At 46.6% G+C, this 144179-nt stretch overlaps 2 protein-coding genes across 5 annotated transcripts; both read left to right on the top strand.

The window, feature by feature from the left end:
- The first annotated feature begins 86758 nt into the window (after window positions 1–86758).
- On the top strand, window positions 86759–143609 carry GNE (glucosamine (UDP-N-acetyl)-2-epimerase/N-acetylmannosamine kinase). Of its 4 annotated transcripts, none has more exons than XM_077345579.1 (12): window positions 86759–86921; window positions 111879–112087; window positions 115546–115997; window positions 117012–117164; window positions 118598–118810; window positions 120396–120483; window positions 128283–128493; window positions 132824–132953; window positions 135126–135347; window positions 137354–137536; window positions 138223–138339; window positions 139752–143609. In XM_077345579.1, exons 1-12 carry the CDS (start codon window positions 86868–86870, stop codon window positions 139985–139987), a joined length of 2268 nt encoding a protein of 755 aa, XP_077201694.1. In that variant the 5' UTR covers window positions 86759–86867; the 3' UTR covers window positions 139988–143609. The 4 variants fall into 4 exon arrangements, with proteins under 4 accessions (XP_077201694.1, XP_077201697.1, XP_077201698.1 ...); XM_077345582.1 differs by lacking the exon at window positions 86759–86921 and adding an exon at window positions 100480–100722; XM_077345583.1 differs by lacking the exon at window positions 86759–86921 and adding an exon at window positions 100775–100885.
- On the top strand, window positions 120501–126080 carry LOC143841372 (uncharacterized). Its single transcript, XM_077345584.1, has 2 exons — window positions 120501–122875; window positions 125989–126080. Exon 1 carries the CDS (start codon window positions 121077–121079, stop codon window positions 122832–122834), a length of 1758 nt encoding a protein of 585 aa, XP_077201699.1. The 5' UTR covers window positions 120501–121076; the 3' UTR covers window positions 122835–122875; window positions 125989–126080.
- Window positions 143610–144179: the final 570 nt, after the last annotated feature.

The raw sequence follows: 144179 nt of genomic DNA, 5'->3' as shown, positions 1-144179 counted from the left end.
CCCGGGCATGCCGCTCAGAGCCGGATTCCGCGTCCCACCCCGTGGCCGGCGAAAATGCCTACCGCCAACCGAGGGCGGCCCAAGGCAACAGAGGTCAGCGTGAGGTGACCAGCCGCCAGCGTCGCCTGGAGACAAACAGCACCCGGACCGTCATCCTAAACTCCACGAGGAACGGACCCAAGGAGAAGATACGGCTGAGGGTAAGCATAGAGGGGGCCCCTTGCACCATGGAACTGGACACAGGGTCGTCGCTCTCTATAATTTCAAACGCGACCCTCAAGCGACTTTGCCCGCACGGGGGACCCCCTCTCCGCCCCTTGCCCTACATAGTCAAGGATTACATGGGAGGGCGAGTGCCGATCAAGGGGGTGGGGGATTTTCATGTTTGCTTCCGGGACTTTGCGGGAAAATTGCCCCTTGTAATAGTGGAAGGGGAGCGCACCAGCCTGTTGGGGTTAGACTGGGTCGAGCCGCTGGGAATCACGATCGGCGGTATTACTCAAATCCAGCGGCTCCAGACCACCGCGCTAGAGGACATCTGCGGGGAATTCCCAACAGTCTTTGACGCATCGCTCGGTCGCTACACCGGGCCACCAATCTCGTTGGCCCTCGACCCCCAAGTGGCACCCATTCGCCTCAAGGCCCGGCGGGTCCCGTTCGCCCTGAAGCCCCGGATAGACGCGGAGCTGGACAAACTCCAGGCGCAAGGCGTGCTCGAGCCGGTTCCGAACGCGCGTTGGGAGACCCCGATCGTGACGCCCATCAAGGCAAACGGGGACATACGAATCTGTGCGGACTACAAGTGCACGCTGAACAAGGCGTTGCAGCAGCACGCGTACCCAGTACCGGTGATCAGCCACCTCCTCGCGTCCCTAGCCGGGGGTAAGGTTTTCGCCAAACTTGACTTGGCCCAAGCGTATCAGCAGCTGCCCGTTGACACGGCAGCCGCGGAAGCGCAGACAATCGTCACTCACCGGGGGGCGTTTAGAGTTAAGCGTTTGCAATTCAGGGTCAGCGTGGCCCCCGGAATTTTCCAGAACCTAATGGAGGACCTTCTCAAGGGGATTCCGGGGGTGATCCCATATTTTGACGACGTCCTCCTGGCCGGGAGAACCGTCCCGGAACTCGCCAGCCGACTCCGGGAGGTCCTGCACCGATTCTCCGGGGCCGGGCTGAAGGTGAAGCGGGAGAAATGTCGTTTGGGCGTCCCCAAGGTGGAGTTCCTGGGTTTCCTTATCGACGCGGAAGGGGTCCACCCGACCGAAGACAAGGTGAAGGCCATCCAGAACGCGCCACCGCCGAAGACCAAGCACGACCTCCAAGCCTTCCTGGGCCTCCTGAATTTCTATCATTCCTTCTTGCCCAACAAGGCCACCGTGGCAGAGCCTTTGCACAGGCTCCTCGACAAGAAAACTCCCTGGGTCTGGGGTCCCTCACAGAAGGCCGCGTTCGCCTCGGTCAAGCGACTTCTCACGTCCGACAGTGTACTGGCACACTTCGACGAGGCGCAGCCGGTCGTCTTGGCCTGTGACGCATCGCAACATGGCATCGGCGCCGTCCTAGGTCACCGCCTGCCCGACGGCCGCGAGGCCCCGGTGTCCTTCTACTCGCGGACCTTGTCATCGGCTGAGCGGAACTACGCACAGATCGACAAGGAGGCGCTCGCTATCGTCGCTGGAATTAAGAAATTCCACGACTACCTCTACGGCCGCCGGTTTACGATCGTCACGGATCACAAGCCCCTGCTCGGCCTCTTCACGACGGACCGCCAGACGCCCCAGATCCTGTCCCCGCGGATGCTGCGCTGGTCCATTTTTTTGCATGGATATGACTTCAGCCTCGTTCATCGGCCTGGCAAGTCCATCGGGCACGCCGACGCACTCAGCCGACTGCCGCTACCACAGGTCGACGCAGACCCGGCCCCTGCTGCTGAGGTGTTGCTGATCGACTCCCTGCCTCAGCAACCCCTGCGATCGGCGGACATCGCCGCGCACTCGGCCAAAGACCGCCTCATCGCCCGAGTGCTCAACTGGGTGTGGAGGGGATGGCCAGCGGGCAAACAGGACCCAGATTTTGCCCCTTTTACGGCCAGGCAAACGGAGCTATTGGCACACAAGGGGTGCCTGCTGTGGGGACACCGAGTGGTGGTGCCGCCCAAGCTACGCCAGCGGGTCATGGAGGCGCTGCACGATGGCCATCCTGGCATTGTGCATATGAAGGCACTGGCTCGCAGCTACGTTTGGTGGCCGGGGCTGGACAAGAACATCGAGTCCTGGATAAGCGGCTGTCGGACCTGCCAGGAGAACCGCCCAGAGGCGCCGCGAGCACCGCCGCGGACATGGGAGTCGGCCATGAAGCCTTGGTCCCGCCTGCACATCGACTTTGCGGGGCCATTCCAAGGGCACACATTCTTGGTCGTCGTGGACTCCTTCTCGAAATGGCTGGAGGTTGTTCCGGTCTCGGCCATGACGTCGGCCGTGGTCATCAGGAGCCTCCAACGCCTGTTCGCGACCCACGGGCTCCCCGACACGATAGTCTCCGACAACGGAGCCCAGTTCACGTCCACTGAATTCCGGGTGTACTTGGGGCAGCACCTGATCCGACAGGTGACCTCAGCACCATTCCATCCGTCAACTAACGGGCAGGCTGAACGGATGGTCCGGACAACCAAGGACGCGTTGTCAAAACTCCCCCAAGGAGATTGGCAGACGCGCCTCACGCAGTTCGTAGCCCGCCAGCACACCACGCCATCCTCGGCAACCGGGAAGAGCCCGGCGGAACTACTAATGGGACGGAGACTCCGAACCCTCCTGGATCGTCTACACCCCGACCATGACGAAACCCGGGAGAAGGGCCACGAGAATCCCTCCGCGCCACGCGCCTTTGCCCCAGACGATCCGGTTTACGTCCGGAACTACAGCGACGGGCCCAGTTGGATCCCTGCAACCGTCACACACGCGACGGGACCCGTGTCCTACGGGGTCCAGGGCGAGGACGGCCGGATCCTCCGGCGACACGTGGACCAGGTGCGCCGCCGGGACAACTCCGTGCATCGGGAAGGCGACTCCGCCAACCCCGTCCCTGACGCTACCCCCGGCGGGAGACCACCACTCTGCAGTCCAGCGGCTGAGCCGAGGGCACCCAGCACGGAGCCCGCAATAGCCGACGCGGCGGCGGACCCTAGGAGCGCGGCAGTACGGACTGAGGTCAGTCAACCCGTGCCGTCTCCAGAGCCGCGCCGGTCGGGGCGGACCCACGTGCCCCCCAGATACCTACAGGACTTTATTCACCACCTCCTGAGTGACTATCTAAGGGGGGAGGGGTGTTGTGTATGTGACTCAGCAGAAGGCTGAGCTTGGGGTCTGGAACAGGATCCAAGCTGCCCCGTTGAACAGCCAATGAGTTTAAACTAATCAGGCGCGGCTGAGCCAATCAAGGGTCAGCCTAGGGCGTGTCCACCTCTGCCCTGTGTATATATTCAGGGGCTTGACCAGGCAAGCCCCAGTCAACGTGGTTGATTCCATCTGAAATCACTTCTTAAATAAAAAGAGCTGTTCTGCACGACTGCGTCTCGCTTGTTCCTGTTCGAACTCACTATTTTACAGACTGCATCATGAACTCCTCCAGCAAGAACAACCAACTGAATGGAAGATCCAACGACTGGCACCAAAGATAACATGGCTCAAGCTGATCAAGGAAGACCTTAGAAACCAGCAACTGACAATCCACATGGCCAAAATTACTTCCACCAATCACCAAGAGTGGAAACATATTATAAACCAGGCAAAAGCTCCAGCGGCACCTACAGCAGCATACTGGTTGAGAGGACAACGTGCGCCACCAATTGCCAGCTAGGAAAAGAAGACGGAACTCGTCAGCAAGTTTTGTCTGTCCCCTTCAATCATTGCCTTCTGCCAGATAAACATAGCTGTTTGGTGTTCCCTCACCAATCCTCCTTCCTGATTTAATTGTTTTTATGCATTTAATTGTGTTTCAGTTGTATTTAATTGTGTTGTAATATGTATTTTTTTAAAGCTTGTTTTATTTCTGTTGTTCACCACCTTCGGGACTGTAGGTTGGCTAGAAAGGCAGCATAAATATCTTTTAAGTAAATATATAGGTGCAGGAGGGTGGGGAGCCAGCTGCCTCAGGGGCTTCTGCCACAGGGTGGGCATCTAGAGGCTGGAGGTGTTGGATGCTTGTGCCTGGTTGTGGCTCAGTTTTCTGGGCTGGGTTCCACAGTCAGTTCTGGTGCTTCTGAGGCTGTTGGCAACCTATAGCGCTTAGGGGCTGATCCTGGCAAGACTCTCTGCCTTTTCCTCAGAGTCAGACAGGGTTGCAGCTGGCTGAGGCCTGACACCAGACGTGAACTCTGGCTAGTCCCTGTCCACCATCTCTAGCCAAGTGGCAGCTCACTCCTAGCCTCTTAGCCAATCATCTTCTGGACACCACAGTAGGAATCAAGTTATTAATACCAAGAAGAAAAAGAGTTGGTTTTTATATGCCGCTTTTCTCTACCTGAAGAAGTCTCAAAGCGGCTTCCATTCACCTTCCCTTTCCTCTCCCTGAGGTGGGTGAGGCTGAGAGAGCCCTGATATTACTGAAGAAGAAGAGTTGGTTCTTATATGCCGCTTTTCTCTGCCCAAAGGAGTCTCAAAGCGGCTTCCATTCACCTTCCCTTTCCTCTCCCCACAACAGACAACCCTGTGAGGGAGGTGAAGCTGAGGGAGCCCTGATATTACTGCTCGGTCAGAACAGCTTTATCAGCGGCTGCATGTGGGGGAGTGCAGAATTGAACCCAGCTCGCTAGATTAGAAATCCGCACTCCTGACCACTACACCAACCTGGAACAGAATGGCCAGTAAAGGTGTTGCAAACAAGCCAGGGGGGAAACGGAACACAATGGAATGGATTTCTGCTTCTGATGGGTCACTGCTGACTGTCAAAATGCCAATCCCCCCATTCCACTGAAGCCTGTTAAACCAAATGATTCCAGACATACAGCAGTGAGCCATAGAATGCGTCATTAGCTAGGGACACTCTTGATTAAAAGTGCACCTCTTGTGGACAATATAAGATGTGTTTGGGGTATGGCTGAAATAAATCCAACCTTCATAAACCTCCATTTCAGTTTAGTACGCAGAACTCCAATATCTCGATCCCAGCCAAAACCCCAGCGTGTAAAGTGGGAGTTTTTACGGGAATCTAGAGGATTCAATGTTCATAAATGTGTCTGTGTCAGAATACAGTGTTCTAATATGATTGCACCAAAGCTACGGGGATACAAGATCGCATAATTTGCCAAAGCCAGATGAAAAAGCAGTGAAGGCAAATAATAACAGGGAGAGCAAATAAGGACTGTGAGGACAAATAAGTCTGAGGATAGTGAGGTCAACTAGAGAGCACCGGGGCCAAGTGACATCGATGGCCCTCCTTTTACCCCGTTATTAGGTACCTTAGGGCAGTGGTCCCCAACCCCCAATCTGGGGACCGGTACCAGTCCGTGGATCAGTCAGTACTGGGCTGTGGCTCCCCCTTGTCCTCCTCCCTGGGGGCTGCCCTGCCACTCTGCCACTGGCTCACCTTTGGTGATCTCCTGCGGCCGCCATGGCTGGGCATGGCACTACACAGGTGCTACTGGCAGTGCCCCCAGCGGGCAACGGGAAGTCAGGGGTGCCGGCGGGAAAGCAAGTGGAGCAGGGGCTCAGGCGGCAGAGACGTCCCTAGCAAAAGTCTACCCCCTCCCCCAGGCCTCAGTAAAATTCTCAAGCGTTGGCCAGTCCCCGGTGATAAAAAGGTTGGGGACCACTGCCTTAAGGGGATGGGTGTCTCTGTGTTAATTGCTGCCATGTTCTGTATTGTTTTATATTATCAGTGTCATATGTCCTCTTTTTAATGGGGTTTTATTTGGGATTTTTAACAAAGGACTATTGTAACCTGCCACAAGCTGGTTCTGGGAGTGGCGGGGAATAAATTCAATAAATTCAATAATAATAATAATAATAATAATAATTATGATGATGATGATGATGATGATGAAGGCAAACAGCATACAGAATATTGCCAAGAAGATCACAGAAGAGTCTCAAGGAGCATCAAAACACCTGAATGTCCAACAAGGTGAGTTTTTAAAAAAATTTAGTGCAGCTGCATCAGATCGAACATCAAAATGAGCGAATATTCTGCACAGGCCTTTTCATAAATGCAATCATTAATGTGCTAGGCTTTCCCAATCTCCGGGGAAAGCGTAAGATCATTTTTCCTTCTCCCCAAGATGAGTAACAAGCTTTCCATCTGTGGTTCCGTGGGAGCCTAGTAAGGCACAGCGCTTCCCAAAACGGGGCCTTGCAATAACAACTGCTTGCTTCGCCGGCTGCATTCGCTCTTCTTCTTCTTTCCACGCTGTTGTTTTGCTAATAAAAAGCAAATAAAATTCCTCGCTACTCTCTCCCACTGCAATCTGAGAACATTTTGTGGGGACGCTCCCTTTCCCCCTACAGCCTCAACCCGCCGGCTGTTCCAGTCTAAATCACACCGGCTGCTGTGTCGCTATTGCCCCCTAGAGCTTGGAAGTGGTAATAGCCAGCAGTGAATCTCACCGCAGCGTCTCCTCTTTCCTGTTCTGCTGAAGGTTATTATAGTCGCACAGTTGCCATTGTGCTAATAACAGCATTTGGGCTGTAAATCAGAAACCCTTTCACAGCGGAGCACCGAATGGATTTGTTAACTCTGGGGTATGAGAACGAGGGAGAAAGAGTTGGCCTGTGAAAACCTCTTTCCCATTTGCACAGTGCCTTTATATTGCAAAGGATTCCCTCTGCAGAATCAGGGGATTGCAGGCTTTACTAATAAAGCCGTGCAGACAGGGATGATACGTTCTCAGCTTCCCAATAATCATGCACTTGACTGGTACTGAAGGTCATCATAGACCTCCGCCAAGAATCTATTGTGCCAAAAGAGCTGGCATTTATACTAGGCACCGAAAGGTTTGGGATGAGAGAATTTGCAAGAAGAAGAAGAAGAAGAGCTGGGTTTTATACCTCGCTTTTCACCATCCGAAGGCATCCCAAATCAGCTTACAAATGCTCTCCCCACAACATACACCTTGTGAGGAAGGTGGGGCTGAGAGAGCGCTCAGAGAACTGCTGTGAGAACAGCCCTAAGAGAACTGCGACTGGCCCAAGGTCAGCCAGCTGACTGCATGTGGAGGAGTGGGGAATCAAACCTGGCTCTCCAGATTAGAATCCTCCACTCTTAACCACTATGCCACGCTGGCTCTCTTACTTTGTTTTTATCCCTCTCTAGATGTCTTTGCACACAGGGTTTCTGAGAGCCATCATGAGGTTGATAAGCTCAAGGTAGGGCCTGGATTTCTCCAGAAATTACAACTGATTTCCTGACTACAGAGACCAGTACTCCTGGAGGAAATGCTGGCTTCGGAGGGTGGGCTCTGTGATAGACCATATAGGAGAAATGACCCTTTCGTGCCTGTGAACCCCGTTGGAATTCCGGCACAGCTTGGAGGACACAGCCACAAAATGGCCACCATACTGGCTACAGGAGGTGGAGCCAGCCACAGAATGACGGCTGCAGCTTCCCCTGCTTAACGACTGAGAGCAGACAAGATCAGGCTAGCCTAGTCTACCTGGGTCTGCCAAAAGCCCCTCTAGGAATTGATAACCTTACACTTTAACCACATACTTCCCTGGAGTGCACGGCAAGTGGTCTCTTTCTGCAGATGAGCACTTGCTAGGGTTTCCAGTCTAGCAAAATTTGAAACAAGTGATTATGAATTCCCAGAGGGGCTGCTATCTGTTGCTGAAGCCCCCCAGGTGAGAGCCAACTGAGGGATGGAGACCAGCTGGCCCCAAGGTAATCTGGGCCTGGAGAATGTCACACCCCAAGTTCTCCTCGTTTCTTAGTGACCCTGTTTCAAAACAGAAAAGTTGGACGCAGAAGGTCTATCTCTTGCCAAGGCTACAGTGGGAGGTGCCTGGCCTTCCAATCTGGAGAGGGATGTTTTTCAATGTAAAGGACCTTTCCCAGTTTTTCATTAGCGTGACACCAACCCAGCACGGCGGACCAGTGCTATGGGCATCTCGGGTCTAAGGGGAGCTGAGGTGGCAGGAAAGCATTTTGCCTTCACCATTGTCATTTGAGCTCATGGAAGACTGAACTTGCAAAATGCAGAGTTCTCCACACTTTGTCCCCACCCCCACCCCCACCCCCCAAAAAAGGATTTGGCTGCCGACTGCAGAAGCTGCAGGCATTGTGGCTTCCCCAAGTTAATTAGCAAGATGATCAGTATCTAAGCAGTGGCAAGCAGGTGGAAAAGAATTAATTAATGATGGGGAAAGGGAATAGAAAGAAGATTAGTGGGCAAGAAAAGCGGTTTTCTCGTCTTACGGAGGGAGAGCAGCTTGAGGGGTAAACATGTTTCCTTCCACTGTTATTTCTCTTCTCCTTGGCCTTGGGATTCTGCAAATGAGTACTGTGTGACTTAACTGTGTGTGTGTGTGTGTGTGTGTGTGTGTGTTGGCTGTCAAGTCCCAGCTGACTTATGGCAACACCATAGATTTTTCAAGGCGGGAGACATTCAGAGGTCATTTCCCATTGCCTGCCTCTGCATAGTGACCCTGGACTTGCTGGGTGGTCTTCCATACAAGGACTAACCAGGGCCAACCCTGCTTAGCTTCCAAGATCTGAAGAAATCAGGCTAGCCTGGGATGCTTAGGTCAGGAAACAATCACTATCACTAAACATTACAAAGTTGAACTTGCATGCAGCCAACTCACTCCTTACCTGTTTGGCCCTACATTGGGGTATGCTGCCAATAGGGAGAGAGCACTCTGCCAATGAAGGCCAATCTGTTTAAATTGCACTCTGCCAATGAGGGCCAATTGAGTCACATTGAGTGCAGACAGCCAAGAGAAGCCTCTATCTTGGGAATGTTTACTCATGAGTAATTCAGCCAGGATATTTTAGCCTGAATCAGGAGGGAGCTCTCAGCCAGGAAAGGGTAATAAGGAATCAGCTTTCCTACTGCAACTTCCCACCAGTTTCAGAAGTATGCTGGGTGGAAAAAGAACTGGCCTCAGAGCATGTCCTCCTGCCAGTAATTTGCCCTGATCTCCTGGCCCCTTTCAATTTGGAGGACATGGGAGGGTGGAGCAAGCTACCTCCTGGGACAGAAGGCCTCTGTATGCCTTCTGAAGGGGGGGGGGCTGTGGAAGGTCCAGAAACAGCCCCCTGCCAGCCCTCTGGGACACACGGCCATCTGCCCTGGGGATGTTTACTCATTAGTAAGTCATGGGCCTCAGCCAGGAAAGGCTAATAAGGAATCTGCTCTTCAGCTCCAACTTCCTGCCAGTGTTAGAAGTTTGCTGGGTGGAAGAGGAGCTGCCCTGCTGCCAGTAAGTTGCCCTGGCCTATTTCAGCTTGGAGGATATGGGGGGGGGGAGCTGCCTCCTGATGCAGCCTCTGTGCACCATCTGGACAGGGGGCTATGGGAGGTCCAGAAATGCTCCCCTGCCAGCCCACTGGGACCCGGGACAGCTAGGAAAAGCCTCTGCCCTGGGAACGTTTACTTAAGAGTAAGCCAGGTTTGCAATTTTTAATCTGAAAGGGGAGGAGTGTTTTGGAGGTAGCCATCACAGGCAATTGCAACAGGGAAAATAATGCTGATGTGGATGGGACAGGGAAGGTATAGACTTTTCCTGTCCATATGGATACCACCTTAGTATTGCTACAGTCTTTCCATGACCATCACTGCAAAGCAAATTTGAGACCAATAGCATGGAAGACGGGGAAAGTGTAGACAGGGCACAGAAGTACCATGAGGCCATAGGGACATGGGGAGAGGGGAGACACTGTTTCCCAGGAGTAACTTTCCAGTAACAGAAGAGTTGGCTTTTAGACCCTGCTTTTCACTTCCCAAAGGAGTCTCAGATAATAGTCTTCCCTTCCTCTCCCCACAACAGACACCCTGTGAGGTAGGTGAGGATGAGAGAGCTCTGAGAGAAACTGCTTTGTGAGAACAGTTTCTAACAGGACTGTGACTAGCCAAAGGTCACCCAGCATGTGGAGGAGCAGAGAATCAAATCTAACTCACCACATTAGAAGCTGCTGCTCTTAATCACTCTTGGCCACTGGCAGAGGATTGGGGTTGGGGGGGGAGGGTTGTCAAATCCAGGTTGGGAAACTCCTGGAGATCTGGGGAGGACAGGGACCTCAGTGAGATAAAATGTCATAGAGTTGGCCCTCCAGAGCAGCCATTTTTCCCAGGGGAACTAATTTCATCTGGAGATGACCTCTCCTAGGGATCTCCGGGTCCCACCTAGAGGCTGGCTTCCCTATTCCCACAGCAGTTTTCATCTACCCATCCACCCCAGCTCATCTCCAGGTGATAGAGATCAGTTCCCCTGGAGGAAATGGCTGGTTTGAAGGGTGGACTCCATAGCATTATACTCCACTGAGGTCCCTCCCTGCCCCCAAATCCCACCCATTCCTCACTCCACCCCCAAAGCCTCCAAGTACCTCCCAACATAGATCTGGAAACTTTAAGCCTCCCCCCCCACACACACACACACCAAACCATATATATATTTGTATGAAAGTCCCTTTTACACTCTTGCACGCAAGCCAAGGTAATTATTCTGTAAACCAGTCTTAAACCTATGAAATCCATGATGCATGATGCAATCAAACGTCAAATGCACACATGGCTATTATCCAGGATAGTTATTTGAAGCAAACACAGCAGCACAGTACAAAGTGAACTAGTACAGCCAAAATTAACAGACTGTATGTAGAAAACAGTGACCCGACAGGAAACAACGTATGACACGGAATTCTGGTGACAAATTTTATACATTTTGCTAAGCTCATTAAACTGTACCCTGGTTTGTGCTTGTAATGGTCGTATAGCTAGCAAAGGATTATGAGACTACGAAAAATTAATTCATTGCCCAAATGTCCCTGAATGCTAATGTAATCATCATACATTCAGATAATACCATGCATAAGTAAAGCAATCCTCTGAAATCAAATGCCCTCACGTTACCACATGCCAATTTAAAAAGAAAAGTCTTTTTGTTTTTTTCCTGAAACTAATGAATTAGATTTCAGAAAATGCAAAGAGATGTTTCTTTTTAAATTGGCATATGGTAACTTGAGGGCATTCGATTTCCTGGATTTAATGGACTAGGGCAGAGAAAAAGATGCAAAGGTGTGGGCTGCCCTAGTGAATTTTTCAGGCATCAAGAGTGTATTGGTAAAAATTCTTTGGCATAATTTCCATACATCAAAAAAGGGGGATGTGACTTGTGTTATAGCTAAGTGATATGTGAGCGGTGAAAGGTTTTAGGGGGGATTTGGAGGAATTCTTAGATTTTACGGAGTTTGGGGGAATTTCTAGATTGATATCACTAGGTTGACATCACTTATGGGTGAAACCTGAAAGTGATGTTGCAACGCTGATCAATGCTTCCCTTCCACATGCATCGCCTCTCAAAGCTCCCAGGGGTTAAGAGCAGAGACCTGGCAGCCCTATGTAGTATCTGGTGGACCTCTGTTAGAAACAGGATTAGGGATAGGCATGAATCAGCTCATGAACCTTTATTTGTGATGAATTTTGGCTGGTGCATAGTTCATAAATTGTAACCCAGACATGAACCAATTAATGGAGGTTTGTGAGGATCAAATGCTGAGGGTTAAACCCCTGCTTTCTCCTCCTCACAAAGGCTACCAAAACAGCTGAGCAGTGGGAGCAGGTTGTTCCCAGATGCTCAGCTGTTTGGGGCCCTAACAGCTGAGCTGCATGGAGCAAACTGCTCAATGTGGCTTGACTATTTAAAGGGACTTTCTTTGGCAGCCAGCCCCGGGGACTGGTTGGGCAAAAATCATAGAATCATAGAGTTGGAAGGGGCCATACAGGCCATCTAGTCCAACCCAGGTCATCTAATACAGTTTGCTCCATGTGGTTCAGCTGTTTAAAGGAGCTTTCTTGGTTCAGCTCCAAGCCATTTAAACCAAACAGCTGAGCAGTGGAAGACTCCTCCACTGTTTGGTTTAAATGGCTTGGAGCTGTTTATACCACTGCTTTCTGCTCCTCAGGAAAAGCAGCAGTGAGCAGAAAACAAGAGTCATGAACCCATACAAATCACTTTGGTTCATGAAACAATCCACTTGCAGGGAAGAGCAGTATTAACATGTAATAAATAAATAAACCTCCCAGGTCATATAGTTCCATGGTTCAGTTCATGGCTCAACCACAAACATGAACAGTACCCAACTGCCCAGGAAAATCCAGCCGCAAAAGCACACTGAAAGTGCCTTATCCTACATGTGTGGAATGAACAGCTCTAAAAAACTAACTCTGCACTTGGTGCCCTGGTCAAATCTCATACTGCAATTCTATGTCATAAAGCCTGATACTTATATAGTATAGGCACCATGCCATGCTAGAGCTATTTCTGCCATGGGGACATGTATCTTGGGGGCACACGCTTTGCATACTGGTCCACTGACCATGCACTGCGGTCAAATACCCCACCAGTTACATTTGGTTTTGCTCATTCTCCAGAGAGCTCCTTGTAGCATTGATCATTTGCTCCTCCACCATTTCCCCCTCACCCCACAAGGTGTCATGAACTTAGTGGCAACCATGTCCCCGAGCAAACAAATTGTTTTCAACAGCCCCGATCCTTTATGAGCGGATTCTCTGATCTCTTTGCCTTGCCGCCAACTCAACTGAGCATCTGCAGGACATGTTTGCTACCGTGCATGTGCTGCAATGGTGGAGTTTCAGCCTGGCTGCCTCGTGGCTCCTTTAGCATCATCTGCTCAGTAAGTGAAACTGACTCTCCCCCACAGTCATGGGTGGACAAGTCAGTAAATGAAATGACATGGGGGGACACACACCCTACTGTTATGATAGAGAAATGCAAGGTGCCTGGATGAACTGGGAAGCCCTGATCTCAGAGCAAACACCGTTCCTCCGATTGCAGGCTGAGAGGTGGTGGGTTTCCTTTACGGAGACAAATAGACAGGATGGAGATGACCATTTGCCCACCTGTGAGAAAGGCCAACTCAGAGCCGGCAACCCCATAAACAAGGGGTGTCTAATGGCGCAGAGTGATAAGGCAGCAGACTTGCAGTCTCAAAGCTCTGCCCATGAGGCTGGGAGTTCAATCCCAGCAACCGGCTCAATGTTGACTCAGCCTTCCATCCTTCCAAGGTCGGTAAAATGAGTACCCAGCTTGCTGGGGGTAAACGGTAATGACTGGGGAAGGCACTGGCAAACCACCCCGTATTGAGTCTGCCATGAAAACGCTAGAGGGCGTCACCCCAAGGGTCAGACATGACTCGGTGCTTGCACAGGGGATACCTTTACCTTTACCTTTAATAACAGAGAGCAAACAACAAGCCTGAAATGTTAACTTAATGGAGTACAGGACCATGGTGCAGGCTGGCATGGTGGAATGGTCAGAGAATGGCGGACTCTAATATGGAGAACAGGGTTTTATTCCCTACTCCTCCACATGTAGCCAGCTGGGCTACCTTGGGCTAGTTACAGTTTTTTTTAGAGTTGCTCTCGCAGAGCTGTGACTGGCTCAAGGCCAGCCTGCTGGATGCATGCGGAGGAGGAGTGGAGAATCAAACCCAGTTCTTCAGACTAGTTGCTGCCACTCTTAACCATTACATCAAGCCGGCCCAAGGGATCCATTCTGTCAATGGCACCTGGAGGCGTTTGTTATCCTAGAATAGATATTTAAATATTTATTTGACAATTGACATGTATTACTTACTACTGGATAGGTGTAACATCCAACAAGAGTATGCGATTTCATATCTGATGTCTTCAAACCAATCAAGAGATGCCACCAAGTTCAAAGGACTCAGATTGCAAATCTATGGGAAATGTCTATGCCTAAAATAGGCATCAGGCTTTTGCATTCAAAAAGTTCGCCTCCAAACTTTAAGCAGAGTAACTGAAAATGTCAGCAAATCTAGCATTTCTGCTCAGCTTCAAGCTACTTGAACATTCCCCAAGTCTCATAACTCTTGAGTTGAGCTACCGATTTTTCTTTTCTTTTCCACTTACGGCCTCTTCTGCAGACTCTGTACCACGTGAACCGAAATGTTCTTTTCACAACTCTTGTTGTCCCTCAGTGTAAGTTTTCCCCTTCTAATTACTTCCAGCAATTATGGTAATATGCAGGGTTGGGGATCTAAATAGAGACGGTGACGGAAATTTATCAAGTTCTGTTGCTCCAGAAAGCTGGAAGGGACCGGATGGAATATGCCCCTCTACCCCTGAAGAAAACAGCCCATCTCAACCTAAAGAGAGCCCCCAAATTAGTGTGACAAACTCTGCCAACGAGGCAGGGATTCAACAAACCCTGTAGTGAAAAGGTCAGCAGTTTAAATCCTGATGAGTTAAATGTGTTTCTATTTTTCCTCTGCAAAATTAACTCGATATAAGTAGCACCGGATGCAGGAGATGAGAGAGAGAGAAGGGGAGAGCGTTCTCGCCAAGAGAACCGATTCTTAACGTTCACGAGAATCCTTCTAGCCAACTCAAAAGATCTGTTCCATGTTTGTAACACCGGCAGGCTTAATTAGATGTAGAAGATACCAGTGATTTAGTTGCTTGTTTCGATTTTTATCTCGCCTCCTTCTCGAACCATCGGGACTCACGGAGATGAACAGCAAGAAAAATATCAAACATAAATTTAAAAATACAAGTATTTTATAAAAGACGTTAACACACTAGTACTCCGGGGAGACAAGGGAGGCTGATGGCAGGCCCCGAAGGTTTGCCTCAGTGGAATGCCTGGAGGAATAATTCCGTCTTACAGGCCTTCAGGGAATAAGTCTCATTAGGCAGCAAATTCCACCGAGTTGTGGGTATGATTTTAAAATCATCTAGTGTTGGGCCAGGCACCACTAGAAGTCCACATGAAGCAGAATGTGGGGTGGGGGGCACAGAACGGGAGGCATATGATGATCTCAGACCTTTTAGGGGGTTAAACATTAAAACCATCGCCTCAAATACATCCTGGAAACCAATCAGAAGCCAGTGCGGCTGCTTCAAAATGTATTGGTCCACAAAGAGAGCACAGGAGACAAGAAATGGAAACTAGAATTCCGTACTCCTTAGATGAGCCTTTCTCAACTTTTTTACTGTTGAGAAACCCCTGAGACATTCTTCAGGCTTCGAGAAACCCTAGAAGTGGTGCTATTGTGCAGAATGTGGTTGTGGACATGCCTACCTGAGGCTCCTCCCCTTCCCATCCCCTCTAGGCCCCTCATTGGCCAATTAGGGAGGTGGGGCAGGCCAACATGACCATATTTGGTCATATCATGCAATAAATGTTTAACAAATTTTTAAAAGATAAAAAGATTAATTAACTCCAACTAATCAGGAAACCCTTCCAGGGGTTGAGAAAGCCCACTCTGGACCGTGCCATTTTGTAACTGAACATTTGTCTCATTTTTGTCATTTTTTTAAAAAGACTTTTGCGATTCACCAAGTGTTGTTCTCATTATTTCAAGAACACCTTAGGAATGACAAGAGATGGAAGCTTGCTTTTTAAAGAGGAAGCTGAGATCTCGGGAAGTTATTTATTAATTCATTTCAGAAATGGACATGCTGCCTCTCATGCTCGTTGCAGTGAACCAGCTTGGTGTAGCAGTTAGGAGTGCAGACTTCTAATCTGGTGAGCCGGGTTTGATTCCCCACTCCCTCACAGCTGGGTGACCTTGGGCTTGCCACAGCACTGATAAAGCTGTTCTGGCCGAGCAGTAATATCAGGGCCTTCTCAGCCTCACCTCCCTCACTGGGTGTCTGTTGTGTGGAGAGGAAAAGGAAGGCAATTGGAAGCCGCTTTGAGACCCCTTTGGGTAGAGAAAAGTGGCATTTAAGAACCAACTCTTCTTCAATAATATCAGGGCTCTCTCAGCCTCACCTCCCTCACAGGGTGTCTGTTATGGGGAGAGGATAGGGAAGGTGACTGTAAGCCGTTTTGAGACTCCTTTGGGTAGAGCAAAGTTGCATATAAGAACCAACTCTTCTTCTTCTTCTTCTTCTTCTTCTTCTTCTTCTTCTTCTTCTTTGTCCAATTAAAAATGATCTCAGAAAAATCATGAAAAGCATTATCACCTATTGATAGGGCTGTCAGCACTGGGTTGGGGAAATGCCTCAAGGTTTGGGTGGGTGGAACCTGAATAGGGTGGGATTTAGGGAGGGGAGGGACTTCAGTGGGGCCGAATGTCATAAAGTCCATCTTTCCAAGTGCTCATTTTCTCCACGCGAGCTGATCTCTGTCACCTGGAGAACAGTTGTGATAGTGGTTGATCAAGAGAACAAGCCACTGGGGACAAGCTGGCAACATGAAAAGACAACCATTAAGCTCATGAAGGCATACCCACAATACAGACTTCATGCCTGAAGCAGATCATAAAGCAATAAAAATAAACATTTGGGCCTGGTGGTTGACACACAATATGGTAGGTGCCGTGCCAGGCGATCCGAAAGGGAGAAAGCGTTCTAAAGCGAGGCAAATTCTTGCTACATTCCTGTCGTTGTGCCCAAGTATGACATTCTGTTCTCCAGAACTGTGACATGCAAGAGATCCCTATTTTTAGGGTCGCTGGACTAAAATATTCATTCCAGCCACGATTCTGCTGGCACTTTGCTTCAGTCATCAGCAGACAGAACTATAGATTGGCTGCAGTTCAAGAACCATCGGAGAGATTGTTGTCAAACCATGTGGCATTATGGTTTGTCACGCAATCTGCTGGGGGCAAGCGCTTTCTCTGTCACCAGTCAGGCAGAAAACTCAGTCCTACCTGACTCCACAGCCAGATTTAGAACAATCGATGCTTCTTTTGGAACCTCGCCCTGTTCCCTTGAAAACGCTGACTTTTTGTTCAGCGCTGTATGAAAAACAGCTTGGGAAGGAGCGGCAACTCGGTCGTAGAACGGTTTCTTGGCATGCAGAAGGTCCCAGGTTCAGTCTCCGGCATCTCCAGTTTAAAAGATTTTCCGGAGACCCTGGAGAGACACTGCCAGTCAGAGTAAGTAATACTGACCTTGATGGGCCAATGGTTTGATTCAGGATAATGCAGATTTGTGCATTCAGGTGTTTATTCACCCGATGAGCTTTGGTGAGCAAAGACTGAATGTAGTAGGGAAGCCTGGAGATGCTCCCCTGTCCAGTACTGTCCAGGTGACAGAGATCAGCTCTCCTGGAGAAAATGGCTGCTTTGGAGGGGGGACTCCATAGCATTAGTGAGGTCCCTCCCTGCCCTTAATCCCTCCCATACCTGGCTCCACCCCCAAAGTCTCCAAGGGCCATTCCGCACGGGGATCCATATTGCAAATTGTTTGCGGAACGAAAAATAGCCATTTTAAATAGTGGAATTCGTCGTTATGCATACCTGCCTTTGTAGTGGAATCCAGTTGCATTTCTATCATTTCCCACAGGGTTCCAGTCTCGGCAAAAATCGCTAGCCAGAAAGCGCTATTGCCGAGCTCGTCCCGCCCCTGGCCGTCAAGCAGCCAATGGGCGGCCGTTATCATGCTCCCAAACGTTATCATGCTCCCTTTCCCTTTAAGGAAGGTTTTAAAAACACACACACACACCCGTTGCAACGAATATGCGTTGATTCGTTGCAACGGAGAGACCCATCTAGCTAGCAGGTGTTGTTTGAGCTGCTGTTTCATCGTTGCCACGCTCTCCCCAAGTGGGAAAAAAATCCCCCCCCTCACAGGCGCGATTTTCGGCTGAAAACAATGTGAAAAATAAAGGGAAAATAAACCAGCAAACGGGTTTCTGTGTTGCTTGTGCTTGGTGACTTTAAACAGAGGGACTGCAGCCGGGGAAGCCTCACTGGGTAAACGAAGGCTTGCCGGTGCGTTGATCTCCGCTCGCTCAGAGAAAAAAAAATGGCGATCGCTTCGCCGGAAGATCAGAGGAGAGAGCCAGGGGGAGGGACTTTGTAGAAACCACAACAATGGTAACGCACAGAACTTTCCCGCTAGTGTTGCAGATTGGTTGCAGGAGTGTAGCGCTTTCCGGAGGGTGAATCCACTTTTCGGGATTTCCCTGAAAGCGCTACAACGAAGCACTTTTTGCGGATCAGTTTCAGGAGTGTTGAAGATTGTCAACGACGTTGTGCATAGCGGCAAAACTGTAGCGATTTCAATTAGTAACCATTGTGCCATTTTGGACGAATGCGGAACGGCCCCAGGTATTTCCCAGTTCACAGCTGGCAACACTAGAATGTAGGTAAGCAGAGAATCTTTTATAAATTCATATATTATAAATTCATGTATTTGAGGCATTGTTTTAAAAATCCAAATCAGATTATTTCATAGAATCATAGGGCATTTCCGCACATCAGGGAGAGGAAGGGAAAGGTATTTGTAAGCCACTTTGGAATTCCTTCAGGAAGTGAAAAGCGGGGTATTAAAAAAAACAGCTCTTCTTCATCTCTTCATGTGTTACTTCTTTTGGGAAACCACTCAGGGCAGAATTTTAGAAAGGAAAAGGAATGCTTTTCCATGGGTCACTTCCAACTTTTGGGGCCCTAATAAAAATAATGGTAATAATAAACATTATTTTTATCTGAGGATACATGATGCACATAAAAACAAGTAGGGGAACTTCTCAAATGTCAACAAAATTAACAAGCGTCTAAATTAGAGGGCTCCTAAATATCTTTTGGCCCCCTTCTGATTAGGCCCGAGTAACATGCCACATGTTTGTGGAACTATTTGCAATGCTGATTAAAAGAGCTTGGGAGCTCAGCCTTGAAGCATATCTCCTGAGAAATTGCGTGTCCCTGACCCGTAAATGTTAACTTTCTTCAGACTCACTGATTCAACACCTGAAGGCACCAGCAAATTAAAAAATTAGTCATTTTGCTATTCATCTAGGCAGGGAACATTTTTCTATAACTAGAAATATGGTGGGATGATTTGGGGGAGGGCTCAGAAAACACAGCTAAGAACTTGACATCGGCCACCAGGCTCCTGGGTCTCTTGACCTGAAGAAGACCTCACCTCATCCCAGGCTACACTCGATTCCTTCAGTACAAAATGGGAGGCAGACTGCTCGGATGGGGGCTACACAAGTTTATACTGCGGACAATAAACGTTGTCCCCACCTTATCTTTCACCTTTGCCCTTCAAGGGCGTGACTTACAGAGTCCAATAAGAAGCCTAGCTGCCTATCAGGTGAGTCGGTATTTATCGTTATTGTTGCCTAGCTAGGCGAATGCTACTCATGGCAATCCACAAATTCATCAGCACTAAATTCTACAAGCTAAATGCTTGTAAAGTCCATTTATTACATCACTCTTCCATATACTGTGCAATACTTCCAGGTATTGAAGTGCTGACCACTGACAACATTTAGAAGAAGAAGAAGAAGAAGGAGAAGGAGAAGGAGAAGGAGAAGGAGAAGGAGAAGGAGAAGGAGAAGGAGAAGGAGAAGGAGAAGGAGAAGGAGAAGGAGAAGGAGAAGGAGAAGGAGAAGGAGAAGGAGAAGGAGAAGAAGGAGGCTCAAAGCAACTTACAGTCACCTTCCTTTTCCTCTCCCCACTACAGACACCCTGTGAGGTAGGTGAGGCTGAGAGAGCCCTGATATTACTACTCGGTCAGAACAGTTTTATCAGTGCTGTGGCGAGCCCAAGGTCACCCAGCTGGCTGCATGTGGGCGAGTGCAGAATCGAACCCAGCACATCAGATTAGAAGTCCGCACTCCTAACCACTACACCAAACTGGCTTTAGGAGGTAAAAAAGAATTTCACACACACACAAACTGTTTTGGGGAGCAAGCCCTATGAGGAAAGGATGAGGGACTTGGGAATGTTCAGCCTGAAGAAGCAGAGGTTAAAGAGGGCATAGAATCGTAGAGTTGGAAAGGGCCACACAGGCCATTGAGTCCAACCTCCGGCTCAATGCAGGATCAGCCTAAAGTACCCATGGTAAGTATCTGTCCAGCCGCTGTTTGAAGACCGTCCAGTAAGGGGGAGCTCACCGCCTCCTTAAAGAGAGACACTATGTCCCCTCTTAACCTCCTCTTCTCCAGGCTGAACATTCCCACATCCCTAAGACTTTCTTCATAAAGACTGCTCTCTTTAAATATCTGAGAAGTGATCACTTGGAGGAGGGCAGGGAGCGGTTCTTAATGGCAGCAGGGGACAGAACTTGACGTAATGGTTTTAAGTGACATGTAGAATGGTACCAACTAGATATCAGGGTGGAAAAATCCACAGAGCAGGCCGACAGTGGAACAGGCTGCCTAAGGAGGAGGCAAAGCAGAGCCTAGCGGAATTCTGACCCTGTCCCCTGCACCCAGCTCCAGGAGCACACTCAATACTGCGGGATGAGCCAGTTTGACAGACATGTGGAGACCATCAAGACCCCGTCTCTGCAATCCTCTTGGCCCAGCCTACTGCTGTACAGAGAACAGAGCCGAGTCAGATTTACACGCCCAACTAGGTCTCCATATTATATGCCAGGCCAGCATGCTCGTCCAGTAATAAATCCTGAATGGATGTATTTTTCCCCCATTTATTGACCTGACAGATCTGAAGGCCAATAGGCCCAACCTTGGTGCAACCAGGTCTTCATTGGCTGGGGGCAGACTGGAAGGAGATATGGCCAGCCAGTGGGTAGCCCAGCCTTTCTCAGCTTTTTTACCATTGCGAAACCCCTGGAACATTCTTCAGGCTTCAAGAAACCCCAGAAGGGGCATGATCATACAGAATATGACTGGGAGACATAGCTGTGAACACAGCCACTTGAGGCCTCACCCCTTCCCACCAGCCCCATCACCGGCCATTTTGGAAGGGTCAACATTACCATATATGGTCATATCACCTGACTATCAAGAAACCCCAGGGTTTCACAAAACCCTGGTTAAGAAAGCCTGGGGTAGCCATATCCCGTGGGGCTGAAGGAAGAGTGAGTAAGGAATGGAACTAAATGCAAACGGTTAGGAAGCAGAAGCAATAACAGGCGCAGATCAAGAGTGCCTTGTTGTTAGGCCATTTCCATCACGATCCCTTCCCTCTGTTATCCACTTCAACATCTTTATTTCCATCATCTCTCCACCGGCATCATTCCGGGATAGTGCATTTCTTAGTCCACTCTTCATCTTCTATCAAGACTCATCTTGATCTTTTTTTATTTATAACCCTGGCAACGCACCGCCGCCAAGAACCCACTCATTATTGTGCTCCCTTTGTCCAACTGTTCGCCTTCCCAAATTAAATACTTCTCATTTTTCTAATCCGTCCCCGAGCTGTTCTTATAGTACCTTCTAATCTGACACGGTCTTTTGTGTGGGGGAGAAACAGATGGTCCCTTTTATCCGTGAGCAAATATCCCATGGAATGAAATCGCAGAATGTGGTCTTTGATGCTAAAGCCATCTCCTTATAGCCATCGTCTCCTTAACACTTCCCTGTCTTGCTTGCCTTTGTTGCCCAAATCCCCACCGCCAGTACAGTGATGCCTTTATGTTCCTACAATACACTCCTGGATCCTCGCATCAAGGCATGCTTGTATTGTTAGCAAGTCTTGAGGCCTGGCTGGATCCATTTTCTGCAGGGGGGAAACTTCCTGGGCCTATTGAGCAAATAGCAACTTTTAGAGCAGGGGTAGTCAAACTGCGGCCCTCCAGATGTCCATGGACTACAATTCCCATGAGCCCCTGCCAGCGAATTGTAGTCCATGGACATCTGGAGGGCCGCAGTTTGACTACCCCTGTTTTAGAGAGTGGTTGTGACCCATCGACGGAAACCGATTAAGGAAAGCGGCCGGCCCAACAGCACATGCCAATGAACTCCCCATGGCGATGGGCCCCTCCTCCCCAGAAATACATAAATCATATAGCAAACTGTATTAGTACCAGGGGACCAGTTACATCAGCTTAGTTGCCCAAATTACGGAGACAATTGACGCGAGCACTCCAACGTTCAGTACCAGCCCCACAGAAAGCTCATTAGCCCAGCCTTGTTTATCGAAATCTCTTTAGACTCTGAATGGGCTCTGTGCTTTCCATGCAAATATAACCCGCTATAAATCAGCATTCCCATTGAGACAGGCTTCTGCTAATCCAAATATTTGTGATGTGTTCGTGCCCAGTTGGACAGAGCAGGGCTCTGCGCTGTGTTTGCGCTGTGTTCGATGGGAAACCATTTCACGGGCGACGTACGAAGCGGCTGGAAATTCAAGTCAGTGAGAAATTCTGACATTTTTATTATACTTACATCAGCCGTCCTGGGTAGAGCAGAGCAGATCATAGACCCAGGTAAGATTGTATAGGCTCTCCTTTGTGTTTTATTTTTGATGGCTTTGAAAATCAATGCGGAAAGAGAAAGCCGCCAGCCATGGTGCACACCAAAGATCTCCAACATCGTGCACGGTCCGCGGCTGTTTCTTGGTGTTCGCCTGTTCCTTCCCCAAAACATCTTCGCCTCAAAGCAAAGAGCCCACCCTGTCTTTCCTCTGCCCACTAGAGCTGGAGCTGCTTCAGAAGAATTCAGAAGGCATCACCTTTGGGTCCGTGGGGAACACGCATTCAGAAACAACCCACCCAAAGATCCAAGACACAATGCGGCATTAAAACAACTTTAAAAAATCCCCCCTAGCCAAGACCTCCGGGGAAGGATATGGGAGAATAGATCTCCAGCCATCAATAAGATGTTAAAAGAATAAGAATAAGAATAAGAATAAGAATAAGAATAAGAATAAGAATAAGAATAAGAATAAGAATAAGAATAAGAATAAGAATAAGAATAAGAATAAGAATAAGAATAAGAATAAGAATAAGAATAAGAATAAGAATAAGAATAAGAACACCCATGTATGCAGGGCTGGTTTATCCATGTAGCATGTGCTACAGGCGTCATGCATCCCCACATGATGCCTTCCCCCCATGGATCAGGGCCATAGCCTCCCTTTTCCCTCCTTAAGGACACTCTGAGTGACACCCCTTTCCACAGTGGAGGTGTCCCTCTGACCCCAGTGTGGTTGTTCCTGCTGCAATTGTACTCTTCTAGGGCCCCACACACCCTTAAACTGGCTCTTACGCTACGGGCCCTGCAAAACCTTAAACCACTCCTGCATGTAGGCTGTGCTGAGCTCCTCGGAGGGAGGGCAGGATAGAAGATATGCTAGATATATAGCTACCATCCTCTCCTAAATGCCTGACATTTGATTAGCAAGACTTATTAGGTCGCTCCGAGCTGTGCTCAGAGCTTTGGTGGAGTGTTTGGAAAGAATTTTGAGAGCTGAGGAGTGAAGAGGCTCTCCTGAAACCTCCTTTCACAAGGTATCTTTGAGTGCCAATTAGATCCTCCCTGGGTCGTCTCCCCCATGAAGGCAGTAGCCCCAGAATTAGCCGATCCACTCTCTCGTCTCTCCTCTTTTCTCCCCCAAGGCCTAAAAACATCAGTCTTGTTCGAGGACACGTCAATAGCATGGCAGTCAGTCTGCCTGGCGTCTCGGGAAGCACTAGTACTGCTTTATGTCTCCTCTGTGATGTGATGTTTTCCGTCTGGGTTTCAATCTGCTTTTTATGCCAGACGTTTATGTCGCCTGTGGCAAGAAATGACCAGAGAAATCCGGAAAGTGGGAAGCAAAACTGTTACAGTTGATTGAGCTATCAACTTTGGTTGCTGGATTGAGCGGGGGCAGTTTGAATAGGCGGGGGGGGGGGGTTAAGGAAAGGTTGCCAACTCCTGGTAGGGAAATCCCTGGAGATCTGGGAGTGGAGCCTTTGGGGAGGGACCTCGGTGGCACAACACAGCAGTTGTGTTGGATCCAGTAGTAATTTCCGTGTCAGGAAAGGACTTCCATGAGCAAAAGGGGGGCCAGAACTTTGAAAATAGCTGTAGATTTGGGGGGAGCTGAGCCTAGGAAGGGCAAGATTTGGTGAGAAAAGGGGCCTCAGTGGGGCATAAGGACCCAGAGCCCACCAAAGGATCCATTTTATCCAGAGGAACTAATCTCTGTGGTCTGGAGATCAGCTGTAATTCTGGGAGATGTCCAGCCTGGAGGTTGGCAACCTTTTCCATGAGCTCACTTCTTCAGACACCCTAGGACAGCCTTTCTGAACTTTTTTACCTTTGAGAAACCCCGGAAACATTCTTCAGGCTTCAAGAAACCCCAGAAGAGGTGCAATCGTGCAGAATACGGTTGGGAAGCAGAGCTGTGGACACGTCCACACAGGGCCCCTCCCCTTACCACCCCATTGGCCGTTTTGGGAGGGGGGTGAGTGGGTTGACATGACCATATATGGTCATATCACCCGATAAATGTTTAACACATTAAAAATATATATTAAAAATTAATTAAACCACCCGTTCGGGAAACCCTTCCAGAGCCATCAAGAAAAGCCAGGGAATCACAAACCCCTGGTTAGAAAGCATGCCGGAGAAGAAAGATTTGATTTGTGAGAATCTTCCTCGGTCTCCGTTCTACTGAGTTCTACCCCTAAAAATATTTTCTCACCCCTCTTTCTATTGAAATGCTGAATTTTTAGAAGAAACGATTGTGCCATTTTAGACCAAATGGGGAAGGAGAATCATTCATCCGCAAACCCTTCCACAAAGAGATTTAACTTGCTCTTGATAATGACGTTCCGGGAGCTTTTATTAATAGTTTTCTGGAAGCCATTGGATATAACAGTAGGGGGGAAGCTGTTAAAAGCCAAGAAATTACTGCTATTTTTATTTTAGGGCAGAATTAATAAAAATTATAAAAATCGGCATCCTGAAATATTCAGGTCCCACCCTTCTAATGGCCCAGAGATTGTCATGTCTAGTCCTATGTGGCAAAAGAGATTTGAAGCTGAATTTGGCTCATTTATTTCCTTTCACTTCATTTAGATATAGATATACAAAGCACCTATTTTGACCTGTGAAGAAGAAGAAGAAGAAGAAGAAGAAGAAGAAGAAGAAGAAGAAGAAGAAGAAGAAGAAGAAGAAGAAGAGTTGGTTCTTATATGCTGCTTTTCTCTACGTGAAGGAGGCTCAAAGCGGCTTACAATGCCTTCCCTTTCCTCTCCCCACAACAGACACCCTGTGAGGTGGGTGAGGCTGAGAGAGCCCTGCTCGGTCAGAACAGTTTTATCAGCGCCGTGGCGAGCCCAAGGTCACCCAGCTGGCTGCATGTGGGGGAGCACAGAATCGAACCCGGCATGCCAGATTAGAAGTTCTCACTCCTAACCACTACACCAAACTGACTCTCTAGGAGATGCATTACCATGTTGAAGGAGAGAAAAAGGAGATCAGGGCCTTGATGGAACTTGAACACTTCCACAGGGCCTGCAAAAGGGAGCTCCTCCACCAGGCATTGGGTTGAGGTCAGCCTCCCTCCTACGACAACCACTGCAGATCCGCCCAACCCACTGGGCCTTCAGTATGCATTGATGTAATGTTCTCCCCAGTGTTCTATCGTTCTACAATACTGGTTGTTGTTATCACTGTATTATTATTATTATCAACTGAAGTTATCTGTATTGTTCCTGTTTTATGTAAACCGCCCTGAGCCTTTGGGGAGGGTGATATATAAATATAATAATAAATAAAAGAAGAAGGAACTGGTGAGTTGCAGCCATTCAACTCATGGTGACCCCATCCTTTGGGCATTCTAAACAAGAGACATTCAGGGGTGGTTTACCATTTCCTTCCTCTGCATATCAACCCTGGACTTCCTTGGTGGTCTCCCATCCAAATACTAACCAGGGCCAATCTGCTTAACTCCCAAGGTCTGACAAATCTGGGATAAACTGGGCTATTCAGGTTGCCTGAAAGAAAAAAGGATGGAGATAAACCTTGGGGTGGGGGTACTACAGCACTGTTATCTCCTTGTATAGGATTCCTTTCTTTGTTTTAACCTGGGAGTTGCCCTCTGACCCCTTCTGTCTCCCTTGCTTTGTCCTCTCCCTAAGAAGATTTGTTTTTTATAACCTGCTTTTCACTTCTTTTATAACCTGCTTTTGAAACTCCGAAAGGAGTTTGGCCCCTCCCGAAGGAGTTTCAAATCAGCTTACAATCTCCTTCCCTTCTTGTCCTCGCAACAGAGACCATGTGAGGGCTGAGAGAGTGCTAAGAGAACTGCTCTGTGCAAACAGCTCTAAGAGAATTGTGACCAGCTGAAGGTCACTCAGCTGGCTTCATGTGGGGAAGTGAGGAATCAAACCTAGTCCTCCTCATTAGAGGCCCCCACTCTGAACTGTTATATTATGCTTCCTCTGAGAGTAGTGGCCTCTAATCTAAACAACTGGGTTTGATTCCCCATCCCTCCTCCACATGCAGCCAGCTGGGAGACCTGGGGCCAGGCAAATTTTCTCTTGGAGCTCTCTCAACCTCACCTATCTCACAAATTGTCTGTTATGGGGAGAGGTGTCAGGGCTGACAGACTAACAACAATACTTCTGGATTAATAGAAAGCTTTATTGCTAGCAGATCAAGACACCTCAACGTTCATAGTAGAATCTGATCAATACACAAACAGCAAGCACTTTTACTGGTTCGCTTTCCCGCCCAAAGCTGTACATTTTCCCAGAGAGCAAAAGCCCCCCTCCCACAGATGCCAGCCTGGGCTCACATCCAGGACGATAACCGGGTCGTCTTGGCCTTGGGTGTTAGACAGTTCCCCTCCCAGAGATAACACAGACTAGCAGAATTATTTGCAAAACTAAATCACAGCGCAGACAGTTCAGGGTTGTTACAGAGACAAGGAAAATAACACACATTGATACAAGATGGAGTCACTCAGATCAAGCACAAATCATGGCAGAGATCACATGATCCTGATAAGAGGAAGGGAAGGCAATTGGAAGCTGCTTTGAGACTCCTTCGGATATTAAAAAACGGGCTATTTAAAAGCAGTTGTTGTTCTTCTTCGTCTTCCTCCCCCCTCTCTTCCCATAGCCTTCCACAGAAGCACATGTCTCCGAAGTCTAAAGTGGATGCCATTCTTCCCCTCCCTAGTGTAAAGCTATAGCAGGGGTGGCCAAATTGTGTCTCTCCAGATGTCCATGGACTACAATCGCCATGAGCCCCCACCAGTGCTGGCAGGCGCTCATGGTAATGGTAATCTATGGACATCTGGAGTGACACCCTTGAGCTATAGCAAAGGGTCAATTACCTATTGTAAACTGCAGTGACGTGTCAATTACAGAACTGATTTTTCCCTAAACCCCACAGAAAATCCTCCACTGGTAGAGACCGAACTAGCAGCTGTCTGGGACAGAGGTAGGGCAAATGCGGGGAAACTATCGCGAGGATGCTTCATGACCAGCCAGAGGGCCTTTGCTGTTACAGCAGCAATCAAGTCAACACCAAAAAAAAAAATCATTTTCATGCGGATACGGCCCAAAAGTACAGTCTGCATAACACTGCAGCTGGCTAAAACTGCTGCTGATTTTAATGAAAACTGAATGGCCCCCTGAGATGTTCCATCGTGGAGCGGTTCTCCTTTGAATTCTCCAGCTCCCCTGCCCTCCCTTTCATTTTAGTACAATATCATACTCTTGAAAATCCTCCCTGCGCAGCCACCTACGGAATCAAATTTAGCATCCGCGTATCTGGCACGACGGTAGCAACTCGAATCAAAGGCACTTGGGGGAGGGGGGGCATTTCACAAGTTGTTGCATTATGTAAACTCTATCGTCACTGGGTTTGACAATCCGTTTCCACTGAGTCGGGGAACATGACACCAGCACGTGTTAATACCGTGATCCGTTTCCTACCCTCCGGATGAACTCGTTTGCTGCAGCCTAATCAGTAGCTGCCAAGAATTCAGCGCCAAGCTTGGCATAACTTAAAGATGACAGACGGTCGGGCAGCGTCACTTCAGGTCCACTGCCCATTCTGCGCGCTTCAGTCTTTTATTCCCTTTGAAAGAAGAGAATTGGCTCCTTCGTGTTTCCTTCTTCCCACCATGGGCTGTCGTCCCTTGAGGGACTGCTGCATCAAGATGCTAAGAAAAGCAATGAACTACTCAGCCTGTCCCTTCCGCCCTGCCACTGATCATCCATCAGTAGCTCACAATCCACCAGATAAACTGTTCCAGGTCAGGCTCTGATTATAGGAAGGACTACACAGACAATTTGCATCCGGGCCCAGTTCCAAGGGCTGGTTGTTGGACTTTTCTGCTCCTCTAAAAGTTGTTTTATGTATTTATATGTATTTTTAATCTTGTTGTAGTGTTTTTATTGTTTATTGAACTTAGATGGGTGGAAAAGCAGCCTTTTAAAAGTTTTAAAGAAATCAATATATTTTTTTTCTATTTTAACTATATACACACATGAATCTGCCATATACTGAGTCACAGAATTGGTCTATCAAGGTCATTTTTGTCTGCTCTGCCCAGCTTTCCAGGGGCTCAATCACATCCCCTCCCCTTTGATCCTTTTAGCTAGCAATGCCAGGGATTGAACCTGGGAACTTCTGCCTGCCAAGCAGATGCTCTACAATTGCACCACAACCCTTCCCTCTTAGCAGCTGAATGGGGGTGATACACCTTTTTGGTCATATGCTAATATTCCAGTATTTCATATTGTGTTTTGAGATCCACTGAGAAATCATAGATGGCGGTTATGGCGATCAGAGAAGACTAGACCTGGAAAAATCCCTATGTAATAAGATCAGGAAGAAACTTATTTGGATGATAACATTACAATGGCGGAGGTATTTCAAACAACGAATATCTTATTTGTACAACTCGTAAAAAACATAAACGTTTTATAAAAAAATAGATGGTGGTTATGGAATAGAGGTGGCTTATATCAATGAACAGACACAGTAGCAGGACTGATTATAAACAAACAAACTGTTAGTCCAAAAATTCAGCCTCCTACTAAAATAAGGTGACCAGATTGTCCCACTTTTGGAGAGACATCTGGGGGCACCTGGCAAATTGTACTTATGTTGCAAGTAAAAAATATATATTACAATACTATTTTTGCGTTCTACGCGTTCTGTGAAAATTTTTGTTGCTCCGTATAGACCAAATTTTTAATCAAGACACCCCCCCCCCGGCCCAGTCAATCGTGTCCCGCTTTACCAATATTAAAATCTAGTCACTTTATACTAAAATAGATCCAGTAGAACCAAGTCAAGCTAATTGGGTTGCATTGTGAGGAGGGCTCCCAAATGCTTCTCCTTCTTTATTGCAGTAAGTTCTTATAGTGTAAGGTGACCAGATTGTCCCACTTTTGGAGGGACATCTGGGGGTACCTGGCAAATTGTACTTATGTTGAAATTTAAATATATATATATTACAATACTATTTTTGCGTTCTATGCGTTCTATGAAACTTTTTGTTGCTCCATATAGACCGAATTTTTAATCAAGAACCCCCCCCCCCCGATCAATGGTGTCCCGCTTTACCAATGTTAAAATCTGGTCACCTTATATATAGTGTCATGACTGAAATTGCGGAATTGGCACTGGTTTTCAGTTTACCTTTGCTTGGTAAAGTCTACGAACAACTTCCTGACTGTTACTGAAGGGCAGCCATCTGTGTCCTGAAAATATGGCCATCAGTGGACCAATTTAACAAGTAAACAAGGTGAGGACTGAGCTGCCAACCAGCTTGGATTCAAACGTTTTCAACTTATAAGCGTTGTGCTTTGGGCGGTCTGTGCCTTATTTGTGCTGTGTAAAAGAGGAACGGAAAGTTCTTCCCTAGAGTGCCCTCATTATGACAATATAAGGATACCATGGGGATTTTTTTTTTTTAAGATTTCAGGAAAAGTTGTCCTGTAGTGGGGGCATTTGGGGGCAAAGCCCCCACTTACTTTTTCTTAAAATCCCATTTCTTTGCAGAAATCTAAATGTGTAAGGCAGTGTTTGTGATGATTGGCTTGGAAGAAATGGGAGAAGCTGCAAGACAGACTTATCTATTTGCAGTGAGAAACTAGTCATGGGTTAGGTGGGCCCATGGGAAAGAGTGGGGCAGACAAACAAAGAGGCCCAACAGAATCAGAGTCCAGAGGCACCTTTAAGACCAACAAATATTTATTCAAGGTGTGAGCTTTCGAGTGCAAGCACTCTTCCAAGGCCCAGGTTCACTCAGCCTGCTCTCTCCTTATAATCAGGAGTACTTTGCTGAGGTTTTCCAGCCTTAAGGAATATCTGCTGTCATGCTCGTGCAGGTTGTAGCTTCGCAGCCTTCCAGAACAGAAAAAGAAGAACTTTACTAAGAAGGCCAAAGGGTTAAGGAGGCATAAGAGCCAGGCTGCATTATGCCCCACCACCCCTCACTACTGAAAAATCAAGCCTTTCACAGGGATCTAAAGAAATGTGCCAAGAACAATCAATGATGAGTTATCTGAAGAGTGAGACTGCAAACACTCTGCACTTTCCCCTTACTGCAGAAACATCTAGGCACTGGGGTTCATTTCTTGTGTGGGGGAGTGAATGGCATGGAGGTGTAACTCAGGCATCTCCCCCTTAAGTGCTTAAGATGTGGATTAATTGCTGTCTCCATGCTAAGTTTTCCCAGCAGAGATTTGAATCCTTCCCGTCTTTATGCCCTGCAATGTCTCTCGAGAGAGAAAAGAAATAGGTACACTGATTCAAACAACAAAGGACTCCTTTTATGATCATAAGCAAATCACCTTCCCCCTGGAGAGCTAATTTTTGCAGAAAGATGGCTTCTATGCATGCCTTCTTCTATGAATATCTACTTCAGGTAATTATTGCATATGGCTGCTGAAGACAGAAAGTTAAACTGACACTAATTTTTGGGGTGGGGGTGGGGGGGTGTTGTAGTATATACCACATCTCTTTAAAGGGACATGACTGTGACAACACATACGGATACATGCCTAGCCGCGTGTGGGAGTAACCATTGTTAATACAACTGTTCAGTGTGATATCAACAGATTCTATCCCATAACATCATGCAATGAATCTCAGATTTTAGGGTGATGGGGCCTGACAACTTTAACCCCTTCCCCTCAGAGAACCAGCTTGGTGTACTGGTTAAGAGCAGCAACCTGTGTTCTGGAGAATCGGGTTTAATTCTCCACAGGCAGTCAGCTTTCAGGATCTTGAAGTGCAGTAGCTCATAACCTCAAAAGTCATATGAGTGTCATAGAACAAAATGTGAAGAGTTGCAGCAAAATAAGATTAAGGCCAGTCAATAACCACAGTGTAGCTTGCAAGCTTTCAAATCATTCCGCACACATTGGATGATGGACTTTCAATATGCTTTTGCAAGCTGGATTTTCTTGTATGAAACAGTGCATTGAATGTGCATTATCCAATGTGTGCGGAATGCTCTTCTTCCAGCTTTTTAATTTCCAAAAGGATGTAGAATAGCACGTTGCTGGAGGGTTACTAGTGAAGGCCATTTTTTTCTGCCCCACTCCTCAGTTCCTCAGGTGCAGGAAATTTGTGCTGGAGGCAGATGCACAGGGGATCTGTGGTAGCTAATGCTTCTGTCTGAGCAGTGGAAAATGAACATGCTTTACACTGAGCCGGACCAATAGCCCATCTGACTCAGCACATGCCACTGGCCATTCCTTTCAACTGGAGATGCAAGTAGTACGTATCAGACCTTCGGTACACAAATCACATGCAACCACTGAGCCACGTCCCCAATTTGCTACTGGAGGAACAGCCCACAGGCCCACTGACACGCAGGTCCTATTCCATCTTACACTCTGAGGAGAATTCTTTTCCTGTTCAAAAAGTGGAGGTTTAAAGGTACAAAGAGCAGTTGCCAGAATTTAAAGTTATAAAACATTTATTTAAAAGGAAATACCCATGGGCATACTCTCGGCACAGTGGAAGCACATTCACTAAGAAGTGGCTCGCAAAGTGTAAACACGCAATTCTTCTGTCCCTTGTTCTATACAGGTCCTATATTTATTTATAGCCATCAAATCTCAGCCGACTTACAGAGACCCCCATACAGTTTTCAAGGCAAGAGATCTTCCGGTGTGGTTGGCCTTTGCCGACCTCTGTGTAGCAACCCTGGTATCCCTTGATGGTCTTCTTTCAAACACTGACTATGGCTGACCTTGCTTAGCTTCTGAGATCTGATGAGGTCAGGCTAGACTGGCCCAGCTTATGTTAGCCTGAGGCAGGCAACTTAACAATGGCTACCTTCAGCAGAGACCTAGGTGAGAGCTCCATCTGTGCCAAGCAATATTGTTATGTCTCTTTCTGCCCATCCCCTGAGGGTCAAAGAAACTTTTCCTGGAGTCTCTAGGGAGTCCCTCCTGAAGTATTTCTAGCAGGTAAATTTTGGAATCTCTGTTCCCTCACAAACTCGTGGTTAGAGAGAATAACAGCCTGCTCTCTCATCAGTAGGAAATGCTGTCCCATTTGGCTTCTCTTGGTTGTCAAGGCAGATGCTCCTCCCAAAGAGGTGAGACTCTTATTGTGTAGATCTGCCACCAGGGTTGTTAATTTTATTACTATCATCTAGTATCCATATCTCCATCGATCCATATATTGTTTGTTTGTTTATATGCCGCCCTCTCCGGAGGCTCAGGGCAGTTAACATAAAATGTGTAAACAACACAAGAAACAATCCATAACATATAAATAACCATAACATTAACACTACTATCTGATAATTATAACAGTGCAAACAGTGCTGTGTTTCTTTCTTTTTTATTTGTTACTGGGTTTGGGCTTTTTCTCCCTTCTCGTTTTTTTCTGTTGTGCTGGTGGTTATTTTACAGAAATAATTTTTTTTTAATCTCGCCCAAAAGAGGGGGGGGGGAGGAAGACTTTTTCTAAAAACATCTCCAGTTTTCGGAAATGTTATCATTAGCTTGATCATGTCGTACATTTTGGTATTACAAACCAAGCCAGTTTTTTTTTTTAATATAAAGGGCAAAATGGAAATGAAAGCAGCACAGACTGTGTGGAAGCCTTTGCTTTGAAGCATTATATTAGGTCAAGGCTCTCTTGCTAAGGAGATGGATTTAGGCAGTCAAGTGCCAAACGTTAGCCCTGCTTTGTTACCGGCTGGGCTGGGCTGCTTCTTTATCTGCCTCTATTTTTACCCAAATGGCCTGGAGAGGGACTGTAGCTCTGGCGCTTCTCCACTGGCACCCTTGCCAAGGTTTTCCAGACTGCGGAACAATACTTGGCAATACTAAATGTCAAAGTTATGTGTTGCAGGTCCGATGGCAAAGTCCCTCAGATTCACACCCACCGGGGCATATTTGTGTGCTATCATCCTGCCAGTGTACTTGCGGGGGTGCCAGATGGGCAACCAAAAGATCACTTTCAGGGAAAACGCAAAGGCATAAAGGGACAGGAGGTAAAAAGAGCTACAGCTGAGCAATAACAAAGGAGAATGGGGGTCTCTATAGCTTTACCAGAAGGAGGATATGAGGCAGTCAGTTGAACATGCTAGGGTATTGTTATTGTTATTGTTGTTGTTGTTGTTGTTGTTGTTATTATTAGATTTATTCCCCACCACTCCCAAAGCCGGCTCATGGCGTGTTACAACATTCCATCATGAAACCCCAATAAAAACCCCATTAAGACAGGACATCCATCAATAACAGTTATTTAGGGCTGCCTCCTTCAACCAACACATCATGTCTCTTCTCCTGTGAAAGACATGGGGCATCCTTCCCCCTGGCTGTCAAATGATATCAGCATACTCTTACTATATCCTGTCCCCTCTACCTCCTTTTGGTCTGTCAGCCCTGATTCCAGAGTAAGCTCCACAGTTTCAGATTGAGGACGGAGAGTCAGCTTGGTGTAGTCGTTAAGAGTGGGAGCTTCTAATCTGGTGAGCTGGGGTTGATTCCTCGCTCCTCCTCTACGTGCAGCCAGCTGGGTGACCTTAGGCTCACCGCAGTCCTGATAAAGCTGTTCTGACCGAGCAGGAATATCAGGGCTCTCTCAGCCTCCCTCACCTCACAGGGTATCTGTTGTGGGGAGAGGAAAGTGAAGGCAAATGGAAGCTGCTTTGAGACTCCTTTGGGTAGAGAAAAGCGGCATATAAGAACCAACACTTTGGTCCATTCCGCACAAGTTTAATGTTGCAGGAGTGTAATTGCTACTAATATGCAGTTATGCACGACGTCGTACATAATCTGCCACACTCCTGAAACAGTCCCACTAAAAGCGCTTCGTTGTAGCGCTTACAGGGAAATCCCAAAAGGTGGATTCACCCTCTGGAAAGCGCTACATTCTTGCAAGCAATCTGCAACACTAGCGAAAAAGACCTGTGCATTAACATTGTTGCAGTTTCAGCAAAGTCCCTCCCCCTGGCTCTCCCCTCTGAACTTCCGGCGAAGCGATTGCCATTTTTTTTTCGGAGCAAGTGGAGAGCAACGAACCGGCGAGCCTTCATTCACCCAGCGAGGGTTCTCCAGCTGCAGTCCCTCCACAGAGCTGCTTTAAAGCTCGCCTCAAGTCACCAAACACGACACAGCCCTGTTTGCAAGTTCCCTTTATTTTCGGCCGAAAATCGCGCCCATGCACGGGGGGGGATTTTTTTTTCACTCGGGGGAGCATGGCAACGATGAATCGGCAGCTCACAGGCCAGCTGCCAGCTAGATGGGTCTCTACATTAGGAGGAAGCAAGGAATCAAGGAATCAAGGCATATTCGTTGCAACATGTGTTTTTCTTTTTTTTTTAACCTGTTCTTAAAGGCAAAGGGGCTTTTCCGGAGCATGGTAACAACCGTCCATTGGCTGCTCGTTTGATTGACGGCCAGGGGCGGGACAAAGCACAAAAAAAATTGCTTCCTTTCTAGCGATTTTTGCCGAGACCGGAAACCTGTGGGAAACGATTGAAACGCAACTGGATTCCACTACAAAGGCAGGTATGCGTTACGCCAAATTCCACTATTTAAAATTCCGTTTTTTTTTTCCTGAAAGCAATTTGCCACATTGAACTTTGTGCGGAATGGGCCTTCTTCTTCTTCAGTAATATCAGGGCTCTCTCAGCCTCACCTACCTCACAGGGTGTCTTATTGTGAGAAGAGGAAGGGAAGGCGAATGTAAGACACTTTGAGACTCCTTCAGGTAGAGAAAAGCGGCATATAAAAACCAACTCTTCTTCTTCAGTAATATCAGGGCTCTCTCAGCCTTATCTACCTCACAGGGTGCCTGTTGTGGGGAGAGGAAGAGAAGGTGACAGTAAGCCGCTTTGAGACTCCTTTGGGCAGTGAATGGCAGGGTATAAAAACCAACTCTTCTCTTTTTTTCTTGTTTGAAAACATTCCCCGGAAGGAGGAAATATTGGATTATGATTGATGATGAGATGCAAAAGATATTGAAAATAAGGTTTGTATTCGATCCAAAATGTACGTTATTAAATATGATGATACCAAATAATATTAAAATGCACAGTGAGATTGCGGAGGATATAGTGGCAGCTTCCAGGACCTTATATGCATCAAGATGGGGAAAAGAAACGCCAAGAGATCTCACAGATGGGTAGAAAAAAACCCTGACTGAATAGGCGACAATGTCAAAACTGTCACATCTGCTACACGACAGATCAATATCAGACTTCAGAAGAAAATGGAGTCCAATCTGAGATCAGATCGACCAGTAGAAACTAGACAGAAGGAAACAACTGATTGATAGACTGGAAAATGTGGTATGTGACTCTGTGGTGGTGTAAAGCCATCAGTTTTTCCCTTTGGAAGTTGTTTATTGGAACAAGATAGAGTCGTCAGGGTCCGGGATGCCACTCAGGGTTGTACCACCCTCTGCCACCGTGGGGGAGAAAAGCTTGAGGTCTGGGCTAGGTCTTAGAATGGGGCGGAGCCGGCAACCACACAGCCTGGGGGAGTTAACCACACTACTCCCAGATCCCACTTCCTCCCTGACCTGTGCCTCTAGCCCTCTTTTCAACCTTTCTCTTCGCCCTGAGCCCGCTCCCCAAGCTCAAAAGAGGACCCTGTTGCCCTTTGCTTCCTCTGCCCACCAGCTTCCAAATGCCAAACTGGCAGGGGCTCATGGGAATTGTAGTCCATGGACATCTGAAGAGCTACAGTTTGGCCATCCCTGCTCTAGAGGTTCTGGATCTGGCTGGCTGTGATGTCACTTCCAGGTTTCCGCCAGAAGTGACATCACGATACACATGATGCTGGTTCCCCCCTTCCCATTTTCTTCCCACTGCCCAGAGGAGAGGGCTACACTGGACAATGGAAGAATGCCCATCCCCAGCTGGAAGCTGGTACCCCAACAGTTGTTCTTAATCCAGATGTTCATACGGGTACCTGATGCTGGGAGAGAACAGAAGGCTGATGCAAGAGGCCGGTAGCCTGTGGAAACTGTCTTTGTAGACTGAGGCTGGCTTAGAATCCCAGATGCTATTTTCCTTTTTGAGCACGGGGAGGTTTAATGAACTGAATAGGATTTACCCAGCCGGAACAGAAGAACATTCGCTTCCTTCCCTGGTTTGCCTGCCTTGTCTCTGCCGTTATGCAAACGTTCTATTTATGTGCAGCTTTCAAGGTCAATTTAAAGTCAGGCTTTGCAAAACATCACGCCGCGCCGCTCCCCCAAATCTTGCTTTTTTCTGCCTTCAGGTAACAATGTCGGTGAAGAGGCTCGGCTGGCGGATTCAGCCTTTCTCGGATCCCCGTCAGAAAGCGCAGATATGATGCCACAAGGATTAGCTCCCGAGAGGGCTCTCCGGGATGAATCAGCCTGCCTAGAGAGACAGAAAGATTAAGCGATCCAAGGCAGTGCGTCTCTAAGGAAGAATGTAAAGGGTAGAGAGTTTAATTCCTGTACGCCTGGAGAGGGTTCGAAGGAGGGACAGGGTGATGGCAGACACCCTCCCAATGGCATAGAGAAAGGAGAATGAAAGGAAGGCACTTTGTAGAGTGGGAGTCAAATGAAACTCCCCCTCCCTGCCTTCGGGTACAGCAAGTGCCATCGTGCCCCCTACCCCTACCTACCTGGGCACACCAGGGCCATTGCTTAGGTGGGCGAGGGCCCTGGCGCAAAAGAAGTAGGCGAGCGCTTGAGCTCACTCAATAGCCATTGGGCGCCTTGGTGGGCACATGAGGCAGGACAGCGACCAAGCATGTGGGCCAGTGCAGTGGCTGTGGGCGGGGCTAGCCACGTGGCAGTTTTTAAAGGGGCCCTGCTCAGTGGGTTCCTCCTAGTTCAGGGGTAGTCAAACTGCGGCCCTCCAGCTGTCCATGGACTACAATTCCCAGGAGCCCCCTGCCAGCAAATGCTGGCAGGGGGCTCCTGGGAATTGTAGTCCATGGACATCTGGAGGGCCACAGTTTGACTACCCCTGTCCTAGTTCATGGACTGCTTGGAGCTTTGCTCCCACCCCCCCTCTCTCCCGGATTTCAGTGTTTCACGTTTTGTATTTGTCACAGCAGTGGGTTTTAACATTTTAGGGCAGGATCCTTTGGGGCTGAGCCCGTGCCGGCGAACAGAATCACAGGAGCCTCCTTATGAGGCGGTGCATGTGCCAGAGCAGCAGCATCTTCCCGGATGGGGAGGCGGCTGCAGCGTGTGACGAGGTGAATGGGAAGGACCCCAATAGAAGCTGACACCCATGGGCTTCTCCTATGATTCACCTTCCCGGCCATCCAGCAGGCCTGATGGAGAGGGGGACCTTGACAGGCACGTGGGTGGGCCTGCCGGAGGGGTTTCTTCGCTCCCATAGAAAAGTAGTCAACGGGCTACAGGAGGGGAGGAGAGGGAGCCATTGGATCCCTCCCAAGTGCCTGGTTGCCTTCACTCGCGTGTGTGTGTGTTTCAATAAATGCAGTGACCTTTTTGCCAAATCTGAGTCGGTTCTGTGTCTTCTTGATGTGATGAACAAGTCCCTCCCCCTACCTAGCGATAATATATAATGTCAACACAATGCAACATCCTTACCAGGATTCCCCAGAGCATTTCTGCACCTGTTAAAAATAGCCACAGTTCTCTCTGCGTCGTTCTCACAGAGCAGTTCTCTCAGAACTCTCCTGGCCCCACTAACCTCACGGGTTGTCTGTTTTGGGGAGAGGAAGGGAAAGTTGTTTGTAAGCAGCTGCGGGACTCTTTTCGCTAGTGTAAAGCAGAGTAGAAAAAAAACAATGGACCCCATTGAAGCCTTTCCCCTTGCTCCCTCCTCAGGCTTTGCCCCCCCCCTCCCCAGGTATTTCTCAACCCAGAACTGGCAGCCCTAGTTCCACCCAGCCAAGCTCTTGGAGGGAGGAACAATTGAAGGGGTTTCAGAAAGGCGCGGCAGGAGCTTCAACTAGCAATTTAAAGTGCATTACTGCAGCTAGGGGGGATTAAGTCATTATCCCGCTCCTCTTTAAATATCTGTCTTTAAGGCTATTATTTTATGCTCAAAATAGACATTTGTTTATCACTCCTTGCAATTTAATTTCGTGGCGGTTTCGCAGAACTAGTCGCAGCGGAAGAGAGCAGCATGCAGGACAACTGAGAGGCAGACTTCCGGCATTGTGCAAGACTTGCAAAGGGGGAAAATTGTCTCCCCGGTAAAGTGGCTCGATATTGAGATGGTTTCCTCGGACTCCTGTGTCAGGGTAGACAGTCAGGAAGCACAGTAGCCTCCACATCAGGCAACTGGAGGGCTGACTGGTTAACCTCAGGCAGACAGGCAGAGACAGGAGAAACAATGCAGATGCTGAGCAAGCCAAGAGGGACATGGACCATCTCATTTATTCCTTTAAAATATTTTTACCCGCCTCTTCTCTTCACTATTTTGAACAGTCAGATTTAAAGCTCAAAAGACACAATAAGCCTATTATCGGGTCAAGGTTTCATGGGCCCTTAGAGGAGTACAACAGGCACTGTTGCCCTGTAGTAGTCAGGCAGCCTTCCCAGGGATAGTTGGAACTTTGGAAGCAACTGATCACTTCTTTTCCCCCCCGTTCTTGTGATCCACAAGCCGCAAAAGTATCAAGACCCCCTAACGATCACAGTGTGAAGGCCTCCTAACTGTATGACACGGGGGGGGGGCTGGAACTAGGCTTGCCAGCTCTGGCTTGGGGAAAACCTGGAGAGTTTGGGGGCAGAGCCTGCAGAAAGTGGGTTTTGGGAAGGGAAGGACTTTCAATGGGGTATAGTGCCCTACAGTCCAACTTCTAGGTCCAGGGGAACACATCTATCCCAGCTTGGCATAGTGGCTAAGAGCAGCAGCTTCTAATCTGGAGAGCCGAGTTTTTCTTTTTCCCATCGTTGCAGCTAACTTATGGCCAACCCCATAGGATTTTCAAAGTAAGAGACATTCAGAGGTGATTCACCTATCTCTGCATAGAGATCATGTGTTGGGACTTTTGGACTAGCATGTTGTGAATTCAGTCTGGGGAATGAGGGGAGGAAAGGCCAAATGCAGAAACGCTAGAGACGACTTACAGTATACAAAGGAAATCCAAAGTGAGGCTGAAACAAGGTTTGTGTCCTAATGCGGAAATGGTCCAGTAGAAGAAACATGAGTCTTCCTGGGCCTCTGCAGCTTCCTTCTCGGATTGTTTTGTAGGTTGAATGAGCTGAGGTGAACATCCAAAACAAATCTCTAATGCATATTATGACATTAAGAACTGGAACTTAGGTAACTTCTAGTGTGATGCCCAACAATGTATGTTTTTGTCTTCTTGCCTTTCAAAAAGTCTTATTTCAGTTTTTCAGGGTCTTGGACAATGTAGAAACATAAGCAACATCCTGTTATCTGGGAGATATCCGATCCAAATAACCCATATTATTATCTTCACTACACTGTGCTGCATCTTGGGCATAAGAACATTTCCATAGGAGTCTGTAACACCTTTCGAGGTTTATGAAATCGTCAGATTTTTCCCTCCCCGCCAAAAACAAAACTATGGACATTTTCTTCTCCATTTTCAACTCCACTAAAATGCCAAGACACCTCACTGCCTTTCACAAACCACAATGATGAAACAAAACGTTTTTCTTTCAGTGATTTTTAGAATGGCCTGTGAAAACGTTTATTTACTGCTTTACAATGCCACGTCTCTCTCCTAGCTGATAGTCATGCTATTATGTAGCCAAACTTGATTAGCTATTGTGACATGCTGTTCCTTATGGTCCCTGATTGGCTGAGATCCTCTATGTGATTAATCCCGGATGGAGAAAGAAATTGGGGAGTGGGGGGAGATACAGAAGCTTCAAGAAAGAGAGGGGAGACGGTAAGGGAGGCAGGTGAGATGTTTGCACTGCAAAGGATTTTTCAAGAAATGTTTCTTTCACGCAGAAATGGTTCTTTTTGATCTGGAAATAAAAACTGAAGACTATTCAGTACAACTATAACCCGGTAAAATTAGAATACTTACGTGTTGCCTAGTTGGACTGACTATTTTCCAGCTTTTGATTTTTTTTTTTGGTACAAAAAACAACCCTATTTCTGTAGGAAAGGTTTCTTGACAAATTCATTAGCTAACTATGCATTCTCTCCCCCACTCACACTAGAATTCATAATCCGATGTGTTTCTTTCTCCCTCTAGTGGTAACATCGCACAAAAATGTTTGCTAGATTTCAACCAGTAAAATGGGCAAGTGTTTTAAAGCAGCCATTCCCAATGGGGGCCATATGGTCCCCTGGAGGGCCCTGGGACATTTGAAGGGGGGTACAGAGTGAAAAATGTGAGAAGGGGGGCTCAAAAGGTATATGGGGGTCCCTGGTGACTGAACAGATGAAATGCACTTTTTGTCCCGTGTGATGTCATTTATTGCTAGAAAGTTCAACCTTTAACAAGAGAAATGTTTAAAAATCAGGTAATCCATTCCTGAATGGACATGGTTCTCTTGGTCCCATGTTCTAGTAATCTGTTTCAAGTTATTATTGAGTATAGTTATTTCACTCTTAGCTTAGACCTTTTTCAGCCTTTGAGTCATTATGCAAGCGGCCAACCTACTGCACAGAGCACTATGGATTTTGTAGTATTTAGCTTTCTCTTCAACAAGCAGTGTGGGCCAGAAGACAGCCAACTTAGAAATAATTTTCTAAAGGGGGAAAATCTGTCAAGAGCAGCTGAAAACCTGTAGGGTTTTCAAGGCCAAAATACATTCATGGGTGGCTTGCCATTGACTGCAGCTCAGGTTGCAGGGGTGGCCAAACTGTGACTCTCCAGAAGTTCATGGACTACACTTCCCATGAGAAATGTAGTCCATGGACATCTGGAGAGCCACAGTTTGGCGACCCCTGCATGGTTTCCCATCCAAATACCCACTTAGCATCCAAGCTCTGATGAGATCAAGCTAACCTGGGCCACCCAGGCAGAGCCTTCTAAGGAACTCGACAAAGAGTCTCCTGAAATGCTGAACGTCTGACAGATTGAGTATGGCAGAAACTCTTGCAGACTAGAATCCACTTTGTCAGATATGTCTGGTCCATGAAAGCCTATGCCAGAATAAGATATGCCATAGACTGTACCAGTTTGTTGTCTTGGCTGTAATGAACTGATGAGATTTGTTCTGGAATTTGTTCCTAACAAGAGCAGCTAGGTATAAGAAGAGAAAGAAGGAATGGGCAGGGGTGAGAAGGCCCAAAGGCCTGTCCACACGGATATGCTGAGCTCAGAGAAGTTACCACAGGCTTTCTCAACCAGGGTTTCATGTAACCCGAAGGTTTCTTGGTGGCACTGAAAGGCTTTCCTGAACGGGTGGGAGTTCATTAATTTTTATATATTTCTTCAATTTGTTAAATATTTATCAGGTGATATGACCATGTATGGTCAAGTTGCCCCCCCCCCAAAATAGCCAATGATGGGCCTGGAGGGGGTGGGAAGGGGAGGGGCCCTGAGTGGGCGTGTTCCCAGCTCTGCTTCCCAACCATATTCCGCACCATCGCACCACTTCTGGGCTTTCTCCAAGCCTGAAGAATGTTTCAAGAGGGTCTCAATGGTAAAAAAAAGTTGATAAAGGCTGAGCTACCATTTTGTGACTGACCGGGCTGACTTCCTGCTCTGCTGGGCTACCGTTGGTTGACATTAATGCTGGACACTCAAGGCTGTAGACCAGGGGTAGTCAAACTGCGGCCCTCCAAATATCCATGGACTACAATTCCCATGAGCCCCTGCCAGCATTCCAGATGTCCATGGACTACAATTCCCATGAGCCCCTGCCAGAATTTCAGATGTCCATGGACTACAATTCCCATGAACCCCAGCCAGCAAGAATTGTAGTCCATGGACATCTGATGGGCCACAGTTTGACTACCCCTGCTGTAGACAGGGAGCAACTGGCTTGCTTCTCCTCCACAACCAGCAACACTGCTGAGATATACAAGCCCTCCCCCTTGCTTACTTCTCAGAGATGGGGAGCAACTGACTCACACTCCCAAATGCTGCAAGGGGAAGGGCAGATGTCCCTTTTGAGAGCTCTTTGGAATTTGCCTGTGCCAAATTTCAGGTATGGCTCACAAGGAAGTATCTTGGAATTTTGAGACTGTGTGCGCTGGTGAACGAGTGAGGGCCAAACGACCCATGATGCCCAAATCCCATGACTTAAATTCCGCCATCACATGTCACATCTTCATGAAGGAATTAGGCTCAAAAAGGCTTTCGTCAAACCCTGGGGTTTCTTGACGGCCCTGGAAGGGTTTCCTGAATGGGTGAGAGTTAATTAAAATTTAATATATTTTTAAAATTTGTTATTGGGTGATATGACAATATATGGTCATGTCCACCCATCCACCCCTTCCCAAAACAGCCAATGATGGGCCTGGGGGTGGTTGGGAAGGGGCAGGGCCCCGGGTGGGCATGTCCACAGCTCTGCTTCCCAGCCATATTCTGCATGATTGGGTACTTCTGGGGTTTCTCAAAGCCTGAGGAAGGTTTCTCAGTGGTAAAAGAATTGAGAAAGGCTGGGCTACACAATGCAGCTGACTGTTTTTTTGTTGTTGTTGTTGTGAAGTGCTATCTGGGGTGACTACATGCCATGTGTGTTGATGGATAACCAGCACTGCCTGGTGTAAAGGATCTGTTGTTGTTTTTACATCCATCACAATATTCCCTTCCCCTGGAGAGCCGAGGAAATGTATCCCTTTAATCATGGCTTGATTCTTTAAAAAGATGTTGGAGCAGACAACACTGTAGAAGGGGAACAATGGAGACAATTGGTAAGATAGGCTTCACTCTGATAGTTTAGAATTAAGTTCTGTGTAGGGTTGCCAGTTCCCAGTTGGGGGCAGGGGATTCCCCAGTTTGGGGTCTCTCTCCCCCCCCCCCCATTCCAGGGCTGTTGGGAACTGGGGGAACTCACCACGATTGGGGAGGGATGAAGCAGGAAGTAAACACAATGTTGCTACAGCACCCAGAGGTAACGTAGGCATGTTGGTGATGTTGAGGGGTGACACTGGTTTTTTTTGGGTGGAAACTCAATGGTAAGAAGCGAATTCTACCATAGAGGCTTTGCCCACAAACCAGAGCATTGCCCCCAACATGATCTGTGTGCTTACATTACTTCCGGGCGACCTAGCCACATTTACTTCCTGCTTCTTCCTTTCCCTACTCCCAATAAATTTCCCATATCCCCCACTGGCTGGATCTGGCCGCCCTAATTCTAAGGTAGAAGATTCTACCACCTTTATTCCCAATAAGTATGATGAAAAGATTTAGAATGCCAGAAGGTTTTTTTTTTAAAGTAAAATCATCACCTGATTTTCAAAATGGACACCTGAGGTGGGTTCCATGCCAAATGCACATGGTAACTCTTCTAAACAAACTAGTGGGTTGCATGAAAATGGAAATCCTACTGTACCCAGTGTACCATTTAGACTTGTGGTATACTTATTGTATACATGTATGTAGGTAATGGAACAGTCAGCATCTCCCCTGATACCTGTGTGTAGAAGAGCTGGTTTTTATACCCCGCTTTTCAGTACCCGAAGCAATCTCAAAGCAGTTTACAATTGCTGTCCCTTCCTCTCCCCACAACAGACACCAAGTGGAGCTGAGAAAGTGACAAGAGAAACAGCATTATCAGGACTGTGCCTGGCCCAACGTCACCCAGCTGGCTGCATGTGGAGGAGCGGGGAATCAAACCTGGCTCGCCAGATTAAAAGCCGCCCCTCTTAACTACACCACACCATGCCAATTTAGTTTGGTCCCGTTGGGTGGAGTCTGTTCTACTGCAGATTTACACGGCTTGCGTGTGGCACTGGCTGGAATCATCTTAGTACTGTTTCCAGTGGACCTAAAACTACAGACTCCAAAAGATATGCAGGTATCTCAACTTACTGATGAGTTCTCCGGTGCTTTTGAGAACCAGTATGGTATAGTGGTTAAGAGTGGCAACTCTAATCCGAAGGACCAGATTTGATTCCCCACTCCTCCTCCACGTGCAGCCAGCTGGGTGACCTTGGGCCAGTCCCAGCTCTCTCAGAGCTCTCTTGGCTCCACCTAGCTCCCAGGGTGTCTCTTGCGGGGAGAGGAAGGGAAGGCGATTGTCAGCCCCTCCGAGACTCCTTCGGGTATCAAAAAAGCAGAATTGAATAAAACCCAGCTGTTCTCTGTGAATGCATCCAGAATCTTCACCTTCAGCGATGAGAAGTTATAGAAACAAACCCTCTCATTTCCATTGCCATGTTTTGTGATTTTTATCATTTCCAACTCTGACTCTGCCCTTTAAAAGCATTCATTAGAGTGTGAGTAAACATAGGCATTTAGTTGTTTTATTTGAAGATATTCTCCCTGCCTGGAGATGCTGATGCCCTGATGCTGCTTACCGAGCCTCCCTTTTGCCTGTGTCAACAGTGGGTAACTGGCTGACCGGCAGCTTAATCTGGCCCTTGAGATCGGGCTTATAGCCCCATAGAGTCCCCCCTCTGCTTGGCCATTCGACTGCTTTTGGGTGCACAGAGCATTGTGAAAGGAGGCCATTATGAGTTACCTTTGTGGATGGGGCATGGACTCACCGAGCTTTATTTATTTATTTATTCATTTTTATATTTATATACATTTTTATTTAAAGACACAATGTTTTCTTAACACTAAGAATCATGAACCATAAGAACTCATAACAGCATATAATAGAGGATATCAATAATGTTGCTCTGGTTTTGGCACTCAGCAATGAATATTTCATTCAGTCTTGCTGCCCTGTGGGTTTTGTTCTTCTTTTGTGGGTGCCGTTGAATGATGGGAGGGCTCTTGTTGGTGGCAGGTTCATTTGCCTCAGCCAAGAGCCCCCCTTGGCAGCCCCTGCGGAATTGTCTGATTTCCGGCAAGGCCCTGATGTCATCTGTGAGCTCATTCCACCAGGTGGGGGCCAGGATGGAGAAAGCTCTAGCTTGGGTGAAGGTCAGATGAACTTCCCTGGGGCCAGGGATCACTAGCTTGTTGATGTTAACCGAGCGTAGTACTCTCTGGGGTGCATAGGTAGAGAGGCAGTTTCTCAGATACTCAGGGCCCAGACCACATATGGCCTTGAACATTACCAGAACATTAAGTCTGATTGGGTAGTCAACTGGTAGCCAGTGCAGTTGTTGGAGTGTGGGCCAGATGTGACCCCCTCCAAGGTGTTCTTGTAAGAACCCTGGCTGCTGCATTCTGTACCAGCTGGAGTTTCTGGATCAGAGATAAGAGTAGGCCCATGTAGAACGAGTTGCAGAAATCTTTGAGGTTCAAAAGAGAGCAATCTTTACTAGGAAAGATTATTTACAAATATATATCATATTAATAGTGAGCATGATTGAAAAACATCCAATGCCACAAGCTAAAAATATGTTAAATCCTTTTTTTTTTTTTAGCTTGTGGTATTTGAAGTATTTTGACACCCCCCCCCCACACACACACAATGTGATCAGCAACAGACACTGGGCAAGAATTCTCCCATTGGTAAGCTAAGATGTGGGCATCTTGGAGAAGTGTATCATGGAGGACTGAGCCAGTGGGTGGTGCCTGTACTTCTAATCCAGTGATTTACACTTAGCAAAACAAACAGCCATCCACAGTATTAGGAAGGAAGGAAGGAAGGAAGGAAGGAAGGAAGGAAGGAAGGAAGGAAGGAAGGAAGGAAGGAAGGAAGGAAGGAAGGAAGGAAGGAAGGAAGGAAGGAAGGAAGGAAGACTCAAAGGTTATTAGTGAGAGTTATTAGCATTTTGTTGAGGCCAAGGGCTACACTCTTACCACCTGAATCCCCATATAACCCCCTGCCTGAGCTTTGTCCTAGACTGCACCCCCCTATCTGAGCCAGGGTGAAAACAGGAATTCCATCTTGCATGATCCCAGTCTCCTTGAGGATAATAATTTGATGGAGCAAGCAATTCGTGTATCATTTTAAATAGATTGTTTCATTTTTAGGATTTTAAGAATTTTAATTGCACAGGTTTTTATCTACATAAACCATTTTGGAGAGGGGCAGCCTAAGAACCCAACCAATAAATACATTTTCCTAAGTCTGCCTTGTCAAATGTCTCTAAAAGTTAAAATCTCTGATTGAGCAGATGGACCCTCTAACATGCATGTGCGTCAGCACAGAGACATGAACACTGAAGCACCATGTAGTACTCGCTTTACCATTTTACACGCATGAGGAGCTCTTTTTAAGAAGACAATCATGTTTTCCTAGCATTGCATTGATCCAAACAACAGTCTCCTTCTTGGCAGTAAAAAACCCCATAATTGTTGCAGAGTAAATGAATTCAGCGGGGAGAGAAGATCCTTTAGCGAGGTTTAAAGGAAAAGATAAAGGAATCCCCTGTGCAAGCACTGGGTCATGTCAGACCCTTGGGGTGACGCCCTCCAGTGTTTTCATGGCAGACTCAATACAGGGTGGTTTGCCAGTGCCTTCCCCAGTCAAGGGCAGGAAAAGTTCAGAAAGTCCAGAGGAATGTGCCAGACAGGTTCCTAGTTTCATTTGCGATATGCCGGAAGGTATGAGAGTCCTTTTTCACTGCCATTCATGTCTTGTCATCCATACATCCCCTTGCAGCAAATTGCTGCTCCAAATCAGCCGAGTCACCCAACGTGTGAACTACCAAGCCTCATGCAGCTCACTGGACAAGAGTTAATCATCTTTTTTTTCCCTTTCAAATGGTCCCAGACAGGCAACCAAACTGATTGATCTAGTTCTTGATCTATAGCAGGCTTTCTCACCCAGCGTTTTGCGAAACCCTGCGTTGTTGTTGTTTTTTGAGAGCCCTGGAAGGGTTTCCTGAATGAGTGGGAGTTAATTCATTTCTTATCTATCTTTAAAATTGGTTAAACATTTATCAGGTGATAAGACCATAATGTCAACCCACCCACCTCTCCCAAAAATGGCCAAGGATGGGTCTCGGGGGAGTGAGAAGGGGAGGGGTCTTGGGTGAGCGTGTCCACAGCTCTGCTTCCCAACCAAATGCTGCATGATCATGCTACTCCTGGGGTTTCCTCAAAGCCTGAAGAATGTTTCAGGGGTTTCTCAAGGGTAGAAAGGTTGAGAGAGACTGATCTGCAGAGCCAGCGTGGTCCATTGCTTAAAGAGCGTCCGCCTCGAATCTGGAGAGCCGGGTTTGATTCTCCATTCTTCCACAGGCAGTCAGCTGGGTGACCTTGGGCTAGTCACAGTTCTCTTAGAGCTATTCTTGCAGAGTAGTTCTCTCAGAGCTCTCTCAGCCCCACCTACCTCACAGGGTATCTTTTGTGGGGAAAGGTAAGGGAGGTGATTGTATTAAACCCAAAGTAGGGTGTAAAAACCAACTCTTCTTCTTCTTCTTGGCTGGTGAATGGCATTGACTTTTCTGTGCTACGTGATGCACACCCCTGATCTCTGGGCTTTTGTGTCCAGCCATAACAACATGGAGGGATGTGGCCTGGTGCGGTTGTTCAGCAGTGGGATCTGAAAGAAATCTGGGGACAAGCATAGCAGAGCATGGGAGCATAGAACTGGTCTGCCAAAGGGATGAATCCATTCTTCCCATGAAAGCAGAGACTGGCTGTCTCTCCCCATGAGTTAACTCTGCAGTAGGCTGGCGTTCTCTCTTCTCCCCCTGTGATGCAGCTGCAATTAAAGTCAGCCAATTACTCCGGGGGATGATTGCCACCACAGCCTACGCCCCGGGAGAGTTCTCCATAGCTTTATAAATAACAGGGGGCGTTTTTGTTGTAAATGGCATTGTACAAAAATGCATGCTTTATTAACTCGTTTGCTATAAGAGTTGCACCGAAAACCCAAATTAGAAGCTCAGTAAACTGCAGGGTTGCTTTTTAAAAAAGAAAGACATTCTCCTAGCAGGTCAACAACCGTACCCTAGAAATAAATCAGCCAGATAAGTTTAGGTAGCTGACCTTTCCGATATCAATCTCAGAGAAAGGACATGGAACATTCAGAATTCTTGTCACTGTGTTATAGAGTGAGGCCTGGAGCCATTGTGGTGGAGTGGTTCAGAGCAGTGGCCTCTAATCTGAAGAACGAGGGTTGATTCCCCACTGCCCACATGCAGCCATCTGGATGACCTTGGGTTAGTCACCGTTCTCTTAGAGCTCTCTCTCTCTCAGCCTCACCCACCTCACAGGGTGTCTGTCATAGGGAGAGGAAGGGAAGGTGATTGTAAGCTGCTTTGAGACTCCCTTCGGGTAGAGAAAAAGTGGGACCGTTTCCGCAGTTGTTATTTGCCGGCGCGTTCTCGCCACATGGACTTTGGGATCCTGCCTCCTCACCCTTTAAAAAAAAAATCCAAGCATGAGCAATAACACCATCCTTATTGCCACCCTCCCTCCCTCCCCCTCCTACAGGAAAGGTGCCAAACTCCCCTTTGCCATATGATGTGCGACTCACCCCCCCCCCCCCCCCCCATACAGAGCCTTCTTGGGAGCAACGCAAATTCAAAGACAGCTTGGGGAAAAGGTGCCTTCAGTCAAGCATTCCCCTCTTCCCCCACCCCCAAAATAGTGCATGTTATTTTTTTAACTCAGTTATTACATTAGAACAGCTGTGTTTTGTTTTTACTTGGAGAAAGCCAGGGGAGGCTGCTGGTTGAAATTGACAGTGTTCCTAGCCTCCCTGCCTGAAATTGACAAAGAGTATTCTGTTGAATGTTCAATTTTGCTGGAGGGGGAGCCGGGAAGGTAGTGTGGGTGTGTTGTCTTGGAAATGCATTGCAAGGCAATCATGTTCAATTTTTTAAAAAATACAGTGGTGAGGGGAGGAGGGCAGGCAGAGACACAGCATCGGTCGAATCTCAAACGTCATCATTTTGAAACAGAAACAGTGGAGGAAGCCAATGAGACTTTTGAGCTCCCCCTTTAGGCTACTGCAAATTCCCTCCTAGGGGAGGACAGGGGAAAGCGTATTTCCTCGGGATTCACAAAAAGCATGGCAAGCAGGGAGCGCATTCAGCAGAGCACCTGAATTGTGAGATTTTAATGTGAAAGTAATGAAATTCCACGGAGCTTTATGCGTGCTGCTGTGACGTTTTTAGTGACAGTGGAAATGGTCTGGGGTATAAAACCCAACTTCTCCTACTCCTCTTCTACCTCCTCTTCCTCTTCTTCCATGTTCAAGTAACCCTAAGTTTACATAATGAAATCAGCCATAAGGATCTTCTAGCCCTTAAAATAATGAGTCAGCTTTCGGACTGTTTCCGTATGGAGGGGTAAAATGCTCATTTTACCCTTGTTTGCAAACACTGGACGGTAAACCTTGCATTTGCAGCCCTCCTCATGGGAGACCCCTCCCGCATTTTCTCTTTGCCCCATCGCAGCTTTTTGCCTCCTGAAGAGGCTGCAAGGGAAAGCAGAACCAACTTTTCCCTCCGCTCCTTGGCTTGTCAATCACAGCAAGCCACCAATCGCAGCACAGCAGTTCTCTCGTGGACTGAAACTTTCTCTCTCTCCCCCCCCCCAATTTTTTTAAGGTACTTCTGCGTTGGTATGCGGTAATGCCACAACACAGATGTATTTTTAATACAAAAGTAACACTTCCCCGTTGCTATGGAGAAACGGCAGAACAATGCAGAATTCCCCCCCCCCTTTGGGGGGATTCATGGTTTTTCCAACTCTATTTCTGTCTGGGTGGATCTGTGAAACAGTAGAAATAGTAACTAGAGCCCAAAGAGTAATTTTGTGTAAACGCTTGGCTTAAAAACAAAGCACTCAGAATGCCTGTATGATCAGGAGAAGGCTGCTTCATCACCTGCCTTCCCCTTTCCCAGCTCATTTCCCATCTCCAGAAAATAGAAATGGGACTGTGTTTTGCCTGCCTGATCCCAAAAAGACTGTTGGCACTTTGCTTTGTGGCCGCACTGCAACATGGACTGTGCCATTAAAAAATAAATTACTCAGAGTAGGAAATGGAGAGGGGAGGGCGGGCGCGAGGGCAGGACGAAGCTACAGAGACTATTGCACCTTTCCCCATCCATATGGGCTTGCCCTGGGTTGTTCACTGGTTGCTCACCAATGGGATGCAAGACAAAAAGTGGCAAGTCCACTTTTTGCAATTTCCTTCATCCCAAGTCAAATCTGGCCAAAACTCGAACCTGCCCCTGGACAGCCTTGGGATGTTGGCAACATCATGTGGCGGGGCCTCTAAAACCCAGCAGCAACCAGAGGCTGTCGAGGAGCAGATTCCTTGTGCGGAAACGGTCTTAGAGTTATATAAAATTCCTCTTTCAGGTCCTTCATTTGCCTTTCTTCAAAGCCATATGTGAGAAAGGGTCTTATTGTGAGAAAGGGTCTTCACTAATGTTCGGTCCCAGTTTCTAGCCCACATCGTTGAAAGCATGCGGTTTCTTGACTGCTGCTTGAGGTGTTATAGCCCCATCAGGACTGTAAGGTGTGGTTATTATGAATATACATCAGCTCTTCATTAAGGAAGACATGTATCTGAGGGCATGACATAAGTCCTGCCAGTCATGGGAAGAAATTATTCCATATTCCAGAATATCTCAGCAGAATAGGAACCATTTGAGGCTGAGCAAAACAGTAGCACAGGCTAACTTCTTTTGTTTTAGCCAGAGATTAATTAGACCATATTAATAACTGCATAGATTCTGGGCCAGGCTCTGGTACTGAAAACTATGCTTCTGATCAATTCATGTTTCATGCAAACGGGGCCCTTCTTTTTAAGATCTGATCAGTACTTCAGATTTAAACTGGATGAATGGTCATTCTCTCTCTCTGGAAACACCAGGGCCTAGTCTGCACACACAGGATAATGCACTTTCAATGTGCTTTGGCAGCTGTATTTTCCTGTGCGGAACAAGAAAATCTACTTCAAAAGTGCATTGAAAGTGCATTATCTATTGTGTGCAGACTAGGCCCTCGTCTGTGATGAGGGGGTGAGTGCCAGTGATTCCATAACTGAGAATCTTGTTAGCACCCTTGCTGAGCTACCATTCTTAGTTTCCTTTTGGGAAAACATTGCATTTTTCATTTTTATTTTGCCACACTTAGACTCACGGTGGCTCACAAATCAATGAAAAAACGACAGGGTAATGCAATTAAAACTTGCATTCATCAAGGAGTCACGATGGTGGTCACGATGATGATAGCAGCATTTATTATCCACTCCTTCTCTTTGGACCCAACAGTGAACAATATGCAATATGCATTTCTTTACTTGTCGGGGGGAGGGTTGTTTTGGTTTGGTTTGGGGTCTGGCTCATTGGTGCCCCACCCTTTGCATCAATAAGATGCACCCTCAAAGTGTGTTCAAAGAGTTTAAAAGAAAAATTAAAAAATTACCGACTTCTCACATTTGGAAGCCATTCCAAGGCAAAATGGAAAGTGCAACCTCCATCTATCCAGAGAGGTAAGAGCTGGTGGGGTGTTGTCACAGAGCATCTGACTAGGATCTCAGAGACCCAGGTTCAAATCTTGACTCTGCTATGGAAGCTCCCCTTGGGCCTGTTGCTCTCTGTCACCAACCTTTCTCAACTTACCTAACTCATTGGCTGCTGTGCATCTCCTACCTCTCCTGGTGGTGGCTGTGAAAATGAAATGTTAGAGAAGAAAAAGAGGATTTTAAGAATGATGTTGTAAGCAGCTTCAGGTCACCACTGGGTAAAAAGCAGGGTACAAGTAAATAAATAAGTATAAGTACCTGTGGTACTTGTGGCGCAGGGTGGTAAGGCAGCCGACATGCTCTCTGAAGCTCTGTCCATGAGGCTGGGAGTTCAATCCCAGCAGCCGGCTCAAGGTCGACTCAGCCTTCCATCCTTCCGAGGTTGGTAAAATGAGTACCCAGCTTGCTGCTGGAGGGTAAACGGTAATGACTGGGGAAGGCACTGGCAAACCACCCCGTATTGAGTCTGCCATGAAAACGCTGGAGGGCATCACCCCAAGGGTCAGGCATGACTCGGTGCTTGCACGGGGGATACCTTTACCTTTACCTGGGAACGAAAGAGGCAGTTTGCCAATTTGGCTTCAGCAAGCAGTAGTGTATGATTCTGGAGTTCACTGGAAGAGATGCTTGACTCAGCCTTTCTCAACTTTTTTACCATCGAGAAACCCCTGAAACATTCTTCAGGCTTCGAATAGGCCCAGAAGTGGCACCATGGTGCAGAATATGGTTGGGAAGCAGAGCTGTGTGCATGCCCACCCAGGGCCCCTCCTCGGCTGACACCAAGTGGCCCTTCAGGCCCATCATTGTCCATGGGGGAGGGAGGTCAACATGACCATGGATGGTCATATTACCCAATAAATGTTTAACAGATTAAATGTATATATGAAAAATATATTAACTCTCACCCATTTGAGAGTCTCTTCCAGGACCACCTAGAAACCCCAGAGTTTCATGAAAAACCATGGTTGAGAAAGCCTGCATTAACAGGTTTCTGGCTATCAGAAGCACATTTGGGAGCATTGGAGGAGAACTGAATGCCAGTTTGAGGCAGCACTGCATGCCCATATTCCTCCTTCCACCACACCTCCTGCACCTATTCCCCCCCCCAAGAAAGGAGATATTCAGTAACACCTCCAGTTTCCTCCCTATTGTCTACGTCACTGACCCTCCTCTGGAACTTTGTACCCCTTGGCAAAGTGTGGACCATTCATCTGCAGGTTCCCAAGACCAAGGAGAAACTGACCTCTGGGAACTATTCCACCAGAGGTTCCCGGCCCTGAACACACGGGACTCATGTGAGTTATTGAGTGGGACGCCTTGCAGAGATTTCCTCATTGCCACTTGGTGTCAGCACCACTCCACAAAAGCAGCAATCGGTCTGCTGATCTCACTACAGATACAGGAGGAGTTGAAGGGAGGGCAGAGGGACTGGGGGGACTGGATGGGATTCCTGTAAGGCACAGCTTTTTTTACTGCAGAGCCGAAGAGCTCTCCTACTAAAAAGACCTCAACAGCAGCGCTGCCCAGTCCAAGGAGGTAGCCATGTTAGTTGGTCACAGCAAAATCATCCAAAAGGCCTTGGGTGACTTAAAGACCATCGGCTTGATGCAGTTTCAGTGATGTGCAACTAGTCAGAGCTGCGCATGATGAGCGGTTGTGACCATGATGTAGTGGTTAAAGAATGGCGGCCTCTAATTTGGAGAAATAGGTTTGATTCCACATTCCTCCACTTGCAGCCAGCTGGGTGACCTTGAGCTAGTCAGCAGTTCTTTCAGAGCTCTCTCAGCCCCACCTCCCTCGCAGGGTGTCTGTTGTGGGAAGGAAAGGAAAGTTATTTGTAAACCACTGTGAGACTCCTTTGGAAAAGTGGGGTATTAAAATAAAACATCTCTTCTATTTCTTTTAAGATAGGATGGCAGTTTTATGGGTCCTGGTTAATGTTGTGGTACAGAATGGGAATGTGTATCCAGATCAGCATCCAGATCTTCTGCTTTCTTCTGCTTCTGTGCATGAGGGTGGGGAGCTGTGTACTTTATCAGGGTATTCCTGGGGATGCTCAAATATTCACTGGTTCGGCTCACGCTGTTCTCCAGGGAACCGATTTTTCACCGTGCTGTTCAGCTGTTGTTAAGCACCTTGAGCTTATTGGGTGGGTTCCTTTCCATATACTCGAATGGTGCGGTACGCACTGCAGTCTGCAATATTTCATGCGGGCTGTTTGGCAGACAAACATTTAAACATGGGGCAGACCAATCCTGATGACCTGTGATCATCTTTTTAATTTATTTAATGATTTTTATACTGCCCATCCTGATAGACCTGCTCAGGGCAGTATACAATATCACATATGCATATATAAAGGTAAAGGTATCCCCTGTGCAAGCACCGAGTCATATCTGACCCTTGGGTTGTTGCCCTGTAGCGTTTCTTGGCAGACTCAACACAGGGTGGTTTGCCATTCCCTTCCCCAATACATATATAGAGAATTTAAAAAAATTAAGTTGAATTAAAATAGTTTAAAAACAGCTTCCAGTTTAAAAATATTCAGCGTCAGCAGTCCAATTTCTTGAACTTCTTGCCATCAGACTATGGCCTGGATCTCCCACAGTTGATGATAGATGGTAGGCATGTGAGTAGGTGGGGCCCAATAGAAGTTAGATATTTGCATTTCATCAGCCCCAACCAAAACCTCCATCTTGAAGGTCCTGAGGAATTGTGCTAGCTCTGGCAGGGCCCGAATATGTTCCAGGAGCTCATTCCAGCTGAGGCTAGACATATCTCCATGGGGGCAGAAACCACCAGCTGGATGGACAGTCGGAGGGCCCAATCAGGGGCCGCGAAGTGGCTCCTAATTGGGCCCTCTGAGTTTTTATCCTGGACAGGGCCCGCCCTAACTCCTCCCCAACAGCCCTTAGCCTTTTATTTAATCCGCTCCGCAGGAGCAGTTTAAAGATACAGCCAGCCAGCCATGATACTGGGAGAGAACTGATTTCGGCTACCGCAAACATGCAAAAGTGGCTTCCAGGCAAAAGGAAATGAAATTCCACCACCCCGGCTACGGTTCAGCAGGTAAGTTGTCCAGAAGTTGTTAGACATGAGCATGGAGACCCAAGGTTCAGCTCATGTATGTCACAGCTGGTGAAGACAGTACGTTCACCTGCCCAATACGCTCCCCATAAAACTGGTGGTCTCCCTATTTATTACCAGCAGTCACAGGGTTAATGGCAATATGTCCAAATAGAGGCAAGGGTCCCTGAAAGTAGTTTGCTGTTGTTTCTGACCCAGAGTAAAAGCCTCTAGAAAAAGAGAGCTGCTGCTCATGCCGCAATGAAAGATGGAGACGAAAAGAAAAGCTTTCCTGAATGAAAGCAAAACAAGGCACCAGCTGGAGCAATTACATTTGAAAGAAGATGCCAAGTATGAGGCTGAAAAGCTCCCTTACAAAGCACAAGTCCTGCAAGACTGAATAGAATCTGGAGAGTCTATAAATAAAACTCCCCATGAATAAATCTAGGCAAGTGCCTCTTTGTGCCTTAAAAGAAAGGGAAGGAAATAAAGTGGATGTCTGCACCCTGCACCCAACCACCTCCTATGAAAGCAAAGGATTGCACAGAAGGCTGAAGGCATCTATTGGACTCTGGCCTGAAGCTTGCAGTGTTACAACCTTCTAAGTCTCTTGAGTACTTGGCTTTCTGAGTCTCTTGGACAGTTGACTTTCTGGGTCTCTTGAGCACTCAACTTTCTGAGTCTCTTGGACACTTGACTTTCTGAATCTCTCAGACACTTGACTTTCAGAGTCTCTTGGACACTTGACTTTCAGAGTCTCTTGGACACTCAGCTTTCAGAGTCTCTTGGACACTAAACATAAAATTCCTTAACTGCTGACGTATACAAAACTGAAAAGTATGCAAAAGGTGTTTGTGTGTGTATGTGTGTGTGTGTGTGGGGGGGGTTAGTTTATATTTCTATGCATGGTAGTGGAAAATTCTGTCAAGTTGCAGCTGACTTATGCTGACCACACTGGATTTTCAAGGCAAGAGATAAACTGAGTTGGTTTGTCATTGCCTACCTCTATGTAGGAATCTTAGATGGTCTCCTACCCCAGCTGGGCATGCCAGTCCCCAGGAGGGACCTGGGAATCTCCTGGAATTATAGTTCATCTCCAGGCAACAGAGATCAGTTCCCTTGGAGAAAATGACTGTTTTAGAAGGTGGACTCCATAGCATTATACTCCACTGAGGTTCCTCCCTGCTCTAAATTCCATCCACTCCTAGAGTTGGCCACCCTAAGGCTGATCCTGCTTAACCTTTAAGATCTGATCCTTGAAAGAGCTCAGAGTAGAGCTCATGATTCTCATTGTCCTAGTTTATCTTACAACCCGTCTTGCTTTTGCTCAGGGTAGATTAGACTGAAAGAGGCTAACTGGCCCAAGGAGTAACAGAGACTAACTGGTTTTTCCAGTACTTAGTCTGAGGCTCCAGCCTTTGCATAAAGTGACTAGTAAGCTAGTCCTTATACATTGGGTAGAGTTTTTTTTTTCAAAACATTTGACGTTGTGAACTCCAAAAGCCCAGAAAACACAAAGTGTATCAAGACTCTGTACATAGTGAGAGCAGACTTCTAGACCCAGCTGTGGCCTAAAGGAGCCATTTTAGTTAAAATCTCATTTACATAGAAGGAGACTAGGAGCACTTTGCTGGAAGAGGTGGCTGATCTTTGGTTCACCTGGCTTAGAAATATAACCATCATCATCACCCCAAAACAATTGTCCTGTTAAAGAAGAAGCACTCAATCCTTGGGGAAACCAAGGGGTCTTTCCGGTATACTCTCCTGTAACCTGTAAAATATTGCAGGTGAGTAGAAAGAACTGTATTTCTGGTCAGCAGTGACATCATGGGTACTAGCCAATAGGGTTCCATATGACTTACATCACCATCATTCCCATTAGCCACGATGGAACAAGCTGTGAGGCTGGAGAAATGTAATGTTCTGAGCAAAATCGAGTTAAGAAAATGAGAAAATATGGTATTCTTTCCGCTGGGTAGAAACACTCATCTCTTGCAACAAAGGAGTAACAATTGCAGCCAACTGACATCAGGAAAGGCTCTAGGAAACTTTACACATTCAAATGCACTTTTAACCAGCAAGTATTTCTAGCCAAGCTGGAGCTCCACACAGCAAAATAGCCGAGGAATTTCAAAGGAGGCAGAGAGATTTTGATGAGATTAATACTGTTTGGTGGAGGAGGGTCCAAACCTCCCTGGATACAGAATTTTTGTTTGTTTACACAGTTGGAAATTACGGGAAAGGAAACTCATGTACGCTGGTGTACACTGAGGAAGGGCAGGATAGCAATGGAATAGGCATGGCGAGAAGCAGACAGATTTAAGCATGAAAGTGTTGTCTTTGCACTACAAATACATCATGCCCTACCACTGAATCCCCAGCTCTCATTAAAAGAAAATAAATCTGTAGTTGTTTTCATTACAGAGATATAAGGGGGAATGTGTAGGCAAAGTTCCGTTCCCACTGCTGCAATATGCAAGATCTGCAGTGTGCATAATTGAGCTGATTACAAAGGGGGCATCAGAGACATATATTTAACATAGACAGGATAGAAACTTCCTGATGATCTTCAAATTATCTCCTCCAGTGTCCTCATTGGTCCAACAGGAGACTTCCTGCTTTTTGAGCTCACTTACTCCCTGCTTGCCTCCAGAATAGGTGAGCCACTGGGAATAGGCTCACCTATTCCTTGCCTCCAGAACAGGTGAGCCACTGGCTCAGAGAGAAGAGGCAGAAAACTCTTGTCTCAATTTTTTTAACGGTACGTCTGAGCCATGGCTCACTTTTTTCAAGAGCCAGCACAAGCTGAATGAAAATGCAATTATAAGAATTATCATCTATCACTCTGGAAAGTTAGCGTGCAGAACGTGATAGGCTCTCACAGTAATGAGAAAGGCAGAAAACAATGGAAGATTTATCCTAGGAATTAAACACATGGCGATTATACTCCATCATCAGGTAGGTTTCAGAACCACAGCATAATTCCCCTCTCTGTGGTTGTTTTTTCTTTCTTTTCCACTGGGGGCCATAAAAGCTAGAGAGAAGTGTATTTATTGTACTTGAGTACTCCAGTATGTTAAAAAAAATCTTGTTCGGCAAGTGACAAGGTGATCTGCTAGGGATGTCATTCCCCAGTTTGGGGCCAGGGATATCCCCTCACCCTGATTTCCCATTGGCTGCCAGCACTCCAAGTGGAAAACTGAAAAGTTAAAACAGAAGAGTCATGAGTGTGATGATGTCACTTCCAGGGGAAACTCAGAAGTTCTGTTGGGCAGCTATAGGAATTACTAGAAACACTAGGGCAGAGATTCCCAACCAGGGCTCTGTGGGAGCTCCAGAGGGGGTCCGCAGCCTTTCCCCTCCTACCTTAATGGACTTGGGAAGACCCAGTGACGGTTGAAACACATCAGGTCTAAGAAGGTCTAAGTCCTAAGACTGTACAGTGTGCATGATAATTTTTCAGTGGCATATGATGTACGTGTGTTTTTAAGCTTGTTTTGTTTTTAAAAGCCAGTTTGGCGCAGTGGTTAGGAGTGCGGACTTCTAATCTGGCAAGACGGGTTCGATTCTGCACTCCCCCACATGCAACCAGTTGCGTGACCTTGGGCTTGCCACAGCACTGAGAAAGCTGTTCTGACTGAGCAGTAATATCAGGGCTCCCTCACAGTGTGTTGTTGTGGGGAGAGGAAAGGGAAGGTGATTGTGAGCTGAGCAGGGATAATTTTTAAGATTCATTCCTGGGTTGGAGGAAGCACAGCTTGCCCTGCCTTCCAGTTTCTCCAGTTTGTCTTATCTCTCCCAGTCTGCATTATTTACATTCCTGTTGTGCACACGTACATTTTTGGTTTCCTGATTTTTGGTCTTCTGAAAGCTAGAAATGAATCCAGAAAAGACATAACACAAGAAAAATGTAAGTATAAATATACAATTATAATAAATACTGAACAGGAAATCATTCGGTTTCCACCAGAGAGATACAATTTAAAAAATGTCCAAATTCCAGTCATACAACAACCAGGAATCCTGATATGGAAGCTCGATACAAATTCTGCAGGGCACATCGAAGACTTCAAGCCAAGCAGCAGAGTACGAGTCGAACAAACGTCAGCTATGGGGGTGAGCTTTGAAAAACACCTGATCAGTGAATGGAACTGTTAAAAGTGAAGGACTTTACGGTGTCTCTTAGTGACGGGCTTCAGCGGGGGATTAAAAGAGAGAGACATGGATAGGCTTGGACACAGAGCTTCCTTTCGCGCTCTACTCTGTGGCTATGGCTTTATTGTGTAGAAAAGGGGTAGTCAACCTGTGGTCCTCCAGATGTCCATGGACTACAATTCCCATGAGCCCCTGCCAGCATTCGCTGGCAGGGCCTCATGGGAATTGTCGTCCATGGACATCTGGAGGACCACAGGTTGACTACCCCTGGTGTAGAAGATCGTCATTCCTTCCACTTTGACACTTTCTCCCCACATCGTGTGCCGCCTCTCCATCTCGTCCTTATGAGAATGAGACCCATCTCCGTCCATTCTAGTGAGCTAGAGAGAACAGAATCCCATCGCCACCCTATCCTGCCTAGAATGGCCAGTGATGGGGCTGGAGGGGGTGGGAAGGGGAGGGGCCCCAGATGGGCATGTACAGAGTTGTTTCCCAACCATATTCTGCACAATCGCACCAATTCTGTTGTTTCTCGAAGCCTGAAGAATGATTCAGGACAGGGGTAGTCAACCGGTGGTCCTCCAGATGTTCGCTGGTAGGGCCTCATGGAAACTGTAGTCCATGAACACCTGGGGGACCACCAGTTGACTACCCCTGATTCAGGAGATTCTCAACTGGCAAAAATGTTGAGAAAGGCTGCTGTAAGCAAATGTGTAAATTAGCGAGCTCTCGCTTGTCTTTTCCTTCTCCATGTACTGTGTTTTCCTTTCCCACATACTCTGGACAACTAGGGTCGCTAGCTCTAGGTTGGGAAATACCTGTGGAGTTTGAAGGTGGAGCCTGATGAGAACGCGGTTTGGGGAAGGGAAGTGGGTGAAGGGAGCATAATGGCATAGAGGCCACCTTGCAAGGCAGCCATCTCCAGCTGATCTTTGTTGCCTGGAGATCACTTGTAATAGCAGGATCTCTCCAGTTGATCACCTGGAGGTTGGCAACCCTCTGTACAACAGCCAAAATCACTCTTTCCTTGCCAGTACAAAAGCCAACCATCTATATTCTTCGTTTCCGGAGATCCTACACACACACACACTTTCTAAATCAGTGGTTCTCAGCCTGGGGGGTCGGGACTCCTTTGGGCAGGGCAAGCAGCTTGGCCAGGGGGTGCCATCCACACAACAGCCTTGCGGGGTAGATTGAGAGAGTGTTCATCTGCCTGGAGCAGTGGAAAAGAGCGAGATGGGCATGGTGGGACAAGAGGCAGAACTGAACTGAGAAACCCTGGGGGAAAAAAACAATTTATATACAATCACGAACAATGGATCTTCACGCCATTGGTCCATTTTGGTTTAATTTCTGTGAAAGAACACTGGCATCATTTTATGGTTGGGGGGTCACCACAACTGTATGAGGAACTGTATTAAAGGGTCGCGGCATTAGGAAGGTTGAGGACCACTGTTCTAAATGAATATTTGGAAATCCCCCCTGTCCTGAACCAAGGCTAAATTCCCACTCACCCGTTTAAATTCCGTGTCTTTTCTTGATTTTGGTCATGAAGCCAAACGTGGCCTGCGCAGGATTTGTTTGCCTCAGATAAACTGTCCCTTTGTCCTCGTCACAGAATAAATATTAAAACGGTTTGTTCTCTCTCACACACGCATGCCCGCCACGCACACACATTTCTAAAGGTCATGGGCAACAGATGGGTGCTTGGCCCAGCCTGAAGTAAAGATGAGATAAGGGCTGTATTGATTTTTTACGGCTGACAGGACGGCTTTCAAGCCCTCCTGCTTCACGGCGGTGCCTGAGGGATTGTTCACACCGAAGGTTTTGCATGCTTTCCCTGCAGTCAGAGATTATACATTTGTGTAAAAGGCAGAAAACCTCCTTTACCGGTGGTGCTTATTTCATGATTGCAGTCGCTTTCATTCATTTGTATGGCACTTCCCACCTACTAAGCCCTTTATGGTGAATTAAAGCCAATGATAAATCCTTACCTGAAGACTCATCAACAGAGACAAGATTATTTTTAAAAGAAGAAGAGCTGGTTGTATATGCCCCGTATATGCTCCAAAGGAGTTCCAAAGCAGCTTACACCTTTCTCTTCATCTACACACCACAGGCACCCTGTGAGGGAGTGGAGCTGAAAGAGCTCTAAGAGAACTGCTCTTCAAGAACAGCTCTAAGAGAACTTTGACTGGCCCAAGGTCCGCCAGCTGGCTGCATGTGGAGGAGTGGGGAAGTCAACCCAGTCTTACAGATTAGATCTCGCCACTCTTTAACCAGTACACCACACTGGCTCTCAATGAATAGGGATACAAATATGCGGCATATGTCAGAGGAATGCATCAGGAGTTCCCAAATACTGACGTGAAGCAAGAGAGTAGACGCAAGGCACAAGGGAGGTAGCATGAACCATGTCACGTTGTGACATCACTTCCAGAGAAGCTGGGAAGTGATGTCAGTCCTCTCTGAGAAGCGTCAGAAATAGTAGCGTAAAATCATAATGTTTCTGGCAGTTCCTAGAGAGGCAAGGAGACAGGCTTGCTCCTGAAGGCCCTTCACTGTTTGTAGGATCCAGTCTGAAAAACAGCATCCTAAACTGCAACACGAGATATACAGCTATAAGGTGAGGGGACTCCAGTCCTCAGGATAGTGTTAAGTATGGCAAGAACCCCTGCCTCACAGACTGGCATACTGTCTTCTACAACCAGCAGCACCCCTCAATAGTCAAGAAGAAGAAGAAGAAGAAGAAGAAGAAGAAGAAGAAGAAGAAGAAGAAGAAGAAGAAGAAGAAGAAGAAGAAGAAGAAGAAGAGCTGGTTCTTATATGCTGCTTTTCTCTATCCGAAGGAGTCTCAAAGCGGTTTACGGTCACCTTCCCTTTCCTCTCCCCACAACATACACCCTGTGAGGTAGGTCAGGCTGAGAGAGCCCTGATATTCCTGCTCGGTCAGAGCAGCTTTCTCTGTGCTGTGTAGAGCCCAAGGCCACCCAGCTGGCTGCATGTGGGGGAGTGCAGAATCGAACCTGTCTCACCAGATTAGAAGTCCACACTCCTAACCACTACACCAAGCTGGCTCACATACTCAGGAGGAATAACACTGGAAGCAGCCAGTTCCCTAGTTGCAGCTGAGTCCCTTAAGGCAGGAGAGGAAAGGCTGTGGACCCCCTCCAGAGCTGCCGCAGACCCCTGGCTGGGAATCCTTGATCTAATATGAACGGGCAGCAAAGACCACATTCATACTTTCCCTCTCTTTTGTAAAGGGGGCTTTCGATTTTATCTGTGACAGTTATAAATCACATTATCTGTTCTGCCAGGACAGTATATAAATATATATAAGATCACTCTTTTTTTCTGTACTTTCCTGATTTCGCCCTTTAGTCATTAAAACAACAAGCCATTGTTTCATTTTTGTTTGCATTACGCAGAAAATCCACAAAAGGATTCCAACTATCTCGAAATGCTGCCATTGTCTTTCCTTTAATTAAAGCCGTAAGTTCAGCCATTTCAGCCCATTCTGCCATCTTTATCAACCGTGCTTCAGTCAAAAGTAATAAGAAGCTTTTCCATTTTTGAGCATATAACAGTCTCGCTGGTGTAGTGATATAAAGAAACAAAGTGTTGTGTATGTGGATCTGCTGAGGACTGGAGCTTGAGATCTGAGACAGGATCATAATCCTGCAAATGTAATTGGCCAGTGCATGGCTGGATCCTGTCTGCCAGATTAAATTGGTTTAAAGTGAAACTGGTGCACACTGGTGGTTCCAGTCTGTACATATTTAGGAGCTTTAGGGGGGTTTCCTCAGTTCAGTTTCAGTTCTCTTGTATCTATGAGCTGGAGTCAATAAAGAGCTGAAATGAACTCACGGTGTCTGTGCTTCCTAAATGCACAGATTTAACACAAAGTTCCATTTTATTTTCCCCCCCCCATTTATCCCAAAAGAAATGTACCTGGATTCATCTGTATCTCAGTCTTTAGAATCTTCAGGATTAAGGTATGTAAGGTAAAGGTAAAGGTATCCCCTGTGCAAGCACCGAGTCATGTCTGACCCTTGGGGTGACGCCCTCTAGCGTTTTCATGGCAGACTCAATACGGGGTGGTTTGCCAGTGCCTTCCCCAGTCATTACCATTTACCCCCCAGCAAGCTGGGTACTCATTTTACCGACCTCGGAAGGATGGAAGGCTGAGTCAACCTTGAGCCGGCTGCTGGGATTGAACTCCCAACCTCATGGGCAAAGCTTTCAGGCGGCTGCCTTACCACTCTGCGCCACAAGAGGCTCTTTAAGGTATGTATTTTGGTCCAAAAGATTTTTGCCCTCTTATGTGTCCACCAAAAATGTCTCTTCGTGCTGGTCTCATTTCCAACAAGTGTTAGGCATATTTTTATACGTTTTTGATAACTTTTCTAGTGACAGGGACCAAAGACACCCAACCCTAAAATTATGCCAGTGTGCTTTCACAGAAATTAAACCGAAACTGACCAATGGCTTGAAGATCCAATGTTCATGATTGTATATAAATTGTTTTTTTTTGCTGGGGTTTCTCAGTTCAGTTCTGCCTCTTGTCCCACCATGCCGACCTCGCTCTTTTCCGCTGCTCCAGACAGACGAACGCTCTATCTCGATCTACCTCGCAAGGCTGTTGTGTGGATGGCACCCCCCGCCCGGCCAAGCTACTTGCCCTGCTGCAACTCCTGTGAAAGGGTCATTCAACCCCCAAAGGGTCCTGACCCCCAGGATGAGAACCACTGTTCCAGACACTGGGAACCCAGCAACCCCCAATGCTTCCGATACATCATTGCCATGCCGTGTGATCAGGTTTGACGCATGGGTTTTGTAAGCACAGAAATCTTCGTATCAGAGGTAAAGTAACAGGTGCTCTGTTTGGGAGCATTACCATCAATTCCTACTGTCTACGTCCTCGTATAAAGACAGGTGCCAGAGCTGAACGCTGGTGAATTAACCCAGAATCCTTACAATAATCCATGTTTTTAAAAACTGAGGTGGCTTAATCCGGCGCTTCCGCAGAATCACTGGCTGGGAATCAAATCAGACAACTGGCACTCTGAGGCGCGCCCTGCAGCTGAAATTCGACCTTTTTGCGGTTTCAAATCTTTCACAAGCGGAGGCACGCAAACGGCCGCTATTGTCGAGTCAGGTTCCCACAGGAGAGAGACGACACCTTTCCAGACCTCCTGTTCATCTGCATATGTCTGCCGGTGCCAAAACGTACAGGTGGTGTCAAGATTTGAAAGGTCAGGGGCACCAATGTTTGATTTTTATAACACTTCTCTCTCCCTCTCCCCCTTTTCTAAAGGCAGTTTTATGAAGCAACCCAAACAGGCTGAGGAAGAGTAACCTTTTCCGAAGGTGGAGCAGCTCTTCTGTTTTGTCGGGCGAACACGAGAGCTTTAATTCACTGACCTTTCAGCATCATGCATTTTTAATAGGGAGCTGACAGGGGGAGCCATTAAAAGATGATGCCCACAGGGGTTGCCGCCATTTTACTGGCCGTGCCCTTGCCCCTTTCAAAACGGCCAGGCACACCGACAGTTAGCAGGGAAGGTTTACCCGCTCCTCTCTGCGTAAGGAAAAGCCTCACCTTACTGCTTGAAGTCACAGGGGCAGGGGCATTTGTGTGCTGTTAAGGGCATTTGACGCTGAAGAGCAGAATGACAGGAGAGTAAGACAAAAAAGAAAGCACCATTTCTAGAAAAACACGAAGGCAGCATCAAGTTGCCAACTCCCAGGTTAGTAAAAAGAAAGCAAGGTTATATCTGGAAGTATTCAATATCTCCTTCAAAGAGGAAAAATAATTCCACGGGGCATTATTTCAGGAATCAATCAAATTCATAGGAGACAATAAATTCCAACAGGAATGGACAGTCTGTCAAACGACAACCGGTAAAAGTAAATGTAGCCCTTAATTAAGCCTCCTTCGGGATTTATTATATCTGTGTCACGGTTTCCACAAGGTAATTTCTGGTCCAGGTAATTTCTGGTCCAGGAAAGTACTCGTGTTTGCCTGAAGCAGCAAAACAAAGCAGCCAATGAAAGCTTCTGATGTTTTTTGAGGAAAGAAATCATTTTCCTTTTTGAAGGATTCATTGAATACTTTCAAGCATCACCTTGCTTCTTTTGGCCTCAAGCACTTTTTAGCCATTTTTTCCCCTTGTAACCTCCAGGTGGGGCCTGGAGATGACCTGGAATTATGACATCTCCTGACAACCAAGAGCAGTTCCTCTGAAGAAAATAGCTCCTCTACAGCATCACATCCCTCTGGAGGTCCCTTCTGTTCTCAAACCCCATCTTCTCCAGGCTCTACCCCCAAAGCTTCCAAAATTTCCCAGCCTGGAGCTGGCAACCCTAAAAATATCACCACTGATAGCTGAAGGAGCCATTTTCTGTAGGGGAAGAGATCTCTGTAGTCAAGTCTCTCTCTTTCTATACATACTTGTTTCTCTTTTATTCTCGAAGCAATCTGGTTCTCCACCCTCTCTGCATAGTCAGACCCTGCCAACAATCAGATCCAGGTGGAGAAACACCTAGAGATTCAGATATGGAACTTGGAGAGGACGGTCAGGGACAGAGCCTCCCTTACAAAGCATCCATTTTCTCCAGGAAAACTAATTTCAATAGTCTAGAGATGAGTTGTAATTCCAGGGGATTCCCGGGTCCCACCTGGGAGCTGGCATCAGTCAAAGGATACAGTGTTTTCAATAGGCTCAGTGCAGTGGGTATGAAGCTAGCCATCGACCCTGAGTCTAGCTGGATAACAGCAAGGCCAAAACAGATAAATAAGCCGGCACCCTTTACAGAGTCGACATGCTGAAAGGGAAGGGAGTTACTGAACCAGCTGGCCGCAGCTGGGCTCACAACCAACCTTGCTGGCCTCGCATGACACTTGCGTGTTTTCCGCCCATGGGTGTAACACCTAAATAATACAAACCATACTACAAATGAGCAGTACCCTCTGATCACGAATTCCGCTTTTGGACTGGTTCTAGATGAGGGGGGATGGGCCCAACATATGTACACACTTTGTACACATGTAGGCACAGTTCCAGCAGTGGAGTGAGTGAGCGCTTAAGGGAACAGAGCTTGTATGCTCAGTCAGGGGTTTCAGGAGATCACCATATCCATTTTTGTTCCTCCTCTAAATGTGGGAAGAGGCCATGGCTTAGTGGTAGAGCATCTGCCCAGCAGGCATAAGGCCTCAGGTTCAATTCCTGGCATCTCTAGTCTAAATGAGTAGGCAATAAGCAACGTGAAAGACTTCTGTTTGAGACCCTGGAGAGCCACTGCCAGCCTGAGGAAACAGTACTGACCAAGATGGTCAATTGGTCTGGTCCAGGAAAGTACTCGTGTGTGCCTGAAGCAGCAAAACAAAGCAGCCAATGAAAGCTTCTCCCTTGAATAAAATTTTGTTGGTCTTAAAGCTATCACTGGAACTTGATTCAGTATAAGGAAGCTTCATGTGTTCATGTCCCATGTATTACCTGTCCCCCCCCCCCAATTCTGGGGCATTTCATCCAACTATAAACTCCTACCTGTTTATCTCTATCAGTTAGACTCTCTCATTTGGCTTCCTTCTTGCCAGAGTTAACTCCTTTCTCTCAAGCATGTCCTAGGGAAGATTCCACCAGATTCCCACCTTCAAAAGACTTTGTCTACATGGTTGTAAAGTCCTGGACACATGACCACATATTGTTTTGGAGTGTCCAGTCCTCCCTCCCCAACAAGCTTCTATCCAGTCATATTTGATGGATTTAAATTGCAAAGTCAATTCCAAACCCCTCCTCATCACATTAATGCTTTCAGAAAAGGATCCCGTTAAACTTGCCAGAGTAGCCGATGCCCTTGGAAGCATGTTCCAAATAAATAACTTATGTTTGTTAGTGCGGGAATTTAGTCTTGTCTAATCCATTTACCCTATGAGCCTCTTGTGGTGCAGAGTGGTAAGGCAGCAGAAATGTTGTCTGAAAGCTCTGCCCATGAGGTTGGGAGTTCAGTCCCAGCAGCCGGCTCAAGGTCGACTCAGCCTTCCATCCTTCCGAGGTCAGTAAAATGAGTACCCAACTTGCTGGGGGGTAAACGGTAATGACTGGGGAAGGCACTGGCAAACCACCCCGTATTGAGTCTGCCATGAAAACGCTGGAGGGCGTCACCCCAAGGGTCAGACATGACTCGGTGCTTGCACAGGGGATACCTTTACCTTTTAATCCATTTACCCTATATCAATGGTCCCCAACCTTTTTGAGGATGGGGACCGGCAGGGCAACAGCCCGCCCGCGCATGCCGCGCATGCGCCTGCGCATTGCTAAAGTGCCACGCATGCGCGATTTCAGCCACGCCTGGCGCATGTGCGCATGCGGGGGGCAGCCGCACATGTGCAATGTGCAGGCGCAGCCATGATTCCCACTCCCCCCCCTCCCGCAGTAAGAAGCTTCCTGGGCCGCAAGCTTGCGGCCTTGGAAGTTTTTTACTATGGGTGGGCGGGGAGAGGGAGCCGCGGCCCGGCACCAGGCCACGGCCCGCGGGTTGGGGACCACTGCCCTATATGCTTGCATATAAGCCTAGTTTTTCAGCCCCTTTTTCACACTGAAAAAGCCTTCCTCAGCTTATATGCAGATATATACGGTAATTGCAATAAAAGCCTGCTCCAGCCAGCCAATCACTGTATTGCCTTTTGCAAATGTGTTCTGCTAACTGAGCTTGCTCTTTCAGCTTGTAAGAAATCAATGGTTTGACTGAGGGACTTTTCAATGGCAAAAGGAATGGCAATGCTGGATGGGAGAGCCTGTGATGATGGAGCATTTCCGACCCTCAGCTTATATGCGAGGGTGTATGTCAATAAAGGACTTCTGAGACTGCCTATTACCCTGTGCATTTCCTCTTCTTTGCTTTGATAATCCTGAATCAGGTAAACTAGGTTTGTAGAAGGTTTATTAAAATGACTAACCCATATCAATTTTTATTTGTTCACCTGCTCACACGTAATCTATGTTGGTCTTTTGCAGCCAAACGGGGGGAAAATGATAAGGAATGTGGGCCATACTGTCAGCAGCCAGATGAGCGGTAATTTAAAACTGGAATATAGCTTATCAATTAAACAAATATTAGCACAAGAATTTTGACATCAAAAGTCCTGGCAAGTTTCAGAGTTATCTACAGAAAATACGCACCTACGGTTTGCACTGGGCCCACAGAGAACGGATTCAAGCGATCGGGTTTCAATATGGTATAGTCCTCTCTCAGGACTGTTCCACTTTGTTTTGTGTGAAAAGACTGCCAACAATCGCTGTCCACGTGTAGGGAGTTTTTCATATGAGTGCGGATAGGCAATCATACTTATTCTGAGGTGGCACAGCCCCTGAGGAAAGGCTATACTAGGGGTAGTCAAACTGCAGCCCTCCAGATGTCCATGGACTACAATTCCCATGAGCCCCTGCCAGCGTTTGCTGGCAGGGGCTCATGGGAATTGTAGTCCATGGACATCTGGAGGGCCACAGTTTGACTACCCCTGGGCTATACCATGAACAACACTCCAGTTTGAACTGCCCTGGGGAACTGAGGCCCACAGCCACTGCTGGTTTGTTTCAAACCTGGGATACTTTGCTCTGTTTGTTAGCAAACCGTTTCTAAATATTAGTGAGCCATCCAGCTGGGTGACCTTGGGCTCGCCACGGCACTGATAAAACTGCTCTGACCGGGCAGTGATATCAGCGCTCTCTCAGCCTCACCCACCCCACAGGGTGTCTGTTGTGGGGAGAGGAATGGGAAGGCGACTGTAAGCCGCTTTGAGCCTCCTTCGGGTAGGGAAAAGCGGCATATAAGAACTAACTCTTCTTCTTCTAACTCTTCTTCATCTGACAGAGCTCAAACCCATGAGATGTGGCTCATTAAAATGCTTATTGCAGGCTTGTGCAGCCTCAGTTTGCCTTGGGGGGACGTGCAAGGAAAGGTAACGGTACAGCCTTGACTCATATTTCACTATTCAAAACGAGCTCCCAGATAATTCTTACCTTTATATTTTTTAGGGCCCTTTGCCCTTTAAAAATAAACTAATAACAAGGGAAGGGGACAGTTTCGGATAGCAAAAACAGGTTAAGATGTTAAACACCCTTTCCCCCTTCCTAGGCATGACCTTGAAGGAAAACGAAGCAGTGTGAGTCTGCACTTTGCATTTTATGGATGGTTCCAGACCTGTGATCTCAGGGGTTCCTCCATGGTCAGAAGGTTGAAAACGGATGCTTAAAGTATCAGCATCAGAACATAAGCTAGTAGTGGACTTCCTCAGCTTAATAGAAGAAGAAGAAGAAGAAGAAGAAGAAGAAGAAGAAGAAGAAGAAGAAGAAGAAGAAGAAGAAGAAGAAGAAGAAGAAGAAGAAGAAGAAGAAGAAGAAGAAGAAGAGTTGGTTCTTATATGCCACTTTTCTCTACCTGAAGGAGTCTCAAAGTGGCTATATGAAAAGTAATTGCACACAAAAAATATATATCCTGGATCTAATATTAGAAGAAGAAGAAGAAGAGTTGGTTCTTATATGCCGCTTTTCCCTACCCGAAGGAGGCTCAAAGCGGCTTACAGTCGCCTTCCCATTACTCTCCCCACAACAGACACCCTGTGAGGTGGGTGAGGCTGAGAGAGCCCTTATATCATTGCTCGGTCAGAACAGTTTTATCAGTGCCGTGGCGAGCCCAAGGTCACCCAGCTGGTTGCATGTGGGGGAGTGCAGAATCGAACCCGGCATGCCAGATTAGAAGTCCGCACTCCTAACCACTACACCAAACAGACTCACAAAGAAACTCGGGGCAGGAAGAATAGCAGAGATGGCCTAGGTCATACCAGGCCAGGGATCTTCTTTTTATTACTAAAGAGTAAGTGGGCTGCATCCTTTCCACCAGAGATAGTCAACCTGTGGTCCTCCAGATGTTCATGGACTACAATTCCCATGAGCCCCTGCCAGCGTTTGCTGGCAGGGGCTCATGGGAATTGTAGTCCATGCACATCTGGAGGACCACAGGTTGACTACCCCTGCTTCCCACAATGTCACAGGGTGGTACCGTTATTGTCTTGGCTTTCTGTGTGTTCAAACACTTGTTGTTTTTAGGAAAGGCTACCGATAATTTATTTTTTTAAAGGATCTACAAGCCTAGTGGACCAGCATCCAGCCGTCTCTTCCCCTACCCTTCCAAACGGTAATTTGCACAGTAAGATGAAAAACTGGTTAAAAACAAAATGTGTTAATAGTGCCCTCTGGTGACTCCTGGCATAAGAAGCTTATATTATCTATTTGTTTATTTATTTTTGAGATTTCTACCCCACCATTCCCCAAAAGAGCTCAGGGGGGCGGCTTGTTCCTCAGAGGAAGGATGTCCGGATGAAATAGATTTTTCGTGTTCTTTCTTTCTTTCTTTCTTTCTTTCTTTCTTTCTTTCTTTCTTTCTTTCTTTCTTTCTTTCTTTCTTTCTTTCTTTCTTTCTTTCTTTCTTTCTTTCCAGTAATCCCCACCACCCCACACATCCCCTGTCTTTAAAAAAGGCATACACTGGAAAATTCAACTTTTGGGGAAAGGTCCCATCAAAAATCCCGACTCCTTGCTCAGGTTGCCAGATTTCTTTCTCCGCCAGGCACCTCTGCTCCTAACTGCTGCAGTAAGGGAGGCATTCCCTAGCGTGGAGATACAACATTCACCTTCAGCCGATATTCTGCAGCCGTGAAAGTCTCACAGCACTGCCTGCCAAAGCGCTGTGATCCCTGGTTGTGGCTGAATGGCTGGGAGGCAGCATGATCCAAGTTACTTAATAATACCCGACATCCTTAAATTAAGCATACATATTTCCCCTCATCATATCTCCAGGCCAGGAACTGCTGGGTGTTAAATTCATAACAGCAAATCACGGTGGTGATTTTTTTTTTTGGGGGGGGGAATAGGCTCGCAAGACAAAGGTTGCATCCACCTGGGAACGATTCACATTTGCAGATGGCAACAGATTCTCTGCATTGCAATATGCTCTCCTCCCCAGCCATCACCAAAAGAGCTTCAATGATAATACAGAATCCGTTCCAGCACAAATTCATCCATAGTGGTTGGCTCTATCTAAACCCAGGTTCAGGAACCCAAGAGTTGTAGTTACACCTAAGCAGAGTTACACCCTTCGGCATCCACTGATGTTAGAAGAAGGTTTAGAAGGAGGCAACTGTGTTTATACTGGGAAATGAATCATGAATTTGAAATCCATTGGACTCCAGAAGGTTTGTAATTTCCCTTAACTGGTTCCACCCCCACCCCCCATGCGTGTGCTTTATCTTCTCTTTCAACGCAACTGGCAATAGGCAAATAACACATCTTGCTCCTCAGAATATAAACACTCCCATGTTGGCGCCACATTTCTGCGCTTTGATGAAGAAAAGCTCCAGTCAAGCAGTACGGACACAACAAAGGCCTGGTGAGAGGCAAGGACACAAATCCGGGATAACACGCCTTCCCTCAGATGTCTTTCTCTTGCTGTGATGATGGAAGAAAAACCCCCACAAAAATACTTCATGAAAAGAAGCATTCAGCTGGCTTATACCTTAATTCAGAAGAAGAAGAGTTGGTTCTTATATGCTGCTTTTCTCTACACGAAGGAATCTCAAAGCGGCTTACAATCTCCTTCCCATTCCTCTCCCAACAACAGACACCCTGTGGGGTGGGTGAGGCTGAGAGAGCCCTGATATCACTGCTTGGTCAGAACAGTTTTATCAGTGCTGTGGCGAGCCCAAGGTCACCCAGCTGGTTGCATGTGGGGGAGTGTGGAATCGAACCCGGCTCACCAGATTAGAACTCCTAACCCCTATACCAAGCAGGCTCTCAGTAGAGCTCCTCCAAAACTAGAGGCCAGCACCTGTCAGTTCTTGCGTCAAACATGGTCCTTGGGGAAGTGTCATTTCCGCCCCCCCCCCGCCCCCCATACCACCTCTAGAGGCAAAGGAGGACTATGGGGGATTGCAGGATCTATTATTCACAAACTGGAATCTTCACTGAGGCCCTCCTGGTGCTCATTTTCTTCTTCCCCAAAGCAAGGAGCTGGTCCAGGATTCTTACACCCAGGCATTGGATATTTGGATGGGAGACCACCAAGGAAAGCCATGGTCATGATAGATGGGCAGGCCCACTTGGTGTCATGGTTAAGAGTATGGGCATAGCATGCATTTGGTGTAGTGATTTAAGAGTGGTAGCTTCTAATCTGGCGAGTTGGATTTGTTTCTCCGCTCCTCCACATGCAGCCAGCTGGGTGACCTTGGGCCCTGATAGTGCTGTTCTGACCTAGCAGTCCTGTCGGAGCTCTCTCAGCCTCACCTACCTCACAGAGCGTCTGTTGTGGGGAGAAGAAGGGAAGGTGATTGTAAGCTACTTTGAGGGCCTTTTCGCACAGGGATCTTTGTTGCAAATTGTTTGCGGAATGAAAAATCGCCATTTAAAATAGTGGAATTCGTCGTTTTGCACACCTGGCTTTGTAGTGGAATCAGTTGCGTTTTTTAGCGTTTCCCACAGGCTTCCGGTCTCGGCAGAAATCACTAGAAAGGAAGCGCTATTGCCAAGCTCGTCCCGCCCCTGGCTGTCAAGCAGCCAATGGGCAGCCGTTAGCATGCTCCCAAACAGCCGCTTTCCCTTTAAGAAAGGTTTTTAAAAAAAAAACAGACCCATAGCAACGAATCTGTGTAGATTCGTTGCTACGGAGAGACCCATCCAGCTGCCTAATGTGAGCTGTCGTTTGATTGTATGATCGTTTGCACGCTGCCTCGAGTGATAAAAAAAATTCCCCCCCCCCTTCTCACGGGCTCGATTTTCGGCTGAATTTATGTGTAAAAAATAAAGGGACTTTATTTCAGCAAACGGGCTTTTAAGTGGTTTGTGCTTAGTGACTAAAGGTGAAGGAATGAAGCCAGGGAAGCCTCTAAACAGAAAGAGGCTCGCCGGTGCGTTTATCCCCGCTTGCTCCGAGAAAAAAAAATGGCGATCGCTTCGCCGGAAGCTCAGAGAAGAGAGCCAGGGGGAGGGACTTTGAAGAACCAGCAACAATGGTAACGCACAGGTCTTTAGCGCTAGTGTTGCAGATTGGTTGCAGGAGTGTATCGCTATCCGGAGGGTGAATCCACTTTTCTGGATTCCCCTGAAAGCGCTAAAACGAAGCGCTTATTGCTGATCGGTTTCAGGAGTGTTGCAGATTGTCTACGACGTCGTGGGTAATGCCAAATTAGTAGCGTTTTCAATTAGCAACCATTGTGCTATTTTTAAGCCGTGGGAAATGGCCCTGAGACTCCTTCAGGCAGTGAAAAGCAGGGAATAAGAATCAAGTCTTCTTCATCTTGCCAACTTTGGTTTTGGGAAATTCCTGGAGATTTTGGGGCTACAGCTGCACATGAAAGATGTATCTCTTACCCATTCAGAACATATTTTATCCTGGCCTTTTTCTCCGAAGCTTGGAACAGCATGCATGGCTCCCCCTTCTGTACCTGATCCACGCATAAATTTGGCTGGGGGTCAATTTAGACACAATGTTGTCCACAGGCTGCACCCATGATCTGCAGAAGACCCATCAGCTGTAGCTATATCAAACGAGAAGAAAGCTGGTGTGAAACAGTCACATAAACTTTGTTCTATGTCCATGCAAAAAAGCCAAGGAAGAGTCAAAACGAGCCCCGGTTTTGCTCACTTTCAAAAACTAATTCTTCATCAGTGACTCTGTCAATACACTCAGTTGCTTGTATTACATCTTCCGTAGCAAACGTCCGTAGTCATTATAAGGATCCTAATAACATCAGATTGCCTCAGTAGGTCACAGTGTAAATCGCTAGGACAAGGGGATCCTGAACTCTGTTAATTGGCCCAAAGTCACTCAATGAAATTAGTGGCAGAGTTGGGATTTGAACCCACAGCTTCTGCATCCAAGCCCTCCGTTGTGGTGGAGGAAAGTGCTGCCATGTCACAGCCAACTTATGGTGGCCCAGAGGGGTTTTCAAAGAAAGAGACCTTCAGAGTTGGTTTTCTATTGACGAAACAGAGAAGAGCTGGTTCTTTATACCTCGCTTTTCACTACCCAAAGGAGACCCAAAGCGCCCTACAAATGCCTTTCCCTTCCTCTCTCCACAACAGACACCCTGGGAGTAGGTGAGGTTGAGGGAGCTCTGAGAGAACTGCCCTGCAAGAACAGGCCTAAGAGGACTGTGACTAACCCAAGGTCACCCAGCTGGCTGCACGTGGAGGAGCAAGGAATCAAACCTTGTTCTCCAGATTAGAGTCTGCAATGCTTAACCACCACACCACACTGGCCTGCCTGTCTGTCCTGACCATGGCTTTCCTTGGTGGTCTCCCACCCAAATATTAACCAAGACCAACCTTGCTTAGCTTCTGAGATCTGATGAAATCAGGCTAACTTGAGCCAACCAAGTCAGGGCATTTAATGGCTCCACTCCATCCCTAGAACTTTGTGTCCTGTTTACTTGACCCAGATGGCCTTTACCACAGAGACTTGTGACGGCTCGCTCTGGTCACATGCCTCTGGTATACAGACGCTTCTTTCTCTTGGGCTCTCTTCTTATGTTTGGCCAAATGTTTCTCATTCCTGTTCATCCCTCTCTGGTATCACAGACTTTAGCTTACTCCTCCTCCTCCTCCTCCTCCCTCCCTCCCGGAATTATTCTTTGACAAAAACAGCACTTCCCAGAAAATGAAAGGAAGGGAGGAACTGCTGCAAAAACAGAGATCTGTGTAAAGTAGCCTGAACTTCACAGGAAGGTTATCTGTCAAGTACATTTTTTCCAAGGACTCTCCGTTTCAGTTTTACAAGAACAGTGTGGGGTAGGTTAGGCTGATGGAGAACAGTCTAAGATTATCAAGCAAGCTACAGGGTAGGGTTTGGAGGCCCCTTTTAAGTCCATCTCATCCAGGATCATCACCAGTGAGTTCCACATGTCAGCTATTGGCCAGCATGGTCTAGTGCAGGGGTAGTCAAACTGCGGCCCTCCAGATGTCCATGGACTACAATTCCCAGAAGCCCCTGCCAGCAAATGCTGGCAGGGGCTTCTGGGAATTGTAGTCCATGGACATCTGGAGGGCCGCAGTTTGACTACCCCTGGTCTAGTGGTTAAAGAGAGGTGGACTCTAATCTGGTGAGCTGGGTTTGATTCTCCCTTCCTCTGTGTGCAGCCAACTGGGTCGCCTTTGGCCAGTCACAGTCCTGTTAGAGCTGTTCTCACAGAGCAGTTCTCTCAGCCCCTCTAATTCACAGGGTGTCTCTTGTGGGGAGAAGAAAGGAAAGGTATTTGGACTCTGTTGGGCTGTGAAAAGTGGGGTATAAATAACCAGCTCTCCTCCTCCTTCTGTAGTATGAAGCAGTCCTTTATTCTGCCTACCTTGAATCAACTGCCTACAATCAGTATCATGATGCTGAAGACTAGAATTTTGGGTTTTTAGGATGTTATTATTGTAATGGTGTTTTTATGCTGAGTTTTATTGTGTTTGTTTTATTCATCTTGCTTGGGTAGTTCCCCTGGAGAAAATGGCTACTTTGGAAGGCAGACTTTATGGTATTCTATCCTTCTGAGGACCCACTTCTCCCCAAACTCCACCCCTCTGGCCCCATCCCCAAATCTCCAGGAATTTTCCAGCCCAGATTTGGCAACCCTAAGGTGTGGAGTGGCTCAGAGGATGAGAAAGCCAAGTCATTGTGCGTGTTGAGTGTCATGAGGTGGCATTCTTCAATTTGCCCAACATGTTTTATGCACGGGGGCCTTGGGACCTCACATAGGGTTAAAAGAGACGGTCGCAGTCAAAAGGAAGCATTGGAGGCTATATGAGGTGGAAAAGCAGAGCCACAAACAAGAAAAACAAGTAATGCAACCTCTGTCAAGGAAAATGCCCCAGTCTGGGCACAGCTTCCTTCACACATACCTTCTCTCCTCTATCATGCCTCAAAGCAAAGAGATTTCTATCACATCCCATTCTAGAGAAAGTGAAAAGTTCAAACTTTTTCTGCCCTACTGCCCAAAAGTTTTCTGCCCTACTGATTTCCAGTTCCAAAAACCCCACGTCAGCCACTGCATGTCAGTCACAAGGTTGTCACGACACAGCACACTACCCAGCATAGAAACAGGCAGGGGAGGGAGGGATCGTTCTCTTTTTCCCCTTTTCCCACCCTTTTCCCATTCTCCTTGACCCAGAACAAAGGCTAATAGAATTCTACAAATCTTTCACGTAGCTTAGAGAAGCATCAGGATGTAAAGTTAATACCGGGGAGACAAGCTGAAGACTGCAGAAAAGATCTAAGGGAATTTAATCAGTGTCAGAATCCCCAGGTATTTGTTCCATGATTTCATTCTGTTTTATTTGTTAGGCTGTTGATCTAGCCTGGCCTTTTTGCTCTGATGTAACACAGATGCTTTGCTTGACACCCCAAGGTCAATTTCCTGCCACTACAGTTTATGCCTCCTTCCCCTACATACACATTTCTTCCTCTCCCTCTCTTTATTGCTTTTTAGTTCCCAGACCCTCCTGTTCCTTGATGGCCAAATGCTTATCTCTATATTTTGACTCCTTTGAACATTGCCTGATTCAAGTTCCCAAGGGAGGGGAAAGAGCCCCTACATTGTTTACCCTATGCTTTGTAAATCAGTTCTGACTATGCCTTCAACATAGATACTTGCATTTTCACAATAAAAAAACTTTAATTCCATGAGTTTACTTATTTAGAACTCGAAGTCTCACACACTCAGCAGGCAAAAATGCTTAAAAAAAATTTAAACCATGATTCTGAATGACTTTTTAAATGCTGTTAGGCTTTTAAAGAGGGTTGGAGAGCCATCGTGGTGCAGTGGTTAAGGGTGGTGGCTTCTAATCTGGTGAGCCGGGTTTGATTTCCCACTCCTCCACATGCAGCCAGCTGGGTTACCCTTGGACTAGTCACAGCTCTGTTGGAGCTCTTCTCACAGAGCAGGGCTGACAGAGCTCTCCCAGTCTCACCTACCTCATGGGATGTCTGCTGTAGGGAGAGGAAGCCGCTTTGAGACCACTTTGGGCAGTGAGAAGCAGGTATAAAACCCAACTCTTCTTCTTCTTAAAGGCATCTTGGTGGAAAGTACTACCAAGTCACAGCCAACGTACACCCGTCTCCTCATGGTTTTCAAGGCAAGGAAGGTTCAGAGGTGGCTTGCTGTTGCTTGCCTCCAAGGAACTCCAAATCCATCCAAATAGTAACCGGGTCTGGGAGCCCTGCTAAGTTTGTGAAATCCGAGGAGACTTGAACTAGCCCAGGCTGGCTAGGACAGGGAAGCTGTTTTGTCAAGAAGGCAAAAGATTTTTGCCAGCTTACAGGGATCAATAAGAAAGCTAGAATAACAACAACAACAACAACAACAATAAGCATCATGAACAATGGATCTTCACGCCATTGGTCAGTTTCGGTTTAATTTCTGTGAAAGAACACTTGCATAATTTTATGGTTGGGGGTCACCACAACAGGAGGAACTGTATTAAAGGGTCGTGGCATTAGGAAGGTTGAGAACCACTGTCCCAGGGGATCCCTAATCCATTCAGCAAAAGAATCCGTGGAAGAAGGTTCTTCCTGTAATTTCCATAAGCAGCCCAAAATTCCGAGGACTGGGTACAATGAGCAACAGGATGAGGAAATGCTAGGGTTGACAGGGTTGGGAAATACCTAGAGGTTTGGAGTGGGGGGAGCCTGGGGAGGGTGAATTTTGGGGAAGGGAAGGACTTCAGGGGGGCATGACGTCACAGATTCCACCCTCCGAAGCGGCCATTTTCTCCAGAGGCATAGATGTCTGTTCTCTGGAAATCAGCTGCAATTCTGGGAGATCTCCCTGACCCACCTGTATTTTACCAAACCTAGGCCCTTGCTCGTGTTTGAGGCTTTCATTGGAGGAGTGAAGGTTATTTGACCGATTTTCCCCTTGTTGCTGTGGCAGACTTTGACTCTAACGCTCTCACAATCCTCAACGAGTTTGGGGACGCATGGCAGGATGCTTGGGGAAAGTGGGGCTAGATCCACGCTGCGAACCACTTCTGTGAACTCTTTGGCTGGCTCCGACCCAGAACCCCCAGCTTCATAATGGTTTCACGGCAAGCGTCAGAACCCGTATTTGATCAGACGCTTTGTGAGCGACTAAGGGGAAAACATTAAGGGGAAAGGTAAGTCTCTGACATTTATGAGCAGCTTTTGGCTAGGTCATTCAGATAAACATCTTTAAAGAATGTGTGGGAGCAAACGCCAAAAGTCTCCCATTTCAGTTTGTTATCAGACAGACTTTCTCAGCCATGGTTTTGTGAAATTCTGGGGCTTCTTAATGGCCCTGGGAGTGTTTCCCAAATGGGTGGGAGTTTATTAATTTTTTACAAAATTTAAAAATTGTTAAGCATGTCAGGTAATATGACCATATATGACCTGTCCTCCCCTCTCAAAATGGCCAGTGATGGGCTTCTAGAGAAGTGGTTCTTAACCTGGGGGCCGGGACCCCTTTGGGGTTGAATGACCCTGTCACAGGGGTCGTGGCAGGGCAAGCAGCTTGGCCGGCAGGTGGGGGGCATCATCCACACAACAGCCTTGCGGGGTAGATCAAGATAGATCGTTCGTCTGTCTGGAGCAGCGGAAAAGAGCGAGATCGGCATGGTGGGGCCCTGTATGGGTAATGTACACAGCACAATTGTGCCACTTCTAGGTTTTCCTGTAGCCTGAAGAATGTTCTAGGGGTTTCTCAACGGTGAAAAAGTTGAGAAAGACTACTATCAGATGTAAGTTTTGCTACAGGAGTTGATCTATCCCTCTGCATGGTGGTTGCACCCCTGCTACTTAATTGCTTTTGGGTCACGAAGACATTTATTTAAATGACAAGGACAGATCTTGGATACGTTCCCAAGAACGTTCTGGCGGCCTACCAATCAGGTGGAGCCATCCCAAAATGCAAATATTTGAGTTGGGCAGGGGAAGTTACATAGCTCACTGGAAAAACAATTTAAATTTATCTGCCGGCCCAGTCATCATACTATTCATCCTTCTTGAAGAAACGGGACAGACGGCTTTCAGACTGGTTGCTAATAGCAAAGAACTTCTAACCTGCCGTTTCTCTTATTGTGCACAATTTATTTAGTCACAGGGTGGGACATGGACCCATGGAGATCACAAAGCCCTGCACTCTCAGCCAACATCTTCTCTGCTTCACCAGGCACTGCCTACAGTATTCATGCACGTTGTTATGTCTGTGGGCATTTGGACACAGATGCAAATGAGGGTTCTCTGCTAGCCAAGGAACTAACCAATCAAGGAACCTGATCACTCTGCCAGAGCCAATCCGACTGCTCTGTTTATGGCCAATTGGATTGCTCTGCTGTGGGCCAATTGGATTGTTCCGCTAGAGCCAATCGGATTGCTCTGCTTAAGGGCCAATCAGATTGCTCGGATTGCTCCACGAGGGCCAATCAGATTGCTCTGCTTAGAGCCAATCAGAGGCAGCAGCTGGCTCCCTGAAAGGTATAAAAATGCATGAGTTTGTCTGTTTTTCTCTGTTCAATAGTTTCTGTTGCTGGAGTCGCTAAATAAAAAGAGCTGTTTTGAAGACTTGGAGTCTGTGATCACTGAACCCGCAGACTTAATACACGTAAAAATGACAATGAGGGATAGAAACTTGCTTTTTTAAAAAGGAGATCCTTAGGAAAGAGAATTTGCTGGTGGATGCTGCACTCTGCAGCTCTCTTTCGCCCTTTTGTGAAAGGGTATCATAGCAAATTAACAAATTGGCCAGTATATTCAACTTCACAAAGAAGTGGCTATCATTTTGGGGTAGATCATAGGAATTTTTCAGTGACTCTTTACCCCACTAGCATGGCTGGATTACTGGGAACCAAATGAGGAGCATTAAATGGGGCAAGAGCTGGTTCTGAGAAATCAGAGCCGAGAGGAGGCTGGCCTGAACAGTATTTGGATGGGAGACCGCCAAGCAACTTAAAGGTCTTCTTTTATTATTCCTAAACCACACTCTAAGACCAGCTCAGGGTAGTGTACATGCATAATTTATCAATAACAAACAATTAAAACAGCAATGAATCCTTAAACGTGAACAATAACACTATAACAGATTATAAACCTATTAATAAATTAACAGCATCATAACAGCAGCCATTCTTGTCATCGCCGCCCAGAAGTTAGTCACAGCTGATAAATCTTCCCAGGCTGGATGTCTCTAGGGGGTGGTTTTTTGCAGAGGAAGGCAATGGCAAGCCTCCTCTTTTACTTTACTGCCTTGAAAACCTCTCAGGATTGCTGTACATCGGCTGTGACTTGGCGTTACTTTCCCATACACACACAGGGTATCCACGATCTCTCTGACGTTTACAGCCCTTTCATTTCTATGGAAAGAAATGATGTCATTGACCTATGCGATTTCCCCAAACACTGCATCTTCTTTGAAGGAGGAGGCGCTGTCTCGGAGGTGTTATCGTTTAGAAGAGATTTTCCAGATACCGTAATCTAAGGCCCTTGCTTTCAGAATGAGCAGAATGAAAATCCACTCATCTGCTTTTGCCACTTGTGGGGATGTGTGTGACGTGCCACAAACTCACGGCTGATTTCAGGTTTTCAAGGCAGGGGGTTAACCAAGGTAGCTTGTTATTCCCATCCTTTGCGCCACAACCTGGGTATTCCTTGGCGTTCTCCTAGCCACATATTGACCAAGGCTGACCCAGTTTAGCTTCCGAGATCTGACGAAATCAGGCTAGTTCGGGCCAGCCAGCTCAGGCCCTTTCACTACTTTATTAATGTTAAGCGTAACTTTACAGAGGACAAGGGGAAAGAACCTGAAATAGTCTGGGGAAAGTCAGTGGCAAGCTGCTTGCGGTTCATCTGCCTTTTATCGCTTACTTGAGGTTATTTTCTTCTGTGGAGGGAAATGCCTGAAGTAAGCAAGAAGTGGCCGATGAATTCATTTCCATTGAGGCCGATTTGAAATATTGTCTCAAACTCCTTTAGGAGACAACTCATTAAAGCAATGCATCCACATCTCCCAGGTGAACTCCCAGTGACCTCGAAAAAATAAATGGCCTGGCCGCAAGACGTGCAGGAAAATGTTGGGAGAATCTTTTCCCCATAGCATTGGGCCGGAGAAATACAGCTCTGGAAATCCTTAAATCACAACAATTATATCTTTCTGGAGGAACGTCTACAGGCCATTTGTACCAATGTGCCCCAATACATCAGAGATGATGAACCAGCATCTGCAAATTACTTTCGGGCAAAAAGGAATAATGAGAATTCACGGCCTGATTCAATATATAGGATGGGAACTTTAGAAACTGGCAGTGACCCCAAACAAGACTTCTGGCACCAACACACAGTACCCAAATGGTAGCCAGTGTGGTGTAGTAGTTTGACTAGGATCTGGGAGACCCAGGTTCGAATCCTCACTCTGCCATGGAAATTTGGTCCGTGATCTTGGGTCAGTAACACTCTCTGCCATATGGTTCTTGGCAGGATAAAATGGAGGAGGCAGAGCTATGTAAATCACTCTGGATCTCCACTGGGGAGAAAGGCAGGTTCCCAATTAATAAACAATAATCATTTGTATTAACAAGCAGGATTCAGAGGCGAGCTCCTTTGCATAGGAACTAAACTGTACGTAGGGCTGCCATTTTCCAAGTTAGATAACGTAGGGAATATTTACGGTGTCTTGCCTTTTGCAACTGCAGTTAAGTCACACCACTCTGAGAATGTGACAGCTATTTTAGCTGTGAGAGCTCTTGGTTAAGTTGTACCTTAATGACAGCCGATGAAGTTCTGTATGAAACTGAGAATATCACATGTATGTTCTGTCAAACCAAGTGACTTTTGAGTCTGCCTTTCTGGGACAAAACAGAGATGTGACGTTTAAATAAATCACACACAGAGGACCTTGAACTTCTAAAGAAACTTTATTTTTTGTAATATTCATGGACTGGGTTATCCCAATGTACAAATTCTGTTTCGTTTATCTTGTTCTCCTTGTTTTTTCCCCCCAGTTGGTGGCTGGCATAATCCTGGATTACAACTCATCCCCAGTTGACAAAGATCAGTTCACCTGGAGAAAATGGCTGCTTTTGGAGATGTCCTAAACAGTACTATACCCCACTGAAGTCCTTCTCCTCTCAAACGCCACCGTCCTCCATATTGGCAGGTACTCCCAACTTGGAGCTGGCAACCCTAATTCTATGCCTATTAAAGTTCACCCATGTTTTTCCACCTCTGTACAGCTTGATGCATCAGTTAAGAGCAACAGCTTCTAATCTGGTGAGCCAGGTTTTCTTCCCTGCTCCTCCGCATGCAGCCAGCTGGGTGACCTTGGGCTAGTCACAGTCCTGTTGGAGCTGTTCTCACAGAGCAGTAATATCAGGACTCTCTCAGCCCTACCTATAGGGTATCTGTTGTGGGGAGAGGAAGGGACAGGGATCCCCCAGTCTGTATACATGTGTGTATCTTACCATATCATGTTGTTGTTTTGTTAAAAAGTGGAAATAACATTTATTTTGTTTGTCCCCCCCCCCCCCGCCATCCCTCCTGGTCCTCTAAGGCAGGGGTATTCAATCTGTGGTCCTCCAGATGTTCATGGACTACAATTCCCATGAGCCCCTGCCAGCAAACGCTGACAAAGCTCATAGGAGTTGTAGTCCATGGACATCTAGAGGATCACAGGTTGACTACCCCTGCTCTAAGGAGCTCAGGGTGGTGTACACGCTTGCTGTCTTCAACAGTTTTGTTTTGCATTGTCTTCTGATCCTGTAATCCTAGCCCTAATGCCTTGTTTATGTCTTATGCTGGGTAATACAATTGTGATTTTTTTAATGATATTTGTCACAATCTGCTGCCACATGTTCATGCCCTGTCAATTTTGTGATCTGAATCTGTAACTTGTCTATGCCATATTGTTATGAATCTGAGTTGTACCATGATGCTTTTATCTGCTTTGTAATGTGCTGACTGTGTTTGACCAGAGAGCCAGGGGGGTAGCTCTCTGGTCAAACCAGGGGAATGTAAACCTGTTATTCTAACCTCAGGACCCCAGTGAGCCTGGCCGTGAATTTCCAAAAGTCTCTTTGGTGCCTCCTTGCTACCTCATGACCTTGAGTAGCAGACAGTGCTCCTCTCCCCTTTCACTTTCACGGGCTTGTTGTATAGGAATGCATCTGGGTTTGGGCGCCAGTGTATACCGGGGGAAGATGGTTGAGAGCAGCTTAAAGCCAGGCAGGTTTTTGTTGTCCTTAGTTTCAGCAAAGAGCTTTCATGTGCCTGCTTTGTTAACCCTTTAATAAAGAGATTTCTTCACCCAAGAGTCTGCTTAATTGGGGAGATCGACTGGAATGTGACATCATCATCATTTTGAGATCCTCCTTGAGTTTAAGCAAGAAAGTGGGCAATAAATATGTCTAAAAATAAATAAATTATTCCCTCCCTTTCATTTTTTCCTTGCAGTAGCTCTGGGTTAGTCTGGCCCAAACTGGCTCACAGCTGTCTTGTGGTGAGGGATTTGAGTCTGGATCAACTGAATGATCTTTATTAACAGAAAGAACCACAGCCTGATGCCTCACACAAGGAAATAAAGCCCTCTATTGTCCTGTGCTAGTTATACTGGCCAGACAAGACTAGACTGGGAGGTGAGTGCCTCATTAGACTTTTTCCTTGAGGTTTGTACCTGCGCTAGGTGAGCACAAATCTTGGGAGGAGATTAAGGTCCCTTTCAGCCTCTCAGAACTTTCACATTCTTTCTTCTGTTCTAATCCAACTTCCCGATCTCTCTTTCCCAGCTGCTCACTTGCTGTCCAGCTGTATCTTCTCACACATGCGGCTTCTTACTAGCACCGCAAGGTATTTGCAGCACTCTGTCCCCAAATTCTTCTGCTAGATTTGGGGTGGTGGGGAAAGGCTGTCTCTATAACAAAATCCGTAATTTGGCAAAGACACATTAGTACTGCCTGGGCAAAACAACCAGTGTGCATTAGTGCACATGCACATGTGCGCGCGTGCGCATACACACAAACACACAAAAGAAGCCATTGGACAGTAATGTTGGGAGGCCAGAGAACACTCTCCTGGGAATGGCTGCCTAATGCATCTCTGCATGAGTTGCTGTTCTGGAATTTCAGCTCAACCTTCGCTGACAAGCTCAATCACTCCAGAGTTTACCTAGTATGTATTTTTTTCTTTAACAAACTGTTTTCTTCTAATAAAAATTCTTTAAAATAAACAGTACTTTTTACAGAGATTAGAAACACTTTGCATAACATATGGTGGTAACGTTGACAACAACTTTGCAAAGTAGGAAAGAGTTCCTCCTCCCCCACTGCAGACTGGAAAATATTGGCTTGCCTAAGGCAACCTAAGGAATTAAGAGATTCGAAGCGGGTGTGGTGACTTCCTAGATTACAGCTCACGCTCTTGACTACTACGGTGTGGACCGTTCTACTAAGTCACAGCAAACCTATGAAGGCCTCTGATGAGATGGGTTGAGCCTGGGTCATCCAGATCAGGGCATTAATTGCAATGCAGCACCATCATTCACGAATTCTAGAGGGGAATCCAAAACCTAAATGCACCTGTCCAGTGTCAGCTCCAGGAGTGGCCCCATTTATTTAACTACCCTAACCACTGGGTTCATATAAGCTTCAAAGATGCTGCTACCAGCTTGGGGTCATGGTTAAGAGCGGTGGCTTCTAATCTGGAGAGCCGGGTTTAATTCCCCACTCCTCCACGTGCAGCCAGCTGGGTGACCTTGGGCCAGATACAGTCCTGTCAGAGCTCTCTCAGCTCCATCTACCTCACAGGGTGTCTGTTGTGGGGAGAGGAAGGGAAGGCAATTGGAAGTCCCTTTGAGACACCTTCGGGTAGTGAAAAGCAAGCTATAAAAACCAACTCTTTTTCTAATTACACATCTGAAGATTCAGCTAAAGCCATCTGTGGTGTTTCACAATGAAAATATTGGGTGTATTTTCTTTCTGTTATGCCTGGATGGGAGCTGTGGTTGATGGATTGAGGAGGGGGATGTAAGAGAGAATAACATAAGGTGACCAGATTTTAACATTGGTCACTGGGGGGGGGGGTGTTCTTGATTTAAAATTTGGTCTATATGGAGCAACAAAAAATTTCATAGAACGCATACAACGCAAAAATAGCATTGTAAATTAGGTTGCAAATTACTTGCAACATAAGTACAATTTACCAGGTGCCCCCAGTTGTCTCTCCAAAAGTGGGACAATCTGGTCACCTTAGAATAAGAGGCGCTCAGAAGACTAAGAGACATCCTTTTCCCTTGTGGAAGTTCTTAGCCTAAGTGGCAAGTGAAGAAAAGAAAATTTTGTGGTTCAGGTCAGTTTAAAGAACAGTAGAGAATGGAGAACTGTTATGCTATTATTCCCAAGTAAACTCTATGTTTAAAGGGGGAAAGGCTGTCTAACTCAAGAGTAAATAAAACCTTTTGCCTCAGAGCCATCTCCCATATGCTGATCATTTTAGATAATGAGGCTGTCTCCTCTTGGGGGTTCAGCTGGGAAGTCTAAGGCAAAGACTATTTGCTGGCAGTAAAAATAAGAAGGAAACTTTTAAGGAAGACCAAGAGACCTCCAGACCAGACTGACCAGGGATTCTGTTTGTTTGTGTGTGTGTGTGTGTGTTTTTTTTTTTTTTTTTTGGTGGGGGGCATCATCTGGGCATGGAATTGGGATCACTGGAGTCCAAGGAGATCAAATAAGTTCAGGAAGTCTCCAGATGCCACCTGGAGGTTGGCCACCCTAGTTGTCACCAGCTGTAGACCCAGCGTTGTAGATCAGTCTTGTTTCAGTTTGATCAGGAATCAGACAGCCAGTTGCTTCCTGATTGTCTTTGGGGTGGGAGAAACAATCAGTTCGCCCAAGAAATCAACTGGCCAAGCACTGAAATCCAAGTTAACTAGCCTAAATGAATTTTCACCAGCTCTCTGATGGCACACCCAGAAGTAGTACACCCTAGTAACATATGTAGCACATGCTACAGGCCTCATGGTTCCAGGGCCACCTCACTGATGCACAGTTAGGGGGACTTCGCACTGATGGTTAGGGGGTTTTCATAGTGTGGGCCACAAGAACAGGGAAAGGGCCATACATATGCTCTGTGGAACAGGCTTCCTCGGGAGGTGGTGGGTTCTCCATCTTTGGAAATTTTAAAACAGAGGCTGGATAGCCATCTGACGGAGAGGCTGATTCTGTGAAGGCTCAAGGGGGTGGCAGCTTACAGTGGATGAGCGATAGGGATGTGAGTGTCCTGCATAGTGCAGGGGGTTGGACTAGATGACCCAGGATGTCCCTTCCAACTCTATGATTCAATTATTCAAGTGTGTGTGGGGGATAATGTATAATATCTGTGTCTCTTTTTTTTTTTAGCTGTTTCCATCGGGGGGGGGAAAATAATGTATAATATTTGTGCCTTTTCAATTTAGCTATTTCGAGCAGAGGAGGCAGCATGTGCATCTCCCCACCCCCCAGCCCCCGCGAAAAAGAAAAACAACCAAGCAACGTAAGGACTAGGGAATGAGCAAAGAAAGATGCTTTGAGCGGCGAGCACAGTGCAGGCGCTCGCTCGCACACACACAAAATCCACATTTCCATCTCAAAAGGGGGGGAGGGGGAAAACGCGCTCCGTGTCTAATTATAATAATAAAAAAAAAATTAATCCCCACTTGCTCTGCAGAAGCCTGCCAGTGAATCGTTTCCCTGTACATCCCCCCCTCCCCTCCCCTCAAAAATGACTTTCCTCCAGGGCGGGGCGTCTGGCGGCGCGAGGCGTTCAGGTGCCCCTCCGCTTCTCCTCTCCGCCACTCGAGCCCGGGAGCGCCACGCAGCGAGCGCCCGGCTGCGCGGGATGGGGAGCAAGGCGCAGCTCCGCTGGGAGCCAGCCAGCCCTCGCGGACCTCACGTAAGCCGCCCGTCGCGCTTCCCCGGCGAGAGAGAGAGAAAGCGAGCGAGCCTTTTGTTCCTGGAGGCGGGGGGGGGGGAGAGAGAAAGGCGCCTGGGAGCGGGCGGGGGTCCCCTCTTCCCCTCGCCAACCCAGCCCGGCTTTTGTGCCTCTGGCGCGGCGATCTGCAGGAAGTCGACACAATGGGGCGGGGGTCTGCCACGCCGACCGGGCTCCCTCTGTCCGGCTCCCGCTTGCTGTCGCCTTTCCTTCTGGCCAGAGGCAGGTCCGTGGTCCAGACTGGGAAGGGTCGAGGAAGGCAGCGCTTCGTGGGCTGGGGGGCTGGGGTGGGTGTGCGTGTGTCTAGTCTGCCTTTGGAAACGGCGCCCTCCGCCCCGGAAGCCCTCCAAAAAAAAAAGGGTGGACGCTCCGCGGAGAAGGCCGGGCGCTCTGCACCGGCTCAGGAGAACTTTCGTCCTTCGGAACCGAAACCAGTCCCGGGCACCCAAATAATGACTGGGGGGACCCATTTGTTCCCTTGGCGAAGGCCGGAGCTGCCCCCTGAGACTTTATTTTATTGTCGAGATGCTGCTTATTTATTTCCCCACAAATGCGCCCCCTCCAAGCGGCTAGGGGAGTTGTTCTCCTTCGTTTTATCTTCTCCACAACCCTGCGAGGTAGGACAGGCTGAGAGTGGGCGGCTGGCCCAAGATCAGCCAGCAAGCTTTGGTGGTAGAGGGAGGATTCTAACCTCCCTGGGACTCCCAGACCCTCCTCAACACTCTTAGCCACTCCATTTGCTTAATCTTCAGCGATTCCTAATGCATCAAATGCACCCAGAACCTTTGGGGACTCGTTTTTCTCCCTGCTTGCCCATGCAAAAGGAGAAGCGAGAACCAGAGACGGTTTCTTGTTTGTTTCTTAAGCCTTTAACATATTTTCTAACTAGTTTTGCTTTTCACTGGGTTTTCCATAGCTTCCAGAAGCCCCATCAGTGTCTCTCAAAAGTTATTTACTGTTCCTTTAAAATCCACCAACGGGAATTGTTAAGGACAGATTCAAATGAGTAGCCGTGTTGGTCTGAAGTAGAACAATAAAATCAGAGTCCAGTAGCAATTTTTAAGTTACTCATTTTCCACCCAGGCCAACGGGAGCCTTTGGGAAACAGTCTTTTAGTTTATGACAAAACAGCTTCCTTGGAAAGTCTTCATCTCTGCTCGGAAATCCTGGCTCAGGGCTCGCTGTCATAGAATACGGCCACTATATATACAGAAGTGCCTAGCAAATTGCTTACAGTTATGATGGGCGGGATGGGCATTTGTTCACTATAAGGACCCTTGGGGATACAGAGTAGATCCCCCCCCAGTGAAGTGGAGATGTCCTTCTGATGATAAGAGCAGCTCTGCTAGATCTTTCCAAAAATCCTTCTGGGCCCAACATCCTGTTTCTCTCAGGGGCAGCCAGATGCTTCAAGGGAGGGCAGAGCTCTTTCCCCCACCCTGGCACGGGCTATTCTGTGACATTTTGCCTCTGCCTCTGATGATGTCATTTAGTTAGCACTGCTAAATAGCCAACAACTTAGCCCGTGCATTTCTCCTAAATTTCTGAACAAGCAGCTGACGGTCCCCAAGTATTGTAGATGTGGATTCCAGGGTTTACTACTAGGGAAGCAAAGCTGTACTGTCTTCTGTCCATCCTGAATTATGCCCTGGGGGTCAATGTTGTTGGGCGATCCTCGTTTCATTCATAAGAGAACAGCAAAACATCTCTTCACTGGAGCCACCTAGATCAGGGGTAGTCAACCTGTGGTCCTCCAGATGTCCATGGACTACAATTCCCATTACCCCCTGCCAGAATTTGCTGGCAGGGGCTCATGGGAATTGTAGTCCATGGACATCTGGAGGACCACAGGTTGACTACCCCTGACCTAGATGTTGTGGTGGGGAGTGGTGGATTCTCCTGCCCTTGCGGCCAGTTGGGTGACTTTGGGCCGGTCACAGTCCTGTTAGAGCTGTTCTCATAGAGCAGTCCTGTCAGAGCTCTTTCAGCCCCACCTACCTCATAGGGTGTCTGTTGTGAGGAGAAGGAAAGGTGATCATAAGCTGCTTTGAGACTCCTTTGGGCAGTGAAAAACACCAACGCTTTGTAGAATCATAGAGTTGGGACCTCCAGGGTCATCTAGTCCAACCCCCTGCACAATGCAGGACACTCACAACTACCTGCCCACCCACAACGACCTCAATGTCACTTTCTTCATGCCATGCATATTTTTCTAAGCCTCTGTCATGCTTCCCCGTTCTTTTTCAAAACTAGAAAACCAAAGAGGGGGTGCTTAACCCTTTGATCACTTTGATTGTCCTCTTCTGCAGTTTTCTTTCTCTACCTTTTTCCTTTCTGAGATGGAGAGACCAGAAAAGTAAATGATAGGCCAAGGCATGATATTCATTTATATCCCATCTTTCTCCCTAAGGGGGACTCAAAGCCACAGTCATCATTCTCTTCTCCATATTATATGCACAAAACAGCCCTGTGAGGCAGGTTAGGCTGAATGTGTGCAACAGGGCCAAAGTCACCCAGCATGTCTTATTCTCAAATACCATGTCTTACTCTCAGATGCTTTCCTAATCATCCCTTGCCTTAGATTTTCCTTTCTCTTGATTACTGAGTTGACATTTTCAATGCCTTGTGCACCATACCCTCCAAATCTCTTTCCTGCTTAGACATTGCCAGTTTACACTCCAGTGTAAATGTTAGGCTTTCCCCCCAGCCTCCCTGTAGGCTTACTTACACTGAATGACACCTACGTTTGTGCTTATGAGTCAGAATGTACACACATGAAAAGTGAACTGTAAATGTAAGAGGCCTGCAAAGAATCCAGGAGTGGCGGAATACCATTCTATTCCGTCCTCGTTCCTCCTGGTTGCTACCATCTCCTTCCCCAGCTGAAGTTCATGGAAGATCTCAAAACGGGCATCTTAGCATGCACTGCTCCAGCAAGTTGCCTGCACTCCAGTCAATTTCCCCCCAGTGGCCACACATGTGTAAAGATTGCTGGTGGTGCGCCAACTTCTGGTTTAAAAAAATAATACGATTTGCATGCAAATCTCAGCATTCCCTTAGATTCGAAGAAGCCTCTGTCATAGTCCATGACTGGTCTCATTGTGTGGATTTTGTGATCCGTACTAGGGCCAATCTTTTTGCATTAGACATAACTAGGTTTTGCTGATAAACAATAAGTTGATGATGGGCCATACGCACAGAGTATAGATGCGGCTGAAAGTATTTCTAACGGCTGTGTTTGCTTTGGACATGGCAGAAGTAACACCGGCCACACAATTATTTTAAGGGGCGTTAAAAGGACTGGACCTGTTTTTAATTTGTATATAATTCTTATGTTGTTACCCGCCCTGAGTGATGCAGAAGAGGGGGATATTAAAATATTATTATTATTTATCTTGGAGTGTCTTAGAGCCATTGGAGGCAAGGGGGAGTCTACAACTGTGTCTCCCCAAAAGAATTACTTGCCTCCCTTTGACCGTTTATGCACTGGAGGTTTCATGCTGGGCTGCAGGCCGGAGTTTTAGTCGTGGCAGGTTGGCCCACCTCTTCCTGCAACCACATGGGGGAGCTTTTGGCCTGGTGCACCTCATCTGCCTCCAATTAGTGCTCCTGCATGGGAGCTGGGGCAGTGAAGTTCCCAGTGCATAAACGGTCTTTGAGAGCCAGTTTGGATTAGTAGTTAAGAACAGCAACCTCTAATCTGGAGAACTGGGTTTGATTCCCTGCTCCTCTACATGCAGCCAGCTGGATGACCTTGGGCCAGTCAGAGTTCTCTCAGAGCTCTTTCTACCTCACAGTGGGCTGCGGTGGGGATTGTAAGCCACCTTGAGACTCCTTCAGCTAGTATACAGTGGGGTACAAAAAAACAGTTCTTATCCTTCCTCTTTTTTTTTTTTAAGGAAGCCTAAGCTATAGTTCAACTGTGGAAGGAGTTTCAATTCTCCTCCTCCTCCAATTGCTTGTGTGTAGTAGACAGAATTCTCCCCTCCTCCCGAATCCACTTTGAAGAATGTACTTGATGGGGTTGGTTCTACTAGTGATGATGCTGATCTGATTCAATACCATTCTGCACATTACATTTCCCTTCTTCCAATATACTTAGGTGCACACCTTAAAATGGGTGGTGTGAATGCCACAAAAGCATGTGGCATATGTGAGGGGCGTATAGCTTCCTATGGAGGTTACACCCACGTTTGCCTCTGTATAATGAGTGGAATGTCATCTTACAACTTTTCAGTTTCCAGATTAGGTTGTAAAAGTCCTATTTTGAAATGCATGAACTTGCTCGTTGTAAATATGCATTGTTTGCTTTTACAGGGTGTGCTTCTTGTTCCAACAATTTTTTAAAGGTCTGTGTCTTGATCGGAAAGTGACATTTAAAACAAGTAAAAAATCCTTCCTTCCTTCCTTCCTTCCTTCCTTCCTTCCTTCCTTCCTTCCTTCCTTCCTTCCTTCCTTCCTTCCTTCCTTCCTTCCTTCCTTCCTTCCTTCCAATTTCTAGACCACCCCTCGCCACAAGCAGACTCTGATCTAACAAAACTTCCTTCCAAATCCTACTGTGTGAACCTGTCTTTAGTTGCTAATTTATGATGAAAAGGCACTGTACACATGTACCATATTCTGGGGCTGAGCTGCGGAGAGTCCTGTCTCAAAGAAAACCTCGGCAATTGCTGCCTTTGAGTATTCACTCCAGGTATAAGACCTTCTTCCTTGGTTATATTACGTAATTTTGCTTCCAGCTTTTATTGAAAGCAAACCTGGATCATAATTGAATTGGCAAACCAGCAGAACTGACATTTCTCACAAACGTGTTTGTTTGATTTGGTGGCTCAAAAGCAGATTCACAATTCCCAGCATCATAATTATCCTGATAATTATTCAATAGTGTTTTCATAAGGCTGGTACAGACATAAGGTCTGTATGGCTAAGAAATCAAGAGTTATTCTTCCAAACGTGGACTCCTTTCCACTCCCAACATAAGCATGGCTACAGTTATATTAACTAAGATTCCTGTTTAATTAGTCCAAAGCTCAAAATGGCTTTTAGCGTGTTCCTCTGTGCTGGGAACACAATGCAGATAAGGCACTTAAGGGAAGGAAGAGCGTGGAAGACCCAGCTCCCATGGCGGCCACTTTGGGTTGTGATGCCCATTACCTGCTCTTATATTCCAGATGTGCCTGCATACTCAATAAGGTTGGGAACATCTCTCCTAAAACATAGGAGGGAAGAAAGCTTCTAGGTATATACGGTGGCAAATCTTCTAGAATGGCACTCTCTCAGGCATTGACTTGTGGCACATCAGTCAAAACTGTTCGCTATTGGTAAGCAGAGCAGATATGCCGACTGTTGAATCACCACACCCTCCCCCTTAGCTTCTGGAATGTGGAGTCTCTTTCCATCTTCCTGCCCCAAGAAGTTGGCCATCCCTGCCCTAAGGCAACAAAAGATCAAAACTCAAAAGGTGATTCTGGGCTTGCTTAAGGGTATGTATGCCATATGTTTATAGCATGCCGAAATAAGTGGGTGATCTGTGGAAAGAAGATGTGAGCATTGTAGTCAAACGCTGAACTTCAGAAACACCTGAACATGCAAAAGGGCTTTATTTCAATAATATTTTATGGAATATTGTTTAGCCCATATTTTAGTTGCTAGTTGATATTCAAGCCCTGGCCCTTTTTCTGTGGTTGTTTCGTGTTTTATGCGTGTAATGCTCCTTTTTATGGTGCTGAGGTTTTATTGGCTGTTGATTATGGATTGGAATGGTTTCAACTACTTTATTCAAATCATTTTTGTTGGTTACCATTTCATGTAGTATTTTTGTATTCTATTGTATTGTTCATTTCTACAAGCAGGTCTCTGAAAGGGCACCATACCAATATCCAGAACACCTGGGGCTTTCCCCCTTTTAGAAGTATAATACAACAATGGAATCCAAAAACATTTGGCAGTCTTTAAACAGCGGCTGGACAGATCCTTGTCTGGGATGCTTTAGGCTGATCCTGCACTGAGCAGGGGGCTGGACTAGTTGGCTTGTCTAGCCCCTTCCAACTCTAGGATTCTATTTTATAGAGTTGTCCTTGAGATACAAATCTGTATTCAACAATGTACAAATAACTTAAGAGATACAAATATCTAGGGAATAGAGGTCATTTGTAATAATGACTCTCCTTGAGCGCCTCTCTCATTTGGGTTGCCAACTCTGGCTTGGAAATACCTGGAGATGTTGGGGGTGGAGCCTGAGAAGGAAGGAACCTCAGCAGGGTACAAATGGAGGCTAACCTCTAAGCAGTCAGTTTCTTCAGGGGAACTGATCTCTATTGTAAGGAGGTAAGTTGTAACAGCAGTTCTCCAGGCCCCACCTGGAGGTTGGCAAGTCTACATATACCTTCTCTCAAGACCCAGTGAAGATCATCTTATTCCTTCATATATTCACTTACGTCTTGAGGACCAGAAGGATTAAATTTAACAGTTGATTAACTTGCTGATTTGCTTATGTGCAAAAAAATTTCATTTGCAGGAACGTCCAGTCAAAGCCACTTAAGAACTTACTAGGACCAAATAAAATGACACAAAACAGCATGTAAGTTTTTGAATTCTCCAGAACTCTTTATCAGACCAGATATTTAAAGAGTTGCCAACCTCCAGTTGATGTCTGGAGATCTCCTGAGATTACAATGGATCTCCAGGCAACAGAAATCAATTTATGTGGAGAAAACAGCTGCTTTGGAAGATGGACTCTACAGTATTATACCCCTGAAATCCTTCCCTAACATCCCAAGACCCCCATCCCAAAATCCCCAAGAGTGTCTCAATCCACAGCTGGCAACCCAAGGCAAGGGAGGGCAGAAATGTCTCAGTCTATTATACTGACTTTGTATTACAATAATCTTATGTGACTTGTTGATCAGCTAGGTGGATTTCAAATGGTGCTGCTGTCTGGTTCGCTTGTCTTTACACACATGCTGAGTAATTTTCCTGTTGTGTTCAAAGCATGTGCCGCTGAATGTGAGATTTCAACCCCTGCATTTATCCAGATTCTGGTCCCCAGGTTCATTTGTGCAGTGAACACTGTGAACAAGTACATGCAGGGTTGTTAAGTGCATTCACTGTAACATGTGAACAGGGCTTAGGTGTCCGTGTAACTTTTTTAAGCAAGGTGAATTGTGCAATGAAGATAATTTGCCCCAGTTATCTCGAGCAGTACTTCCTTCTTATGTGTATTTTAAGAAGTGATAACAGCAGGGGAAGTTTTACTGTTGGTTGCTTTTCACTTTCTACGTAGTGAGAACTGGTTTGCAGAACATACACTTGAATTCCAAGATTAATTTATTCTAGTTGCAAAACTGTAAAAAGATTATTGCTAGTTTATTTAATGTTTCTAGCCTGGGGTGGGGGGAGTTGGGAGGCAGTCCGCTGTATGAATAACCTGGAAACAGGAGTCGACATGAACTGTATGTGTTGATCACAAAATACACTTGCAAATTTACCTGTGTAATCTGGTCAACGTGAACAGTGTACCAATGTGTTACCAGTGCAACAACAACAACAACAACAAAAATGTCATTTCCAGGGAACTGATTGATGGTTGCTTTACGATTTTATGCCCAAACAGCATTTTGGCCTCCGACTGTAATCTGGAAAATGGGGTTATTGTTCATGCCTAGGCAAGCCAAATGGGGACAATCTTGTTGCCAGGGAACATTGATGACCGTTGAGGAGAAATTATTTCTATTTCAATTGCTGGAGACTTAATCAGCACTGTCAGTGTGTGAGAGAAAGAGAAAATGAAGGAATGAAGGAATGAATGAATAAATGAACGAACGGATGAAGTTTAATAGCCTCGTGTTCCCCCTCCAGTAACGTGAATCTTGGAAGTGACAACGGAAGGGAACTGATCTCCATCATCTGGGGATCATTTGCTATTCTGGGAGATCTCCAGACCCTGTCTGGGTTATTATAGCTAATCAAGCAGCATCATCAAAAGAAGTAGAGCAGCATGAAGGTTAGACGTTTAGGGGAAGATTATGCTGCCCGTTCCCCTGCTTTTATTTTTGGAAAGTCAGGAATAGGGTACTTGCTACTGGATGATTTAAAAGGATATGAAGAATATCCTACAGGGGGCATCAGAAGAAATATATATTTAGCTCCCCCCCAAAAAATAGTGCCGGGATATTAATAAATAAATAAATATTACAATGCAGCTTGCTTCCCAATGAACCTATGGAATATTGAGCTGCATTCTGGAGAAATCTGGGAAGGGAACTGTATTGTGTTAACCAGACACACACCCACATTACTCTCCACTTTGTAGGACAGCAATTTTATTGCATAATCCCATGTTCCCACCTGTCCAGATGCTACAATCATTTGGAAGGTTCTGGTGGAGTAAAGCAAGCAAGCAAAAATGCTATGCAAGCAAATTTAGCTACTGTTTTACAAGCCTGTAGCAACTGCATTCTCAAACAGAAGACTTGCAGAGTTAGTTTGCAAGCGGTTTGCTTCATAATGGTATGTTGTTATGTTACCAACCTCCAGGTGGGACCGGATGGATTCTATGGGAATAGAATCCCTTAGTCCTACCTTCCGCAGCCTTCACCCCAAAATCTCGTTATTTCCCACCCGAGAGGTCGCAGCCCTATGTGGCACACATACTTTGAACTCAGTGCTTGACCTACAGACTGTGTGGAAATTGCTTCAGGCGATATGTTAGTCTTATGTACACATGCCCAGAGTTAATATTTATCTCAAACTGTCCATTTCTAAACTAATGTTAGTACAGCAATTGAGTACGTGCCAAAGGTTTGTGTCTTTCATTGAGACAAAACAATACAAGAATTACATATATAGGAAGGGGTATGGTCCTTCTTGGACTGGACCACTGTGTTTGTACTGTGGCAGGGACAAACATCTTCCCACAGGTGGAAAACTAGCACATTTCGAAGGAAGATTTTTAGCTTCGTCCTCGTTCTGGTGAAAGGGTGGTCTGACTATAGAGACAAGAATAGCAGGCATTTTCTGAGAAGCAGAATTATTGGGCACCTGCCTCAGCTATAGGGGGAATTTTGCATGAACTTTCACCTGCAATTTACAGCGCCGGTAGCAAAGTTTTTTGCTACAGCATGTAAAACTCGCTGCTTGAATCCGTGGCTAGGATAAAAATGATATAATTTTAAACTCACCTAAAGATTTTATGGTTTTGATACTAAAAAAAGTTTTATATTTCTCTAACACTGTTATCCAAATCTGTGACGTTTGAAACTTATGACTTGCTGGCCTTTGACTGTATAATAAATATCTATCTATCTTGCATGGACTTTTGAAGGCAACAGAAATAGCCAGTTTTAAGGTTTATGGCTGTGAGATACGACCAAATATTTTCATACACCTTGGCAATCCTGGGGTAGGGAAGGTGGCATGGTACAGCCCAATCTCAACAGATCTAGGAAGGTGAGCAGAGTCAGTATTTGGAGGAGAGACTGCCAAAGAAGGCTCTGCGGAGGAAGATGGCGACATGTTTGCATTGAAAACTCAGCTGCTAGTTCAGTGGCAATTACGTGGGCAGGTGGCTGGCTAGCTATATAGGGCACAGGCAGACTTGGGAAGGAAGTGATCGACTTTAAGAAAACCCTGAAAGAAAGACTACCAGTGCCGTAAAGAAAAAAGAGACGGCTGCCTTAAGTTTGGGGAGGGAAAGCAGTGTTGTAGATCACCCCGTGTCGTCCGAACGTGGGAACAAAGCAGGGCTAGTGCTTGGAAGGGAGGTTAGCAAGGAAGATTCTGCAGGGAAAGGGAATGACAAAGCACCTTTGCTCTTCCCTTGCCTCAAAAGCCTCTTACGGGGGGGGGGGGGGAGCCATAAGCCGTCTGTCACTTGACAGCACTCGCGACACACATCTTAAATCCACATACAAATTACCATTATTTACAGTAAAAGGAAAACTCGTGGATAAAGGGCTTGCCAATTTCCAGGTGGCACCTGGAGATCCCCCCCCCCCCCGCTATTACAACTGATCACCTGATGATGAAGAAAAGATGGAAAAGATGACTGCTTTGGAGGATAGATTCTATGTCGTTGTATCCTACAGAGGCTCCTTCTCACCCCAGACCCTCCCCTCCCCAAGCTCTGCCCCTAAAATCCCCAGGTATATGTCAATCCAGACTTGGCAACCTCGTGGGTAAACTTTTTTTGAAGATGGACTGTCTCATATTGAGAGTCTGTTTGAGTTAAATACCCTCACCTGCACCCTTAACATTATAGAACAGATTTAGAGTCCAGTTTTATTATCTGTTGGTCAAAGGTGCCGCTGGACTCTAAATTTGTTCTGCTGCTTCAGACCAACACGGCTAACCACCTGAATCTACCTTAAAATTATAGTCCATTCTATCACCACAGCTCGCTGCCATTGCATTATTCCCTTGTTTTCCTGGGAGAATAGACCAAACCTTAGCATTGCCCTGAGGCGTAGACCAGTTGTTGCTGAGCAGGCTGTGCCATAGTTCAGTAAATCTACTTTCCTTAAATGATATTTATTTTAAACATTTCTCCCTTGTGGAACTCAAGACAGCTTATGATGTAACTAAAATAATAAGAAACACAATGAAAGCAAATATAAATAAAGTAACTGCTAACACTGATACATTAAATTCCAGAGAAAAGCTTGGTATGCTCATCGACTTGGTTGCTTTCTTTAAAATCTATTAAGTACAGTTGCCAACTCTGGGTTGGGAAATTCCTGGAGATTTGGGGTAGAAGTTGGAGAAAATGGGGTTTGGAGAGGGGCCTCAGTGGAATGTAATACAATAGAGCAGCCTTTCTCAACTTTTTTACCATTAAGAAGCCTCTGAAACAGGGTTCGAGAAATTCCAGAAGTGGCGTGATTGTGTAGATCATGATTAGGGAACATAGTTGTAGACACGCCCACATGGTGCCCCTCCAGGCCCATCATTGGCCATTTTGGGAGGGGAGGCTGGTCAACATGGGCCTATATGGTCATATCACCTGATAAATGTTTAACGTTTTAAAATATATGAAAAATTAATTAACTCCCGTGCATTCAGGAAACCCACCCAGGGCTGTCAAGAAACCCCAGGATTTTACGAAACCCTGGTTGAAAAAGCCTGCCAAACCATATACTCTCTAGTAGCAGCCATTGTTTATTCAGGGAAACTGATCTCTCTTGTTTGGACAGCAGTTATAAATTCTGGGAAATATTCAGGCCCCACCTGGCAATTAGCAACCCATTAAGCCCACATGTGAATCATAAAATAACTTTTACAATGATTTATGTTCATTACCTGGTACAGAAGGCTCAGGGCCTTCTGTACCAGGTAATGAACACAAATCATGACTGATGACTAAGAAACAGTCGATTAATTCATCCAAGAATGAATTAGCCATGTGGCAAGGCGAATTTTTCCTATGGCTCCTCAAGTCCATGTTTGAATAGCCATTGAATATAGGTAAAAATCATTTTGTTATGTGATTGCATGGCTGACTCTCCATATTGTTGCAGCTGTCATGGGGATCCTCCCCTACCCTCCCAAGTGGAGTTCAGAAGCTGACCATGCAAAAATAGCTAAGAATTATTTTACACAACATCCAGTCTGCTGTGCGATGCGGGCATGATGCCAGTGTTTCCCATGGCAAATGCCTATCACATAAACAGTAGGCACATGTTTCTAACTCCCATCCCCACAAGTATTGGCGCCATGATATACTGTCCCATGTATGCTTAGAAACATTTCACACTTATGCACATTTCGGCAAGAACAGTGAAGGTTCCAAATTCACTTGGAAAGAACAAGGACAGTAGTCCCTTATACCCTGGCTTTGGGGAGAACATAAGATAACATCTTTATTTATATTTATATTCCGCCGCTCTCAAATGTCTCACGGCAGTTTACAAGATCAATAAAATACAATAAAATTCCCTAAAATACCCCTACAGGGGTAGTCAAACTACGGCCCTCCAGATGTCCATGGACTACAATTCCCATGAGCCCCTGCTGGCAGGGGCTCATGGGAATTGTAGTTCATGGACATCTGGAGGGCCACAGTTTGACTACCCCTGCCCTAAAACATAACAGAATAACATAACTAGATGGCAGGCAGTAAAATATCAGCTTATTCCCTGTTCAGCATGGGTCAATCTTTCTACCTGAGAGTGAGGAACCTAGTTGGCCTCAACTTAGAAACCCTCAGCTGGCCACACCTGTTGGAAATGCCCACTTCCAGCTCCACCCCCAAAGGCTCCAGGTATTTCCTAATCCAGAGCTGGCAGCCCTACTCACAGGGTTGTTGTGAGGATAAATATGAGGGAGAACTCAGTCATGAAGTTCACACCCACCCATGTACCGTTTTCTATCAACCTCCCTTACTATCTTCCAGGGAGGGTTGCCAGCTCTGGGTTGGGAAATACTTGGAGACTTTTCAGCTGGAGACAGGAGTGGGGAAGATTTAGGGTGGGGAGGGACCTTAGTGTTGCATAATGCTATGGTGTCCTTCCTCCAAAGTAGCCTTTTTCTCCAGGGGAACTGATCTCTTTAATTGGGAGATGAGTTGTAAAACTGGGGGGTCCCTAGGTCCCACTTGGAGGCTGGCATCCCAAAGTCCACTCTCCAAAGCAGCCTTTTTCTCCAGGGGAACTGATCTCTTTAATTGGGAGATGAGTTGTAAAACTGGGGGGTCCCTAGGGTCCCGCTTGGAGGCTGGCATCCCAAAGTCCACTCTCCAAAGCAGCCATTTTCTCCAGGGGAACTGATGCCTTTGCCTGGAGATGAGCCATTTGCAGGGGGGGGGGGGATAGGGACTGGCACCCTTCCTCCCAGGCATTTTGTTAAGTCCTGTGGGTTCCACTGTTCTGAGTGTTGTAGTAGCTTGTAACCAGGGGTATGCACACACACAAAAATCGGGATTTTTTGCCACATCAACATCTAAATGGCCTCCCTCTTGCATTGCACCCCACCCTCTTGTTCTACACTCATGGGCTGATTTTTTAGAATGGATGTTAGTACTTGTATTGCTGAACATGTGTTATTCCATGCCCTGAATCCGCTTCAGCACAGCGGGCAGTCTATGCATTTAAATCTTAATTTATTTAGTCACACAATTTAAATACTGCCCCTCACTGTGACACAAATAAAAATATTGGCCGGCTTCCTCATGAGGGATTCTTGTGTGTGTGTGTGTGGGGGGGGGGGACTGCACCGATACGGTGTTGGGATTCGGGTTCTCCCCCCTCCCCGGGAAACCCCGATATTTTCCTAGCTGCATTATAGTCAATGGAGAAACGGGGTGGGTTGGGGGTGACTGCGAAAAAGGCGGGAACGCGGTGCAGAAAGCGGAGGGCCCCGGTCACCCCGGTGGGTAGAAACACCCCTCCACACACACAGAGTACTCTGCGACTGCGACGTCTCGTGCGAACAGCGCCTTTGATAGGCTGCCGACGCGTGTCAGAGGCCGGGAGAGAGGGGCAGCTGAGGCGAGGAGGCCGGGCTGCGGCGAGAGGCGCGGAGCGGGGCTGGCGCGGGCGACGCCGAGGGAACTTCAACCCACAGGCTCCTCACGGAGTGGCGGCGGCGGCGGCGCTTGGTGGGCCCAGCCTCCCTCCCTCCGTCCGTCTCCTCAGGCGCTGCCTACGCGAGCGACGCCACATCACACACACGCCGCCGCTTCCACCCGACGCGGCCTACGGAGAGGCTCGCGCGCCGGCTCGGTTCGTGGCTGCGGGCCTGCGGGAGGCGTGGCGAAGCTCGCCCTGAGGTAATCGCCGGCGCGGTGCGCCGTTAGCGGGAGGCGGAGAGCGGAAGGGCGCGCCGTGGCGGTTCTCCCCCGCCTCACTCTCGGGGTCTGCAGGGAGGCCTCTTCCGTGGCAGGGAAGGCCGTGGCTGCTGCCCGGGGCGGACTTGGCTGCGGGCCTCCCCCGGTGCGGCAAAGATTGGGACACTTGCTTCTCCCCCCCCCCACCTCCTTTGGCTTCGCGGCCGGCTGGGAACTCAAGGGGGGGTTTCCACCTGCTCCGCGTTGGGCCGTCGTCAGGGCCTCTGGCGGGCCCCAGGTGGAAACTGGGATGCCCACCTGCCCTTGGAGCCTATGGGGCTGCGGGCTTGGATGCCGAGACCCCACCCCAGCTCTGTCCTCTGCGTTTTTGGAAGGTGCTGTGATCGCAGTGGCCTGGTTGGTTGGTGCTTCCGAAGAAGCGGGTCAACCGTTCATGACGTTTGGGAATTGTAAAAAAAATCAAGACTGTTTAGTAAAGGTCTTAATCCGACAGTGGATGTGCATGAGTAGAATTCAGAGGTGGCGGAACTGGTGCTCTCCAATTGGACTACATTTACCATGAGCCCCTGCCAGCAATGCTAGAGCAGGGCTGGCCAATCTGTGGCTCTTCAGATGTCCCTGGGGCTCATGGTAATTGTAGTCCACTGAGATCTGGAGAGCCACAGTTTGGCCACCCCTGGAATAGGTGAAATTCACACATGATCAGCAGAATGATGTGGGGGAATGCTCTGGAGCTTTATCACTGTCTATTGTCATTTAGTCACTTACTAATTGTCATTTAGTCTTTCTTACACATTGGATTTTCTTACACACTTGCAGTCTGCTTTTGCAGCTGGATTTTCCTGTGCGGAACAGGAAAGTTTACTTCTGAAGTGCAGTGAAAGTGCATTATCTAATGTGTGGAATGGGCCTGCTTGCATTGTTCTCCCCACTCTGTTTTGTCCTCACAACAAACCTGAAAGAAAGGGTAGACTGACTGGCCCAAGGTCATCCAGCAAGCTTCCATGGCAGAGGGAAAATGTGAACTTGGGTTTCTCATACCCCCAGCTAACGCAACATCACACTGGCTCTCAGGGGCAACATGCCTTCACCCAGAGATCTGTGAGAGAGCTGGAAACACAATGAGCTCTGATACACACTAATAACATTCACCCCCCCCCCAAAAAAAAACCCCAAACAAACAAACACAGATTTCCAACATCTTTTTCCAAAGACTAAATGGAGATATTATTTCACCAGGGAAAGATCCGAGGAAGAAAGGACTTTTGCTGGTAAATAGAACAATGGATGTGTCTGCGTTCTACTTATGCATACATTTAATTATTAATTTATTGCCCACCCTTGTCATTGAGACTCAAGGTGAGTCACAGAATTACAAAAACAATGCAATAAATGTCTCCATATCTCCAATGTGGTAGTGATGGTGGAACTGACTTCTTGTGGTGTTCATAAGTTTTCAAAACAAGTGACAAACAGAGTTGGCTAGCCATTTCCTGCCTCCACACAGCAGCCCTGGACATCCTTGGCTACCTGTCGTCCAAATAACCAGTAAAGCTGACCCTGCTTGAGCTTTGGGGATCTGATGAAATCAGGGTAGTCTGGGCCATCCAGATCAGAGTATGTCTATTATGCAATACAATTAAACCAGCTTGCACCCTTAGGCAATAAATGAGGCAATAAAGTTGGGTTACACAGTTATATGTAGAACAAAGTACGAGTCCAGTGGCCAACAAAGTTTTATTCAAGGTGCACATATGTGTCTTCAGATACAATAAAATGGAATTCAATGTAATAACAGGAATGCTGTGGGAGGTAGAAGGGAAACAAACTGTTTAAGTGTGTTTGCAGAATTACAGCCCTGTTCCCTATATAAAAAGTATCCTCTTGGACATTTCCATTTTGACCCATTCCTATTACGTTTGTTTAGAAAGCTATATTTTGGGTGTACCTGCACACACAAGTGATTTGTGTTCTGCAAACACAAATGTGCATTCTTGGTGGCAATTGGAAGTTGCTTCTCTTGAAACCCGAGTTCCTGTACTCCAGCATTCCATTCCATGCGTGCTTTTTTGTTTTCTCTATGTTGTAAACCTGACAAATATTATGAAGCTCCAGATTTTGACTGTTAAGTGCAAAAAGGCCCCGTTTTCAGACATTTTCAGTGTGTCTTGGAGCACGTGTGCCAAATTCCAGCTTTCTGAATGGCGTGGATATACCTTCTTTGTGACCACTGTTTTGAAGGAGAGGTGTATGAATGTGTTCCATTCCCCCCCCCCCCCGTGATAATGGAGCATCTTGAACTGCATGTATACCAGGTTAATTATGGTATCTTTCTGGCCCACTTGGCTGGACTGGGCCTTGGAGGCACTGTTTATGTTGACTGCACTCCTTCGTGTACCATTGGTTGTATATGGTTATGGGGAATTTCTTTTTTGGCTTGTGGGGAGCCATGCACTTCCATTTTTTCCCCATGTTATTTAACATCTACAGGTATTTGCAGTGATGTGACATCAGTTCAAGATGATACCTGTGTCATACGTGCCTTTAATAAAATCCAGATTTGACTCCTATAATGTTCTTGATGTGTGCCTGGCTTGATGTAGTGGTTAAAACCACTAGCTTCTAATCTGGAGAGCTGGGTTAGATTCCCCACTCCTCCAAATGCAGCTAGCTGGGTGACCTTGCCCCTCCTACATTACAGGGTGTCTCTTGTGGACAGAGGGAGGGAAGGCAATTGTAAGCCTCTTTGAGACTTCTTCCGGTAGTAAAAAACGGGATGCAAAAACAACTCTTCTTGACATGGGACTGCCTTTGAAGACGGTCCAGAAGTTCCTACTAGTATAGACTGCAACAGCCAGAATGCTAATATGAATACATGGCAATTCAATTCAAGCCAGTATATTTCACAAACTGCCTTTGCTTCCAGTTGCTATATGCTATGTTTTTACTTTTGGGATTTGAGCAATTCCAAGTTCCAGTCTACTTCTGTCCATATCAGAGTCTGAACAGATGCAGATCATGCACGGAGGGGGAGGGTCCTTGCCAGCATGTCTTGTGCTGTTAAGTTCCCATGATAGGGATAGTTGGTACCATCATGACATACTTTTCCAGTACCCCTTGGACATATACTTGTTCTGGAAGGCCATTACAGAAATGTCTTGGAAGGGGCTTTGCTTGTTGTTTTATTGTTGTTTTGAATTAATAGTATTTTAAAAGCTTTAACATTTCTAATTCTATAAATTGGAAGACAACATAGTAATGGTGAAGGCAGAAGCTGAAAAAAAATTACTATGAATAGTTTTTTGTTTATTCTGGTTTCACTGGAACTGTTTACTTTCAAAATGTTTCTGACGCACTGCATCCTGGAAAGGATCTAGAGTTTCATTCATTGTAGTGCTGTTTTATTGTTTTTCATCTATAGTATTATATATTGAGGAAGATGACTCATTTATTAGGACATTTCCTGATAAACATAGTCAGGAATCCTATTCTAATTTGTGGCATTCACAAATCCCTTAGTAAAAAAAAAAAAACATGACTCAAAAGCTACTTTTTAATTGTTCCCTGACCTGGGCTTACTTTGTTTATTCTGTTGTGGATCCTGCTGAATTAAGATCAATTTGAACTCGAGTCTCCCCCCCCCCCCATTGAAACAGAAAAGTGTTCTGCACGTGGTTAGGGAAGCTCAGGAGAGGGGGGAGCCAAGCACAGCAGGAACCTCTTTCTTTCTTTTCTTGAATGAGGGGGGGGGGGATTGGAGACAGCAGAGGAAGGAGAAAAAAAACACAGGCCAAATCTCTGCTGTTAGGGCTTTCCCTTTAAGGAAAGCCTTGCAACCTGGGAACCAGGAACTGACGCTCTTACCAATCAGGGCTTTTCTACAGCATTGGAGGCTGGGCAGCAAGTTATTTTGGGGATAGCAGACAGCTGCATGCTTACTCATGCTGCATGCTGATTTTTCAAATATTGAGAGTTATATCCACTCCAGGATATCGAAGGGGGTAGGGTCACTCTGGATCAATCAAGCTTGTTGCAGATGAAAAATTTAAATCGCCCCAAATCAAAATGGAAATCGCATTCAGTGTAGATGGCAGGGATTGAATCGACCTGGGATTGGAATAAAAGCTCTATGCAGATTCAGTCCTGGATAGTCTAGTCAGATCTTGGAAGTTAAGCCAGGTCAGCCCTGGCTAGTATTTGGATGGGAGACCAGGTTATAACGTGGAGGCAGGCAATGCCAAATTGCCACAGAACATGTCTTGCCTTGAAAACTGCAGGGGGTTGCCAAAAGTCAGTTGTGATCTGACAGCACACGTATACTTTTTAATTATGGATTTCCTTTTATTTACTGATAGGAATTTTGATATTCTAATCAGTAAAGGAATAGTTTTGTATTCTGTCTTTTTTGGGTTAGCCTTATTATTTGCCCAAACCTTTGAGAAAAGATAGGATAGAAATAGTTCATCCAGGTTAACTGAACTTGCATGCAGTTTCTGTGGGATCCGATGGGATGACTCATTGAAAGTGGCTTTGTTGGGTTTGTTTAATCTGGTTTGCTAGGGCATTTTATGAGATCTCAGAGAAACAAATTTTTGTTTTACATGTCAGCACTGTATGCATCCATAATGGACACTAGATTTTTTTTTTGAGGGGTTGGGGTGGAAGAACTCTATGGACGGCCTCCCCCCAGGACCTGGAAAGGCTGCAGTTGGCTGTTAGGGAACTCACCGGCAGGGGCAGCTCTCAAGCAGCAGGGATCTGCAGCCTCCAAGCCTCAGAGGGAAGTGGAAGGCGGAGGGGGTGGTCAGGCGTGGGGGACGGAAGGCGATTGGCTGGCTGCTGGACAGACAGGCAATCCGGTTGGAGGAGGAGTCACTCAGGGGCGGGACAGCTGCCTTGAGTGGGTGTTAAGCACTGTCACTTAAGCCATGAGACACACTCTTCCTCCAAGCACTTACCAGAAGTATATTATGTGGAACAGATGGTAGGGTCTATAGAACTTCTTTCTGTCTCTTTTAATCTTAATGGACAAATCCATTCTTGCTGTTCATGTTTCTGCCTAGAAAATTGTTTTTTGCAAAATACTTCTGATACCCAAATGTGTCATAAAGTACCATGAATTGGATCATGAATCATAAAACCTGTTGGCATGGTTTTATGTATAGCATGGTACCTTAAATAAGCCAAAGCAAAAGTTAGGTATTTCCCTGTCTCAAAGAGTATTGTGTTTAAATGTCAATCATGGAGGAGCCCATAGAGGAAGAATCTGTAATTATAATTTGTTTTACACATACTTAGGTTTCATTTGAGCTAGGTGTTAAGTCAGGAATGCAAGAGCTAATCTTGTGGAAGGTTGCTGAATAGAAAGTAGATCAGTGTGGAAATTTAGGAGATGAATGATAATCCTAAGAGAGAAACAAGGGACGAATGGTCAAAGCTGAGGGAACAGAAGGCTTCTGTATGCCTCAGAACATAAAATAGTAGAGGAATATCAGGAGAAGAAATTTTCTCTGGTGACCTCATGAGTTTTGTGAATTTGATGTCAAAAAGCATCATCCAGAGAAGAAGAATACCACATCATCACTGCTTCACAGGAACCGTTTACAACTGTTTCAGTGTAATATCTGCCAGCTGCCCAATAGCTCAGGCCTCAGCATGGAATTGTACCTGTGTGGCAGACCAGTACATAAAAAAACACACAGGCTTGTATGTGGAGAGGGTTCAAAAAGTCCCCAAGTAGTGATCATTTTCTGAGAAGTAGCCCATGTCATCTAGAAATGTTTGACTCTTAGTACTGTCTTGGGTTACTGGTTCTTGCCTTGATTGATTGGCTCTGTTACCCCACTACTCCCAGATAACTGGCTTGCCCGGGTTACAGAGTGAAAATCCCACAATAAAATATCAGCCCCTCCCCCCCCAATCCTTGCTCAACAGACCTCCAGCATCCAGCACTATGGGGTATCGATGTAACTGGGGGTGGCCAATATTCCGGTTGTTTCAAGGAGGGGGGCCGCAATCTTCCCTTGCCGTGGTCTCCACCAAATGCCTGGCGGAAGAGCTCCAAAGGGCCCTCAGCTCTTTCAAGATTTAGTTACTTATAGTCTGCCTTTTGCACAAAGAAACACTGAGGTCATTAGTGGATACTTTGGCTAATTCTGTATCCTTAACTGCAACAAAAAAGTAAAAAGAAAAAAAAAACACCGTTGCTTGTCTCCAGCATGATTTGTGTATTGAGCAATATTTTATCACAGGTGGTTGTTGTTGTTGTTAGGTGTGAAGTCATGTCCGACCCATCGCGACCCCATGGACAATGATTCTTCAGGCCTTCCTTTCCTGTTGGACACCTTCCGACCCGAGGGGCTCATCTTCCACGTCATATCGTTTTGCCTTTTGGAACTGTCTATAGAGTTTTTATGGCAAAGATACTGGAGTGGTTTGCCATTTCCTTCTCCAGTGGATCACCTTTTGTCAGAGCTCTCAGCTATGACCTGTCCGTCTTGGGTGGCCCTGCACGGCATAGCTCATAGCTTCACTGAGCTACGCAAGCCCCTTCACCACGACAAGACAGCGATCTTTGAAGGGGTTATCACAGGTTAAAAGTTTGCAACTTTTCCTCATGTTAAAAAAAAAATGGATTTAAGCTCCAAGAAGTAGACTTATTTTCACTTGATTATCAGGAAATAATATTTTGCTTTGTGAAGGGATCTTCACTTTATATTACTTGCCGCACTGGAAATAGAATGTAGCTCAATTCTTCGTTCCTTTTTCCTCATTTGGCATTTAAATAGGGTTAACCTGTTGCCCTGCCTTTCCACTGGTCAGGCTGTTTTCATTCTTAGTCATCTACAGTGCAATCCTATGCAGAGTTACTCCAGAGTGACTCAGTGTATTGGAGTAAGTGGGTTTGGGATCATACTGTTAGCATTATATGGTGCTTATTACTTCAGCTAAGGAAAAGTCTTGCCTGAACAGGTAATTTATGAGTTAATCATGACTTGCTGTTCACCAATGGGAAAAAAGAGGAAGGAGAAACTGTAATGCAAATATTTGCCTTTTAAAAATGTTTAATTTGTTACGCTGGGAGCAAGAATAGAGAAGAAGGTAAGGTTTCTTTGTATTAAAGCCATAGAAAATGAAGATAGGAACGACCATAGCCTTGAGTATTTATAACCATTTTAAGTAGAATTCTCTTTTTATTATTGCGAGAAGAAACAACACTTTGGTAACTAAAGATCGAAGTATGTGAGCCTCAAAGCCATGAATAAACATGAAGTAAACTAGTTTTCCTGGCTGCTGATAGATTTTTAAACTCGGTGTGGGAGATATCTTTGATTACTTAACTGTGTAACCAGACTAGTCTACTTAGGCTTTGTTTAAACTGAAAGCACAATTCCTTCCTGATTTTTATAGCCAATTAATAACTCTTTTATCTCTAATTTGAAACTTATATAACACCATTGGATGGCAGGGTGTCTAGCACAGGTGATTTGTGTCATAAAAGTTGGTCAGCCAGTGTCTGTGTTCTAGGACGCAGTTCATTTTGTGTTTGCGTAGGCTGCATTTCTGTGAGCTACTGAAGCATGTTAAGGGGAGGGGAGGGGAGGGGAAGGTCCTTCTCCTTGTACGTTTGGGGTTCGGCAGTAAGAAATCTGAAAACTATCAAGTTTTGTTTGTTTGCTCAGGGCCAGGATGACTTCAGAACAAACTAAGATTGGTAAGGCAAGCTAACTGTAACATTTCTGTCAAGTTGCAACTAACTTCTGACGACCCCTGTTGGGTTTTCAAGACGAAAGGAACAAAGATGCCACTGGCTGCCCCTGGACTTCCTTGATGGTCTTCCATCTAAGAATTAACTCGGGCAGACACAGCTTAGCTTCTGAGATCTCGCAAGATCAGGCTAGCCTGGGCTGTTGTTGTCAGGGCAAAACGAGCTAAACTAGCCGGAAGCAAAATCAGGAATGGGGGTAGACTACCCCAGTTGGATTATTCCCATTTACAGTGTATCTACAAGTTATGGGTTGGATCAAGGGTCCCTAATAAGTACCTTGTGAGCTACTGCTACATTATTTTTTTTATTAATCGTATATGGCAAGGGTAGTCAACCTGTGGTCCTCCAGATGTCCATGGACTACAATTCCCATGAGCCCCTGCCAGCAAACGCTGGCAGGGGCTCATGGTAATTGTAGTCCATGGACATCTGGAGGACCACAGGTTGACTACCCCTGGTATATGGTTTAGCGCGGTTTAGCCAGGAGATCCAACGATTGTCTAGCAGCCAGGCAAGGGACGTCCAGAGTTTGTTTGCCATTTTCTGCCTCCAGGCATGACCCCTTGGGAGAACAGTAGGTTTCCCATCCAGATACTATCCAGGAGTCAGCCCTGCTTTGCATCCAAGATCCGATGGCATTGAGCTTGCCTGGGCTACTGCTATGGAGGAGCTCATGCATACTGTAGAACAGTGGTTTTCTACCATTAGTAGGTGTATTGCAGGTGAGATACAGGGGTTTCATAACAATTGCTAAGATTTCACTCTCCCTTAATCCTTGTATCTCCATGCCATCTGTGACTTTGGGCACTTAATGTTTCTCCTAATTCCCCACCCTACCCCCGCTATCAACAAGTGTCTTTGACATGCCATTCCTGCCTTCCATGGATTATCCATTGTGCTCTTGCATTTTTTTGTACTTTTAAAGCGTACAGTAAATGATATATGTTTACAGGGATGATGCTGTTACATTTAAATGCCTTTCTTTGAAAGAGTGGGCTTTTTGTTTCTACCATATTGGGATGAGGGTTCTTTGATCGAGTGATTGGTGGGACATAAGATATAAAGGGTAGAGAACCACGACTCTAGAAGACATAGAAAAAGATCATGATAAAATCAACCCTGTGATATAGAAACAACTTTTCTTTTTCTCTGGGCTGCTTAGCTGATAATTTCTTGTTCTCTTCTTAGTTAATTTTCCATGTCTAGGACAGAACAAAAACCTGGTAACACGGTGGAGAAGGTGAGGTGAAAGAAGATTTGGGATATTTCTTCATTACTCAGAAGTCGGTTGGCTGACCCCTTAGGCTAGGATGTGCAGGCTAAAATGTGACCTTTGTACAAATCCGTGAAAAGGATGACTTTTTTGATACCAAAACAAAATTTGAGTCCAACAGCACCTTTAAGACCAACAAAGTTTTGTTCAAGGTGTCTTGTTGGTCTTAAAGGTACCATTGGACTCAATTTTTGTTCTGCTGCTGCAGACAGACACGGCTACCCACCTGAATATATTTTTAAGATACCACTAGGATTAAATGGCAGTTTCTGCTCGTGTTGCTTTGCAAACAGCAGGCCAGCAAATCATGCCAGGGAACTTGTGTCAGAAGAGCTGCCTGAGACTTTTTGTTTCAAACTAGATTTGCAGGAAGAGTTGGGCAGTATGAAATAGGGCTTGGTTACCGAGCCTGGACAGTGTGTAATGTCTGCTTCCTCTTAACTGTGTCTGGAAAACTATTTGTGGGTGTGCAGAGAGAGAAGCTGTGGAGGGAAGCCAGTTGGCACGCTTGGTTAGCTACAGGTGCCTCATTGCTATTTCCACTATGTGAAAATAACAGCTAAAGAAGTGACCATTTAGGATCAAAGTTTCAAATTTGAGGACAGGAAACCTGCACTCTGCGAAACTGGTTCTGTTAAAAAAAACAACTCAAAAATAGAATTCAGGAAAAGTTGCACAGTAATTGTGGTAAGGTGTGGTCACTTAAAACTGTTGGAGGAGTGAGGAGAGGCCTACATTAAAATATTGGAATGATTTTGAAATTGTGGTATGATTGAAGCAATTGTATGCAGAAAGCTTGGGAAAGGAGTTGGCTTCTTTCTTAGCAGTGATGATTACATTTTGTGAAGGTCTACTATTCATAGCAGCAATAGTGGGGTCTAGAATTTTTATACTCGTTGTATAGACGCTTTAAATTTGTATGTATGCATATAATTCAGAAATCCTGCACTTAAAATGTGTAGGACACAGGGTCAAAAGACATGCTTTGAGCATAGTTCAGATGAGACCATACAGGCATGTGAGCGGGAGTTTAATCCCTTTGCTCCTAAATGGTTTTGTCTCTCAAAACCACTCTCACCAGGCTGCTGTTAGCCTTGTGAGGGAGACAGAACTGCAAAAGTCAGGTGACTGTCTCTTCCTTCCAGGACTGTTAGCAGCACTGAGAGGTATTAATTCTGAAAGCACAGGCTGTATGATTGAGGGATCCTGCATTAAGAATCTTTAAACTGGGTAAAATGTTTCCAGCTGACGTCTGTGGGGGATAGGGTGACCAAATGAATATATTAATCCATTTTGACTGTGTCGTATTTTTTAGTATCTCTAGCAAGGAAGTTCTTCTGATTGTAGAATTTGCTTAGTGTCTGCATGTCTGTCAGGGCTGGTGCCAACATGCCTTGAGGTGGGGGCAGCTGCCAAGGTCCAGAGCTTCTGGTGAGATCCACCATGTCTCATACAAGTGTGCTCTTCCTGCACTCACCCTTCCCATCACATGCACCCTGCAACCAAATATGCTGCGTTACACCACTGGGGGAAAGAATGTGGGCAGCATGTTTGGTTGGAATCATAGGTGATGAGAGGGAGAATCTAGGGAAGGATGTATGGGGGGCAGTATAGGAGGGGAATCTGTGCAGGTGGATGGGAAGAGGGACACATGCAGAAGGCATGGTGGGGGCCAGGGATGGAGGCTCAGGTACTCTCTGTCCAGAGCCCCGCAAAACCTAGAACTGGCCCTGCTGTCTATCATAATAATTCCCTGCCTTTCCAAGCTTAGGGGGTGGTTGGAAAATAATGTGGATAGCAACACTGCTGAAGTTAAACAGGCCTGGGTCTGCTTAGTGCCTGGTTGGGGGATCGGCTGGGAATCCTACAGTGCAATCAGAAGGAGAGGTACATCCATGTAAGCCCATGAATTTGAAGGACTTAGCAGGGTGTAACTCTGCTGGAGAAGGCAGAATTGTTGACACTCCCTTGGGTTCAGTGATGGTAGCAAGGAAAGGCTGCAAGGTTAACGTATGCATGAGGAGTCTCCTCTGTCCCTGCTCAATACTTCCAAAGCAACGTTTCTCAGAGATGCCTTACTCGTTTTCTCTTTTTCAGGAACTGTATTTCAAGAACCTGTCCAAGCAGAAGCAGAAGGAAATAATGGAGAAACATGGGAACAACCGGAAACTCCGGGTTTGTGTCGCTACATGCAATCGGGCCGATTATTCCAAGTTGGCCCCGATCATGTTTGGCATTAAAGCGGAACCTCAGTTCTTCGAGCTTGATGTTGTCGTTCTGGGCTCCCACCTGATTGATGACTACGGGTATGACGATAATTTGTGCCTTCTGTGCATGTTGTGTTTAATTCCTATCAAATTTGGCATGGCTAACGGGGAGGACAGCATCTTCAACTCTCTCTTTATTACTCCAGCAGGATTAATCCGGGATAAATATCCCTCCCTTGACTTCTTTATACAGTTGCTACTGCAGATTGGAATCAAGGGGTGCAGTCCTGAAAAAGGATAAATATGACGAGGATAAATCCTTCCATTTACATGGGACTACTGTGCCATATCTGAATCTCTGAGTGATCAGCATAGAGTGCCCAGAAGCATCTCATTCTGATCCTGTTTTTATACCCATGTACTTTCAAGAACAATAAAGCATTCAGCACCCCCAAATTATTCACTTGGCTGTCATTCGCACAATGTAGTTAGAGTGAATAATATTTCCCGCTGCATTGTGTATGTTTCAGGGAGTGTCTCCAAAACTGAATGATTAAAGAAGAATAACTTGGATAGTACGCTCTGATGCAAATAATTCTGCATGCTGTTATGAAAACAAATCGACAATAACTTCACTAACACTCTGTGAGGTTGAAATATAAAAACTTAAATTACACATGTCTTAGCTAGTTATGTGCATTTGGCCCAACTGAACAGAAAAAAATACCAAAAAATACCTTCTCAGTATTTTACTGATATTTTTGATACAGTAAAGAGAATACAGATTCTCTCATCTGTTTTGGCCACCAGTATAGCTGCCCCCCCCCCCTTAGTCCTACTGTATTCCTCAATGAACCAGCTAAAAGAAGTGGTCATTGACAGAGACGCATGGCGAAAACTTTCCAATAGAATTGCTGGGGGTTGGACACAATGGATAACATCATCATCATAGTTGGCCCAAATAAAAACCAATTTTTCCTGGCTTTTATTTGGGCATGTTCAGCTATAATGATCAGTTGTTGGTTTCACTCCTCCTGCCCCCCTTTCTGAGTGGGAGGGAACAAAAGGGACTGTTGAAATGGCTACTGGCCATTTAAGCCTAGCATTTAAATCAAAGTTTAAATGGCTTGCAGCCATTCCAGCAATCATTTTTGCTTTCCTCCATTTGGAGTGGGGGGCATGGGTCCCTGCAATGAATGCTAGCTATTTAAATCTGCTCGACCAGTCCACTGATAAGCCATCTGAACCTTCCTTTTCATTCCCCCTCCTCCAAACAGAGGGAAGCAAAAGGGACTGCTGGAATGGTTGTCAACACACCCTGCTGTCCTTGTTGTTTCCTTCCATTTGGAAGGGGGAGAAATGAAATGGGTGTCTGAAATGGCTGCTAGGCATTTAAACTTAGCAGCTTGCATGGTTTGCTGGTCAGCTATTAAGTTTAAATAGCTGGCAGCATTTAAACCCTCCTTTTTGCTGTCCCCTCTTCCAAAGGCTGTCAGCTGGTAGTCTCTGCAGGGGGCTCCAGTTCAAACCTGGGTCCCCCGCAGACCCCAAACCCATCCTGTTGGAGTCAGCTTTGGGAGTATTGGGAAATATCAATATTTTGGGGGTCCAATATACCTGAACCCCAAAAATGCTGGAGGGGATTTTTTGCACATGCCAAGCCTAGCCTTAGCCTGCAGTTAACACACAGTTCAGAGTTTTCAAAGTATGTATGTACGCTTGATGTTACTATTGTAGCCAATGCCTGCAAATTCTTTAAGTTGGTACATTTATATGAATTAGCGCATATAACAAATTTGTAAAATTGCTGTAGCTCTGTTAATTGCTTCGGTCAACATTCTCTCCCCCCCCCAAAAAAAAAGAGTGAGATAAAGGTATAAATAAATATGTAGGCGTAGTGAACTCTATTAGTCCAGAGAAATAATTGATTGCTATGTTCCAGTAAGCCAGTGTGCTTTATAAAAGGCAGGATTATGATTACGTTGAGTGTGGGAATGGGAGAGTCTTTGAACAGCTTCGTATCACTGTACTTAGTTTTTGGGTTGCAGTTGCCTACTGGGCTTTTATGGAGATTATAATTCAGTAATGGATGGATGTCTTAATGTAACAATAATAATGGTTACATAACTTTGACATGGGGAGTTCTTTGTTCGCATTGGACTATGGGTTGGTTCTTTTAATTCTGAAAGAAAATGATCTTATTTGAAGAGCTCCCTTTTTTTTCTGACCATTTATCCAGTCCGCCTTAATCCGACAATATCCGTAATTAATGTCATGGTGCAAAGTTTCATCTCCATCAATATTAGTTGTCAGGTTATCTTTTAACTTTGGTTTGCTGCTGCACTTACCCCGTTGCAAAAATTAATGACGTCTTCACAGTTGGGCCGGCATAGATTGTATCAACTGAGCTAATAATAGAGTACAGTAGAATATATAAGGCTTTTGTAGAGTGCTGCATCCTTCTACGAGAGTAGCACCAGCGAGCAGGAAATCACAAAGTCAGGCTATGGCTTGAGTGCTTTCCCATCCATTGTTATTTTGGCAGAATGCAGGTGATCCAAGTGCAAGAGATTTGGCCAGAGCTCTATTGCAAATTGATGCATTTTGCTTTCTTGCTGAGACAACAAAAATAAGCCCTTGGTTTTTAATTCATTACGCTAACCACACACACAAAACACCAGCTATTATTGATTAAAGTGCATCAGTTCTGCAGTTGGAAAGAAAACAGGTTTCCTTTTCTCACGTTGTGGTGATTCTTATTGACCTTGGTGCCATTTCTATTTTGAAGATACCATTGGGGCTAAGTCTGGATAATGACCCTGCTTAGAGCTTTATACAAGTATCTTTCTCTTTTCATTGTGAACCAACAAAATTCATATCCCGCTGCTACTAGTGGAACAGGGTCTATTGACTTTTCCTGCTGTTCACAGTTGACTTTGTGTTCATTTGTGGGCACACTTTTGGTCTAGTTTTTATATTGCAAGTTATATTGTTAAGTGCTAAAGAGCTGTGCTGCTGAGTATTTTGTCTAGTCATGTGGAATTGCAGCAGTTGAAAGCAAATGGCTAGCCACCTGCCCAGCAATAGAAGAAGATGGACCATCTGAATCCATCCTAAGTATGGCTGTCCCTGTAGCAGCACACAGAAAGGGATTCACTGTTTTCTCTGATAGTAGTTTGCAGCAGAAAACAAGTCCAAAAAATTTGAAATCCAGTCTGCCCCTTTAAATTGTAGTTGAAGCAGCTATGTTTTGGTTGAAAAGAAGAAAATCAAGGAACTGCTGATAGTGTATTTCCATCTCAACAATGCTTGACATAGTTTTCTTAAGAGAAGCAATGTAGCTTTAAGAAGGTTCATGGTCAACTTTTGAAAAATGCAGTTTCAAAACTTTTTGGCTTCCTGGTAAGAGGTCCTAGAAATGTTCATGGGAAAAAAACTGGCGTGGGGTCCAAATTAGTGATATTTCCAATTATTAGTATTAAATTCTCGGAAATATATGTTGAGATGTTGGTATGTGGTCAAGTAGCCAAAACATGTTCACCTCTTCCTCTTTCCAGTAACACTTACCGGATGATTGAACAAGATGACTTTGACATCCACACCAGACTACACACCATAGTGCGAGGAGAAGACGAGGCAGCCATGGTGGAATCTGTAGGTCTGGCCTTAGTCAAGCTCCCAGATGTGCTCAACCGCTTGAAGCCTGACATCATGATTGTCCACGGCGACAGGTTCGATGCGCTGGCGCTGGCGACATCGGCGGCCTTAATGAACATTCGGATTCTTCACATTGAAGGCGGGGAAGTCAGCGGGACCATAGATGACTCCATCCGGCACGCTATAACTAAGCTGGCTCATTACCACGTGTGTTGTACGAGAAGCGCCGAACAGCACTTGATATCCATGTGCGAGGATCATGACCGCATCCTCCTGGCAGGCTGCCCTTCATACGATAAGCTGCTGTCTGCCAAAAACAAGGACTACATGAGCATTATCCGCATGTGGATAGGTAGGTGTACCTGCACATGTGCTCTCCAAGCATCTGCAGCTTGGGACACGCTCAGCCTTGCTTTTTGTAGTAACCTACCATGCGAATTCAAGAGCCTCTTGTGGCGCAGAGTGGTAAGGCAGCCATCTGAAAGCTTTGCCCATGAGGCTGGGGGTTCGATCCCAGCAGCCGGCTCAAGGTTGACTCAGCCTTCCATCCTTCCGAGGTCGGTAAAATGAGTACCCAGCTTGCTGGGGGGTAAACGGTAATGACTGGGGAAGGCACTGGCAAACCACCCCGTATTGAGTCTGCCATGAAAACGCTGGAGGGAGTCACCCCAAGGGTCAGACATGACTCAGTGCTTGCACAGGGGATACCTTTACCTTTACTTTACCATGCGAATTGCAGAGATTTGCATTCTCTGAAACATAGGAAGATGCCACACTGGGGAGCAGTAAGAAGAGCCACAAGTAGCATGTCAAGGAGCCAGATGTGGTTTCCTAAGCCACTGAGTATCTCTATGTCAGATGCTTGACAAAGGGAGGTTAATTCTCAGCAAAACTATATCTTTCAGGCAGCTGTTGAAGAAACCTGTCATTTTCCCGCCATTCTTGTCTTAACTTTTGTATTAATTGTATTATGTTTTATTGTGCTTTTATTGTTTTAGGGGATTAGTTTTTATGTGACCCGCCTCGAGCCTCCGGGGGGAGGCCGGATATAAATTTTATAATAATAATGATGATGATGATGATGATGATATCAATAACAATAATAATAATGGCAATCACTTTCTTTAAGACTGTGTTGTCAGGATTCCCAAGATGAATTAACGTACTAAAAAATTATCACTGATCCTTAAGCAAAAATTAAATCAAATCTTCCTTAGGTGCACATATAATTCACAAAATGGCGAAACTGTTTAATAATAAATGGAATTTTTCATTGGAACAATATTGTATGTTGTTCCTTCAACTTGAGAAATCATTTTTTGTTGTTGAAAAAAAAATCTATATATTTTTAACTCTGCTCACACAGGTGAGGATGTGAAACCAAAGGACTATATAGTCGCTTTACAGCATCCTGTGACCACAGACATTAAACATTCCATAAAGATGTTTGAACTGACATTAGATGCTCTCATCTCCTTTAACAAGAGGACCTTGGTTTTATTTCCAAATATTGATGCAGGTAAGTGCGGAAGGTTCTTAAGGGGTCTAAAAATGGGGGTGGTTTTGCCGCAGCTTAATTCCTGCTCCATCTTTTATAAAGCTCATATTGAGTCTTTAGAGCTCTATAGCTTCCTCCAGTAAACAGCCATTGGAACTCCTGGTTCTCACCTATTTATAAAAGCAATGATTAAGATCTATCCCACGATATTTGCTTTAGTAGTAGAACATTGTCATTGGGCATTCATTAATATTATTCAGAGTCCCTAGCACTTTTAGTTGTGATCCAGTATAAGCTTGGTTATGAGGTACTTGATTACTCAGAATGTATTTATTTGTTTATTTGTTTGTTTATTTAGTAGATTTTTATACTGCCGTCCCATACTCCATTAACGTTACCCAGAAGGCAAGCTCTTCTCCCTTAGCTGCCCCACCCTGCTTCTTTTGAGCATCCTGCTGCCATCTTTCCAGCAAGCTAGCTTGAGGCCTCTAACCATTACTGGGCTTCTGTCAGCCAGTGCTGCCTGCTGACACCTTCCTTTCCCCTTAGTGCAGCCTGAGGCATCAGGAGCTAGCTCTGCAGGAGGGATCCCAGGCAGCTGGCCTGCTGTGTAGTCTGGTTTGGGACTTGGTGGGCAGTGGGTCTTGCCAAGCATGGGTGCTGTCACCATGGCATTCCCAACTGGATGAAGAGTTGAACTGAGAGTTTTTATAGCCTGCTTTTCACTCTGCAAAGGCGTCCCAAAACAGCTTACAAACATTTTTCCCTTCCTCTCCCCACACCAGGCAGGTAGGTGGGGCTGAGAGAGGTCTAAGAGAACAGCCCTGAGAGAACTCAGACTAGCCCAAGGTCACCCAACTGGCTGTATGTGGAGGAAAGGGGAATCAAACCCGATTCTCCAAATTAGTGTCCGCCACTCTTAACCACTACACTAAGCCTGCTCTTGAATTTTGGTTGCTGCAAATTCCTCTAGGTAAGGGAAGGGCAGAGCACATTTGATTTACCAAGGAGATCTCTCACTGTCACAATTGATCCCCAGATGACTGAGGTCTGTTCCTTTGGAGAAAATGGTTGCTTTGGTTAGTGGACTGTTATTACATTATAGCCTGCTAAGGTTCCTCTCCCCCACTTTCCACCTTTCGAAGATTCTGCCCCCCAAATTTCTCATAATTTCTCATGAGCTGTTGTTGGTTAATGTATCACTAAAAGCCAGAACTGCCTAACTGAATACAGCAGAGCCTTCTCTCCTTGCCATTCATTCTGCCACTTGGCCTAAAATGGTAAGACAGATCCTCTGTCCACCATCATATCAGGATTTTGCAAACAGCAGCTTCTCCTTGTGGTTGTGATTATACTCACCATGACATAACGCTGGGCAGAATGATTGCATGTATTATGTTACCAAATTTCAGTTTCTTACCATTAGGTGATCCTGTTCTGGCTTTTCCATGCAGGGAGCAAAGAAATGGTTCGGGTAATGAGGAAGAAGGGTGTTGAGCACCATCCCAATTTTCGAGCGGTAAAGCATGTTCCGTTTGACCAGTTCATTCAGCTTGTGGCTCATGCTGGTTGTGTGATAGGGAACAGCAGTTGTGGTGTACGAGAAGTTGGGGCATTTGGAACCCCCGTCATCAATCTGGGAACACGGCAGATAGGGAGAGAAACAGGTACAGTATAATGCTGTCACTTCTGTGGGCCCTTAATGGTGGCTAAAGCTTTTGTGGATTATTGTCCAGTTTATGAGATCCATGTAATGTAGCCCTCTGTGCACAGGTGTATCTATATCTGGACGGGCTTCGTAAGTGCTGTTGGTTGTCTTTCTGTACTAGTTGTCATAGTTATTTTGAGAACTTTCATTTCCTTTAAAAAGTCCAGCGGAACCAACAATATCACTGGTACATCGAGATGCTTGAATTAGGGATGGGGACAAACAAACTAAAGTTTGGCATGAATTTTCACCGGTTCGTGGCTTGTGAAGCCATGTTCATGGACTGATGAGCTTCCATGAATTTTGATGCAGTTTGTGGTGGTTCATGAAGAGCAGAAAGCAGGGATTTAAATGGCTCTGTGCTATTTAAAACCCTGCATTCTGCTCTTCACAAAAACTAGCTGAACTTGGAACTCCCCACTGTTCAGCTGTTTAGTTTAAATGACTCAGCTATTAAAACCATTGCTTTCTGCTCCCTGCAAAAAGCCATGAGGAGCATAAAGTAGGGGCTTTAATGGCTCTGAACCATTTCACCCCAGCTTTCTACTGTTTCGTGGCCAGCAGAAATTTGAAAGGTGAAATGCCTGTGAAAAGCCGTAGCCAGCATAAAGTAGTAGAGGGTGAAATGGCTCCCGTCTCTGTTTTCAATATCTAGAAGAAAATATGATGGATTAAAAAGGACGGGAGGAAGATACCGAGAGGGAAAGAACACCCCTTGACAGTTTTCAGATCCAAACACTAGGGTTTCTGGTCTTTTGAACGCTCCTGTTACTTCTCCATCTATCCCTAAAGCATGTTGAGAAATATGAGTGGGTAAGAGGAGGGAGCTTTGAAAAGAAAGAGCTGAGAGAGGAAAAACTCTTCTCTTTGCTCTCCCCTTCTCCCTTTCCAAGCCATTTTGTTGACAAGACTCTCTCTGTTCCATTCTCTACCGTTGGGTAGCAGCCCTTAAGGTGAGGTCTACAGATCTGGGGATAAAAGGGACCATATCTATACCTGAATTCCCGTTTTACAGCTGGTTGGCCTGGAGAAGTCCGTCCAGCTTGGGACCAACTGGAACTGAACCCTCAACACTGCTGAATGTGGCCAGGGAGCCATATTCAGCCAACCACTGCACCACAGTAAAAGTTCAGAAGATTTAAGCAGGCTTTTACTGTGCCTCCAAGGCCCATGTGCACTTTTCCAGACTCCCTGCTGTGGGTAACTTTTAATCTCAATATGCACCAACTGTCCATTGGCAACAACTATTTTTTGTTAAAGGCCACAATTGTCCTGATGAATGAGACCAGCGTATGTGCCTGCAGTGCAGGTGTCATTTCTCCACACCACCCTGTGCAGCATCAGCATTTGTAGCAATGTGCTGGTGCAACAAGAGGCCCCTCCCAGGCTGAGCAATTCTTTGCCGGCATTAGCAGAGAATGCCTTTGGCATTCAGAACTGAACACAGGGTTTATTGCAGGGTTTATTCCTGTAATACTGTTTCTCAAAGAGCTATCACGCACTTATTTTATGGTGTGTTTGCGTTTGTTTGTTTGTTTCTCCAGGAGAAAATGTCCTGCATGTTCGTAATGCTGACACACAAGACAAAATCCTGCAAGCCTTGCATCTCCAGTTTGGCAAACAATACCCTTGGTAAGTATCTTTAGCCATAGAATCGCTGCGGAAAATGTTCTGGCACCTTGGCAGGCTTTTTCCTTATAAGTTATACTCATGGAGTGGCTGGATTTTGGCATTGCTAAGCCAGTGTAGTTCATTGATTAAACGAGAGCCATGTTCTCAGTGTACTTGTCAGGATTGTAGAATCTCTGTCATAAATTAGCCTGAGTTCCTCCATGTCAGTTATATTGTTTAATTGGACCTGGCGCCTGCTAGCCCCGGCCTTGTAGTTTGTAAGCAATAAAATAGAATAGTGATGTTATTTTAACCTTATCTTGTTATGGGCTCACAGGGTTGTTGTCACTTCTCTCAAGGATGGGAGTTTGGAATCCTGTTGTTGTTTCACATATGTCTTTCCTCACTAACCCCCCTCCTTGGGAACTGTCAAGTTTTGGGCGGGAGAAATGTATTGATAAGCTGAGGCAAATCTGGCTTCGAGTCAGATTTGACTTTCAGTCCAATGCGTATAGTGCTAATCAATAAAACTATTTTCTTTTGAATAAGTTTTGTTGTGAGTTTCCTGTGCGTCTGACATCAAGTCAAATCTCTCAACTCCTTTCACCTGCAAAATGCAGGGCGAGGGACATACTTTTTCTGAGCAGGGAGAGGGCCTGGATTGGGACCTCTCCCAGGGCGACGGCGCGGGTGCCGGCCCGCACAGCTCGGGCATGATGCGGGCGATCTCGGGGACAACCCCGGGGCCCGAGGAATTTTTGGAACGACACGTCACCCAGCGCAGGCGATTGTCTAGATACGACCGCCCTACTGGGGATGAGAGGTGGCCGGAGCACCTGGGACTGCCTAGCTACGCGCTGGAGCCTGTGGGTGAGACACAGGACTTGCAGTACAAGCTGGACAGGGTGACTAACTGGCTGCAGGATCTTTCGGGTCGGCTGGATCCGGAGGAGAAGCGCCGAACGCAACGCCTGCTGAAGGAAGTGCTTGGTGGTAGTGCGCACGATACCAGCCTGCGAAGAGCGAGTGGTGGGCCTGCACTGCGGGAACACGGCATGGCGGACACGCAAGCAGCAGCGGATGCTGAGGCGTTGGCCAGGGCCAGGGCGCAGCTGGAAATCGAGGCGGAGGCAGAGGCTCGAGCGAGAGCGCAGAGGGAACGAGAAGGCGAGGACGAGGAGCGAGAGGACGAAGGCGGCGCGGGCGGCGATGGAGCCGGAGGGGACGGCGCGGACGGAGGCGAGGATGCAGCAGCGGCGGCGGCCGCGGCGGCGGCGGACGTTGCGGGAGCCGAGGCGGCGGCGGCAGCAGCGGCACGCGAAGCGGCGCGAGCGGCAGCGCGAGCAGCAGAGGCGGCACGGGCAGCGGAACGAGCCAGAGTGGCGGCGGGGAGAGGACGAGGCATCGGCCGTGGTGCAAGACCCCTAGTACCGGCCCCGGCACCGGCGGATTGGGGCCCAGGGCGCCTACCTGCCCACCTCCGTGGTGTGGAGATGCGGAGCACCTATAAATTCAAGGCTAAGTTTTCCGGGGACCCCTCCGATTTTCCTACGTTTCTGGTGCACCTCCAGGCCTACATGATGGAAATGGGGTTCACTTTCCAGGACGACGCTGAGAAAGTGCGTTTCGTGGGTCAAGCCCTAGAAGGTAAAGCGGCCAAATGGTTCGTGGACTTGTACCGTTATCACCCCCAAGCCATCCGTGACTACAACCATTTTATGAGAGCCCTGCGCCAGATGTACGTGGAACCGTTCGAACGAGAGACTGCGGAGAAAAAACTCAGGGCTCACCGGCAAGGGAAGTTGTCAGTGGTCGAGTACGCCCGGGAGTTTAAAGAGCTGGCTTCCTCGGTGCCGGACTGGACGGAACCCCAACGCGTGCTGTCGTTTGTGGGGGGCCTCAATCCTACCCTGGCTGACAAATGCCTCCTCCTGGAAGACCCGCTTACAGTTGAAGGGTGGGTCCAATTGGCGGGGGAGATGGAAAATCGATTGGAACGAGCTTCGATGGTGCAGGTCCTGGCAGGCAAAACCGTGGCGAAAACTTCCACCCCGGCGAAAGTCAAGCCCCGAGCCAAGTTGGAGCCGTCTGAGCGCACCCGGCGCATGGAAAAGGGGCTGTGCTTGGGTTGCGGCCAAGCGGGGCACTTTCTCGCACACTGCCCGACAAAAGCAACAGCGGCCCCGAGGGCAGTGAGCAGCGCCCCACCGAAAGCCCAGCCCGCCAAGAAAACCACTCCAAAGAAAAGTGCCAAGTCTCTCCTGGTGCCAGTGGCTGCCGTGCCAGCAGTGGACGACTCGGAGGAGGGAAGCGGGCTGGAGGACGAGGATCAAGCCGAGGAGCAGTCGGGAAACGAGGACGGTCTGCTGTAAAGGCGCCCCGCCAGCAGGCCGCCAACAGGGGCAAACGCGTGGTGAGTGATTCCCCCTTGCTACTCCTACCTGCCAAGCTCTCCAACCCCAAGTCGGGGAAAACAGTGGGAGTCCGGTGTATCGTGGACTCGGGGTGCACCCAATCCCTAGTGAGCCCGGCACTGGCCGAGACTTTGGGGGTGGGAAAGGTGCCGCTGAGGGAACCCTTGCCAATCACCCAATTAGATGGGAAATGTGCTCCCGGAGGGGAGGCCACGGCGAAAACGCGCCCAATGGACTTGGACATAAAAAAACATTGGGAGCAAATCCAGCCTTTGGTAGCCCCTCATTCTGCCTTCCCTTGTGTGTTGGGGTTGGATTGGCTGAAGGAACATGACCCCCTAGTGAAGTGGAAAGAAGGGACTGTGGACTTTACCTCTCCCGCCTGCGAGCAGCACGCTCGACCGCGGGATCCCCCACGCACGGGGATTGTGGCCGCTTTGGGATCGGGGGGGGCAGCGCTCCCTCCTGAGTATCGGGACTTTGCTGATGTGTTCGCGGAGGTGGAGTGCAACCAACTTCCTCCCCACCGTAAAACTGACTGTGCCATTGAATTGAAGAAAGGGGAACCACTCCCCAAAGCCAAACTTTATTCCATGAGCCCCCGGGAAATGGCGGAGCTTAGGGAATTTTTGGATAAGAACCTGGCGAGGGGTTTTATTAGACCGGCCACATCTTCATTGGCGGCCCCGGTCCTTTTTGTGAAAAAGAAGGACGGTTCGCTACGTTTGTGTACTGACTACCGTGGGTTGAACGCGGTCTCCACCTGCAATGCCTACCCGCTCCCCCTGATAAAAGACTTGTTGGGCCACTTGGGGAAGGCACGAATTTTTACGAAATTGGATTTGAGGGAAGCCTATTACCGAGTTCGGATCAAGAAGGGGCACGAATATCTAACGGCTTTTAATACCCCCCTGGGGCAGTTTGAGTACACTGTAATGCCGTTCGGCCTCGCCGGCGCTCCGGGCGTGTTCATGAATATGATTAATGAAATTATGCATGATTTATTGTACCAGGGGGTGTTGGTTTACATTGATGATATTCTTGTGTATTCAGAGAATGTTGAGAGTCATGCTGATCTGGTACGCGAAGTGCTCAACCGCTTGCGGAAGCACCAATTGTTTGCTAAACTGTCTAAATGTGAGTTCCACCGCGATGCGGTGGAGTTTTTGGGATTCCGTGTCTCCCAGGCTGGGATTGAGATGGACCCTGGCAAGGTGCGCGACTTGCTGGCTTGGGAACCTCCCCGCACCAGGAGGCAACTGCAAAGTTTCTTAGGATTCGCTAATTTTTACAGGACTTTCATTCCCAATTTTGCCAAAGTGGCGTTGCCCCTCACTGACTTGTTGAAAACCAAACAAGGGGGAAAAACGGCGAGCCGCCCGGGGACGCCCCTTTTGTGGACTCCCCCCTGTCAAGACGCATTTGACAAACTTAAGTTGTTGTTTACGTCCGAACCAGTACTGGCCCATGCTGACCCTTCTAAGCAATTTACTGTACAAGTAGACTCCTCGGACGTAGCAATGGGGGCCGTGATCCTCCAAGAGGGGGAGGACGGGAAATTACACCCGCTGGCCTATCTGTCAAAGAAATTCTCGGGGGCAGAGCGAAATTGGGCAATTTGGGAAAAGGAGGCGGCCGCGGTAAAATTGGCCCTTTCCACCTGGAGGCATTGGCTAGAGGGGTCCGCGATCCCATTTGTAGTCTGGACGGATCATAAAAACCTTCAGGCACTCAAGCAGCCCCGATCGCTCTCCGCCAAGCAAATGCGATGGGCGGAGTTTTTCGCCCGTTTCAACTTCTCCCTAAAGCATCTGCCGGGTAAAATGAACTTTTTGGCAGATGCATTATCACGCCTGCCCCAGTACAACAGCAAACGAGACCCATTGGTGGACACCGTTTTCACCCCCGCCCAACTAGGGATGGCCGCCGTGACGCGCAGCCACGTAAAGACTGTTACGCCCATCCCAGGGGGCTGGGTCCAGAAGGAGATGTCACAAGATCCGGAGTTTGGCTCCCTCCGCCCTGATCTGACTGAGAAGGGGGGGCTCTTTTTTAAGGGCGAGAGACTCTTTGTTCCTGTGGCGGCCAGGGGAAAAGTTTTGAAACTTTGCCACGACGCAAAAACTGCTGGACACTTTGGTTTCGTGAAAACTCTGCACCTAGTCAGGAGACAGTATTGGTGGCCGTCCCTGCGCAAAGATGTGGAGAAATATGTGCAGGGATGCCCTATTTGTATTGCCTCAAAACCGGTTGGGGGCAAGAAAAAGGGGCTATTGCAACCACAGCCCACCCCCTCTCGTCCATGGACAGATGTCACTATGGACTTTATTACGGACCTCCCTCCCAGCCACGGGAACACCGTCATATGGGTGGTAGTGGATGCTTTTTCTAAACAGGCTCACTTCATTCCCTGCACGGGAGTGCCTTCAGCACCAAAATTGGCTTCTCTTTTCATTGAACACGTGGTACGTCTGCACGGGATCCCGACACGTGTCCTGACGGATCGGGGCCCCCAGTTCGTTTCCAAGTTTTGGAGGGAACTCCTGAGACTATTGGGGGTGGAGCAAGCCCTCACTTCGGGCTATCACCCTGAATCAAATGGTCAGACCGAAAGGGTAAACCAAATCCTGGAACAGTACTTGCGTTGTTTCATCAATCACCAGCAGGACAATTGGGTCTCTTTATTACCGCTGGCTGAATTTGCCTACAACAATGGGGTTCATGCCTCAACGGGGGTATCACCCTTCAAAGTAGTGTATGGGACGGATTTGGCAACAGCCCCCACCTGGGAACTCAGCTCCACTGAGACTCCTGACATAAATAAATGGGCATCGACCATCAGTTCAGGTTGGCCAGAAATTGTTGCTAGCCTCAAGGAGGCAAAGCAAGCCTATAAAGCTCAAGCAGATAAGAAAAGAGTACCTGCACCTGATTGGAAAGTGGGAGACCTGGCCTATTTGTCTACTAAGAACCTGAGGTGCCAGCAGAAATCAAAGAAACTTGGCCCTAAATACGTGGGGCCATTTAAGGTGGTAAAACTGATTAATACTGTGACTGTTGAGCTAGCTTTACCAAAGACTTATAGGAATGTGCATCCGGTTTTTCATTCCAGCCTGCTGCGAAGAGCTCCGGTCCCAGACGAGTGGCACCCTCCTCCAGACCAGCCTGTGCCAATTTACATCGACAAAGACACCCACTATGAAGTCAACCAAATTTTAGACTCTCGTTTGCACAAGGGTCGCCTTCAATATCTGGTCGATTGGAAAGATTTCCCCTCGGGGGACAAAGAGTGGGTGGAGGCAGGGAATGTGAAGGCACCCCGCCTTCTCCGGGCTTTCCATCGAGCATTTCCTGATTGTCCTCGCCCGGTAGATGCCGGCTAGGTGGGGGAGTGAAGTTAGTTTTAATGCGGAGGGATGTCAGGATTGTAGAATCTCTGTCATAAATTAGCCTGAGTTCCTCCATGTCAGTTATATTGTTTAATTGGACCTGGCGCCTGCTAGCCCCGGCCTTGTAGTTTGTAAGCAATAAAATAGAATAGTGATGTTATTTTAACCTTATCTTGTTATGGGCTCACAGGGTTGTTGTCACTTCTCTCAAGGATGGGAGTTTGGAATCCTGTTGTTGTTTCACATATGTCTTTCCTCACTAACCCCCCTCCTTGGGAACTGTCAAGTTTTGGGCGGGAGAAATGTATTGATAAGCTGAGGCAAATCTGGCTTCGAGTCAGATTTGACTTTCAGTCCAATGCGTATAGTGCTAATCAATAAAACTATTTTCTTTTGAATAAGTTTTGTTGTGAGTTTCCTGTGCGTCTGACAGTACTTGGTGGAACTTACTCTCTGCGTCAATGATTTGCCTTGGCTTCCTTGGTCCATATAGAAAGCAAATGGCCTAATTCTGGCCATGCATCTGCCTTTTGCATTGATACATTCTTCTAGTTGATTATCTGCTAGTTGATTATCTTGGGGCAGCCCTGTTATGGACACCGTAGGTCCGTCTGATTTTAAGCAAGGTTTTGTAAAATCTACAGAATCTTTTTGGCCTGCTTTGCCAGCACATTGTTGATAAAATCCTTGTATTCGATGAGCTTACTCCCTGACCTGTGCTCATAGTATCAGAACTTTTATTTTTGCACAAGGTGTCTAATAGGTAAATAAGGAAATGTTGTTTTCTGGCAGCATGTTTCTTTTCTTAACTAGTTTTGCAAAGTAATGCAGTTTAGTGTTTCAGTGCATGAAACCTTTCCCCCTTTTTCCTTCATTGTAAGGACTCCTTAAATAGACAGTCAAATGGAAATAGCTCAGGGCACGATCCTGCCAAACTTAAGTACACATCTGTTGGTGCACATATTAGATATTTACTTTCCCCTTGTAAATGTGAACCTCCTTAAGGCTTTGTCCTTTGAGGTGTTGGATAATGCCTTTAGTGATCACCATGCTTTAAAGCTAATTCTGAAATTTAATAATGATTTTTTCAACCCAAGAATGTGCCTGGCCTGGCAGATGAAGGTCTTTCCAAACACAGGAAAACCAAGTGATCTGAGCAAATGCATCTCAGGTTATCTCAGGTCTTGAATAATGCAGAGCTGACATCCTTTCGCTCAGCCCTGTTACAGACTGATTCTGATGCTTTTTTGCATTTGGATCAGATGCTTAGCTTCCTCAAGCCTCTGTTCAGTAGCAACAAACCTATAAGGGCTATGCAAAATTTGAAAAACAGTTGGTTTGATCAAGAGTGCAGAGAGCTTAAAATGGAGTTAATAAAGAGCCTGAGACAGAATGGATATGATAAGAGCGAATCTAACATGCTAAGGGCAGCTAAGTTAAAAGTACTATTCAAAAACCTGATCATAAAGAAAAAAAACACAGATTATGCAAAAGGTATGAGGAAGTAATTAGAGATATTTACTTTCCCCTTGTGAACATGAACCTCCTTAAGCCATTTCTATTTTGTAGTCACTCATAAATATATGTGATGTGTTTCCGGGTAGAACTTTGTCATGGTCAGTATGGAAAATAGAATGCCTTAGGCCAGCGGTCTGCAACCTTTTTGTTGCCGTGGACCGCTGCCACGGCGTGGGGGGAGAGGGCAATCCGGGCCCCACTCATGCATGGCAGCCCCGGCGTTTGCAGCCCCGTAAATGCACGTTTGTGCTGCCGGCATGCCAGCGGCCGCGCTTCACTCTCCCGAAGCAAGAAGCTTGCCGGGCCGCAAGTTAATAGGCCGCTTCGGCAGCCGATTTGCTCACGGCGTGGCGAGTTTCTCGCTGCGGGGAGAGGGAGCCGCGGCCTGGTGCTGAGGCCTTCTGGGCCGCGGCCCGGGGGTTGGGGACCACTGCCTTAGGCTGTATGCTAAGGGTTTTTTTTCTTCACACATTACACTTACTGCCGTCTTACATTGTAGTTCCAAGATATACGGAGATGGAAACGCTGTCCCAAGAATCCTAAAGTTCCTCAAGTCTATTGACCTCGGAGAACCCCTTCAGAAGAAATTCTGTTTCCCTCCCGTCAAGGAAAACATCTCCCAAGACATTGACCATATCTTGGAAACCCAGAGTGCATTGGCCGTGGATCTGGGTGGAACAAACCTCCGGGTAGCAATAGTCAGCATGAAGGTAAATATGAACTGTAACGCAGCGATTAGGACTGTTTTGTGGGTCGTAGCGCAGACTTTAAAATTTTAAAAATGTTGAGAAAATTACATTTTTTCACTTCATGCTATTTTCAAGCAAGACATGGGATGCCTTAAAGCTTCAAGAATGGTGTGAAAAACTGGATTCAATCTGGCCAGCTTTTTCACTTGATCTCACCCAGTTTCCTTCCTTATTCCCTCCCCCATCCCACATGGCTTTTGTCTGCGCAGGTTCCGTCATCCCCATAGACTTCTTGGTGATCCAAGGGGACCCCTACTGCTCTTTTCACCTGCAGAAAAATGCACTGTGTCCTCCCTGATGAACTACTATAGAGCTTTAATGATCGCATAGTTCTACAGGCTTTTGAGTCCAGTGGCACTTTTAAGACCAACAAAGTTTTATTCAAGATATATATATACTTTTGTGCACAAGTGCACTACTTCAGATTCTCCCATGCTTGCACATGACATCTTATATCTTGAACAAAACTTTGTTGGTCTTAAAAGGTGCCACTGGGCTCAAAATTTGTTCTTCTGCTTCAGACCAACACAGCTACCCACCCGAATACATCTTTACAGGCTTGTTAGCTATAGTCACTAACGTGCCAATCACCTGACAAATTTTAACTTAGTCACTTGAAGTGCTCTTTCTTTAGGTAGAAACCGGGTGCGGTTTGCTTTATGTTATTTTTAAATGCAAACCTTTCTGAATAGCTCAGCATAATCGTACCTTGAAAACTTTGTGTAGTCAGTGAAAGGCAAAAGCTTTGGCAAAGACAGGTGGGTGGGCATTTCCAAAGTCTCTTAAACTTTAGAGCAGGGATCCTCAACCTGTGGTCCTCCAGATGTTCATGGACTACAATTCCCATGAGCCCCTGCCAGCAAATGCTGGCAGGGGCTCATGGGAATTTTAGTCCATGAACATCTGGAGGACCACAGGTTGAGGATCCCTGCTTTAGAGCAAACACTACTCCTTTTCATTATGTTCCAAAGACTAATCATGCTGGGTTGTTCTACCCCCCCCCCCCCCACCCAGTCAGTTGTTACGGAATTGCAACTTGCAAACACCACTTGTGTCTAAATTAAATTATGATGTGATTCTTAAAAGTGGACTATTGCTCCCCTATGCAATAAACTATGTCACAAGCATATGAACACAGACTAAGATTAACTCTTTGGCCTGATCCAGAATGATGACTAGCAAGTTATCAAAACCTGGAAGCCCGCTCTATACCTAAGAAGACCACCAGTGAAATTCTAAGCAAAATTACCTCAGTCTAAGCCCTTTGACTTTCGTGGACTTAAAATAGTGTCACTCCTTTTGAGATTACACTGTCAATGGCACTTTGGGCCAGGCTGTGTGGATTGCTTTTGAACAGAAGGCAAAAAAACCCATCAGATTTGATGGTTGGTGTACTTTATTCTCAACATGGCTTTTATCAAGTTTTTCTAAAGTCATGGCATCAGGTGCCCCAAGAACACAATGTGGACGTGGACGTATGCCTGCTTGTGTTTTTATTCTTCCCATAAGACTTTTCGGTAGGCAAAGCATTTCGAGCATCTAAATCAGCAGCTGGAAGTGAAATCACACTTAACCTAAAAATAGTACACAGGAAATAGTCTGCAGCACTGAAGGCACAAAACATCGTTGATACTGCCACAGCAGTTTTTAAAAAAAATCTATCCTAGAAGTCACAATCAATCTATATGAGATACACTTATGGTATATCCATCACTTAGACCTTACTGTTCAGTTCTAGCATGGATGCCCCAGTCTACTTAGCATGAAAGAGAAGCACGTTATCTAGTATCGATACTCAGGGGATACTTACTTAGCCATCTGTTTACTCAGGGAAGAGGAGCAGACATAACGTGCAGATGCATTTAAAAATGCATTTTAAATGCAGATGCATTTAAAAGCCGTGCAGGCAAGCTTCCAGTTTATAAAAGGCATTAGGGCTGCTGAACCAGTGGTTTGCTTGAGAACACTTTTGAGGATCCAGCTTTATCTGCAGGCCTCTAGAGAAATTATAAAGGTTTGACATTTAGAATTGACCAGTGAACCACCTATACACACACACACAGACACACAGAGAGAGTTTTTGGGTGGTTGTCAAGTTGTAGCCACTTATGACAACCTGGTCAGGTTCTCAAGGCAAGAGACATTCAGAGGTGGCTTGCCACTGCCTGCCTCCCCCTCAGGACCCTGGTATTCCTTGGAGATCTTCCATCCAAATACTGACCAGGTTAGCTTCCAAGTTCTGGCAAGATTGGGTTGCCTGGCCCATCCACGTCCGGGCATCACAAAGTGCATATGCAGTGCCTGTGTACAGTTTCACAAAAATGTGTTGCATTTCCCCAGGAAGCCATTGGTGCTTAGGGCTCGCCTGTCAATGCTAAACTGGGAAGTACAGGAAAGAGCCTGTAAAGCAAGCAGCGTGATGTAGCATGGATCTTCCATGAAGGCAAAAGGAAGGAGCGATCTGAACAGAGACCTCGTTTTTCTGTTGTTGTTATGTGCGAAGTCGTGTCCGACCCATCGCGACCCCATGGACAATGATCCTCCAGGCCTTCCTGTCCTCTACCATTCCCTGGAGTCCTTTTAAGTTTGCACCTACTGCTTCAGTGACTCCATCCATCCACCTCATTCTCTGTCGCCCCCTTCTTCTTTTGCCCTCGATCACTCCTAGCATTAGGCTCTTCTCCAGGGAGTCCTTCCTTCTCATGAGGTGGCCAAAGTATTTGAGTTTCATCTTCAGGATCTGGCCTTCTAAAGAGCAGTCAGGGCTGATCTCCTCTAGGACTGACCGGTTTGTTCGCCTTGCAGTCCAAGGGACTCGCAAGAGTCTTCTCCAGCACCAGAGTTCAAAAGCCTCAATTCTTTGACGCTCGGCCTTCCTTATGGTCCAACTTTCGCAGCCATACATTGCAACTGGGAATACCATAGCCTTGACTAAACGCACTTTTGTTGGTAGGGTGATGTCTCTGCTTTTTAGGATGCTGTCTAGATTTGCCATAGCTTTCCTCCCTAGGAGCAAGCGTCTTTTAATTTCTTTGCTGCAGTCCCCATCTGCAGTGATCTTGGAGCCCAGGAAAATAAAATCTGTCACTATCTCCATTTCTTCCCCATCTATTTGCCAGGAATTGAGAGGGCCGGCTGCCATGATCTTTGTTTTCTTGATGTTGAGTTTCAAGCCAACTTTTGCACTCTCCTCCTTCACCCGCATCAACAGGCTCTTTAGTTCCTCTTCACTTTCTGCCATTAGAGTGGTATCATCTGCATATCTGCTCGTTTTTCTAGACCTTCTTTTAGGGAAAGATGTACTGATGAGCACCTTCCCTACCCCTAAACAACATACCGTCAGCAGACTATAGAGAGGGAAGAGAAAAAAAGCAGGAGATAAGTAAAGTGGACAAAGGGAAGGGAATCTATCAGCATAAAAAAAAAGAGTTCATATTCTGCTGAAGGCACATCTCACGGTATTTCATTGTCACTGTGCATGTAGCACCCATCTTGGCTTCTGAGTGAAGATGTCACACGTGAGAGATCTTCACTTTGTTTTGTGAGAAGTATTTGTTCAGCAGCTAGATTTTTAGATGGATTAATTTTTTTTGCTGTCTTACGGCATGGGGTTATCAAGGCAAGAGATGCTCCGAGCTGGTTTGCCATTGTCTGCCTCTGCATCATGACCCTGATATTCCCCGGAAGTCTCCCATCCAAACACCAACCAGGGCTGGCCCTGCTTAGCTTCCACGATCCGACAAGATCAAGCTAGCCTGGGTCGGGGATGCCAGTCCCCTGGTGGCATCTGGGGATCCCCCGGTTTTACAGCTCATCTCCAGGCTACAGAGATTAGTTCCCCTGGAGAAAATGGCTGCTTTGGGGCGGGGACATCTTAGCATTATACTCCACTGAGATCCCTCCCCGCCCCAAATCCCACCCACTCCCGGCTCCACCCCCAAAATCTCCAGGGGTTTACCAATCCAGAGCTGGCAACCCTAAACTGCCCTGAGCCTCAGGGGAGGGTGGTATATAAATATTAAAATAAATAAGCCTGGGCTATCCAGGTCCGGGCCTTCAGCTACTAGGCCATGCAAACATGGATGTGACAAGCATTTGTGCCTGTTTTAGCAGTGAACCTTCTGTTCCCCTTGCACAAATGCAGTATACACCCCTCACACAGCATTCGTAATCCTGCGTATTCTGACACTCTCGGGTGCAGCCTTTGGGGGAAACTGTGTTTCATATAGGGGAGGAAGGAGGGTGACCAGAAAAGCTGGAAAGCAGACTAATGGTTTTTCCTCTCACTTAGGGTGAGATAGTTAAGAAATACAGCCAGCTGAACCCCAAAACCTACGAGGACAGGATAGAATTGATCCTTAAGATGTGTGTGGAGGCTGCCTCAGAAGCAGTGAATTTGAATTGCAGGATCCTGGGTGTGGGTAAGTTTGACGAGCACAATGTTTCTCTCCCTCATGAAGTAAAACCACTTATCCAGGGGTAGTCAAACTGCGGCCCTCCAGATGTCCATGGACTACAATTCCCAGAAGCCCCTGCCAGCAAATGCTGGCAGGGGCTTCTGGGAATTGTAGTCCATGGACATCTGGAGGGCCGCAGTTTGACTACCCCTGCACTAAACAAATGGCAGGCAGTTTTGTCTTTTATAGAATGGTGCCAGATCTCCTTTTGCCGTTTGTCAAAGCGACGTGGACCTGTGGTGTGTGTTTGTGGTCATAAACTGCACAAATGCGTTGGCGTTACGTTACTGCCATTGTGCTCTCCTCCGAGCTCATGCCAGATTTTTTTTTCATAGCAATTTTGCTAATGGCACAGAAACATTTCAGGTGCGGGGGATGATTGGCTTCCCTCTCGAGGATAAATCAAAAAAAGCCATTGCAGCACAAAGGCCTGTGGCGGTGGGTGACGCCAGCCTCTCCTAAATCCCTTGCAATGTCTTCTCTTTCTCTTTTTTACATACTTGCGGTGGTATCTTTTTAATATATACTATATAGATACAGTAGATTGAAAGCCAGCTTGGTGTAGTGGTTAAGAGTGGCAGCCTCAAATCCTGGGGGCCACGTTTGATTCGCTACTCCTCCATGTGCAGCCAGCTGGGTGATTGTGGGACAGTCATAGTCCTGTTAGAGTTGTTGTCACCAGTTCTGTCAGAGCTCTCTCAGGCCCCTATCTCATAGGGTATATGTTGTGAGGAGAGAAAGGGAAGGAGATTGTAAGCTGCTTTGAGACTCCTTTGGGTAATGAAAAGCAGGGTGTAAAAGCCAACTCTTCTTCTCCTACAAAATACAAGTCTTTATTGAGTTGATCACTCTTTCTGGATCTTTGTGACACTCAGAAAGGGTGAGCTCCTCTTTGAAGAGAGAGAAACCTCAGCTCAGCATAACCTGAGCACAAGATGGTTTCTGTCTTTTGGTCTGAGCTGAATTGTAGTCCATGGACATCAGGAGGACCACAGGTTGACTACCCCTGTGCTAGATCACCTGGGTTCTGGACCATTGGATGGCAACAAGAAGGCCAAAGAGAACCATTCTTAGGCTTGGCCTGCACTTGCAGAATGGCTAGAGTTCCGTGGCAGTAGAATGGGGTGTACCACTTTAGACCTTGGTGCGGGGGGGATCTACGCCAATTCCAAACTGGGAGATTTCTGGAGATTTGGGAGTGGAACCTGAGAAGGGAGGGGAAGGAAGGGACCTAATTGGAGTATAATATAACATTTACCATTGTAAGTAGCTATTTTTCCCCAGGGAAACAGATCTTTGTAATCTTGAAATAATTTATAATTCTGGGGACTGATCGCTGTAGTGTGGAGATCAATTGTAATTCTGGGAGATCTTCAGCCCCCACCTGGAGGTTGGCAACTTTAGGCCCATGCATCTGATTTCCCCCTTCAATGAGAAGGCTCCCTTGCAAATAATAAAAAGAACATGAAAGAGAGAAATTCACAAGCTGTCCTAGTGTGCTGTTTTCAGAGGAAGAAGAGCTGTTTTTTATACCCCTCTTCTCACTAGCCGACAGTGTCTCCAAGTGACTTACAATGGCCTTCCCTTCCTCTCCCCACAACAGACACCCTGTGAGGTAGGTTGGGCTGAAAGAGCTGACAGAACTGCTTTGCAAGAACAGGACTGTGACTGGCCCAAGGTCATCCAGCCAGCTGCATGTGGAGGAGCGGGAAATCAAGCCTGGCTCACCAGATTAGAAGCCGTTGCTCTTAACCACTGTAGCAAGCTGGAATTGTCAATATATAGGAAGGAACTTTGAAATGTAAAACTCCTCCCCTGCAGTCTGAAGCGCTGCTGGCCATTGTCTCACATACATAGATCAGACCAGGGGTAGTCAATCTGTGGTCCTCCAGGTGTTCATGGACTACAATTCCCATGAGCTCATGGGAATTGTAGTCCATAAACATCTGGAGGACCACAGGTTGACTACCCCTGTATCAGACCATAGTTCATCGCTGGAGAGCATATTAGGGAGTTTTTGTTGTTCTTCTGTTAAGAGATGCAATTTTTGCTGGGCTTTCTTTTGGAATAACTTTATTGCAGAATGACCAGTCCTTGATGAGCGTTCACCGTTTTTCTCCCTTGATGCGCGCTCAGGCATTTCCACAGGTGGGCGAGTCAACCCCCGAGAAGGCATCGTTCTTCATTCCACAAAACTGATTCAAGAGTGGAGCTCTGTCGACCTGCGGACTCCGATATCGGACACGTTACACTTGCCAGTTTGGGTGGACAATGATGGCAATTGCGCTGCTCTGGCAGAGAGGAAATTTGGGCATGGGAAAGGAGTGGAAAACTTTGTCACCCTCATCACTGGGACAGGTATTTACAAGCTCCCCACCCAGCAGTGCTTGACTGTTGCTGTCTTTAAGCGCTGCTTAAGTGCCTGGCTCAAAGCAGTGGGGTTTTGTTTAAGTGTGGCATGCCATTCGTTGCAATCTGAACCTGACGCCCTAAGTACCCTCCGGTCTATAAAGGCTGATGGATCTTCATTCTTGTTTGTATTGGACGAAGTGAGCCTTGACTCTCAGAATCCTATATCCTGGATGTTTTTGTTGGTCTTTAAGATACTGCTGGACTTGAATTTTGTACTTCCTGTTTACTGTTGCTGATCATTGGCTTAGAAATAGGTGTAGTGCAAAAAGTCTGAGAGGGTAACTTAAGAATGCTGGACCATCTCAAAGGGGTAGTATGGGATCGGCACAGTTCTGAAGGGTTGCCAACCCATGCGTCTGGCTGAAGGCCAACAGCTTCTTACAGGTCATTTTGAACAGTGTGTTCGACGTACACATGCAAAACATTTACCTAGGCATGTAAATTTGTGCGTGCATCAAATGAATACCACCAGACATGTCAGTATGTATGCTGGGCAGCCAGTGGTTGGCTGCGATTCCCTGCTGTATGGGCATAGCATGCATTTGGTGTAGTGACTTAAGAGTGGCAACGTCTAATCTGGAGATCCCAGTTTGATTCCTCGCTCCTCCACCTGCAGCCAGCTGGGTGACCTAACACAGTCCTGTTAGAGCTGTTCTGACTGAGCAGTCTTGTCAGAGCTCTCTCAGCTTCGCCTGCCTCACAGGGTGTCTCTTTATGGGGAGGGGAAGGTGATTATAAGGCGCTTTGAAACTCCTTTGGGTAGTGAAAAGTGGGGTATAAAAACCAACTCTTCTTTATTTGTTACCAGGAAATGTGCAAAGCAGTTCTAGTGGCAGGAAATGCTGTCAAGTTGAGGCCACCGTACGGTGACCCTGTAAGGTCTTCAGGGCAAGAGATGGTGGTTTGCCATTGCTTGCCTCTGCACAGCAGCCATAGACGTTCCTGGTGGTCTCCCATCCAACAGTAACCAGGCTGGCTCTGTGCAGCTTATGAGATCTGACAAGACTGGGCTAGCCTGGGCCATGCCTAGTTTATTACTGGGCCTCCTGTAATTCATCTGTAGCAATTATCTGCATGTTAGAATATGCTATGCCTTTCAAGAGAGCACCTTTCAGAGAACCCAGGGGCAAGAATAAGGACCTGTGGTTGGAAATTTACCCCTTCCCCCATTTGGATAGACAGAAATATCTCCCCAAAAGTACAGCAGCATGCTGCAAAAGGCAACAGTCCTGTAAATATCATTTCCTTGGGCTGCCCATGGGAAGAACTGTGCATTGCTCTCATCGTTTGTGCACGGAAGAGCCAAAGGAAATTTAATTTGGTCTTCAGTTGGCTCTTAGCACTTAAGTACTTTGTTTTTATTATTTATTCCGTCTCCTTAGATCTCCAAGGGTAGCTTGCAAACGGTGATGTTACACAATGGCTTACTTGGATATTGATTTTGTTATGGATCTGTTTTTAATGTTTCATGGGCAGCTTTTGATATTTTAACATCAAAGTGGTAGAAATCTCTCACTGGGGATGCTGTTCTATTATTGGGGTGCCTCCTAGGCAAGACCTCCTACCTGGTTGCTATTTCTCTGACCTTTGAAGTAGCACCTGAGGCACTTTATGAAATCCCACACAAAGGGGCACTTTATGACTATTATGAGCTTTTTGCCAATGTGATACTACGATTACTATTATAACACTATATTGGAAGAGCAACCACTGACGAAGACAGAACAGAAAGCGGGTTACTTAACCTAGGATCCCGTTTTGGTTAACTCTTTATGTTTGAGCATTTAGACTTATAACCTTTTTCACTTATAAATATAGAGAAGACTACTACATCATTGTGCCTTGTGATTTCCTTTTTTCTTCCTTTTTTCTTCTGAGTCTACATTGAGGAATCCACGGTTCTATACTTGATTAAGTTCTTTGGCTAATCTTCAGCTTTCCTGTCATTACAGGCATTGGTGGCGGAATCATTCACCAGAACGAACTGATCCACGGAAGCTCTTTTTGTGCTGCTGAGCTTGGCCACATTGTGGTAGCCTTGGATGGCCCCGAGTGCCTTTGTGGGAGCTACGGCTGCATAGAAGCATACGCTTCTGGAATCGCCTTGCAGAGAGAAGCGAAGAAGCTGCACGACGGTAAGGCCAGCCTTGTTTCCCACATTTATTTCCAGGCTGTGGCATGAAAACGGGAGCAATGAAAACAAATCTGCAGCACTCCAGCTTAAATAACTGTAGAACTGGGATGCCCCTTAACGGGGTACTCTTAAGGAGAAAAATCATGGCAGGACTTCCCAAAGCACTCTTTTCTGATGGGTCCGTGCTGCCAGTGGCTAAACCAGCACAGAGCATTTCAAAGTCCAGATGTGTACTCAGTGAAGATATGCACCAGGCAGGCACTCTGATGAAGAATGTGCAGCTCTAGGGAGATGGAGGGAGGGACTCTTGCTGCAGTCCAGAAGATCAACATGCTCATCCCTACTCCATGAGCCAGCATACACGCTTGATTAACTGCACTGGTTAAACTCGTATCATTTTCCGAGTCTTCCGAGGGTTTCGTTTTCACAGGGAGCCTTTTGACTGTAACTAACTGGAAAGCCTCACAGGCCTATATTGTAACGCTGATATTCTGCCTAAATCACCCCCACTTCATAGCGCATCAGATTCTGTACGTGAAAGGCATAAGCTTAAACTTCCTTCGTTTTGTACAGTTGGCTGAAAGTAACAAAGCATCTGTCTGTTCATGGATTTTTCCCCCCTGTTCTAACTACTTGTTCACCACTACCCTGTTTTTTTCCTCCCACCCCGTGTTCCCTCCCAAACAGAGGACTCATTGTTAGTGGAAGGGATGTCTGTAAAGAAGGAAGAGACGGTGACTGCCGCGCATCTCATTCAGGCAGCGAAACTGGGAAATCCCAAAGCTGAGCACATCATTAGAACAGGTAAGAAAGCTCAGATAACTGAGAACTCTTTCTCAGAATCCCGTGATAACGCTGTGCAGCAGCTCTAGTTGTTCAGAGGACATCATCCACATTCACAGCATTTTACAAAGCAATATTAGCCAAGAACCCCCCCCCCAAAAAAAAAAAAAAGAGAGAGAGAGAGAGAACAACAACAACACACTTTAGGGAGAGAAAACCTGGCTCTAGGGAAACCTGGCTCTAGGGAACTTTAAATTGCAAGTTTTGCTGTTATGGAAGCTAGAAAGGGAGGCAAGTGATGGAGCTAGATAGGGTGTATGTATGTAAGAAAATGCTAGGAAGACAGTAGAAAAAGAGGGAGACCCAGCATGAGATGGATTGATTCAATAAAGGAAGCCATGGCCTTCAGTCACAAGACCTAAACCAGTCTGCTAGTGATAGGATGTATGAGAGGGCATTATCGCATGTCTTCTGTCAGAAACCACTTGATGGCACATAGCGCACACAAGAGAATGCATTCAGAAACATTATGTTTTTGTTCCAAGGTGGTCCATAGTTTCCTGGATATATATCAAGGCATGCCACTGGAAAGTTGGCTCTGTCCCATGCAAACATTCAGACATTTTACAATTTAGAAGAGACCACTGTTGTTTGGGGTGTGTCCTGATAGTTGTTTCCTGTGCTTTTTGCTGGATCCTGTGCCCTACCTACCATTTAATACCTCATGTCCTTTAGGGACTATACCAATATTCGAGACACCTTTGGACAAGCAACTATGTACCATAGGGGAAAGCAGGGCCACCACTTAGGCTTTCACTAGCTAATATGGCTTGAAAGAGAAGAAGATGAGTTGGGGGGGGTTATACCCCACTTTTCACTATCTAAAGGAGTCCTAAAGTGGCTTACAAGCACCTTTCCCTTGTCCCTACAACAGACACCTTGTGAGGGAGATGGGTCTGAGAGAGCTCTATGAAACCTTCCCTCTTGCTCTTCTTGCCTGAGCCTGCCCCTGACCATGCTTTTAATGATTTAACAATTAGAACGTCTCTGTTGACTAAACAAGTAAAACCGACAGGTGGGAAAAGATTCTCTGTAAAGATGTGGTTTGCCCAGTGAACCAAAACTCTTTTCACCACACTGTTCTGTGCCGCTTTCTGGAACAGGCAGTACTTCCCTTTTAGCTGTTTGCACGTGGCACAAGAGGGTCCCAGTTGCCCGTGATATGCGGGCCGTGTTGTTTTTCCCAGTCAGTAAGCTCAGATGATTTCTGCAGCATTTCAGTCGCCTGCAAAAGACGACAGTGGGACAAAATAAATAGCTCTCCGCATACACAATGGCAACACTACCTCTGTTTCCTTCTGGCTCCCCCAAAGAGCCATTGTCTCTTTTGTGGCCCTTCTTGCCCCTAACTCTCTTCCCTGTTTTCCGCACAGCGGGAACCGCTCTGGGCCTCGGAGTTGTGAACATTCTGCACACCATCAACCCCTCGCTTGTGATCCTTTCTGGTGTCTTAGCGAGCCACTACGTCAGCGTCGTCAAAGATGTGATCCACCAGCGGGCCTTGTTCTCTGTGCAGACCGTGGACGTGGCCGTCTCGGACCTGGTGGATCCCGCCTTGCTGGGGGCCGCCAGTATGGTCCTGGATTATACCACACGCAGGATATATTAGCCAAGGCAAGAGAAAGAGATCTGATGGCGCCTCGGTGGCACTTTGGAAGGAGCCATGTCCCACTAAACACAGGCTGTCTTTTTCATATTAAGAGTAAATGGATTTTTAGGCCGGCCAGCAGGTACTTCAATGCCTCTTTTGTTTTGAACAACCCGTTCCGTTCTCTTGCTCATCTCAGCACCCTGTGAGGTCAGGTGCGATTACTTGATGCGTCAAAGGTCATTCAATATGAAGAGCATCTCACAGACTCGTACGGATGAAGTGGGCCCCACCAAGCGATTCCTGGCGGATGCTGGGGTCTTACACCTTTGCAAGTAACGATAAACCACATCAGCGTGCGGGTTTCCCAGTCACTGCAACAGGAGGGAATGGAGGCCTTGCCTAAACAAGCAGAGAAAAGCTCTTTTGCAGACTGCTGCCACTGTGGAGACCCAAACGGGCAGCCGTCAGCAAGCAGAGGCTAGCATTAGGATTGATTCAATGTCTTCTGTGACACAGAGGCTACCCAGTTATTTATTGTTGAAGTTTTATAAGGAAGTTTGTAAGGGGAGTCTAGCAACATGCGATGCACTTACAAAGGTAGCTTTGCAAGAGCTTATTGGAACGCAGAAGAGGAAGGTGGGCTGAGGAACCGTCAGTTCTGCCTCAATCATCTGTGGGGGGGTTTTATAACCTGTGTCCTCTGATTTGGAGATAAGGACATGTCCCGGTGTAGTTTTTTCCTAGTCCTGGTGGGTTTGCTTTTGTTTATGTAGACGGTTTTGTGTTTCATTGATGTCACCAGCTGCTTTCCTACGGATCTAGGCTGCCAGAATCCGGCTGAAAAGAGATGTCTTGGCTTATGAATGTACGTGAAAATGTCTGATTTATGGTCTGGATATGCTCACTCGGATCAGAAGGCTGAACTCCATGCTCAAACTGGCCTTTGAAAGCGGGCATGAGGTCTAGCCGGCCCTCCACACTCTCTGCTGACCTGCCAGCTGTAAGATCCATTTCTCTTTTACCCACAGAATCCGCACAGGCAGATCTCTGTTAGGCAATATCCTGCAAACGTGGTTCACCTGTAGCCTCTCCCAATGTTGCTCTGAGCAGCTGGTACGTTGACATACAAACAAGCTTTGAAAAGGTTAAGTTGGAGTCCCTTTAGTGACAGTCGCCTAAGAGGAATCTGTTTTTAAAAAGTGACATGTTTCATCTCAATTGGCATGACTCACTAGCAACCCAATTGGCATGACTCTGACTAGCAATCCTACCAAATTTTCACGGCGAAAATATGGTTTATATTTCCCTCCATGCTGCAGCTTCAGTCGTGAGGAGGGGGGGGAATGTCTTCTAGATTGTAAGACCAATTCCATGTGGTCATGATATATCTTCCTGCTGGGTTTTATCCGTGATGTGCAAGTCTGTGAGCTCAGAATGGCCAGTTTTCCTTTGGTGTGCTTTGGATTTTCTTGCTCTGGAAGTTTTGTTAATGACCCAGTTGGCAAACTTCTGGATTAGACCATTGCAGGTACACAACAACAGAAGTCTTAGCAGGTTACTAAGGTGACCCTTTTGGGAACATTTCCAGCTTACTTCCTTTTGTCTGTCATGACACTGGGGGGGGGGGACAGACCCCTTCCCTGCAGCAGATCTGGCTATCTTGAAATGTGTCTATCTGTGCCATCTGCAGAGGGCTGATTTAGGCAAGGATCTGATGTAGTGACTGTACACGGTATTTTTCAGTTTGTGGCTGGCATTTTTCTAAATGCTTTCCATCCTGGTCCAGATATCCACACGTCCAACAATGCTTGCCAGGGCCCCACACTTCTGAGGTATGATCAGAGGTTATCAAAAGCACTTCTGGTCTTATGCTAGGTAGAATGGAGAAAGAACTGGACAAACCTGGATGTGCAGGATCTGGAACAATGGTTTTCTTCTCCACACCCCTTTTAAACCACCAGTTACAGCTCTTCTTCAGTACAGAAACTGTCAGATTGCCACTGGTACATTGTCAAGAGCAAGAGGCATTTCATTCCACCCAACCACCTTTTGTGTGAAATATCATTTGTGTTTAATATCATTTACACATGAACTGGTGTTCAGCCGTATCGTCTTCTCTGTTCACGTCTTGCTCTTCGGTGGTCTCTGGAATAACAGTGTAATAACAGTCCACCCACCCCCTTCTACGTCTGTCGATTTCAATGGATTTGGGGTCGAGGTGAATTTAGGATTGCACTGTAAACCAGGTTAAAGAAGTGTTCATAAATACTTAAAACTGACAGACATCTATCTTTGCTACTCCCCTTTTGGCAGCACTAGAAGTTCAAAAAGCCTTCCTCGTTTATGTCAATAACTAACGCTTCTCGTCAGCCCCTCTCCCCAAATAGCATGTAAGTACAACAGGAAGCTGAGTTGGTTCTTTATCTGTTCCCTACTCGTGAATGCAGCCAAAAACACTGGGGACAGTTTGAAAGCACTGAACCCCCAAATAAGGTTTGGACCGCCACAAACCAAACACCCCCAAGTTCAGGGAGCTTTCCTCTGGGACAAGACCTGCTTTTTCCTGGTCCAAAGCCCTGTACTTTTGCCAGCTGCTCCAAAGTGGGGTGAACTCTGCCTTGGACCAGGAGGGAGATTTCCCAAAATGTGGGGCATATCGTTTATGGGGGGTCCAAACCATATTTTGTTCTTTGGTGCTGTCAGACTCTCTACAGCAGGGGTAGTCAAACTGCGGCCCTCCAGATGTCCATGCTGGCAGGGGGCTCATGGGAATTGTAGTCCATGGACATCTGGAGGGCCGCAGTTTGACTACCCCTGCTCTACAGTGTTTTTGGTTGTATCTGAGGATGAGGCATGAATAGGGAATAAAGAACCAACTTCTGCCTCCTGTTAGCCACCAGCTTATTCTAGGCTTATTTCTTCTCTAGGCGTTCACTAGGCTGGGCTTATCGAATGATCAGCTGTGTAAGCCACCAGATTTCCTGTTCATTTTGGCAAGCCTCTGTTTTCTGACTTGGTTTAGTTTTCTCCTCATTCCTTATACCACTTTCAGTTTCCATTTCTGGGTTTCCAGGGGATGTGGAGGTTTTTTGCTGCTGGAACTCTTACCCTCCTCCTTTGCCAAGGAGGCTGAGTGGCTAGAGCTTGGCATCATGCAATTCTTATTTGTGTCTCACTGCCCTATGTTTTTAATTCCAGATCTGTAACTATTTCCATTCTGTTTTTTTTCTTCCAGATGTTTGCCTCTTTCCTCCAGCTTCTTAGTTCTTTCCACCCATGACTAAATGGGTGTCCTTTTCTTTTAACGGCTTTTCTAAGTTTATTTGATTATTTCCCCCCCCCTGCACTTTTAAAATAACAGGCTCTTTTTTTTAAATTAAAGTTTGATTTTTCAAAACCAGCATACAGACTGTTAACCTAGAATATTGTAGTAAAAACAAAAAAATCCCCCGCACACCCATTTCAATGACATGAAAAGGGCAAAAACTGGAAAGAAGTCCTCCAAGGAGAGTCACAAAGGGGAGAATTTCTCAAAGGAATCATTCAGAGAGACGTGACACTGCTTTCGTAACGTCTGGAACTAGTCGTAATGTGAATGTCGTAATAGGTTTCTAAATAAAGGTATGCTGGTTGGTTTTCATGTTTTGCCTGTACGGTTTTTGTGTTCATCAGCGTTGGCATTAAGAGTTAATTAAGCAGCATTGAAATGTTCAGCTGTCACTTCTGGCCAGAGGAGCCAGCGTTCAAAATGCCCATCTCAAGTTGGCCTTGTTAGTAACTTCAGGAGCTGCACTCGTCTTTGCCTCAAAGGAGGCCCTTTTAGATCCCCAGTTGGCTGCTAGCTGTGATTCTGGCTACCTTGAGGAACCGAGAAGCGACTCTGTGTGTTGCTTGGGTATATTCAGATTTTCCACCCAGAATAACGGATCCTGTTCTCGTTTCCTTTTGTACCAGGGATGGAGGCGGTTTATTGGAATGTAGTCTTTAGTGTTGGTCTTACTGCTAGATGTACCTTTGGGTTTCCATTTACTGGCCTTCCTACTTATTTTGTATAGACACGCAGCTGTGCAAGTATTTAAATCCAAAACGGAGGGTCAGAAAGACGATCGCGAGAGATCTAAATGTCCATTTTAGATAGCTGGTATCTCTTTCAAAAAAGGTCTTTACTGCCCTTAATTCTTTCAGGAAGTAACTTTGCAGTGCTTCCTTT

The sequence above is a fragment of the Paroedura picta genome, chromosome 7 (genome assembly GCF_049243985.1).
Source record: "Paroedura picta isolate Pp20150507F chromosome 7, Ppicta_v3.0, whole genome shotgun sequence".
Lineage (NCBI taxonomy): Eukaryota > Metazoa > Chordata > Lepidosauria > Squamata > Gekkonidae > Paroedura > Paroedura picta.
Note: the sequence above shows the minus strand (reverse complement) of the source record. Positions and strands in the feature narration are given on the sequence as shown.

Coding starts and splice junctions, on each gene's coding strand:
- LOC143841372 (XM_077345584.1), top strand. CDS start 121,077: ATGCAGGGCGAGGGACATACTTTTTCTGAGCAGGGAGAGGGCCTGGAT.
- GNE (XM_077345579.1), top strand. CDS start 86,868: ATGGGGAGCAAGGCGCAGCTCCGCTGGGAGCCAGCCAGCCCTCGCGGA. Junction 128,494..132,823: donor TAGCAATAGTCAGCATGAAG/GTAAATATGAAC, acceptor CCTCTCACTTAG/GGTGAGATAGTTAAGAAATA. Junction 138,340..139,751: donor TGAGCACATCATTAGAACAG/GTAAGAAAGCTC, acceptor TTTTCCGCACAG/CGGGAACCGCTCTGGGCCTC.